Below are 126,201 nucleotides of genomic sequence, written 5' to 3' on the forward strand. Positions count from 1 at the left end.
TGGGGATTAGAAGGGACAGAGCAGTGAGAGTTCAATGCCACCTAAGTTTAGGCACCAGCTGTGGCACCCAAGATGCCCACTCAGTGTCCCTATATCAGTGACTAGATGAAGATGTCACGAGAAGACAATTCGGTGCCCCTGAAACCTGAGTCATTTACTGGAGATGTCTACACATCAGCCACTGGCCTTTGGAGACCAGGAGAGGAGAGCATGACACTTCTCACCAAGGCACCTTGGCTAGGCACCAGGAGTCAGGCAGGCTACCCTGCTCAGAAGGACAATCAGAAAGGCACCTACTAGAGACCCTTCTGCACAGAGAGGGGGAGTTTTCAGGCAGATGATGTCCATGACCATAGGGATCTACACTGTGTGGTCAAGAGGCCATCCAGTTCTGAGCTCTTCGGTTACACCAGGTTCAATGGGATCATTTCCACCTCTCAGTCCCTATGCCCTCTCCAAAAGACAGTTCTTGATAGCACTTGGATTGGTCTGCTCTTATTTCTACAGCCATAAAGAGAGTTTTTGCTTCATGCCACTTCCCCAATGAACTTGCCTGTCCTTCTGGGTACAAAGAGAGCTGTGGGAAGGCAGGCAGGGAGTTATCAGCACCTTTGTGACTTAGTTGGGTGAATCATCAGTCCAAATAAAAGCAACTCTTGGCCTCAATGTTCTACATGTATTTGTGCGATCTAGAGAAAACACTTCATGGGTGGATGAGGGGAATAGCAGGGGCAAGCGCTGAGAAAGCAAAAGGCGTCAACTGTACTCGAGACACCAGGGTCAACTCAAAGTACTTTACCCTCATCTGCCCCTCTCTCTCATGGCCATCATTGTTCCCCAGGCAGGAGCTTCTCATCTGTTTCAGTTTTGAGCAGTGAAGGTAAACAAGTTCTCATTTTCATTTATCCTCATACATGATTCTGGAAGCTTTATCAGTCCAAGAGCTGATTCAGAAAGCAGATTACACATACCTACCTTAAGGACAGGAAAAACCATTTAAATTTAATCCATCACAAGCCTATCAGGGCACAAAGTCAGCAGTGGAGACATGCCTAAGAGTTTACAGACATACACATCACCAGGCAAGTTAAATCCTGACACTTTCCTTGTTTAATCCATCATGTATAAACGGTTGCCTTTCACTTCTTCCTCTGTTTGAGAAATGTGTGCGGGCAGATTACGACATCCTCAGATATGCTCATTATTCAAAATTATTTTCATATTGTTTTGCAGAATGTTTCCCAAGTGCAGAGCCTGTGAGTGTTTTGTAACAAAGGACTGGTTATTTGGACTTCATTGGTTGAGTAACTCATGCATTGCTGGGCTTGCCTCAGGATTAGAGAACACAGTAGAAGGCAAATGGCAAGTTCTCATTGCCATCATCAAATACACTACTGGAAATTTATTGCCAAACTTCCCTCTAGACTCAATGTGCAACTTAATAGCCTGTCTTCATTTAGATGTGAATTTGAGTGTCATGAACTCATAGCTTGGTTTTCAGATAATTATTTATAGAGATGTGTTTAGACTGTTTGCTCAGCTCTGGTGGTGCATCTGTGCAATCGTTTAGTTAGGTGACAATGCATGTGGCAAAGTGGCAGCTCTGCAGTCTTAATTTATTCATCACAAGGTGCAGTAGTTTCTTGATCTAGTTTCTAAAGAAATATTTAAAACTCCAGCTGGCATGATGTTAAGTAACATTCTAAAATAAGAAGGTAACATTTGTGACCTTTCAGTACTCAAAGGGGGCCTATAAGAAAGATAGGGACAAACTTTTTACCCAAGCCTGTGGCGATAGGACAAGAAGTAATAGTTTCAAACTAAAAAATGGTTGATCTAGACCAGGTATAAGGGCGAAGTTTTTTATAATGAGGGTGGTAAAACACCGGAACAAGGTTGCCCAGAGAGGTGGCAGATGTCCCATCCCTGGAAACTTTCAAGGTCAGGCTGAATGGGGCTCTGAGCAACCGGTCTAGATGAAGATGTCCTGCTCATTGCAAGGAAGTTGGGCTGGATGACCTTTAAAGGTCCCTTCCAAAGCAAAATATTCTATGATTCTAAAGGAAAAAGTAATGAGTGGTCTGGAGTGGAGCTGACTGCGCAGAAAACCTTGGCATAATGCAGAATAAAAAACCTCTCAGACACTGTGTTCCTGAATCTGGGCAAGACACACACAAAAGAACAGGAATGATTGCCATGACATGATGTTTCGGTGCAAGCTGCTGAACCCATCTCACAGAGTGACCTATGCTAAATACTGGCAGAAGAGTAGATCAGGCCTCAGTTTACCTCTCTGGTGGCATCCCTGAATTGCCGTTTCCTACTTTAGTGTGTGCGAGCACATGCTTGCAGTCCAGCATGGCCATTCTGATGAACCTACAGTGTCCCAGGATTGCCAGGAGATAGGCCAAGCCCAGCCTTAGCATAAACTGTTGCGCAGGTAATCAAAAGCCATTTCCTCCATAGCCAAAGGACACTCAGAGATCCACAAATTCTGGCCATATATTTTGTAATGTCCCTTGGTCAAGATGTGGGTTTTTTTATGAAAAAATACTTGAAATGGCTCACACTTATATTAAAGAGGTGGAACCTACATTGTTTAAAACTATGTTAAAATAGAGGAAATAAATACTGTAATAAGTATATAAAAAATTACAATATAAATCATAGAATCTGAGCATGGTTAGAGTTGGAAGGGACATTAAAGATCATCTAGTTGAAACTCCCCTTCTGTGGGCACGCACACCTGTCCAAGATAAAAAGAAGTTTATAACAAACCAATAATCTCAAAATACTAAATTCTGTAGTGCTTCTTAAGAAGCAAGGTCTATCCTAGCCAAGTTGTTTAGTGTTTTAAGAACCATTTTTCTTAGTGTCTCTGATCTGATTTCTAGTGAGTCACTAAAAGGATTCAGTTTTAAAATTATTGCCAAAATATCTTTTGAAAATCTGTTCTGAATTACAAGCTCTATTTTTTGCATATTACCTGAGAAGAGCACTGTCACTTCTGTCTCACAAGTTTCTAACTAATAATTTGCTTTCATATCCCAGTATTCCACATTAGCATGGAAAAAAACATTCTGCCAATGTGGCGTTTTTCCATTAGTAAAAGGTTTTATGGCAGCTTTGTGTAGAGACAAATATAGTGGTGGTACCCAAATAGAAGAGATTTATTCAAGAATGCAAATAACTGCTTCTGCCTCAGGAAAGATAGTGGCGTTTTCCTGTGCTCTTCTTTCCTCACTCCTGCTGTTTTCTGAGGAGAGCTTGGGACTCAACATCTTGCCAAGCACATCACAGTGGTGTTACTGTGATGGCCTTCTGTGGAACAGTTTTAAGCTACAGGAGGTGGCCTCTAGCCAGCACAGTCTTGTCCATCCACCAGAACCTTGTCTGCTTGGGCTCCTCCCCTGCCTCTCAGGAAGGTGATGGAGACCCTGGCTTCACCTACAGGGTCTCTCATCAGCATGTGTAAAATGTGAGAGATGGTTAATAAATTCCTGTGCTAGCATTTAGAAAAGGGGAAATAATTATTTTTATCAATAAGACAACAGAAGGTATTTCATTGGCGTAATATTTTAATCCAATTTGGAATTTGGGTAGGCCATCTCCTTTAACCCAGGTTTGTACCAAGACCTGCTAGGATAATGACACACATTACACACACTCAGTCATTTACATCCCACATTGCATCTCCAAGGAATAATCAGGAGTATAATATTCCCCAGGACTGTACTTGGGTATAATATCAACATGAATTTATAAAAAAGATCAGCACTCTCAGGTTCTGCAAATCTTCCTGCAGCACTAAGGGATTGCTATCATCTTCACATCCAGTTCATAATGAGATGCTCCAGGCTTCTCTGGCACAGAGACAAGATTGTTGTTAGTTATGTGATTAAAGGCTAATCCCCAGAATCACAAAAGTCTGGCAAAGAGCAGATGAACAATGGAGCAGAAGCACCCTAGAAACCCAATAAGCAGGAAAATGGCACATGCTGAATTGGCTACTCTGAAAACTATCTAAGGAGAAGCATTCACCCACCATGTCTGGTGTGAAACCCACCAAGATGAGTTAACTGAAGAAGCTGTCTCCCCAGAAGACCTTGCAGACTGCCAGTGGTTATTGCCTACAAGGGCACAGGACTCACTGCGGGACACTGGGAAGGGCATTTGGAGGTTGTATGCACTTATTATGTCAGATTTTAAGGAGGCTGTGGGAATGTATGAGACATGGGACATTTAGAAGATGAAACAAAGGTAAAGAAAGGAAGGCTTCAACATAAATTGGGGAGGAACAAGCAAGTGAAAATAGAGATAAATGGGGACAAAAGGAACTGGTTATGTGTAAACAGGTTGTTAGGCTGTGCAATTCCCAACTTAGCTCTGTACTTCTTCACCACAGTCCAATCAATACTCTGGTTAAATCCTATTTATAATGATCTTCTGTTCTTAGTAGAAATGTGTGGATGCTATTGAGGTCCAAGATGGATTTGCAGGCAAGTAAGATAAGAGATGGGTGTATCAGCAATAAGAACAGAAATGTGAAACTCCATACCTAGTTCATCTGGGTATCAGCACCTGGGGAGACTAGGAAATCTGTGACCTGCTACTGGAATGATCCAGAATGTGTTTATATATATATACATACTTAAAAAAATATATACACAAACACACACATATTTTCCACTAGTGGATTTCAATCCTAATCAACTGGAGAGGAAGGACAGTGTTGGGCAGCCTGTGCTGTTTGTGACTGCTGTATGTTTATGTGGATGCTGGTAGGCACTGTTTCTATGTGTTGAAGCTGGCTCGTATGTGTGTGTGTGTCTGAGCATGAGTTCAGACTCCCCATTGGCTGGACTTCAATATCAAAATGCCTTTCTGACTTCAAAGTTCAAAGAAGAGCGCGATATAGTAAATGTGAACAGAGATGTGAATATATGTAATACATCTATAACCTTTGAGAGATCGTGATAAATGCAGGACCACAAAGCAGAGATCCCTTGTTGGTGTGTTAAGCCAGTGTGCATCCTGCTTCATAGCAGCAATTTTTTCCTGGCCACCACTTCCTGTGCCATTTAATAACATTTTGGAAAGCTTTCTTGCTGGATGGAACACTCTCTGAACCTTTGGCAGAGTTGAGCTAAGGTCCTGGGAGTGCAGACAAGCAAACTGCAAACAGAGGATCTAAAGAAGCAGCTCTTCAAAAATTTATCTTCATTCTGCTGCAGAAGTATGACAGCCACCTCAGCTGCTCATATCCCTATACTTGAGCAATGTTGTTCTATATGGTAAAGGAGAAACTGAACTGGTCTCTTTGGCAAGTTTTTTTTTGTTTGTTTGGATTTTTGCTAAGAGAAGGGTTGGTTTTTTAACAGGGAGCTAATGACTGGTTTTGTGAAGGATGTAATTGTCCACTATTTGTATTCATCAAGTATTATCTCACAAGAAAAGTATCACTATTTCATTATAACCTTTCTGAGCCTGGCAGCCTTGCACAGTGATTTCTTATTCAAATGAAGCCTTTTGAAATAAGGATGAGGATTCTCCCCTCTCTATTTACTGTCTCCATACTAATTTTAAATTTTTAGAAAAGCTTGAAAAAAGACATAATAGGTAGTAAGGCCTGGATTTTCTCAGAGAGGCAACTTTGAAGATGTGATTTTGAAACACTGTCCTTTATTTCATTAATAATGGAAGCTGTCAAGGAGTAAATCAAAACTTGAGCAACAAGTATGAAAAACACAATTGTCTTTTCCCCTGAAACAAATTGCAAGCCTTCTGGTCCCACCCTTGCTTTTCCACCAGCCATCAGGCTCTGCTGTCATACTGTCTGGTCCTTTCATAACTCTCAAAGCCAAAAAAAAAAATCACATTTCATTTCCAAAATGAATTTCAGCTCAAATCCAGCCCTTAAGATTAGTCTCCATCACTCCTTCATGAGCATTAGAAGCACCAGCCTGTGTAACCTTTCCCACTATTCATTTCACACGTATGAAAGTACACAGATGGCCAATTATGCCAGTGACTTCACTGAATTATTATGTATAATTAGAGATGAGAACAAGTTTCTAAGATGAGAAAAAGAGGTCTGATTCTATCAGACTTGTGGATTTATGGGCCTGGGGAGGGCAGCTGTTTTGTCTCTTATCTGTACATGTAGTGCTTCAGCACAGACATTTGACAAGCCATTCATGTCATGAATATAAGCAGGGGCTAAGAAGGTGATGCAAGGTGCAGGGGAGAAGGTGATGCATTGCTGCCAGGAGCCCACAGGAGGGTGGTGCCTGCCTATTGAGGGGCAACAAGGGAGAGGTCAGTATGTGGCCAGGGCTGCTTCACAGCAGGGTAGGGGAAGTCACAGGACAGCAATTTTTCTCTTTGCAACTCTTCTTGACTGCAAGGTCTAGATTGCTCAGCTTCTTGCCAAATATTTCAGATTGAGGAAAAAAAAAACAAAGTGAGAAAAGGAAGGCAGCATTATTATTTATACAAACAAGATGGCTGAGGAGTAAGCCCACTTCTCCTCCTACCCAATCTTGAGATGAATTAGCGGCATTCATTGCTACACCACTATGTTCTATGAGAAACACAAGATTGCACTTTTCACTTTAGGGTCGAGTGGAAAGACTTGATTGTGAAAAATCAAAGCTTTTTAGACAACTGCAAAGTCTGAATTAATACTAAGAGAATTACATGCAGACTGGCATTTTGTTATCTTCTTTCAAGTTCATTCAAATACAAAAGTAATTTTTCAAGCACAGTTGAACCTTGCCTATTTCACACTAAAAAGTGGCTGACTCACTGGAAGTTGCTAAATTTTTCAAATTCATAATCATGAAAACAATGAATAGCAGAAATTAGTGCCTCACAAAACATACTTATTTTCATCTGATAACTTTCGTTTAATGTAATTCTAAATATTTTGGAGTCGCTAATCAGTCACCAAAATACAATTAAAGGATATTTTATAAGCCATGGCATCTCAACAGATGACTCTCAAAAGATGTCCAGTGTGATCTTCTACCAAAATGAGGGAGAGATTACTGATTTTATGAACCATCTAGAAAGTGAGTGGAAGGTGCTTGACAACTACTTTTTATCAGATGAGCTACTGTTTCTTCTATACATGTTTTGCAATACTGGCACCTATATTTAGTATGGTAAAATGTTAAATATTTGACAAAGCTCACTGAAGATTGCTTACTCGGTATATTTATTAAATTTCCATAACAAGCATTTAAATACATTGTTATTCACTTTTTTTACAATATTAAATTTCCTCTTTACTTGGTCAAATAAAGCATTTTACAGCTAATGGACTCATCAAAACACTTTCTCAAACTTTCTTTCCATTTCTGAGGTGTGATCTTTGAAGAGCTACTACAAACATTTTAATGCTATATTTATGAAAAACACCTACTATGAAAAATAAAATATAATTAATGCGTTCATCATAATTTTAAAGTCATCAAGTTTAAGAAATCATAATGATAAGAAGTGCAAACCTCAGAAAAAAAGTGATACATATAATCATGTAAGATTTTTTTAGTTAATCTTGTTAATATGTAGCTACATGTATGTAATTCTTCCTGCCATGACAAATCTAAGAGCAATATTAAACATTAACACCTAAAAATCTCCTTATGATACACATAATGTAATGGTTAAATTTAAATAATTTTTCCAAACTCAAAAATAACGACAAAAAACCCCCACCAAAACCCAAAGCCAAAACCAAAACCAACCAAAACCAAACACAACAATAAAAAAAAAAACCTCACAAAAAGCTCTACAGTGTCAGCATGAGTTTTATAAGGGTGTAAAGCTTTAGATGCCCCTTGAATTGCTACTGTTGCTGAATATTATCAGTGAGCTCCACTAACATGGGTTTTGCTTGCATATTGACAATAATCAATTACAGCTCTGCTATTTAAATGTCCCACTGTTTTTCATTCACTCCTTCTCTCTGTGAGGTTATGAGCATGGATTGCAGTACCTATACTCATGACAATAGCTGAAGTAATTATCTGTTCCGAACATCATTCGATCAGCTAAAGAAGAATGTGGCCAAAACAGCTTTATGCCACCCATCAAATACTGCCCGGCTTAGCCTTCTCCTGTATTGTAGAACTGTAGAGCCACTAGTCCAAGCTTTCACTGTGATCCAGAGAGGTCATTTTAATTCTCCATGGGTTAGTTTTCCATCCAGAGATGGAAATCTCAGCCTTAGTTTCCAAGAGAGCCTAATGCTTCTGGCTCCCCAATTAGAGTATCCTGGCAAGTATCCAGGTGTAGCCCAAAAAGGGAAATAAAATAACCAGAGCTGGTCAGAAGACTGTCTTTTGTTACAACTTGCTTTATTTTTTAAAGAAAAGCAAAGCTGTGCTAAGCTGGGACACAAAAGCTAACAATCAGAACATTTTTGTGGGAGGGAGAAGCCTGAAAAAATTCTGCTTTGGAAGGATGTGGAAGTTTTTTTCAGTTTGTTTCCTGGGCTGCCTATCTCCTCTGGCTGCCTGCTACGCAGGCAGGGTCCCACAGCTTAAAGCCTGCTCTGCAGAAAGAGATGTCTAGAGACCATGAGGGAGAAATTCTGAAACCTGCTGACTACCAGGAAGAGAGACTGACCAAGGGACTGCTGCTCTCTCTGTCACTGGGCTGATATGGACACCCTGGGCAGCAGAGACCCAGCTAACCAGCAATCTACTCTCCTGATGACCACGAGTCTACTGCCACCAGGAAAGCCAGCATTTGGGATGAGATCTGCAGAGACAGCCAGCCGAGAGAGCCAGGAACCCTCACTCAGGTAGCAACTTGAGTTATGTACTGTTCGGATACTGGTACCTATTCCCTGTGACCACTTGGAAACCCCAGCCCACCTCCAGCTCACCAGAAACAAGCAGAGGCTTTGAAGATAATCAAAGAGAAGGTTGAACTGGCAGAATAGTTGGCTCGAGGAGCTCTTTTCCAAAAAACTGTAATTTCTCGTTTGAAATTAATTTCACAAGGAAGCTCTTGATCACCCCTCTAAGATATACACTAAGGCTGAGTGATAGTCTTAGCATGTGTACTTTAAAGGGAAAAATGAGCTTTGATTAGTGTCAGGGAGCATCACTGTGCCAGATCCCACTAGGTGTTCCATGGCCAAGAACCTACCACCGAAAGCAGACGTGGGTGGTCAGTGTGAAAGGAGTTTGAAGCAGGGATCCACAACTGCCTGTGCTCTTTTGCTAGTGGAGGTGCCATGGTTTGATGAGTTAAAAAGGTGGGGTGAACAGTTTTCTTCATAAGGAACCTGATATGCTCTGGAAGAGTTATCACACAGCTGGTAGCAGGAAAGTTTCAATAAAACAGCTGTTTGCTGAATAAAAAGGAGATGACTTTGTGTCTAGTCATGTAGTTCCTGTTTAAATTAGATCAGCTGCACCTGCACATTTCAAGATTTAAGGTGATTTTTTTCCTGATGCTATTAACAGTCCAAATGTGGCCCAAGACAAAAATTACGACAAACTTCCAAATCATTAGATTTGCTACCTGAAAAGAAACGGTCATTTATAAACTATCAAGCAATGGAGATACATTTAGCAGCACCTGACATCCTTCTGCTATACTTTATACTAGGCAACAAGAGCTCTAATCCCCCATATTTCTTGTTTTAAGTCTTTTATATCTATTTTTATACTTTTGTTTCTTTCTTTTTCCTTTCAAAGGTCTAAGATGAGCATATTCAACAAATATATTTTTAGCTTAGGCTTCTGATCACATTCCTGCAGGACAAAGGAATTGTAGATCTGCTTGCAAATATTATGTTACTTCTTTTAATTGTCTTTAAGCAATTTTGGATTAGGCTTTCAGTATCTACCTGCAGGGTAGATACTTTTACGCTGAGCCATAAAAGCCTGTTACAGCAGTGACTGGTGAGGCACTAAAAATACCTTAGTCTGAAATATCTTATTTCAGCTCTTTATCAGGCACTGAGACAACTGTGCTGCATAATATCTTACTGGAGAAGGATGATTTCCAGAGGACAAACACAATACCTCTGGAAGTGATAGAAGGAGAAAAAAAAGAGTGTGACAAGCTAAGCACTGGATGTCCGCTTCCATAAAAATGGAAAATATTCATGATGCAACTCTATATAGCTAAGAGCAGCTACCCTTGAAAAGGGAGCTCCAGTTCAACACTCTTGTTCACATACTTGGCCTGCACTGGCCATTGTTTTCTTATTCCTTTCTCTAATTCGACTTCATATTTCCATTTACTCCCTCTGTGCTTGATGTCTCCGTAATTTCTCAGACATTATTTTTAATGATTTCTCACCTGTTCTCTCATCTTCTGATCCTCTCTCCTACTAATGTGCTGATACATTAGTGATTAATTAAGCTTCAGTCTTCAGCCTTGGTTCATTTGTCCTTCTCTCCCATCATAAGACCTTCCTTTCTAACTCTGATACCTGTTTCTCTTACTTCTGCTCCCATCCTGCAGACTGGACTATCTTCCTTGAATTTCAAGAATTTCACTTAATATGTTTTATTTTGGTCATCTTCTATCTATCTCTATTTCTCTAATTTAGCTGATATCTGAGCCAGCATCAACAGTTCAATGTATTTTTACTTCTTAGACCTTCCCACAAGCAGTCCTGTTGCCTGAAATACAGCTGGGGGTTTCTGACTCTTCCTTGCCTATCACAATCCAGGGAGTTCTCTCTCATAATAAAGAATTGTTAAATGTTTATTTTGGTCCACCATTTACTAATTCTCTATGTCTGTGAATGAGTATTGATGCAACATATGGTCATACTGTCACCATTAGAAATAAATCATGTCTCTAGGCCTTAGCCTTTCTGGAATTATGATGTCATAATCAGCTCAAGGTACGGATACAAATACAACTCAGGATCACTGTTCTCAATTTTTGACATGAAATTCAGAGTGTTTCTGTCAGATTGATTTAGAGATACAGAGTGTATATCTAAATAAAATATTTAGAGATTTTTAAAGAGAAAAAACTTATGCCTGTCTATAATTTTCAGTTCACATCTCAGACTTTGGTTGGGAATAAGATTAAGTGTGAGTCTATCTACATTTTCTTGCAATTATTCCTTCCAGAAGTCAAGTAGTGGATATAAAATACCAGAAGCCATGGGAATCAATAATTCTGATAACAGAATATTTTTACCTGTCATTACATGATGTGACATGATTGAAACCTGAGTTTTTAGCTAATTAGAAATTATTCTCCTCATTTTGTCCCACAGTCTGGTGTTCCTACACTTCAGAGGCAATACATTATGCAGTAGACTTCACCCAAAATAATGCAGCAGGCAAGGTAAGCTAGCAGCAGTAAAAAGGATGTCTGATGCACTGGCTGTAATAATTTTTTAGAAAAACTGAGCTTTACACAGCCTAAATGGTGAGCGCTGAGGGGCTGTTGCTCTAGCACGTCAGGCCTTCAACTGAGAAAAGATCACGTTTCATAATAGACACATTATTATTTATATTATTAATAATCTTCATTTGTTTGGGTATTTATGGTCAGAAAAGTGTCTGGGAGATTTGGTAGCCCGATGTTTGCCCGTTTTGTTGCATTTCCATGGGGCTCAAGGCCTGAGCTACTGCAGACATCTAATTACCTGCTTTAGGTGACCTTGATCTCCAGGGGTCCCTTCCCACCTCAACAATTCTGTGATCCTGTGATTCTGGTTGCTCCCTCTTGGTCAGTCCTATGGCAGAGCTGTCCCCAAAGCCTTTCCTAGTTCTCATCCTGATTAACACCCAGCTGCACCCTGGAACTCCTAGTTCCAGGGAAGAGCAATCGCTGAGCATCCCTAAGCATCTGCCACATTTTGCTAGTAAAGATACACTTATATACTGAAGAGAGACATTAAACAACTTGTCCTTTGGATAATGCAGAAGGCCCCTGTAGAGGGCGATTGACCCTGGAGTGAAACAAAGAATAAAAAATATAAGGTGCGGGACTTTTTAAACGCTCCAATATGCAGGAACTGGAAGCTATCAAAAATCATAAGAAAGGAAATGCCAGAGCCCCGCAAAAGGTCTACACAGAGTTCAGACTGTACAAGCTAAACGTTGTGCAACACCACTAGCATGTTCAGTATTTTTTTTTGAATGAAGTATAAATAGAGTTAGTTAATTTATTGAGTGGAGTCTTCCTTCTCTGTTATGGCTTTATGGAAACATCTTGTTTTCTTTTTAAATAGATAAATAAATTACAGACCATCCCATCCCCTGTTTGCAACCATCCTGTCCTCTTGCAAGAAGCAGCCCCTGAATAAAGACACAGTACATTGAGCAGCTCTCAGTAAGGTGTCTTTAACACAATAAATGTGCTATATGGTTTAGCATTAGCATGGAGCAATAGTGGAAGCTCTGGTAACAGTAAGTTTTACATTATTAATGAAAGAGTTGAGTAAAAAGCAGGGCCTTAGGATCCATTGTTTCTGCTTATAGGGTAACAACCCCAGTACCATTTATTTTTAATGCTGCTTCTAACTGAAACAAGTGGGAAATGATGCTCAGAACAGGGGTTAATGAACTTGTTCTTCTGAATTTCTGTTCTTGTCCCAGGGTGCTGGGTTATACATCTGTCTTTGTGGGTTAAAACCAGTTTTCTCTGGATTATTGTATTCATTGTAATCTTTTCAGTAAATTGGAACTCTGACTTGTAATCTCTTTTGAGTTGGGTTCACTTCTCCCGCCAGTTTACTTTTAAACCCACACAATCTCCTTCTTAAATACTCCTAAATTGTTAGTCTGACACCTATGAACACAATTACAGCAGGTTTGAAAGTCAGCAGCACCCAGAGCAGCAAGAGATTTGACAGAGTTCTTCTAAACCAAGTGACAATGATTATGTTATTATTTGGTGTCATCATTAAATAATAGACATGTCAGCATGCCACACAATCTCCTAAAAATGACCAATTTGTCCTCAGCAATCTGCTCCGTGTATCTCATGTGGAGAAATTTACAGCTATCAATGTAAGGAATCTCACATGTAGCAATTTTTCATAAAAAAAATATGTTTCTCTGAACACCTGTATCGTGAGGGGTTCAGTCCGACCCCGATGACATATCTCTTCCAGCACATGTACTTACAACTGATGCTTAAGGGAGTCATTGGACACTTAGTTTTGTTTAACAGTCACATTAGGGCTCTTGTCATTCATCCTCAGGAAATTCCTGCAAGCCTGTTTGGTTCATCTCAAGCTTTGCTAATTGATCAGAAACTACTGATCTAAGAAGGGGTTCTTAAACACCACAAGAATGGTGAGTGAACAGATGTGATACCAAAATGGAATGGTAAATGTAAAGGTCAAAGGCCTTGAGTGAAAGTTGCTGAACTGTTGTGTAAATGAATAATTAGTCCTTGATCAGAAGCTGACCAAGGTCAAATCTCAAGCCACAGCATTCAAAAGAGCCCAAGAATTTTGAAGGTATTTATTGGGCTGAGAAAACTGGGCATACATGCTCAAGGGTCAATGGGTTCCTTCTGCTCACTGAGTTCTCTTTTCAGGAATACTCTCAAAAATCACCTTGTTATGCCTGCCAAGTGGTGCCAAGCCATGGTCACTGTGGCAAATCCTTCCTGCAGAGACACACATCTAACTACCTGAGTCCTTTCAGGTACTCGGTCCTTTCAGGACTCAGGAACTCTGAATTTAAGTGCACCCTTTGCATGATTCCTGAAGGAGGAAGATTTGTCCCAAATCTGAGCCACACTTGGTCAAGAGACTGAAATGTTGAAAAAATATTACTTCCAGTTCAGGGTTTGAGCAAATACTTCTCATTCAGAAACCATCTTATCACATCCTTTGTACAATTCAGGAAGCTACCTTGAGAATTACAATTTACTTTGGTAAAAATCTCCAGAAGCTACTGTCAAGTCTAACCTTGTTATAGATGTTTTGTTCACCATCACATACTATATCCATTGCTTTATTCTTGCAAACCTTAACTGCTTGCAGTGAAGACTTCCAGTGAAAGGCCTTGTCAGGAACTGACTTTAACTGAATTGGTCAATGTTACCACTAGTGTCTGGCCACTGTGCAAGCATGGCTAGCTCAAAAGACCACAAGTGAACACTTATCAAGCACATGAAATACCGTTAGTTAAAGATAATCCACGAAAATGAATGTTAACTTTTGTGGGGTTTTGCTGATTATTTGGTTTAGTTTACATATATCTGGTGGAGCTCCATCTAACCAGAGATCAATGACTTTCCTGGAAAGGCAGTAAAAGACAAACAAGACAATGACTGTTGACCTCGCATTGTTGGCAAATTATGCTACACTTCTCATACTGGTTTCAGTTCACCACTTGATGATCCTTGTGGGTCCCTTCCAACTCAGAATATTCTGTGAAATCTGTGGGCAATTAAAGATGCAGATCCTTAACTGCTGAGTAAGCTAACGAGGAGATATACTGTAAGGCACACTGCATCAAATTACTGTAAACTACTATTCTGGAAGAAGAGAGGAGAAGCTGAGAAGACCTATGCTGGTACTTACACACCTTGCCTGTGCAGGTTGTTTCAGAAAAAAGGAGGGATATACTGCAGGAACCCTGTGTTAAAAATCAGAGAGCTGAAAATGCAAGACTAGAATTAATAGTGTGTCAAGGAATCATTTTTGTCCTAGTTAAATAAGACAGCCTGGAAAAATCATGTTGGGTTGAAGTTTCTTCAAGGATGATGTGCTCCAGATCTTGTGACTCTATCACAGAAAAAGAAAAGAGATTTCTTTCAACTTGAGGAATGATCTTGTAACAAACCATCTGTTTTCTTTCTCTGAGCTTTTAATAAAGAGGTAGATTTTCCAATTAGTAAAAATAAGACTGAAAACTTTGTCTATACTGGTCTCACCTTACTGCAGAAGTTTAATAAAGATTCCAGTACTGTACATAGAACATAGACACTATATATTTGGCACAACTGAGATGACAGTCCATCTCATAATCCCTTAAGGACAAGTTCCAAAAAAATCGTTTGGGAGTCTAAAACGCTATTGAAGCAGAAGATATAATGGTTCAAGACAGTGATTCAAAAAGAAAAAATCTTGCCCCTCCTCCTCTAATGCCTGAAAGTCTGTCTGTACCTAAGCTTTATCCAGAAAACTTACTGGGGTCCCAAATGCTGTGTTATCACAAATGGTCAGAGATATTACTTTCTTGCTTGACCTGAACATTTCGTACAACCCCATCTCCACACAAAGATTCCATCTCCATCTTAAGATTTACAAAATAGGCACGCCTCTTAGCAGACCCATCTGGAGGCCTTTTCTGCACATGCTGCACACACACTGAATTTAATGAAATGGCAACAGCAACTGCTGTTTAATGGCAGTGGTAGCAATGACTGATCACTGTTTATACAATATCCTAACTATCAGGGCAGTTGCCAAGTAAACAGGAGATAGGTGTATCTGAAAAGGACAGTCTGAGCTAAGCACAGGCAGGAATCTCCTCACCCAGTGCCTGACTACTGTGACTTTTGTTTTGAGCTGCCTGGTGGTGCCCGGGCAGTTTCTGGGGTCTCTGGGTTCCCCCAGGAGCAGACACCTTCACTTTGGATGCTGCAGTGATGGGTGACATAGCCTTCAACTCCTGGGAGTTGCCTCCAGGATCTCCTTGTAGAGGGATTTTTCCATTGCATCCTGCCACTGAGTTATGGGGGAAAGACTCCCTGAACCAGAGGTGGCTCAGAAGCGAATGTCAATGGTGAAAGCTGCCAGACTACAGCATCATTTTGCCTATTAAAATGAGAAAAAATCAGCCATTGGAATAATCTCCCAGGGATTACTACAGTGGTGAACTCCCCAAAATTGGACACTTTTAAGATTCAGCTGACAGGGCTGCCTGCTTTAGGCGGTGCCTTCTACAAGAAAGGTTGGACCAGATGATCTCTGAGGTCCCTTCCGACCTACTGTACTATGATCCTGTGATTCTATGATAATCTCTTATTTTTTCCCTCTTGTGAAGTTGTTGTCTTGTTCCTACAAGAAGTTGTGGTTTTGCAGCCTCTCAGACACGGTGTGCTGAGAACGGCCGTGCCAGGTGCAGTGGTGCCTCAAAGGACAACTCTGCATCAGCAGGAGGGGTGAAATGGGCCTTGGGGCTTCGCAAGTTAGCTGAACTGTGCTGCCAGAAACGCTTGCCTGAGAAAGCCCTGATGGAATTAGTGTGTCAGAAACCACACCATTTCCGATACTTCTGATTGAAAAATATATACTTGAAGGAAATAATACAGAAATGACCAAATACTTAAGGCTGAGTCATGTTTCCATAAGTCAGTGGGAGATTTGCCACAGACTTTTAAAAGACAAGGATTAGACTCTAACTGGCCCATTTATTAGGAACAAGTGATATTTTAATGTACCAGTATTTTTCCAAACTCTTTTAGGAAAATTATTAATAACTGAAGAAATCTGAAAAAAACCCAAAACCTTGAAAAATGCTTAATTACCATAGCAACGCCTGTCTTACTGTTGAATATCATAACTCCAGAGAGACACAGAGCTGCCATGATCAGACTGTTTCTTTTAAAATTTCCTGATTGCTAAAATCAGAGTTTTACTGCATAATCCTCTTTAAACCCAATAACAAAAACAGCTTCCCTCAGCATTAGTCACAGTCTGTCAAACGGTTTTCCACACCTTTCCATACACAAATGGAGATTACCTTTACTCAAAGCTTTTAAAGACCTTTTTTTTACAAAACAAAATATGGGATTGTGTTAAATAATGAATGATATTGCAAGATCTGAAGGGAACCTTTTCTTCCATGACTCAGTCTCACTGAGGGAGGCAAACAGTTTGAATTCTCTCTATATCCTACACACGTGACATTGACTTGCTGCACAGTAGACAAATATTAGGACCCCCCCCCAAAAGCATAAAAGGAAATAAATTTTTCATAGTGTTATTAGCAGTGAGCTTGTCTTGATTAGAGATTCACAAGTTGATGATCTGCCTCTGAAACATACTTAGCAAAATATGTGAATATTTTAAATGCACAAAAATATCACTGATGTGCTAAAAGTTATCATTCGGCCCCTCAAAAAGAAAGGACTACCTCTGACCTCAGCAGGTTTTTGATCAGACTTTAAAATTTCTGAGCTAGAGGATTTGTGGTCTGTGGGAGCCCAGAAGACTGAGAGGAATAATGCTGGGCAGCACATCGCTGCTCTTGAGAAAGTGTTCTGTTCCCCCAACTCTCCCTCCACCTCTGGTCACTTGGAAAATGGATGCAGCAGCAGGTACCCATGTGTTAATACCAAAACCTGCTTTGAATGTTCTTATCCTAACAAGATCCATTACAGAGGACAAGATCCACACATGCACGGTCTTAACACTGGTTTTTTAAGTCATTGAAATTTTGTCAACTCAGAGCAATTTTGGTATGCTTGATGAAATCTTTGAGAAGAAAGATCTTGGAAAAACCTGACATGCATGCATCTGTTTGCCAGCACGAGTTCTGCCGAAGCCGAGGACAGCCACGCTGCAGGTGACAGCGGAGAGTGGAGGTGGCGGGCTGGTTCGGAGGGAGCAGTGCAGCCATGACACAGCAGGGACATGTTTGCACAGTGTAGTCTTCAAACTGAATTATTCCCAGATATTTTTGACTACTGAGGAACAGAGACTCTATTATAACAAAAGAACCTCCTGATATGCATGAAGTACCATAGGGAACAATAATACAACTTTGTGGAGTAAACAAGTTGTTATACTTTATTTTTGACTATTTATAGCTCATTTGAACATTTTGACAACTGCAAATAATTCCGTAGACTAGCTATTTAGACGCCCTCCTGAATGTATCCCAACAGGAACTTGTGCGGTTTAATAATTTTCCAGCCAGAGAGAATTAAACTTGAGACTCACTGGAGAATGTGCCAAATAAAGTCAGACACTGAATTTTTAAACTTGCACTTTTTTCTAAATTTTCTTTTCATTAGATGGTTACCCCAATTTACCCCCTCCTCCTCAAGTGTAAGTCAATCATTTTACGTGCAAAAAAATCCCCAAACACCTCACTTAACATTTCAGTGTAAGAAATTGCAGTGGAACTTCATTTAAAATCTAAACTCTCTTGAGTTCTGGGTTAAAAGGAATAACTTTTTGCAAGGATGCTCCATAGCACCAGCTTCACCACACTACAGGAAAACTTTCATTCAGCCGTTACTGTCACCAAGGAAATTGAAGTTAATTCTAGCTACCACCTTCTCGAATACAGACTTCTGGTAAAAATGTATAGCCTATTTTTGAAACCGCTGTAAATATCTCTAATGACTTTTGTTGCTGCCTAGATCAATTTCCTGACTTGCAGACTTGAGATAGTCTGAATTAAAATATGTTTGATATTATGTGTCATTAGTGAGTGAGCAGCCTTACCTTTTCAGATAGAAGACATCTTTACATCATTTGCATTTGAAAGGGATGAGTAATTTTCAGCTTTGAGAGAATATAACCCACATGATTTCTGCATAATTTTGTATTCCACTTAAAAATTCTCTCTCGTGCCATACCTTTCATATCCTTTTATGCTTAGGTTTCCCAGTACCTCTTGCCCTGCCAGTTTGTCCATCTCTCTCATGTGTACTGCTTGGGTATTCCCAGAAGGAAGATGAAAGCTTAGCCCTGCTCTGTTTTTCTTCAGATCATTTCACCAATGTCTGCTGGGGATTATCCATGGAAATAGCTTAAGAAAATAATTTATTTGCTACATAAAAGGCAAAGTAAAATTAAAGTTTATCTTCTACCTAATTTAATGTTTGTGCTAACTCAGCATTAGACATCTTTCTTTTAAGAAAATACTCATTCCCCATCTTCTGCGGACCCTGTTTCTACATGGAGCAAACTAAAAAAAAAGTGTCCTACACCTTCTCCTGAGCATTTTAGCTTTTTTAGTGGAGTCATTGTCTGCTGCTTCTTCACCAATAGAAATCAACATTGAAAAAACACAGAAGTAAGTCATCTCTTCTGTGTGGGTAAATAAAAACTACTCTTCAAGAAGGATCACAAATCCTCTTATGAACCTTTTAGTAGTGGTGTTGGTGCAAGGATTTTTTATGTACAGGATCTAAAGGATACATTTTGCTATTGAAAGTTCCGCCCCATCTCTTTTTAGTTTGTATGGCAAAAGAGAGCAATGTGCATCACCTGAGGGTGAGCACCACATCCCTTCTTCATGTTTCACAGCCCTATCTTTATAATTATTTGTACTAGTGACCTTTTCATTATTTTTGTAAATGATATATTTGCTCTTTTTTTCCCCCCCAGCTTTTCCAGCTGTAATTCTGACTTCTGGATTTCTCAAACTGTCATCTTAATAACAATAAAGATCAAGATTTGAGTAGGAATTTTCAAGAAATGTAATGATTGTAGGTTAGTGTACTGTCTGTGTTTTAGCCAGTCTATAGTAACGTCTGATTTTTGCTGATTGTTTTATTGTTCTAGGTTTAACTACCTTTCTTGTTTTATTTGTCGGAAGTGAGTTGAATCAGGTATGAAGAACAAACTCCCTCTCCTACAGAGATTTGACCCCTATTCCTTGATGGGCCCCATTGGTAGCTGATATTGCTGCAGCAGAAGCCAAGCCTCCCTTCTTTAAAGGTGTACTGTGAAAGGTGTCAGCTACATAGTCCTCAATTGCGAGGTCCTGTTCAGCTGTAAGTCAAGAGAACCAACACGAAATTATTTATTAAAATTATACAAGCATTCACAAAGAAATTACTACAGTCTTTTTTGTGGGTCACAAATGAAAAGAAACACTATTCCTAAACATGTATGCTTCTTTTCTATATAGACACGGAAGTGACAAAGAGTTCCTGTTTTTATGCACACAGCATTGTATCACAGAATCATAGAATGGCCTGGGTTGGAAGGAACCTTAAAGATCATATAGTTCCAACCTCCCTGCCATGGGAAGGAAAATCTTCCCATAGACCAGGTTGCTCAGAGCCCCATCCAACCCGCCCTTGACTGCTAGTGACTTCTCTCTGAGAATGCAGATGAAGTCATACTTATTCCATAAATGACCAATATTATCTAAGGGATAAAGAGTTACACGTAGGCACAAGCTAAGCCAAGCTAACCAGAAAGATATAGCAAAGAACAAGCTGGTATCATAAAACCCACCTGACCCAGCAAGACTTTGGGGGGCTTGGGTTAAATTCCTTTTGCTGCCTGAGGGAATCTGACCTCATATCTCCCACATGGAGGTGAATATGCTGATCACAAAAGGTCAGCTAATTTAAGGCACAAGGGTGAGGCATCCCATTATTTCTGTTCAAACTGTTCCACTTTGCATGGAAGGAATATTCATCAGGCTCCTGAGAGAATAAAAGTGCAGAAAAGTGTCTATAACTGGGTTGTTAGGGTGCTTAGTGGGGAAGGTGGGCAAGAGGAACATATTCTTTTGGAATATGACAGCACACCTCGCTAAGCAGCAGCACAGCAAGGGTGTTGATCTATGTTTAGGACTCAGGAGCTCACACTGGGGATAAGACAGGTAGTAGCCCTCAGACACATTACTGAAGAGGCTATCTGGAAATTAATAGTTGTCTGTTTAGTGCTGGATAATGTGAGGAAAATACACTGTGAAACCACTCACAGAATGATGAAAATGGCTCTCCTACAGCTGCAAGACTAAAATTTCTCCCTCTAAACTAGCCTTATTTAGAGATCTAGAGTAAAAATGACCCTGGTAGAGAAGTAATTAAGTAGAATGATTTCAAGGATCTGATAATAGAGTGTCCTAAATTCAGCAAAAAAGCCACTCATCTAGATATTCTAAAAAGCAACTTAAATAACTGTTCACGTGAACTCTTCCATGAAGGTATTTTTCGCTTTAGACTGTTGCTTTAATGACTGTGTAATTATTGGAATGAATTGGGTTTGAAGGAACACTAGCAGTTTTAACATAGGTTCTATCAGACAGTGACAGTATCTTTTGTCTTAAGTTTTTATTTTCACTCTCTGATGCCTTACTATCGAACTTTTCAACTGTGAAATGGCTGATAGATTCATCTGTGGTGAAAATGCTCTCATATAAGTCGTTTTATACAGACTTCTGATGGTTTTCCTCAGGAATGAATCTGTCCCACAAAGTTTATTGTGAAATTATTTAGAGAGATGTTGACAAAGTTAAACTATACAGATAGAGAAATTTCTGTATATTGCCCTGAAATGACCTTGCTATGGAGCAAGGCATTTAGGCATGTCTTCTTTTAGGGACAAAATCTATAGAATTTAACAAAACGGAGCAACAATGTTTTAAGATTTAGCAATAAAAATGCTTTATGACATCTGTATGCATTATCTATTAGACCATTTGGAATTATATTTTAAAAAATAAAGAAAACATTTTATTCCTAGATGATTTTAGTTCTAGTGGGGAACCACAGAGTATCCACAAGAATGAGTGGCCTGTTCACACTGACTGAAATCAGTGACAGCTCCACTAAAGAAAAGGATCTGCTTGCTCTGCAGTCCATCCAACTGGAAAGAGAGAAAGGTTTTAACTAAAGAACATCAGGGGTGCCTGTGTCTTTTCAGTTTAGTCAAAGTTCATCTTCTGGCTGCTAAAAAGCAGCAGGTTTGCTTCTGTTTGCATGTATGTAGCTGGTTTGGCACTGCAACTTCAAGCAATGATCACAAGCCAAAATATAGGAAATTACATTTAAATACAACAGAATTTTTTTTCCTGTGAGAGTGGCCAAACACTTCAAGAAGTTTCCCAGAAATCTTGTGGAGTCTCCAGCCTGGTAACACTCAAAACCTGAATGGACACAGACATAAGCAACCTGCTGTAGCCAACCCTGCTTGAGCAGGGGGTATGGACTGCAGACCTCCTGAAGTCTCTTCCAGCCTCAACCATTCTGTGATTCTATTAATTTTATCAAACAGTGCTATTTGTTTTAGATGTCCTCGCTTGAATTCAGAGAGTGTTTTTAAGCAGTTTTAATTTTTCATAATAATAATTTTAAATAGCCTGAAGTCATTCTATTGAGACTGAAGCTGTAGTTATTCTATTGAAAAAACATGAAGGCCAGTCTGGGAATTAGATTAGACATTTGCTAGTCTCTGCAATACTGTGAATGACATATAACATTGAAAACAGCATTTGAAACTCTAATTGACTCCTCTGGAGACTGAGTGTACATCTTATTACCCTTAGATCAAAGCCTTTCTCCCAGAGTTTGAGCACTGGTATTGGACAGTTTCCCTGTCATGGTCTTCCTCTTCCCACCATTCCGCCTTAAAAAAGCAGCATGTTATAGGAAGCTGAAGCCCAATGCTGACACTATTAGTAAAGATCTGAATTCAAATCCATGACTCATATGACCCAAAGTAGGCCTCTGCAGTCAAATGGGAGTGTTGGCAAGCATCACTTGTGACCTGGACTCTATCCCCTGTGTTCCCAGAACCTCGCAGTCACTTCATTAGTGCCCACATGGATGAGTAACATGAATAGCATGAGTCACAGTAAGGGACTGGATATGCCTCAACAGTCTTTCCACTGTGCCTAAGGTTTTTGAATTAATCAAGAAGCCCATGTCCCAGCAGGGCAGTCAGACTGGCAGATGGGCGTCTCTGGCCCCAAGACAGAGAGTCTCTAATCACAGTCATCAACTGAGAAGTTTGTCACTCGAGCAGCACAGCAAATAATAGGATTGTACCTTACTGAAGAGCTGGGCCAAAACTTATTTGTCTTCAAGCTGGAATTTTTCAACATTTATCCCTCCTGAAGGAGGTTTACCTTTCTTTCCTGCTGAAGTCAGTGGGGAACCTGTGGCATCTGAATTCACTAGGCACAGGACCTGACTCTTAAAAGAACCCACAGCTTTTACAGGTTACTGACTTGGAAAATGATGGGCTGGCCATACTACTTTCAGCTAGTCTCATAACCTGATTTTGATAGTTGGTAGGAATTTTAAAAATATTCACACTCCTTTTTGCTTCCTTATTTACCAGATTTTTTTCAGCACTTCTCTCCTTTCACAACAGTTTCCGAGTGTGAACTAATGTAAAACACACTTAAGCATAATGGAGAGTTTTAAACTATCTGTTCAGACAGGTTACTGAAATACAATATAGTACAAGCACATGTTCCTGAACAGCAGTGCTATAGCAGAGTTTAGAAAAAATCCATTTAACAAAACTCTCTCTATACATTTTTCTTATTTATATAGTTGAAATCCACACTGTGTATGATATAGCTCTGTAATAGTGACTCTCCTTTTTCTCTTGTATGTTATGAACACCATTGTTTTGTCAGTTACTGGTAAACCAACCAATAATTTCCTTAAAAAGCTAAGTGGGGCTCTTCTGTTAAATTTTCCCTTGGAATTTACATACCCAATAAATGTGTCCCTTCTGCTGACAGACCTTTTCATTTCCTTGTCCCAAATGGGTGATTCTCCCCAGAAAATAATTTTATATAAAGACATCGGCACTTTTATCTTACAGGTGAGATACAGACAGGAAAGGCCTCATTTGGAAGTCTTTCCAAAGCACAGGTATGAGGCAGACATTGGGTGGTTGAGTATCCACTGTTTCCACAGAAATTTCAGAACGTGAGGCAACTTACCACTGGAAACTGAGGTGCCAAGGGGTTGTAGACACATAAAGTAGCTCAGGAGGTTTTTGTGAAACTCTTAATGATATGTGATTTAGCACCCTAAAATGTAGTTAGGCAAGAAGTCCTCCAACAAATCTGGTCTCTTGCCCTGGGTATTTTATTATATTAATCAGCCTTGAGCTAGATGAAGAAATGGTGAAGCATTCTAGCCTGACTGCTGAAGGGAAGTCGCAACCCACACAATATTCAAACCTGTCCCTGTTTGTTTCTTCTAAGAATTCATTTTTATCCTATGATCTCACACCTCTAAATCTCCTATCTTTCTTACCAAAAGTTATTGAAATATATTTTTTTTGCAAAAATTGCCTGCCTAGAGCTTTTTTGACAAGCAGCATGACCCTCTAGTGAAGCTAATTCACATGATTTTTACCTGACTTGAGGGCATATAGATTCACATTTCTAAATAATGCCATTCACATGGCTAGTTTAGAAGCTTGAAAATTTAAACCCGCAAGAGAAACATGAAAGCATGTATGTTTTTCTGCCTTTTGCTGACAAAGCTCACAGTAACTGTGCAGATAGAAGCATGTGTGTGGACTAGCAAGAAGAAAATTGAATAAAAATCTAAGAGTTATTCCTAGGATATTTTCCTGCTTAAGATGCTTCTCTCTTACTGCAATAAGCTCTACAGATAATTCCTTCCAAGTTCCAAAAGAGCAAGCAATCTCGCACATTTATAAAAGAAAATCATGATTTACATGAGGCATGTCTCTTTGAGTGCTCATACATTATTGGTTTCTTAGAAGTTATATTGGGCCAAAGCAATTGCACGTTTCTAGGATAAATCTAATTCTATAGCATTGAAGACACAGCCCCATTACCACATAGTGTTTACTTATTTCAGTAATGAGGAGTTTTAAAGAGCTCCACAAGGTTAAATACAGCATCCTGTGTGCAAGCCGAGTTGCTATGGCGACATTGCTTCATACTTGCATCACTTACTTGTTAATATAGGCCTATGTCCTTCTGTTTTCTAATTGCTGATGAACTATAAAACTGTCTTACATTAACTGTGCAAAGGTAATGTGAATCATATTTCAAAACATCAAACTAAATGTGGTGTAGTTGGACCTGAAGAAAATACATCACCACAAATAAAAGTCTCTTAAGATAGATTTTAGATTAAAGCAGAACCTTTGAATTTAAAGCAATATTGTTATAACTTATTAGACTCAAAATATGTTCCAGCGGGTAAAGATGGAAGTAGGAGGTACAGTTAGGAAAGCAGCCATTAAATGTCAGGAAAGTATATTGTTGTCATTCAAAAAAACCTGAATATTTCTAAGGTTCTGGTTTCAGTCCTGTGCGTTGTCTTGGTCTCCATGCACTTGGATTTGAACCTCACTACTTACTACTTGGAAATAAAAAAGATGTGTTCTGTCAGATACCTAAAATAATAATATTTTTCATTTATTTGTATATTGTTTGCTTATATCTTTATTTACAATTCAAAAAGTATGATGCTGTTGCAGAAAGCTTTCCAAGAAAGCCATACATGATGTCTCGTCTATGGTTTGATAATGATGTTGTGAAAGCTAGCTACCAACTTTAGGCATTAAATAAGCACACAATTTCTGGATAGGGATCTTAACAGAGATCACAGCTCTTTCCACAGATGTGGCTTTTGATTTTTTTAATCTCTACTAGAAACAATCAAAGGATATGTGAAAAGTTAATATGTTCTAAAACTGTTAGGCCTTTTGTTTCAGGAGGAGCACTGTGATTTTAATGTTGTGCTGGGAAGGCAGAATGTTTTTAGGCAGCTGGAGCAATTAAGTAGTCCTGGTGCATCGTTAAGAGGCAAAATATAACCAGAGTACACACTTCTCAAAGATCTTTTTATCCACAATGAAAAAACGCTCTGATTGCATTTTTTACAAGCTCCAGAACATGCTAGAATGGAAAGTTTCTCTGCTTCTGCTTCTTCTCAGCATTTGGGCTTTTCCCCTAAGACTCTGTATCACTCAGCACCTTTTCTATCCAGTGACTTCTGGTCAAACACAGGCCAAAAGAGAAAATCTGGGATATGTATTTTGTTCCCTATAATTTGACAGAAATTATTGTGGGGCAACACTTTTTCTTCCCTTTTTTCTGACATTCAGCATGTTAGATGCTCCCTCATCGTCAGGATGCAAAACTGTTTTGTGTATGTTTCGCCTGATAAGGTGCATCCAGGCACATTTTTCATTTGTAACAACAAGCATAATAAGATAAATACTTTTCAAACACTTTAGAATTTCCTTTCTTCTGAGGAAGTCAGAATTTATGCCTAGAACAGTAAGCACTAGTCCTTGGAAGAGGAACAAAATGAGATAATTTATACAAAAATCCTTGACTATTCTGCCAAGCTCATTGAAGTGAAAAGAGGCCTCAAATGTGGATGAGGTGAATATATTCTTATACCCAGGATGCCGTTCATTACCTTTGCTGGGAATAGTAAGCTGAAGGTCTCTTTTTTCTGAATTTCAAAGTTTCTGTAGCTAATGCTTACAAAAGAATAACTTAATACTGTCTACTCTGTTGTATTGTTGAAGAAATCTCTAGTACATTTCAATTTTTTCTTTATTAGTGCATTAAGCAGGGAGTGGATAAACTGAGATAGCTGATTCACAATAGATCAAGAGGCATATTTTTAGGAATGAAGTCTTTCAATGCCTGCAGATTTCAGCTTTCACAAGAACATCTAGTTTCATCCTTTAATGTATGTTCCCATGGAGACCTGAGGAGTTTGCAGTTCAAAGACCAACAAAATATTTTCTGTGAAATACGTGAGCACATAGATCCTAAACAGGAATAAAGAATTCTTATTTGAGAAAGGAACAGTAATTATGATCATTACAACTTTAAGCTGTTGTCTCAAGTATCTGATGCTTGTATGTCACATGCTTCAATCTAACACCCAGACTTCTGAAAGCTTCATAATCTTGGTTGCATGTATCTCGTAGTAGTAAATTGAAAGAGATTCTTAAGAAAGTTGAGGTTAATTAACAAAGAAGTGTATCGGGCAGTGAACGAGCTGTTTGCTGGGCAGGGAATGAGCACGTGTATGTATATGCAGTAGCATAACTGTACTGGTTAGGGACAAGGTTTGGAAATCAGCCATCCCAAAATGATTATCAAATCCTCTAGTCTCAGGAGAGCAATAGTAATGAGATGCAGCTCTAATCCTATGTTGATATATTTTTGCAGTAAATATAAGGTGCCCTGTATAGAATCGTTTTGGGATGAATTCTACAAAATGCCAGGGTAGGAAGAGCATTTTACCTCTCACTACAGTAAAGATTTGCTAGCAGGTTAGACAAGCCATGCTAAATAAGCCATGTTTACCACTGAGCAATGACTGTAAAAGGGGCAATAATATTTCCATACAAAGAAAAGCAGTCTATGAGGATCAACACCCTTCTTCAGTAAGTTTAGGATCAGGAATCATAAAGGAGGAAGAAATCTCTGTGACAACCCCAGTCTCAGTCCCTTCCTGCTCCCTTGTGGGTAATGTCAAGGAAAATTAAACAGAAATGCATTTGCTGTTCCCCAGTCCATCATTAATATACCACCTCTCATGAATGCAACCTGTTTGTAGATACTGTATGAAAATTCTACATCATATGGATCATATGGACTACGTAACTCTTGGTGTCTATGGTTTGTGAGCTAGATGACTTCCAGATACAAGATTAGGATCAACCCATGGTTTTCTTTAATATTCGTTGCTCATCTGTTATTAGATATTTACAATAGCATTTGTTGGGCATTTTTAAAAAATAAGTACTGTTGTTTGCTTTGAACATAATTTCTCTTGCGTTACAAATTCAGAATATCTGGGTAAAATTAAAATAGATCAATCCTATAACAATGTATGACTTTTTTGTATCAGTGTCCTGGGTAATACTCAGAGAAATCAAATACTTTGCTCAAGAATATTAAAAAAGTACCAGCATTCCTCTGCTAAAGTGTTTTGGGAGGTGGAAATGAAAAAGTGCATTCTCAAGAGCAACATTACTCATATAACTTTTCTCTTGTACAGATGTTTCCTGGGAAGAGAACTGTAAGCTTGTGGGTTCAGAATCATAAATTCATAGAATCACTTAGTTGGAAAAGATCTTTAGGATCTTTAAGAATCCAACCATTAACCTAACACTTCCAAGTCCCACTAAACCATGTCCCTAAGTACCACATCTGTGTCACAAGAAGGACATAGACCTGTTGGAGTGAGTCCTGAGGAGGGTCACCAAGATGGTTAGAGGGATGGAGCACCTCTCCTATGAGGAGAGGCTGAAAGACTTGGGATTGTTTAGTCTGGAGAAGAGGAAGCCCTGGGGAGATCTTGTGGTAGCCTGCCAGTACTTGAAGTGGGCCTATAACAAAGATGTGAACAAACTGTGAGTTTTAAACTAAAAGAGGGTTGATTTAGATTAGATATAAGGAAGACTTTTTCACAACAATGGTGGTAAAATACTGGCACAGGTTGCCCAGAAATGTAGTAGATATCCCATCCCTGGAAACATTCAAAGTCGAATTGGATGGGGCTCAGAGCAACCTGATCTAGTTGAAGACGTCATGCTCATGGCAAAGGGGTTGCACCTTTAAAGGTCCCTTCCAATTTAAACTATTCTATGATTTAAATACCCCCAGGGATGGCGACTCAACTGCTTCCCTGGGCAGCCTGTTCCAGTGCTTGACAACCCTTCCAGTGAAGATTTTATTCCTAACATCTAATCTAAACCTCCTCTGATGCAATTTGAGGCCATTTCCTCTTGTTCTAACAATTGCTTCTTGGGAAAAGAGACCAATTTCCACTTCACTACAACCTCCTTTCAGGCAGTTTAGGAGAATGCCAAAAAGTAATCACTTCCAGGGCTTGTAGGGAGACTGGTGGGATGAGCTGTAAGTCTGTTGTTGGCATACTCAACCTTTGGCAATTTGATGGGGAATGCAGAGTGACATGAGAGATTTGCAGCTCCTAACTTTAGGGTCCTGCTCTGAATTTTACTTTAGCAGAAATTACCTCTCTGTATTGATTATAGAAAGATTAAGGAGAAAATATCTTATTTTAGTGGAGTTAGTTATCAACTGGTACCAGTCAAGAGAGATGAAAATAAAAGTAGTGATTTTGAGTGTCATTCCAATAGAGGATTTTAGTATTTAGAAGCACTGCAGAATTGTCACTGCTTTTTAGTATGAAGTCATGAAGGCTCTCTCTCTCCTTTTTGTGGGTAGATCTTCTACATCTGCCTGGAGTAGGTGGCAATAGAACAAAGCAGGGCAGCTTGAGCAGTCACTGCCAGTGCTGTACCCATCCAATGGATGAAAATAGGATGCCAGTTTCCAGAATTGTCAGCTTGGTAACTTTCAAAAGCATTTCAATCTGTGACAAAAATAAAACAGCCTTTTTCAGATTAATGCCAGAAATCTTGAACCGTGATGATCAGGTAGTACTAAAATCAGACTCCCCATGGCTTTCCAATGTAAAAATGACTCAGTATATCTGAGTATGCTACAGAAGACAAAGCACCCTAACAGTTTTTTGGAGGTAATGAGGCAATTACTGGATGTTAGGTAAAGATGTGTTTCTAACAGTGTATTTAAAGGATAAGTCATGGGATGGATGTGTACCTGTTCTAAGTTTTCTGTTTCATGAAAACTATTTAAAAAAATTACATGGACTTGATATCCATGTAAGTTCCTTCTCAGTCTCATGAATTAGACAGATACATCTCAAAACAAATGAAAATGGCATTTAAAATCTACAATCATAAATATACGGCATTAAGATTTTATACTGGAGACTATATTATCATGGAATCTGAAAGATTTTTCCAAGCTTTCTACTTTCTAACTTGCAAGACCTTAAGTAACAGTGGACCCTTCTACACTAGTTATGTTGGGAAATACTCCAGAGACCCATTACTGACTCAAAGGCAACATGGAACATATCTGAAGGATACTGTCAAGACAGCAGCACTTTGAAGTCATTCTCCTATACAGCGATAGTCCTTGCTCAAAATACTTCTCTAAACCAGACACAGGAAAAGAGAATAACAGTATTTACACAGAGATTTGCTAAGGTCACTGAGGAAGACTGGTAAAGAAGTTGGAACAAGACTTCATTAGTCATTACACCATCCTTCCTCTCCGATTATAAGTTTCTGCTGAAAAATGCCTGCTCTAAATTGAATTATGAGTTAATTAGTTTCCAGGAACTGTATCCTCCCAAGTTGAAATAGAGCTCTTGGACACAGCATATTAATAATAATACAGAAAGAAAGGAAGAAAGAAAGATAGGACAAAACCCCTGCAGATTCTTTAAGCTTTTTTTTTTTTTTAAGAATAGTAATTTACACATAAAGGCAGATAACTAGCTTCCAAAGCAACAGTAACTAAGAGAGACCAGTCATTGTTTTTGTTTGCTGTTTGAAAACAGGGTTAGTAAACAGAGGCATGAAATGCTTTATCCAAACCGATAGCAGGATTGTCATGATTGATAATTAACTGTTTTATATTATGAAGGCAAGAATATAATTAGCATAAGAAAATGTTTGATGCAAACCACTACTCAATTGAAGCAGTGTATCAAAAAGATAATGTACACTCTACTTTGTTGCCAGTGTATATAGTGAACTTGAGGATCAATTATATTTTAATATTGACAGGAGTATCTTACTAATGAAGTGGAAATATCTTCTTATTAACTAACAGAGAGATCAGGTAAAAGGAAAATTAAGAGCTGGAAGCAGATCTCCCAGGCCTTGCCCGAGAGTAAGAGCTTTCAGTGGAGTTCAAGGGACTGACATCTTGCATAAAGATAAACTTCTGCTGGAACCTGACTTGCGTTTTTAGTATATACGCAAATGTATAAGAATCTGTACTCATTTTTCCAATTCAGAGCAGAGCACTACACTGAATCATCAGGGTTTATAATTTTAACAGCTTATGAAAATATTTCTACTGAAGCATTCTTTTTGCAGAAAATTAGGGCTTTGTTTAATTTTCCAAGGTCTGTTTTTCATGCTCTATTTGATTTTTCTATAAAATATGAAAACCTGAAGGACAAAACATTTTCTCTGAACCTCAAAATTTTATGTTTAGAAATGCACCCAGGTGTCCTGTGAGTCTCATTACCCCGTCTCTTCTCGGTCTGCTGTCCTGAGCACACCTCCCCTGGTGCACTGTTGTCAGGAACTCCAGTGATCAGCATTATTTAGCATCAGACAGATCATCAGATATGGGATAAATGGATAAACTGGAGCAAAAAGAAGATTATTACTTGCAAAATAAAATAATAAAATAGTCACTGAAAAACTCTCACAGAATATGTGTGTGCATGTGTCTGTGTATAGGTATTAGTCTTTAACTTCTTTTGAAAAATGCGACTAGCCATATTTTACCCAACTAGCTATAAAGATCATCATTAGATAGTACTATCCCATGTAGGCACCTAATGTACAGGGCACACAGCTATTCAAATATGCATGATTAACAGTGGTGATGCAAACTTATATTCAGAATACTTCAAATTACAGAAACTGAAGAAACACTTTTCCCCAAGTTACTTGGGAAATTTCATCTGCTGCAGAGTCAAGCCTTCTAATTGTGCCGTACCCCACCCATTATAGATCTAGCTCCTTAGAAAAATACTAGCTGTGCAACTATCTATCAAATAAATGACTCAGTCCTACAGAAGCCTAGCAAAACTGATGGGTTCCTCAGTTGTGCTAGCTTATAAGAGCTGGTCTCTAATGCCAGTATTAACCCGTGGGGCACTGCAATCACCACACGCAGGATTCCATCAGTAACTGAGGATCTCTCAGGATTTCATAAACAGGAGTCTCTTGAGCGTGATCCCCTTTCCCCCTCTTGAATCACAGGCATGATGCTTTCCCCTACATCCCCCTTGCCTGTGCCTCTGATAGCTCTGCTATTACCAACAGTTGGATTGACTCAGAAATCGACCACAAAAGAAAAGACAAACAGGACAAATAACATTTGCATAGTCCACCTGTCGTGAAAGGAAGCATCTGACTTTTCACCCCACTTCAACAGCCCATCGTTACATTTTTCCAAGCCCCAGGGATGTCACTTCAATAGGAAAGGGGCCTCATGCAACCTCCCTAGGAGGTGGTGTCACTATGTCCATGCTGTGCAGGAGCTGGCTGGAACTCAAGGCTTGGTCCTGGAGATCCTCTGAGACCTGAGTTGTGCAGAGGAAGGGCAGGATTTCAGCTGGATTTGTAGTCAACAGGATCTGCCCCAAGGACCCATCAGACACAAAAGTATACTGCTTTTGGACCTAACAATGCAAGCTGGAGATTTAAAGGGTGTTGGTGTATGGACGGGCGTGAATTACAGGCCTGGTCTGTCATGCAAGAAAAGCCCAAAGTTTTAGGGTGTTCCATCAGGAGGAAGCCTCCAGAAGTTGTGTTGAAGTTCTTATTTTTTCCAAGGCTTAATGCCCAGTTCTTGCAGGAGGAAACCTTTTACTATATCAACGTGCTGTGTGCCTCAGGAAGTCTGTTTAGGGACTTTTAAAGCAAAGAATACTATATAAGTGTAACAAAAAAGTACTATCACAGCTATGTGCATTTGTGGGACAAAATTAAAGGGAAATGGCTCCAGATGGAGGCCACAGTAACTCAGTAATTGAAATGTTATCCACAGCATCCTTTAAACAATGAGCGAAATGCTAAAGACTTTATTTCAAACACTGCTTATTATTTCCTTTGAAGCCTTATGCAAGTAGTGTTTAGAATAAAAAATGAGCTGGTAATTTAGGATTTTTCCCACTGTTTGTATACAATTTTCTTTTTAAAATATAAAGAGAAAAGGAAACAAAGCTTTCACAATGAGAACAAACTGAAATACAAGAACTTCTGTGGGAGACTGAAATAGCAGCAGGATCAAAAGCAAAAACTACATTCATCCCAGAGACTCTTTTCTTGCCTCTGAGGCCTCTCATTCAAGCACTGGCTAGGACCTCTGTGGCTTTTTTTATAGCATCTGACAAGCTCAAAGCCTCTGGCTGTAGGACTGCATTAGGTACTTTTTAAAGCATTTTTTGAAGCTCTAAGGAACAATAAAACAGTATTAGGAATCAAAATCAGCTTTTCCATATTTGCTCAGCACTCCATCTATATTGTTAATGTAGAGGTAAATGTATGTGTAGGCATGGATGCATGTGTGTATGTGTGTATATAAAAGTATATATGTTGAAATACCTTATTTAACTATCACAGAATTGGTAAGATCTGCCGTTTATTTATATTGGGGAACTCCAGGCAATTTCAGAAGGACATTTGATGTGATACTTGTATCTACTTTTTTAATATCGATTGACAATATATATAATTTTTGTTAATTACACTTAACAGTTATTCATAGCATGCTAGCTTAAATGAAATAGCTTATTTTCTATATTTAAGAGTTTTGGCAGAGTTTTTAAGAATTTGTGGAAGATAGTGGAATTTTAAGGTTTGTTTTAGCACCATTGGCGTAAATAATTTCTCATCAAACTCAACATCTGCAGGACTGAAATAGCAAAATTCAAATGGCTTACAGCTGTCATCTTGCCCTCTAGTGGTATTTCTTTAAAGCCACCGCTGATGAAAAAACAGTATTTTAAATTTATGAAAAATATAAACTGACTTATGTTGTAGCTGGAGAAGCAAATAGTTATAAAAATGCCTAACTATTCTAGTTTCACCTAGCATATCAGGCAAGATAAAGATGCTACAAAAGCTCTGAAAACTTCACAAGAAAGTTTGAAATTGAAGGTTTGACAACTCAGGTAGCTTGATATATTTTGTTGATAAACAGTACCTCCATTTTTTTCAACTTCTTCTCTGGTGTTTCAATGTCTTTCATCCCTCACATGAATACACTAAGATTTTATTTCCTGTGCAGGGGCTATGATGTCAGACTTGTTGCATCACCAAATATAACACAGTTTTGCAAGGACTGGGAGCAAAGGCTAAAAAAACCATCTTGACTGCAGGAATTGCTGCCTTTGATTTTCTGCAGGTGTCTCTCTGGCTTCTGTATAGGATGCAGGGAGACAATCCTGAGATTCAAAACCTCCATTAGAGTGGAGAAGACAGAGGTCTCTGCAGGCTTATGGGGGAAAAACTGGCCAGATACTGTTAAAGAACTTCTAGTCAAGTTGAGCCAAAGCTGATTCACAGCAGAGTAAGGGATGCTGCATTGATCTCATATATTTTTTACATCACTTCTGCAGTATGTCACGTGCTTCTTATCTTGCAAAATATTTTGGTATCTACTTGAACTGTTCTGCAGGTAAAAACAAAAGAGGTTGGGAGAAAATCAAGAGAAAGATAAGTTGTTCTTCTTAGGCACAAAAGACACTAGAAAGTAAGCGTGAAATCCTACAGCAACCTAGGAATTAAATCTCTTTCTTAAGCCTTGTCATGTGTTTCTACCTTATTTTACATCAGCCTAGAATGATCAGGCAGAGGTTTGTGGAGCTGATCTAACTAAAGCCCAACCTAGCACAAGAGTAGATGACTTCTTTACAACTAAATCAGGTCTCCTATCCAATTCACCAGGTAAATCCTAAGACTGGTTCAAGAAAGGGAAGAGCTTCCCAGAAAATCTGGACTTTGAGCACCTTCATCTGCAAAGGTGCTGACTACAAAATCTGACAGGTCTATGAGACCTAAACATGCAGTAGCATCTACTGGTCTAGGATATTTTCATTTTTACAGACTGAACTCAAGATAGATAAACAGTCTGATCTTTACAGTGCACTAAGCATGCAAGCTTAACAACTCTCAAGGCTAGCAACTTAAATCCATTGAATCATTCCTTAAAATATTTTTAAAATTTTGTCTGGACCACAATTGAAGTACATTACTGTTGGAGGCAATGCCAATGTACACAGTCTATATATGCATGTATGTGCATGTATACTTATTTTATGTATAAGGTATATATGTAGATATTATATATTCTTGCTCATACTCTGATATAACCTGTGCAGCACTAGTACTACTTAAGCTAAGAGACAGGAAGCTATCATGAAGTTATCTACAGGCTCTGGGTAGTAAATATTTTTGAACAAACAAGTGTGGACGTAACTTTATATTAATAAAAACAGAAAAGGAAGGAATGGAAGTGCTATGCCTAACATGGAAGGCAGCAAAAAGGAGATCTAAAAAAAGGCCATGGTTATGCATAACTGACCTCAAGAGGCACCTTACTGGCAGCTGTGTCTTCTCTGCCATGAGTTGAATTTCACTGAAACCACTTAACCTGCTTCCTTTTACCCGCACTGGTTATGTAGGACTACCCAAATTCCAGTATAACCCTGGCAAAGTCACTGTGGTCAGATGGAGCTCAAAGCTCCATGGTGAGTTCTGTGGCTCTAAAGGTGAAAGCCTACAAAAAAAGAAATAATGGTCTTGCTTGGTCTTCACTGTAGGACAGAAAGGGCAGCAGACTTTATTTCTGGCCACCTAACCTTTGGCTTTGTTTAAAAGCTGAGAAGACACCACCAGTCAGTCTCTCATGTCCTGGCCTGACAGGAGGAGACTGATTTAACCTTTGGCTAACTAAAGCCTCTGGGGACCTGTGTTTCAGTTTTGAGGACTGTGTTTCTATGAGCAGAGGTAGCCATTATATAGAAGAGAAATACGGGACAAGTGATTAACATGTGCCAGATCTGTGGAGAGTGGGTTGGAAGCATTCATCTGCATATGCTGTAACAGTTCATTAAACACAGTAAACGGCCTGAAAAATTTGCATAGTAAAAAGATGACATTTCATTTTTCCCTCTCTGCTCAAGGGAGACACAGACCACTGAATATATCTCAGCAGTCACCATCTTAAAAGGATTCTGTTCACTACAGAGCAAGTACCTGGTAACACTTCAGTGCGCCTAGGCTTTTGCCTTGTGCTTATAAGCTGCTGTCGGGCAAATAATTCTAGAAATCAAAAAAATATATTCCTAGACTAGAAGAAAATTTCCTTCAAGATTTTATGTAGCAAATCTTTCACTGTTATGTTTGCTCTACATAACTTATGCATATGTAATGTAAGTGCAAGAGAAAGTATCAGAACAGCAACCTTCAACATGGCTGTGAAAAAAATGTTTTAATTCAATTGTCAAGAGGCAGGATTTCATCTACAGTATCATACAATAAAGCTTTTCCATCTAGTTTGGGTATAGTAGGTTATCTGTCATTTAACATTTGAACTATGTCAGGAAACTGACAGGCATTCATAGTTCCACTATGTTACTTCTTCCAAGACAAGTCCTTAAGAGATTTGCCTTCTCCTGCATGTATTTGCAGTATATAATTATTTTAAACCAGAAAGAAGACTATGCCTCTGTACATCTCCTTCTGACAGTAGTCATCTTGGATTTCAGTAAAAATTACTCAGATCGACAGGGATGTGTTACTGTAACTCACTCCTGTTTATATGCCCCAAAATATCAGGTGCTGTGGGTGGCGGGGGAACCTCCACCAACATGCTGATTTGTTCTGTTACTACATGTTCTTTGAGATTATCAACAGCCTGAAAAAAATGACTGCCATATGTCTATACTCAGCCATTCTCCATCTGGTTGAATGGACAATTCCTATTTTATAGAGCTCAGAATTTTACTCTCATGAATCATGCTGAATGGAGAGACTTAGTACCCAAGTAAATCCAATGATCTGAAGCCAAGCAGGACAATTATAATCATCTATCTGACCTTCTGCACCATATAAAATTCTATTTAGTCAAAGCCCAGTCATTTTGTGGGTAAATCAGGCTATTTATTTAGGAAGCTATCTGCCCTTTTAGTCAGTTACAGAGAACCTGAAAGTCGGGGCAGAGCATCCAACATGTTTCTGAAGAAAATGGAATCAAGCAGCAGACAGTCTCAGCCATATACTTTTGGGGATGCTGAGAGAAATCAGAATTTTTGCAGTAGTGTATCAGGAATATATCCTTAGATATATTCTTAGATACTGTGCGACATTGCTGGAGAATTTCAGGTTCTCTCTCTATCCTCTAATTTTCTCTCTCCTGCAGTCACATCAAAACATAACATTTTCTATAAAGCAAAGGAAATGATGAGTACAAGGAAAGTTTGGCATGTCAACTAGTACGGCATGTCAACTTACAGCAGTCAGATCAGCTGCCTGCAGGAATACTTCTGGTCCCTTCATTAATTTGTTGGGGAGCAGTATCTCTATAGTCACTGTGAATACCTTTTCTAGTCTGACATAATACATCAAAGCACAAATACAAATGTGGCTTCGTTATCTACAGCTACAGGATACATCACATTAACTCTATTTCCTACCGGATAAGAAAAGATATAGCCCAATAAGATTTGACCAGATCTTAAATGCTGCCATGGTGGGAAGTCCAGGTTTCTAGCACTATTTCTCAGGATTTCCTGCCCTACTTTGATGACATGAGATGGGAATCTCCTCTTCCATTGTTTTTTCCCCTCTTTTCTTGTACCCCATCCATCACTACATGCTATGCAGTTTCTTCTGTCAAATCAAGATATTATCACAATCTGCCACAAACAGCTGTTGTCATTTTGCAATCCCTGCTGCTCACTATGGTGCTCAGAACTGCCTCACTCCAGTCAATATTATCACTAGTCCAGTTTCAAGGCAAGTAATATTATTTGTTACTATGTCAACTTCTCTTCATTTCCACACTCATGAATTTCATTAGACTTCAATACTACAGGAAAGACAATGTCTGCCCTTGAACCTATAAACTGTTTTTGTAACTCACAATATGCTGCAAAGCCTTTCAGAAACCTCTACCTTCAATAACAGACCACAGGCTGCACCTTGATATATGTTCTCATGGTCTATGAGAACAGTGAATGCTATTTCATGGTGCAAAGCTTATTTTCAATCTTCTCTCTTTTCACCATACAAGAGTGAGCCATCCAGAAGATACAAAGCAGCTACGCCAGTCCCACCAGCTGCTTGCAGCTGCTGAGGGGAGACAGGGGCAGCGGAAGAGAGAGGTAATTCCCCTGGGGGATGCCAATGTGCACAGAACAGGGCTCCATGGAACAGGGGGCAATGGCACCTGGAGGACAGGAAACTTGTGGGAGGAAAACTGTGGGTGCAAGGAGTTGGTCAGGCAGTGATACAAATAAGCAAGGAAAAACCAGGTACAGGATTTTAGAGGGGAAATGTTGGACATTCCACATGTGGCTTGACTGAAGTGGAAGTAATTTTTGAGAGGAAGAGGGACAGGAAGCATTTTGGCAGAGAGGTGGAAGACAGAGAACGAAGGGTTGGTGCAGGCCAAGGCATCTCTCCGTCTGAACTATGCTAGCAAGGAAACTTGGGAACCGCTAGTTTAGTGAAATGACGAGAGAGTAAGAGTGACCTCTAATCTTGGTTTAAATATTGATTCCATGTATTGCCTTGGGCAAGGATTTGGTTAGATGGGATTAATTATGTCTATCTATCTATTTCAAAGGGCTGCTGCAAGGATTAATTAGTCATTGTTTGTAGGTTTCTTTGAAGACGAAAATGTAGCCATATAATTAAATTAAATCATTAGCCATAAGGCTATATGATTTTGACGTTTTCAAAAAATGCATAAATTAATACCATAGCATCCACTTCCATTTTATTCTTAGGCATATTTGTAATCCCGGATAAAGAATTAACAGTGCCTGTAAGGCATTACTACACAGTGGTTACATGAATGAAATCCATTTTAGAAATAAGGCTATATTAAAATTATAAAGATTAAAGCCATGAAACTTAGGTTTATATATCAAGCTTCCTGTTGATATTCAAAGACTTAGTGAATCTGAGATAAAACAGCAGTGTTTAAAACACTGCTGCTTTAAACTACTGTTTCATCTGTGGAAACCAAATTTCTGGTTGCTTTCCAACAGTTGGGAATTATAGCTGATGTTCCTCATAACAGAAGTGAAACTCCACTGGAGAGAAAGGAAATACTAATGTACATGTGATAAGGCTAACAGTCTAGTCCTGGTGTTGTGCCTGCTGGGGTGACATGATAGCCAACACGCACACATTTCACTATCTTCTCCAGGACAAGCTTGGGCCAGAACACAGGGGAAGGGTGATGGATCTTACCCATCTCCCACTTTAAATGAACTGAAAGATGGTGATACTCTGTTTGGCACACATCTTCAGGAAGCATAAACTATCAAAGACTTACTAAATCAAAAGATACTACAAAATTTTATGTTATTATCTCAGGCCAGATGGGTTAATATCTCCTACAGAATCACGTCTTTGACATTCAGTGTTTTTTTTCTTCTGCACACCTGCTCACACAAGAGTAACAGAGGTTCCTGTATGGTTTTTCACTATGGTATCACAATGATATGGTCATGATATCACACGAGTAACTTTAAACCTATGCCAGTAACAGTTTCTGCTGATATTTGAATTTGTCAAAATAAATTACTCTGAAACCACCATGGAAAGTTGCTGTGGAAAGTTTCTAGACTAGACTTGTTACCAAAGATTTCTTTCCCCTTTTTTTTTTTATAATGGAACTCAAATATTTCGGAAAGGACACAACAGCTCCACCACCACACAGTTTGCTTCACTGTAGGCGTTGCTTAGCATTCAAATAATTACAATTACACAAATCAAGTTTTGTTTTGAATTGGTTGTTTTTCAAACAGCTTTTGTGCATCGATTTATTGAACTTGGTGGGGAGGAAGGAGTGAGAGGGAGTGTTAGATTCCTGCAGGGTCCAATCATCCCACCTAACTTTTCACAGCTCCTAATATCCATACCACCCCCTGGCAGGACCCACATGCTGGTAGGAAAGTGTGCCTAGGGCACTATATTTCTCACTTTAAGTTGCTGGGTAGAAAGAGAAGGTAGTAAATGGCTGAACAGAAATAAAGATGACTATGTTTGTATTTACCTATCAAATTGCATGCAGAGAGCTTCCTATACTCTATTATGTCCAGCCAGTACCTCTTGACCATGGAGCTCAAAATGCCGTCCTTATGCAAATCCACCATATCCTGTGGAAGCAAATTTAAAGATCTCAGCCAGGGAGCAGGTACTTCCTCCCTGCATTAACATCTGTTTGGATTAATCCTCACCTCTACAGCCTCTTTTGTTTTGTCCTTCTCACTTCCACCTTGATTCCTGCTCCCCAGTAAGGCACTTATTGATTCTTAATTTATTCAGGAGACAACATCAATACCAACTCTTCTCAAATCTTCATTGCTTTCACCTCCTCAAACATCTGGTATGCCTATTGGGGCCACATGCAATCATCCCTCTCCTTCCTGCAAGCAGCACCTGTTAATAAGGGCCACTCCTCAGCCTTCACTAAATGTTAAAAAAATCATTAGTCCACACTAAGGCAAAATGTTGCCTCACACTTGGTAAGGGACTGTTCATATCTCATCATGAAGCCATACTATACATTGAAACTTGTATTACATACAAGCATACACATCTGCCTAAATGCTTTGCCACACTTTGTATATGCAAAGATATCCATGCATTACCGGCTCTTGCTTGAGACTGTCCTTGTCAGTAATTAATCGTGTGGACACAGTGAGATTTGGTGTGACAGAACCCTGAAGAAATCTTTGAGGTACACTGTGAAGACTTAATATGTGAGACATGACAATAGGTAGTACATATTTCATACAAGGGGGTTTTCCTCAGGAGCTTGGGAAAGAAAGCAGTCAGTACTTCCTCTTCTCATCCAGCCTGCCTAGTTACAATTCACATGCCTGTTTGCCTAACAGGCACTCTCAATCCAGAGATTTCCTTAGTAAACAACTACAGCAAGTGAACTGGATGCAGAACAGAGGTCTGTTTTATAGAAAGATATAGAAAATGGGTGCTAAGCATTCCAGACACAAAGGGTCTAGTTTTCTCCTACTCTGCACCTGCCAGTTGTCTCATTTACAGAGACACACGCGCACAGCTGGCTCCCAGGTCACTTCAACTACTTTGCAAATCCACATTGATCACCAGTTCAGGAGCCATTACACTCTCTCTTATATACTCTCACCCACTCCAGTTACTAGCAACACAGCAGGGGCCCCTGTGATCCCATAGTCCCACTCCAGCAGCTGGCCTCTCAGACTTCCATAAAAATAGAAAAGAGCCCTGCATGCAGGAACTTAAAAATGGAGTTTAATGAGAAGACGGGACAGACTCTGATGACCCAGTAGAGAGCATGGCCAGTAAAACCATCTGTTTACATGCAACTGCCCCCTTTTAGCCCCTTATCTCTCTATTTTCCCCAAGATCTTTTTCCCCAAACAACCTCTATCACTCCCTTTCCCTGCTTGTTGTTCCTTCCCTAAACATCCTATGATAGTTTTGCACGATCTCAAAATGCTCTTCCCCTGTAACCTATAATGTGTCCTGTACTTCAAGGTAATGATCCCCCTCAACCTGAGGTGCTACAGAGACATTCTCCCATGTTGAAGACAACACTTTCTCTCTGTATAACACAGCTGACCTGGATCCTGATAAAATGACAGCAGGAAATGGAAGCCTCTGGCCCTTACAGATCTTCTGCCAGCATGGTGTCATCCTGACACCCGAGATGCTGTATCCATGTCCTCAACTGCTCTACAGCTCTTAGATCTTGCTTGCATCTTACACACAGTGACAGCTTGCTTTTCATTCCTTGGTAACTACGTGGAGGGAAAAAAATGCTAAAGACCCACATGAGAAAAAAATACCCAATATGAAGCAATACACTGTGGTTCTAACCCACTCACTCCCTAAATTCAATACACTAGCATTGTTCAAAATCTGTTTATAAGAGCATTAGCTGTTACAAACTTGTTGCCAGCTTCCTTCACATTCTTTTTATTTTTCAGTTCAAACAGTTGCCTCTGGAATTCTTGCACTGCATTGAGGCCCCTAGCTGGACAATGTCTAAACCCAGAGCAGCAACTGTACCCTTCTGAACTGAGACTTTTTTCAGCTAGAATATTACTTATTAGTCACCAGTTTAGTGCAAGAATACTTTAACTAAAAGATAGACCTGCTTCAGAAAACCTGGCATTATACTTGGCATTTTGGGTTCCGATATATACATGCACGGTGCTGTGATGTACATACCCCTGGAAATCATACCCCTGAGATGTGAGGGATGCATGTTTCAGGAGTTTTCCTACCTTGAGACAACTTTCGGCTAGATATGTATATCCTGGACACAACGTCTCCTGTAAAAGTAATCTCTCTGTACAACAATGGTACAGCAGGAGAAGAAAAAAAAAGCCTGCAGACTGTAAGTGTCTAAAAAATTTTTCTAGCAGTGACTGGAGATAATTTATCATCTCTGCTTCATCTGGAAACTGAAAATAATGATGTGTCCCTCACCAACCACATTTTTATAACACAATAATGTCATGCTTGATTTCAAGATTTTCAGAAAGTCTTGAAATGTGTTCTAAAAATCAGCGCCAGGCAAATTCTTTGAAAGGAATTTTCTTAACCAATGGCAATGTGCTGTTTTATCATACCAAATGCATTTTGGATATTAATATAAAGTTAATATGATGAAGTTTTATAAAAAGATCTCCATTATTTACAAAAGTTGCTATTCAAGTGACATTCCTCGTTTAATCAAAGTAATCATAGCTCTTAGGATGAAATTGGGAAGCAATATTATACATCTGCTAAAAAACAAATATATGAGACTATATACATGTGAGAACTTTACAAATTAATAGCATACTTGCATTTCTAACACAAAGACAATGCTCCCTAGGTACAGACTAGAAATCAGATACAAATCGCCATGGGTTTGTACATGAACATAATGAACACCGGGTATGTTCTTTGAGATATAACATCCTCTTGCCAAAAAATTGCAACACTTTTAAAAATTAATTCGTCCATAACACAGCCCCTTTTCCATGTGCAGAACAGATCATCTCCTGTTTAAATACCACAATCGTGACTACAAAATACCAAAGTCAACCAATAATAAAAACAGTTACGTGCTGTATATGTTTATAATAAATAACAAAAATATGAAAGCACTTGCAAAAACAGATTGTACACATTAGCTTCAGGGCAGCAGAGGCTTGCACAATGACAGTCTTACCTTGATACTGTGATTTGATTTGCAGGGGTCTGTCTTGCCTAGGAATCACACCTGCCTCATCACTTATCTGACATAAAAGAATCACAAACCATTTTTTGAAAGATATATAAACACCCTAATATGTCATGCCAGTATCACTAGCAATGGCAATAAATATTATCTCCATTTTAATTATTTCTTCCAGATACATATAATTATTTTTTTTAATTATAAGACAGACAAGCAGGTGAGGGAGATGATAATAGTTCTTTACATCACATGTAGTATACTATGGTCCATATCCCACTCTGGAACTTTTTTCCCTGAAGCTGAAAGAGAAGAAAGGTGATTAGCAAAGTCCTGGAGTCTCTGGAAAGGAGAAGACAAGAGGAAAGATGGAAAATGATCATACATGGTCTGTATCAAATAAAATGCTTAGGGGGAAGCAGGGGAACCTTATTCAAAGATCAAAAGGGTTTTGTAAAATAAACTATTACAAATTGCCTGGAACATATTTCAGAAATCTAATTTTTTTTTCTAGTGGTGGTACACAGCAGCCTTAGGCAAATTACTTTTCTTTGCATTCTAACTGTAAAATACCACAGAATAAAATAGAATAGACTATTTACAGTTGGAAGGGAGCTACAATGATCATCTAGTCTGACCACTTCTGGGCTGACCAAAAGTTAAAGCATGTTATTAAGGGCATCAAAGAGACATTAACACCTTCTTCCTTCTGCATTTTCTCTTGGCTATTCACTATTCAAAGTACTTGTAGCAAAACTTTTTTGTTTCTCTTTACATGCATGTGTAGAGGATTTAGCATTATCAGGTCCTAATATTGACTAATGTCTTCTGGTGTCATTGTAATACAAACGTTTAAGAATTAGATAACTTCTATTTACAGTTCCACCACTGACTTCAAAAGAAATTCTGCTATTTGAGTGAATGTCTATGTAATTCAACTTACAGATTTAGTAAACCATCAGAATAATATTTACCAATCATTCTGAGACATGGTAATGCTTAACTAAATGGACAGAATACTTTTAGTCCCTACAATAAATGAAGCATGTGAGTCTCCAGAATATTAGTAGCAGCAGCACATCTAGCCGAAGTTGACTAAAATATATATATATAAAAGCATTATATTTGGAAATTTGATGCCTTCAGGATGGTTTCAATATTCAGAGACATACATACTTTTGTCAATGATTATAAAGGAAGGGAGTGCTTACAAACAATATTTCATTTATTCCCCTTTCTGTTCAATTAGATGTGGCCAATATGTTAAGTGTTTTTCAGTAAGAACATAAGATACCAGCAGGATTGGCTTTCAACAGCATTAATCAATAATGCACTAGCACAGTGGATGATAATAAAAACGCTACTAGTGGTTAGCGTTGTGCTCTCTGAGACACTGATATCTCATATGAGATACTGTTCAGTGATGGTAACCCTTCTACACCATAGCCAGGAAAATATGACTGCAACAGGACACTTCTGAAGGCCTTTTATCATTTCTCCCCCAACTACTGCAGCACTATAGAGTTACAAACTGACTTGTTCTTCCAGGCATTAGATGAACCAATTCAAATAGCCTAGAAATATCAGGTTATGAGTTTACCCGTGTCGTTCATCACTCCAGAATGACAATTAGGCCTTGGACATACAATCATATTAATCTGAGAACAAATTTTTTTTGCAAATAAAAGGATAAAAACCTAAGTACAATGCAAATTCTTGCTGTGAAGCTGATCTGCTTCAAACAAAAAGCTTTACCTATCAGGATATTTCTTCAAACAAGAAGTTACAACAACAAAATCGCATCTTGCTATGATCTAAAACCCTGACTTTTTTTTGCTTGTTTTAAAAGGTGTTCCCCAATTTAGACCAACTGTGCAAACAGTAAGCCAAAAGAAAGACTTTCTTCTGCTGCCAGTCACTCTTACCCCTATTATCTCTGTAATCACAATCCCTCCTTCTCCTCCAAATACCCCTGTTCTGGCTGCAGCCCAGATTCCACAGTGCAGCATATAGAGTTATAGTTATCTTCTTCACACCAAAGGCCTCAGTGCTGACCCCAGCACTGGTGTCAGCTGCCTGCCTGAGTGAATCGTGAGCTACCACAGCTGGGACAAGCAAGGTCCTCAGTAAAGCTCAAAATATGTCACTGAAGCTATTTATATTCTCCATAAGTTAACCCACCTCAGTATCTGAACATTAACAGCTAAAAGGAGTCATCACTAGAATGTATCTAAGTGCCAGCAGAAACACTAAACAGAGGGCGTGAAGAGAGTGCCTGAGAGTACCACGTGAAAGAGCTACCACATACTCTGGCAGTGAACAAGGATGCCAGATGCAATTCCCAAGAGATCCTGGGAGTAATAAGAGAAAATATCCAGTTGAAGCGGTAGCTTGCAAAATCCTAGGCAAGAAATAATGACAAAGCAGACAGCCCTCTTCAAGATTGTGAAGGAAGTAGCATCTGCCATCCTCGTGTGCCACCTCTCTTCATTACTGGTGGTGCAATTCTGTTTGCTTGTGTTTCAAGTTTTGTTTTCACAGCATAGCCTACTGATAAAAGAAATGGCCTGCTTCTGCCCTTTGGTCTTATGCCTTTTATCAGACAAAACAGAGTGCTTGTTAAAGGAAAGTAGATTGTTCTATTTATCTTTCTTTCCTTTTGATCATTTTTCACTGATGTTTCCAACAAGAAGGGTTCCAACACCTCTCCTGGGCAGGACCAAATCTGCAGTATATTCTTTCTCCATTTCCATAATTGGTTTGAAGATTCTGGTGCCAAAAGACTGCTCTGTGGTACAATGAATAACCTACTTCAAAAAATAATCATGCAATATAAGTTACAAAGCAGAAATATATTGATTTTTTTAGTGCAATTTACGTTATCTCTGGCAGCAGGCAGCATGTAAGTCACCTCTGAACAGAGCCCTTTGACCATGTGCTATTCCTTTTACATGGTGATCATGTGCCACAGAGCAAATGAAACAAAAGTGGAATGGGGTCAAATGGGCATCTCTGAAGAGTATTAAGATAAAGGACTTTATAATTAAAACTGGAATATCTAGTCATCTTAACGTAGACTAAAGATTAGGATCAGTGCTTTTACAGGAAGATTAATTATACTTTGAGAAGTAGGGAATCTATCAGAAGGAAAAGCCTGCTCTGTGAAAGCAACTTAGCAAATGCAATTTCAGCTATGACTGTAAAAATGATTCTATGACATACTAGTAAATGTCAGTTACTTGAAGCTTATTATTTATTCTGTGTACAACAGAATTGTCTTAGTGTTCTGCGTAGAGCAACTGAAAACAAGAATCCATTTGCTTTGTAATTTTGTAGTTGTAGGTACATGATCCATTAGCAATGGCATTTTTCCCTCCAACAGTTCATAACATTCCTTAAAATTATTATCTGAAAGGATAATGATACTGAACTTCTATAGCTGTTATCAGTTTCTTCTGTTAAAAAAAAAAACAAAAGAGAACAAAACAACAAAAAATATACACAGAGAAAAATGGAAAAGTTTGTTTTTCTGCAAACAGAAACATGCAAAGTTATTTTTTATGCTAACACATCAAGTAGGGATATAATCATTAAGATTGCTATGGTATTTTGCATATTTCAGCAAAAATTGCTGGGGAAAAGATGCACTTTCTCATACAAAGGAGTTCTTTGAGTGAAGTTATTTTTGTAATGTTTCCCATGATAGCAGCAGTTGCTATCATAACAAACAAAATTTAGAGCAGGTGTTTGTTAACACTGAGTTTCTAAAGATAAATAAAAAGTCCTTTGAGACTTCACACTACAGATTTGTTTTTAATGCACTGTAACTTATATTCTGAGTCTAACAACCATTTTCAGACTGTTACCCTTTTATAATATTTTCCAGTTGTTTCATTGCAAACCCATCATTTGATATAATAATATATGTGAAACACGTCTCACCTTAGGTTGCAGCTAGTCAAGTATAAGGTGAGCAAGGTTGAGCAAAGTCTTGCTACTTTTCTCCAACTACCAGATAAAATCTGTGTCCTTGCATTGCTGGTAATGGACCCTAGAGTCTCTACAGATTCAGAAAAATAAAGCAGAGGTGGAGGGATGTTTGTGTTTTTCTTGAACACATAAAGAGAAATCAATCATGTTTAGCTGGCTTGGGTGTGTATAAACTAAAGGCAAGCTAAAGGGTTAGGCTCTTTTTACGAAGTAACAATCTGGGCATGTAGGTGAAAATCAGAGAGATTTAAAACTTTGTGTCCCAGAAAGCACCAGAAAGATTAAGTAAATTAAATGTGGGGGATTTGGGGGGTGCTCAGTTCTCTTCTGGAGTTTGTACTGTGTGATTCTTCTTCTTCAGTATGTACCATTCCATTATTCCCTGCCTCAGACGCTGTGTTTTTCTTGAGCAACAACCAAGAGATGCAATCCTTGTTGAGCAGGCTGACAGATGTTACCAATTTGGGGGGTTTTACACAAGAAATTTCTTACAGCTCCTCTTCCAACAGTCAGGTGATTATATTGGATTTTCAGCTTTCAAGGAAGCCTGAGGAGTAGGTCTCACACCTTTATCCATCTTATCTGACAGGGATCGGCTTGACATGCCATGGCACAGCAGTACTGGTTGAGCCTCACTTCTTACGAGAATGTCACAAAGCCATTTCACCCTTCAGCATTCCTGGCTCTATAAAATAAGGCTGCTTCTTAATAATCAAGGAAAGCAAGCTACCAGAAGCTAGTGTGGTTTGGGAGAGGCGACATAACAGCGAAGCAGCAACAAAACATTCACTCATCCATTCCACCAGCCTTAGGCTAGGTGGTAACAATTGTACACACAATAACTGCTTGCACATACACCTTACAACTATCATTGCAGGGTTTGCTTCCTGCCCTGGCAGACTTTAAGTAGGAAAATGTGCAGACACTCCAGGGCATTATTAATTGGTTACATATTCTGCAGAAAGCATAACATACAGCTATCATTTGCCATAGCAACCTTAATGTATAGCAAGTAAGCTATATCTAAAAAATGCAAGAGAAAGGGAAAGCCTTTTTACAAAGGTCTTTTGTTTCTTCGATTGAGAACTTAATGGGTATCATGCTCATATTCAGCTACTTCGTGTGTCCTCAAGGGCAGCTCTGCAGCAACTGAGGGGAAGGAGCAGGCAAAGGGCTGCCCGTTACAGGTTTCTGATCCTAAATGTTGTAATGCCAATGTTATATTGACAACTATGATCACTAAGAAGAAAATGTGTCTGGCCTAATGTTAAGTGTGAACCTGTGAAATGTCTGAGTTAGTCACACTGGGCTGACTTTGTAACCACTGGAGAAAAATGGACATCTTTAGTGGGAAACGCATCTCATCCTCCAGTAGAAAACTAATTATTTTTCTATGTGAAGAAGGCCAAGGTACCACGCTCAGGCCTAAGGCACCCAGGGCACCTTTCCCCTCAGGGCCGCGGGGCTCGCGGCCAGGCCGCGCTCACAGCAGCGCAGGCCGCCCCCTGCTGGGCAAGCAGCCCACCCGCAGCTTCAGGCTCTTCCCTCATGGATCCGTGCGCTCTCCGCAGGGGACACCGCTTCCCCAACATTATGCAAACTGTGCCCCCAGTTTGTAACTTAGTCTACCAAGCCTTGCTACTGAGAGGGAGGTGCAGGCAACATTTTTTTTTCCAAAAAATTGCGGGGATTAAATTAAATTAAAATTTTCCCCTTCCTATGTGGGAGGTTGTTTTATTAGAGAATAAGAGGACTGAACCTCAGTTAGGACTGTGAGAAGAAGAGCATAGTTGCTTGCCTTCAGGAAAAGGCAGAGAGAGCCTAAGAGTAGATAAAGCCAGGAACTCTCTTTTCAGAGTTCCTTTATACTGAGTGTGCTAACTCTATACTGAGAATGTTGTTAAGCACCAGGTTTGGCAAAGGCTGGGCACCTGACTTCAGGAGTCCAGCCTTACTCTTTGGATTTTACTCCTCCTTTATGAAATTAAAAAACCCCAAACCAACAAACAAAAAAAACCCAACTCCTTTTCTGCTTTTCAGGGACACTGTGACAATGTTAATATAAACAGATAGATTAGAGATTCTCAGGATTGGATATGGAGGTAATGCCCTCATGCAAGTATTTTAAGATTTCAACCTACATCCTTGTATCCCAATGATCTCATTTACTTGGCCTTTGAGAATGTCTCTTTATAGGGAGAAGGAAGAGTATGAAAAGGAAAACGTCAACACACACACACACAAAACCTTCAGCCTCTTACATGGAAGATACAGTAACTATTCCAGTCCTGGTGTAATTGCTAGTGGTAGTAGTTAAGCTTTTATAATAAAAGCTTAAGAGTATGGGCATTATGTAATGCCCAATTCCAAAAGTATTTTATGTTATCTGATATCTCTTGTCATGTTTTTGATAAAGGTTGAGGCATTAGACAAATTTTTGAGAGACTACTTTGGTGTGGTTACCTTCAGAGGTGCCAGGAAACATCTATTAATTTTTTTTTTCTGGCTAATTTGCCTTAAAATACTTCATTTTGTTTCCCTGTAGCTGTGATGGCTATAATGTGCAAGAAAATAATTGGCACACTTGAAGGAGAATAAACAATAGCATTTTACTGTCCAGAAATTGTATTCCCTTCGGGAATTAAACCATGGGCTGGACACCAAGTCCCAGTTTGGACCTCTTGCAATTTGTCCCTGAAGTCTTTATTGAAATAAAAGGAAGTTGCACTAGTACTGACAGTGACAATCTAAATTCCAAGTAAGCTCTTAATAGTAAAATAAAAAAAGAGACCACAAAATATTTTTTCTAGTTGAAAGGCAGACACATGGAAGTCAGGGAATGCAGAATTGAGATGTTTTAAGCAGCATCAGTTTGGCCTCATTTGTGTCTGCATCTGTGTGATCTGAGACCTTTTTTTATAGCATTCTATCAGTTAAAGAGAACGGAGTGTACCTCATCTGTGTCAAGTAATTAAGTGTTTCTTGTAGAAAACTGGGACTAGAAAACTTTGAATTTTTATTTTGTCTTACCTGATTATACCTTCCAGGTATTAAAAATGCATTCTTAGTATTTCAATGAATGAAGATTTGTGAAATTCACTGGCGAAAGCCTGGAAATCAATATAACAAAAAGAAAACAAAACAAGACAAGAAAAATCTGAATGTTAATTTCCTCCCATTTTTTCAAAGTGTTATTTTTGAGAGCTTTGTCTTATGAATATCTACTCAGTGCTTCATCAGATCTAATCTCCTGATTCTACATGGACCTAATGTTATGTTAGACCATTTTATAAAGCCCATCAAAATCACTATCTCTACTGACAGGTAGAAAAACTTTAGAGAGATTATGTTTTCTCAGTCTCACCCAACACTTGACAAAAATGGGAATTCCATATTCTAAGTCCCAAGCTAATTTTCTGCATACTGAAGGTCATGAACTTATAATAAATATTTTTTTTAATCAAGAATTCGTGTAACATTTCATTTCACAATATACTGGACTGGAAATGGCCTGCTGTCTGTTTTTATACTTTGAAAGAATGTTTCCTATACAGTGTTCCATCTAAAAAGGCTGGAATTCAGTGTAATAAATAGCCAGTACTGTAAAAAAAGTAGGTGGAAGAAAATTTATTTTAATGTGACTCCGCGAAGAATATTTGACCAGCAGTGCTTAAACAGCAGCACTGATCTCATGCTTTGAAAAGCCAGGTAGATAGATTATTGTAGGAAGTTGTACCTGTGTGAGACTTAAGGTCTCTCCAACAGACTGCTCAATTATTAAATACCATGAGAGGGGCACATTCATGGCATTGAATATATTGCAATGCAGAGGATGCCTGTATGTACAACATATTGCAGTATGTTTCTGAAAGTGTGTTGCATACTAACAATGATTACATTAACTCTCACAGGCAAAGACAGCGAAAGTACTTGGAATAGTTCTGTAGCTTAACTTCGGTTCTATCACTGAATGTGAGCTTAGTTTCCCTGAGACATTTCTTCTTTTGTGAAGTACCAGTTCAGCTTCCTACAGTCGTGAAAACTGCCAGTGCCTAGACTGAATCCAGCAGATTCCATACACTCTATGTCACAGGACTCTTAAGGATACCAAGGAAACACTGTGAGCATGACGTACGGTGACCAGAAAGTGTGGTAGCCAGTAATAATCATGCTAGTGACAGGTAAAGTTAAAGTTAAACAAAAATTAAAAACCATGAGTCCCTTCAGGGCATTCTTATTTGCCATTCCCACATCTATAGAAAGGAGATTCATGTAAGCATAAAATCCAAACTTCAGCGTAAGAATCACCACTTACTTGACACTGCAAATTTTTTTAAAGATATGCATAGTTTTGCTTGGATTGCAGAGCTTGACCACTGCACTTCACCTGCAGACCACAGTGTGGGCCCAGGCAAGCCCACATGCGAGCTTGGGATCCAGGTACAACAAAACCACCTTCCCCAACCCTCATCTTTCCCACATCCAGCCATCTAGCAATTCCTACAGAAAGCATCTCTGCATGGGACTTAGCAGCTCTGCAAGGCTGGCTGTGGACACCCATTCCACAGCCCTGCTGCGAGGCTCTCCAAGTGGGCTAGTTTTGGCTGGGGTAGTTAATTTTCTTCACAGTGGCTGGTATGGGGCTGTGTTTTGGATTTGCACTGAACATGGGATTGATAATATAGAGATGTTTTTGTTATTGCTGAGCAGTGCTCACACAGAGCCAAGGCCTTTTAAGCTATATGTACTGCCATGCTGGCAAGGAAGTTGGGGGTGCATGGGAGGTTGGGAGAAGACACAGCTGGGACAGGTGATACCAACTGACCAAAGGGATATTCCACACCATATGACACCATGCTTAGTATAGAAAGTGGGGGGAAGAAGGAGGAAGGGGGAGATGTTTGGAGTGATGGTGTTTGTCTTCTCAAGTCAATGTGATGGGGCCTTGCTCTCCCTGAACACCTGTTTGCTCATGGGAAGTGGTGAATTAATTGCTTGGTTCATTTTGTTTGCATGTACGACTTTTGCATTCGCTGTTAAACTGTCTTTATCTCAACCTAAGAGTTTTCCAGATTTTACCGTTCCGATTCTTCCCCCGATCCCACTGGTGGAGGAGTGAGTGAGGGGCTGTGAGGCTTGTAGCTGCCTGGAGTTAAACCACAACACTGGGGCACTGTGGAGGGGCAGCAATCAGGCCTCCTATCTGCCCCCCTCACACCGGCAGCCCATAGGGAACCGAGGGAGGATTCACGTGATTCCCATATTAGCAAGAATCATAGAACGTTTAAGGGTTGGAAGGGATTTTAAAGATCATTTAGTCCCAGCCCACCCTGCCACAGGCAGGAACGCCTCCCACTAGATTGGTTGCTCAAGGCCCTATCCAACCCGGCCTTGAACACTGCCAAGGTTGGGGCATCCACAACCTCCCTAGGCAACCTCTTCCAGTATCTCACTACCCTCACAGTAAAGACTTTCTTCCTAATATCTAGACTAAATTTCCCCTCTTTCAGTTTGTACCCATTACTCCTTGTCCTATCACTACAGTTCCTGACGAAGAGTCCCCCTCTAGCTTCCCTGTAGGCCCCTTCAGATACTGGAAGGTTGCTATGAGGTCGCCACACAACTTTCTCTTCTCCAGGCTGAACAGTCCCAGCTTTCTCAGCCTGCTTTTACAGAGGAGATACTCCAGTCCTCTTATCAACTTCATGGCCCTCCTCTAGACTTGCCTCAACAGTTCCATGTCCTCCTTATCTTGGAGGCCCTAGAGCTGGATGCCGTGCTCCAGGTAGGGTCTCCTCAGAGTAGAGTAGAGGGGAGAATCACCTCCTTTGACCTGCTGGCCACGCTGCTTTTGATGCAGCCCAGGACTGGACTGGCTTTCTGGGCTGCGAGCGCAAACCGCTGGCTCATGCTGAGTTTTCATCAACCATCACCTGTAGGGTTATAATCACTCCCAAGTCTTTCTCTGCAAAGCTTGTCTCACTTCTCTGCCCAGCCTGTTGGTATGTCTGGGATTGCCCTGACCCAAGTGCAGGACCTTGCATATGGTCTTATTGAACTTCATGAGGTTCACATGGCCCCACCTCTCAAGCCTATCCAGGTCCCTCTGGATGGCATCCCCTCCTACCAGCATGTCAACTGCACCACACAGCTTGGTGTCACCAGCAAATTTGCCGAGAGTGCACTTTATCCCGCTGTCCACGTCGCCAACAAAGATGCTGAACAGTGTTGAGCCCAGTACCGACCCCTGAGGGACACCACTCGTCACTGGTCTCCATGTGGACAATGAGTCGGCGACCACAAACGCTACACCCAGGCAGCGAGGCCCTCGACTGGGCAGGAAAACAGCCCTCCCGCTCCACGCCAAACCACCGCTCCCCGGCCAAGCCCCTCCGCAGTGCCTGCAGGGCTGTGTGAGGGGCCGGCGGGGCTGTCAGGGCTGTGTGAGGGGTCAGAGGGTCGCCCCGCGGGCGGTGCCATGTGCCGCAGAGGGGGCGCGATAACCCCCCCGCCCCTCTCGCCAACCACCCCGTGGTACCACCCGCCCGCGTCGCCTGACCACCTCCTGCTTGTCTGCGCATGCGCGCCCGCTGTCCCCGTGCCCGCCCCCGCCCGGCCACTGGGCTGTGCGCCTGCGCGCCGGCTCCTGCGTCAGCGTCGCGCGCCGTAGGGGCGCGCGGGGCTGAGCCGCGTGCGGGCCGCCGCCATGACTTCCGCGCTGGAGAACTACATCAACCGTATCTGCCGCGGGGCACGGACGGGGGGGACCCGCTCGCCCGGCCTCCCGCTCCTGCGCGGCCGCGGGGGCGGGACGGGACGGGACGGGACGGGACGGAAGGGGAGCCTGGCGGCGCGGGGCCCTGAGGGCGGGGCTGGTGGCGGCAGCACGGTTGTGTTGCTTGGGCCCTTCCCGGCTGGGGGTGTCAGTTTCTCCATAAGAGAGATCGGCTTGGCAGGCAGAGCGGAGGTTACAGGAGGTCACTCGGAGAACAGGGTCCCCCAACAGCACCCAGTGTTGCAGAGCGCAGCGTTGCACGATCCGTGGTGAAGAGCGAGATTCGCAGTGGGCCTGCCCCCCTTAAGAGCTCCTAACGCGCCTTTAGTTACCAGCTTTGCATCACTTGTTCAAAACCCGGGACTTGGGGTTCTTGGAACGCTTTTCGTGCTGTTTTTTTGTGCTTCTTGTAACCCATGGGCATTTTCAGTTTTATTCCCAAACAATAAGATAGTAACCCGGAATTATTCAGGATGATGGATATGTGGTCACCAAATTGGGATAATGAGATATTATGGAGATGGAGAATGCTAGGCCCGGGACCACCCCTGCAGAGCAGTTTTTTAAGGACTTAAAGTGTTTATAAAACTGTTTATGTTTTTGCAATTTTGAGGCAATGCAGTTAGTAATGGGAAGAGAGGTGAACTCAGATCTTTATTTTTCTTTTAATGGTGTCCATGTTTGTGTATTATTGTCCATGGTTAGGTGAAGTGAAACTTTAAAGGAGATTTTCATAAAAATCCTATGTTGTCAATTGCTGCTATTAACCATGCTGCTTTAAAAAAATGCTGATAGGCTTTTCTGGCTCCTAATGGCTCTTAAAACCTATATTACATATGAATGTGTCAGAAAATCGTAATAGTTTTATTTCAGATATCATTAAACATTTCCTTAATGAGCTACCAGGTACTGTTGCAGTAATTACTTCTGATGGAAGAATGATTGTGGTAAGACTTGTATTTTTTAACATTTTATTTTCCCCCATAAAGACTTTCCATTATGGCAATAAAGAAGCTGTGTTAGGATATTCTCACTGACATATTCACTCCTTTAAATCATAGAGTACAGAATAATAAGGCTTAAAAAAAATGTTGTAAATGCTTACTGATTCTTGCATGTCAGCTTTGTCCATTGATAAATTTCTGCATACACATGCTTTGACTTTTTTGTCAAATTAATTTTTCTGTGGAAATGCACAAGAAAACGCATTTCTGTTCAGTAATTTGGTTTTCATCTAAAATGTCCTCTTTGTTCTGTAAGCCTTTCAGCTTTCATGGTAGAACCATTTCTTCCATGTGGTTATAAGTATTGGCTGGAGAATTGCTGGATAATTGCTGTTTATGCCTGAAAACCTGAGGATTGGCCAACTTATATATTAGACTGTATAATATTTTGGGTTTATTGCTTCTGTGTTTTGAAGTTTTTTTCTTGCATCACTTCCGCCCCCCCCACCTTTTTGCGTATGTGTTTTGAGTGTAACCTAACAGTGTGATTGTTGCATGAGGATTGTATCTTTCTTTCTGTACTTAGCTTCATGCAGCCTCTGGAAAAACAGAAAAACTACTGGCTTCACCAAATCTGTGTGGCTGAAGTTAGTCTGATAAACTTTGTGTTGTGCTACAAGATACTTTGTACAAAAAAGATTTGAATGGAGTTGGTATACATGACTCATTGCTATGTGGTTAGATGATATAAATGAATATTAGCATGATAATTTACTAAACACAAGATAATTTACTTCAGAGATACCACTTAAAATTGCTTATTTGGAATGGTTTCAATATTGTTGACCACAAGAATCCAATTTTTCTGTTCTTTGTTTTAGTTAAATATTTGATTTCTGGAAACATCCATACAAGGAAGACTAAAACAGTTTAAAAACAGTAAAATTATGTTTGTAGAGGACCGTCACTGATACAAGGGAAACTTTACTTCTTTTAATACTAAAGACTATTTTAGCTTTCAGCATGAACACTCAGTAATAAATGTGTACTTTTCTTAAATTGATTATTGCTTTGAAAATTACTTTCTTTAGCTATTTGTGTTTAAGCCAAACAATAAAACCTAAATAGAATATCTATTCTCTAGTACCTCAGTTTTGCTACCTTGTTTAAGATATCTTTGAGAGCAAAGCTGATAAATTTAAGAGTTAACTGGAGTGCTTTATTTTTGTATGTTGTTTTCAGGGAACACTTAAAGGTTTTGATCAGACCATTAACTTGATTTTGGATGAAAGCCATGAACGAGTGTTCAGTTCTTCACAAGGAGTTGAGCAAGTAGTGCTGGGATTATACATTGTAAGAGGTGATAACGTGTAAGTATAGCATGTCCTTGTTTAAATCTGTTCATATGAACTTAGTATGTATGTGTGCATGTGTTCGTGTATATATATATATGTATATTATCTGTATAAATCTTGATAGCCCCAGACACCTTGCACCTTTGTATCTGTGTGTAGCACTGTACTGTCAAAGTATTGTCAAAGCTGAGGCAACCAAGGAAGTGTCTGAGTCACCATCCCTGGAGATATTTAAAAATGTGTAAAAGTGGCACTTAGGGTCTGGGTTTAGTGGTAGGCTTGGCAATATGGGTTGATCTTATGGGTCTTTTCAGACCTGTATGACTCTGATTGTGTATTAAATAGCAATCATCTACATTTACGTTACAGAAGTGATTGCATTGTAATGTTAAGTGTGGTTTTAAACTGAGAGAGGAGAGATTGAGATTAGATGTTAGAAAGAAATTCTTTACTCAGAAGGTGCTGAGACACAGGAACAGGTTACCCAGAGAAGTTGTGGATGCCTCATCTCTGGAAGTGGTCAATGCCAGGTTGGATGGAGCTCTGATCTAGTGGGTCACATCCCTACCCTTGGCAGGGGGTGGGGGTGTTGAAACTACATGATCTTTAAGGCCCCTTCCAGCCCAAGCCTTTCTATGATTCTGTGATCTCCTTAGTCTGTATTTACTGAGCTGTGAATTAACCAGCACATTCTGATTAGCAATCTAGGAAGGGTCAGTACAAAGTTCAGCATGTTCCTCTTTGGAGTGTAGGCATTGTGTAGATGTTCTTTTTTCCAGTTAATGATGCTTGATGAAGGAAAAAATAGAATAATGGCTTAAATATGAGATAAAACTTGTGTGCAAAAAGTCAGCAATCTGGTGTACAAAGTCGACTTTCAACAGCTTTTATTTAGAAGAGGTGTTCACAGAGACCACGTCATGATCTGGAAAATGCATGAAGGTTCTGGCTTGACAGTGTAACAACTGTTGAAGCTGATGTAGTGACAGGTCAAATGTATGAGTTGATACTTGATGTAAAATACACTTAAAAAATGAGAGTAAAAGCTCAATGAATGCAGAGAAAAGTAGCTGATGTGCCCAACACATGGGAGGGTTACAAGAGAAGTGGAAAGAAAGCCTGGTAAGTGGGCCTGCTAGGAAGATTACTTTTGCAGCAGCATTCTGAAACTGATGGCAAAAAATAATATTCTTTTTTAATCACAACTAGAAAAAGAGTATGTTGCAGTGAGCAACACGTCAGCCTGGATAGGAGTTTTCATCTTCTAATTCTAATGGATATTTCTGTACAAAGAAATGTCAAGAGTTAAAATTATATGTAGGTGCATTTATGTAACATCGTTGAGACATTTTGGAATGCTTTCATCACATTTGACTTAAGCTTTTAAGAAAAAGTAAATTGACACATGTGCAAAGGTAGGACTAAGCATGCTACTCTACCAGTAACTTTTCATTCACATACTATAAATGTGTATAAAAAGCCAAATAATTGTTTACTGCTTTACTCTTTCATCATACCAGACGGCCACATTACTCAAGTATACTCAAAATATTCTTTTATAGAATTTATTCTAATTTTTTTGCAAACTTAACAAACTTGGAAACATACTCATTACAAGGAATAATTTGGTATTCTTGCAACTCTTAACATACTGAAATTTAATATTCTTATAGGAAGAAGTAAAAAGAATCAACGGCTAAGTAACAGTAACTTCAAAATAGGCGACTCTCATAAAATAGGGAAGGTATTGGAAAATAAAAGGGAAGAAGCGGTCATAATATAAAGTGCTTCCAGACATTCCAGTGTGCATCACTAGATGCTTGCAGGGAACATGCAGCATCAGTCAGAAAAAGTCAATATGATTAACAACAAATAAGGGTTGTTAAAAGGAAAAAGGCAGCTTCTGTTTTAGAAGTATGTGATTAAGAAATAATAACCTCTTTTTTTTATTGTAGTGCTGTCATTGGTGAAATTGATGAAGAGACGGATTCAGCTCTTGACTTGGGCAATATTCGAGCAGAACCCCTAAACTCAGTTGTGCACTGAAAAATGCACAGGGACTTTGTAAATCTTTGGTTGTACAGACCTATTTAACAACGTGGACAGTTTTTACAAATTGTGTTTAATTTGTTTAGACACCAATTTTTTATTATGAATATGTTGTAGTTTTGCATGTAAATTAAAGTTTCTGCATTTTACTAAGGATACTTTCATTGGGTTTCCTTTGGGTTTTTATGCTGCATGAGTCACTGGGAAATGCATGCTGGTAAAAACAATCGGTATCAGTGATGGTCCTGATACTGTGTAAATATACCTTGTTCTTAAAATAACATCTCACTCCTAAAGTTAAACCAAGCTCTGTCCTGTTAACCCAGGATTATGTGGAGGTAGATGTGTAATAGTCAGTTTAAGCATCTCTAAGTGTAGTTCTGGCTATAAGTAGAAAACTGTTCCTTGTGATTGGTTTTGTGTGTGTGTGTGTGTGTGTGTGTGTTTAGTGTAGAAAGAAAGAATGTTGAAAGCTTTCACAGTCAAATTAATGGCTTATTCATATAATACATTTTTTGTTGTTTATCAGAGATTGTTCTCTAGTCCCCAAGACTATACTGGAGGTACAGGAGTTCTTAATGCCTTAATCCTTGCAGACATTAAATTGGAGAAAGAACGACTTTTGAGCAGGAGCACAAAACTTTAAACAAATACATACATTTATTTGAAGCCCATTAAGAGAATGAGATCAACTCATTCTCTGTCTTCACCTTTCAGCAGCTGTCATGTTGCTCAAAATGTGGGTAAGATCTACAGAAGGAGAATTGTGTGTTTGCTAATGTCTAACCATTATCTTAGAGTGTAGTTTAGAACACACTGGAGTACTTTTGGTAGGTAAGTTATTTATTTTCAACAAAACTTGCTGCAATATTGAATATAAGGGTCCCATGTAATCACGATCACATGCAGGCCTCTCATACACCAGCAACAGCCAAATTAAGTGGGACAAGCTCTGTGCAGTGTAGCATGTTTTAGGCCACATACTATTGACTACCCAGCAGAAATGCCGGTATGGTGGCAGCAAGAGGAAGTCGGTACTATTGAACAAAGCTGTTTTCTGTGTCCTTGAGTGTGCCAATGGGCCTAATATTTTTTTCCCTCTAAAAATGTGCTGTCAAAAAAAAAAATTTAATGTGCAAGTTTGAGGAGTTTATACTGATTTTAATATTAAGTGGGATTCGGTACTTTTCATTGCAAGTTCGTTGGAAACCAAATACATTGAACTGAAAATATTTGTTCTTCATAAAATCTGTCTCTCAGTTCTTGTAGCTTCCAGCTTGTTTTCTGAGATTCTTCTTGATGAAGCATGTGAAGCCCTGCTAACCTTTTTTCGTATTTATCCATCTTGTGATCTAGTAATGTGTTGTAGTCTTCTGTCCACATTTCTGCAGGGAATTGCTGAGGAGACATCAAATCAGGCAAATCGGGGGTTTTCTCTGATTACCGGAAGTCAGTAGAATATGGCTATAATTAGTTAAATCAAAAGAATCAATCAGTTTCATTAAACACTCAACAAAAAAGCCCTTTTGCAACTGAAATGCTGATATTAGCCAGCAATGTAAAGTTTTTCAGAGTTGTGATTTTTGGCTTATGTTCACGTTTTGTTTCAATTTCTGCTCCAACATTTCCTTCAATTTGATGCCATTGGTTTTGGTCTGGATTTGACCAAAGCCTCTTCTGGACATACTGGTGAAGGGATCAAGGCCAGCAGACATAGTCAGAAGGGGTTTATTGAAATCAAATATAGAACTTGATATGCTTTTTAAAATTATAACATGCAATTAAAGCCTTGTGAACTTACAGGGTCTTTAATCTGTGGGGGCTAACTGGGTCCCTGTAAGTATATGGTTCAGAGAAACACTCAATAAAACAGTATTTCATGCAGGAAGTTGAGTTATAACCAGAGTATTTTCATTATTTCAGTATTTCATTTAATCAAGCGTGTAGCACCGTCCAAGCTGGAAAACAGGTCACCAATGAGAGTAACTTTTTTATGTCATTATTTTCATAAATGAATCAAAGTAGGAAAAATTAGTGGGATTGAAACCAGAAAGTGGACATAAGAGTGATGGCCTAGTATTAGTAATTCTGAAAAAGAAAGCTAGAGAATGTTAGTCCCCAGCAAGGGAAGAGGAAGAGGAAGAGTAGAGTGGAAGCTCAGCATGTGTGAAGCCTCTGTACGCATCTTGACAGCGGGGGAACTACGAATGTGAGTCATGCCTATGAAACACAAGATGATTTATGCTTGCTAATTATATTTGGTCTATGATACATTTTGGCACCTGTGTAAACAACCCTACTAATTTTTAATAATTGGGTTCTTATTTCTGCTTTACAGTTGGGTAAACTGCAGTTTATTCTTAGAATAATGAAAATAAGTCTGTGGATTTTTTTTTCAAAGTGGAAAAGTTCTTCAGTTGCAGTAAAGATCCAGAAAAGCTGTGTCATATCAATTAGTTTTAGCTTCTCTGTTGCTCAAGTAATAAGGCATACTTCAAGTACCATACTTCACAGACAAACAACAGTGAAATCCAGATGTGCCAGAAGGTCATAGATCAAACCTTGAGATGAGAGAGGGAAAACTTGTACCAGACGTAGCAAAAAAAACATATGACAGAAGATAGTAAAGAGTCAGATGTTTGTCCTGGAAATCCTGTTCCTGATAGGCTCTTTCAGTGTGCTCTGTTTTGTCTTAGGGTCCCTTTCAGGGGCCTTTTTTTTACAGTAATTTTTACCCTAATGGCAGAAATGGTGATATTTCTTACATCAGCAGCATTTTCCTTGAAGAAAATAAAAACTCCACTGACGCAGGTGGAAATCAAAGCCAAAAACACAATAGCATTCAGACTTTTGCCAAGAACTCCTTACTAGCACTAAAAGCAAGACCTTATCTGCACGGTAATATCTTCCTTCCTGGAGCCTTGCAGCACGTTCCAGGAACTCAAACTTGCGTAGAACAACGTGCTGCTGCTTTTCAACCTTAAATCAGTAACCATCAGTGCCACTGAATGCCAAAAAATTTCACTCAATGCTCAACTTCTTTCCTGCTACTTGCAATTTTAGATAAAAGGTGTTCATTACTTTATGGAGTGTAAGAACATGTGCATGTACTGGTTTTGTCCACTGAAACATCTTTAATGGTTGTCCTGAAATCTTCTTGTTGTTTTGTACTCTAGATTTATTGTATTTTTAATTTAGTGTTGAAGTCAGCAGTGGTGATTACAGTGCTCTGCATAGAAACAGGAGTGAAAAGTGTTCAGGTGGAGAAATAAAAGAAACTGGATTTTAAGTAGCATAATCCATAAAAAATAGAAATAAGCAGGATAGAAACCTGTTGAATATGAACAAAGTTGGGCTTTACAGCAGTGGTCATTGTTGTAAAATTCCCTTTAACACAGATACAGATGTTATATCTGTGCACATCACTCATGAGAAATACTGAGAATGTGTGAGAAAACATTCACGGAAATATTTTAAGGCATATGGAAGCTTCCTATCCTAAAATGCTACTTTTTCATTACGGTTCTTGCTTTGTATTTTTGTGCTTAAATATTTGGGAAGTCTCACTTGTGTAATTTCAGACTTCAAGTCTGCTTATGATGCAGATGGAAACCTGTATGCAGATGAATGCTGTGATGTTTCTGCAGCCTGGTCAGAACTGCTGGTGGTGTATGGCTGGGATCTGCAGCATCAGCATTGACGAACATGTAGGTGATGTAGTGTCCTTGGATACAGGGGATAGATTGTCAAAATTGTATTCAAAGCAACATGCATGCAAGAGACCAGGAAAAACATGTAGCAATAACCCCCCTTGCTATCTATAGCCATCTCAAACTCAGTTTATAGCATTTCCAATTAATCAAACCATTTCTTGCCAACTGCCACCTAAATACCGCTGCATTTATACCATTTCATACATTCAGACCGCTCTGTTTTGCAGTGAGTTACTGGACTGAACAGAAGCCAAGGCAGGAAGTGATTATGGCTAAGGAGCTGATGCTGACTGAAAATGCGTGATGCTGCAGAGGAAATATCACACAATAGAACCACAGTTAGTTTGGAAATAGATTTAAAGAACAGAGCACATTCGGATGTAAACAGTCAATAGGACTGGGGCCAGCCTTTCTCCTAACAATCACATCATTAGAAGTAGAACCGTGCAGAATGATTTCTATGATTAAATTGCAAGTGCGAAATCCATGAAAGTGTGTGCTCATTAATGTTTAACGGAAACAGCCTTCTTGCTTTTTGCCATGTTTCTTCTCTGGGTTGTCCTAACTCATCCTGGATACAAGAGTCAGGCATAAGTCCAGCTGAAATCTAGGAAGTGCATATGGCTCAAGGACTTGGAAAAGATAGGCTTAGATTCTTTTTTGTAACTATAATAGGGTAGGATCACTCTCTGGAATTGCACTTTTGATTTACAAGATTGCTTCCATGAAAAGTCATCAGCTCACATTTAATTAAAATTGTTAGGATCCAAGTGGAAACAGTCTCTGATGAGAAATGGAACAGAGTTAGTGATTGTTATCATTTAAGTGATGATTGTTATGTGGGTGAAGGGGACGGCTCCCTGATTTGTCTAGAGCCTACTTTAACTTCTTGCATTGTTTGTAACATCCATCAAGTAATTTTGAGTTTTATGCTCTAACTTCTGATTCCACCATTTTATGGAAGTCCAGCCAGTACAGAAAGCAGTAAGAAAGACAAGCATTAGTATGTTTGTATGTATTAATTTCATTCGTGAAAAAGACATTTACAATGCTTTACAACCACACTGTATGTGCAAGTAGTTTTGAGTTTGGTTCTAATTATGCTTTTTCTGAGTTTCAACATCATTGTCAATGCCAGCAGAATTGCCCTTAGCTAAAAGGGGCAGGTTACCTTACTGCTAATGCTACACTTCAACACAAGTGTGCCCTGAGCAATGCCCTTCATCATCTTGGGCCTTAAAGCAGCTGAGCATTATTTATGAAAGTACTGAAGCTTCCATGTTCTCTGCCATGGACCACCTGAGCCTTAGTAACTTAACGAAGCAAGAAACTTCTCAGATGACAAAGGTCCTACTACAGCACCAAGAAAGGCTTTATCAGTGAAGATAATCTAGACATAAAGAAGTTTACCACATAAGTGGCAAAAGCCACTGAGCCATCTCTTTTCCATGCACTTCTGGTACATATTTTTATCTGTTTGCTCCTGAGTGAATGCCTAGAACATCTACACATCTTGTCTTCCATGTTCAAAATGAAAGCTGATTTTTCTCACGGTGACTTAGGTCTAGAGGGCAAAATGCAGGTGCAGGATTTTGTTTAGGAATAAAGTCGGAAAGTAATACAATCATTTATGGACAGCAGATTAAATTCAGCCCATGTTTAAAGTAACTTTTTCTTCATCCCAAAACAAATGGGTAAACATAACCCCACCCTAAATATGTACTTTTTTTGATGGAAGAAGGCTCAGCTCCATTGTGGATACCAAGAAACTAACCATGTTTTAAAGCCCAGCTTCTTCAAAATATTGGTGCATTCCCAGGATACAGCCCTGCAACTCTTGAAAATTAGAGGACATCATAAAACAATTTGAGTTTATTAGTAGTAGATACAAAGGCATGTTGTTGATTAGGTTGCTCTGAAAAATTGTGTGGAAAAGGGAGATGAAATGTGCTTGTATCATTCAGAATTCCTTGGTAAATAATTTCTGCTGTGGCTACATAGATGCTGTGAAAGAACTGTTCGCTTTGTACTGTGTTACTTTTGCCTTGATGTGCTAAAAATATGTAAGCATGATCCTCTTTCATGAAAAGCCATTCAGGAGGAGCATTTGAGTTGGATATTAACTGTCTTCTCATTCTTGAAACAGGGAATGTAGTTGTATGCACAGGATTTTGGTAATGCAACTGGGGATAAAAAAGTGACTTTTCTCTAAGGCTATAGCAATCAACAATTCATCGGCAAGGTGACTGGCAGCACTGTTGACATAGGTATCACAAGTGTTTATAAATATGAAGGAGGCAGTTTTTTGTTTACAAAGATGCCTAGAGCTCCATTACATTGTCCTTGTCATTTGCAACACACAGCTGTACTCATAAGGCCCTATTAGTACACAGTCCAAATTATCCTGAATAAAGCATGGACTGTGCTGCTTGCCTATGTAATTCACTGTCCTTGTTGTGCTTATAGCAGTGATTAAGTTAATAGTAATAATTAATGATTAATAATTCATACTGCTAGTAAGTAGTAGAATGGTCAGCTATTACAGTAACCTCAGCTAAAGTACTGCTTAAGCTTAGGATAGTGACCCTATCTATTGTCATGTAATGTGGTAGCAACTGTTTTCACTGAGCACCAAGAATCAGCCACACATTTTTAAAAATACATTTTTCACTACTGAACAAGAAAACAAACATATCATTTTTGAAGTTAATGAATTGACCAGACTTTCCTTTATTGTTATGCTAGATGTTAACACTGGCTTTCAGTTTGCTTTGTCCAGCAGTCAATAAATCATAGAATCAAAGAATATACTGAGTTGGATGGGACCCATGAGGAACATCAAGTACTCTTGGCCCTCCGCATGAAACCCCAAGAATCACACCATGTGCCTGAGAGCGTTGTCCAGACACTTCTTGAAGTCTGTCAGGCTTGGTGCTGTGACCACTTCCCCAGGGAGCCTGCTCCAGTGCCCAACTACCCTCTGAGTGAAAAACCTTTTCCTGATATCCAACCTAACCTTCCCCTGTCTCAGCTTTGTGTCATTTCCTCGAATCCTGTCACTGGTTACGAGAGTGAAGAGATCACTGCTCCTGTGCTTCCCCTCATGAGGATGTTGAAGATTGCAGTGAGGTCTCCCTTCGGTCTCCCCTTCTACAGGCTGAACAGACCAAGTCACCTCAGCTGCTCCTCATACAGTTTCCCTTCCAGGCCCTTCACCATGTTCACTGCCCTCCTTTGGACACTCTGTAAGAGCTTAATATCTTTCTTATATTGTGGTGCCCAAAACTGCACACAATATTCAAGGTGAGGCTGCACCAGTGCAGAGCAGAGTGGGACAATTGCCTCCTTTGATGGGCTGGCTCACCAAGAGCCGCAGTAAAGAAGCATTTACTATTGGCTTTTGGGGCAAATAGATCTTGTAGCTTGTTTGGTTTCAATTAACAGATTATTAATTAGATTATTATCTCTATATCCCAATAAGGGTGGTGAGAGGTGCCTTGAATGTAAAGGGAAGATGAAAACAGGACAAAGTTGGTCAGTATGCTGACAGGACACCAGAGTTATATTTCCTCTGCAAAGCATCAATGATGCAATTAGAGCTGCAGTTCAGCAGTGAACTATAAGCAGGTCTCTGGATATTTCGGAGGTCAAAGCTTACTAGGTGGACATGCAAGGACTACAGTAGCACTACTCAAACAGCCGTCTTGAACAGTTGGTCAAGACACTACTCTGGCTATAACAACGAAACACTAATCATGTTTTGCGGCCACAATTCAGTGCAGCATTCTGAAGACTGGAAAACCCAGATTACTTATTACATCATTTGCTCTTGAGTAAAAAAACAACTGGTATAATGAAATTTTCTAAAACAGAATTGTATATTCTGTACAATCAAATTACAAAATCTAGTAATCCTCCCACAATACTGACCTGAGTTTCTAACATACCTTAGCAAGGAAGGAAATTAGGAGACATGGTTGCTTTCTCTTTGGAAAGAGATCAGGAAATCCCAAAACCTAAACTTGACTGTTATGGTGCAAGCCAGAGAAAGCCGTGCTAAAGGAAAGAAACACGCACTACTCTCCCTCTGTCCATAGAATTACTCACATAATGGTAGAAGGCTACCAGATTGGCATTTTCCCCTTTACAAACCCATGCCAACTCCTCCCCATCACCATTTTGTCCCTAATATCTTCAGAAATGCTTCCAGGAGAATGTGCTCCATCAGCTTCCCAGGCAGTGAGACGAGGCTGACTGGCCTGTAGTTCCCCAGCTCCTCTCTCTTGCCCTTCTTGAAGACCAGACAGGTATTTCCTGGCTTCCAGGCCTCAGGAGGCTTCCCTGACTGCCCTGGCTTCTCTGAGATCATCAAGTGTCCTTGCTGTGACACTGGAGATGGATTTCCAAATGAAGGAATGGACTAGATTTCTCTTTAGCCTCTCCCGCCCCCCCCCGTAACTGCTGTCACCTGCTGCTTTGCCAGATGCCAACAGTGAATTTCTGCTCTGCTGCTCCACCGGCCAGTGGGCAGCACACAGCAGGGCAGGAAGAAACTTTCAAACACATCTTGTCCCAGTTTGTCCCAATGACAACACAAAGTGAAGGCCCAGAGGTTCTGCACCAGCTTTCTCAGGGGAGGGATGCTACAATGTACTGCAAGCAGGCTGAAGAAACTTCCCTTTTATCTTTGAGGGCTACAAACTGGGATTTGCCTGTATTTTATGGCTACCAGAAGCTCACCCACTACCTTCTCCCCAGACCACAAAGAGGATGTCTCTAAATACAGGAAAGAGTCTGGCAGCTGATTAGTAGCAATAGCTCACCTGCAGGCCATGATCTTAACATGACTCTGCTTCAAGCCTTCACGGAGAAAGGGGACACATTTGCCTGGCCTCTGGGACAGGCTGAAGATGCAGCTGTGAGCAGAGCTGAAGGAAGCAGAGGAGAGCTCTGGAGAGGTCTATGAGCAGAGAAGGGGTGTAAAGCAATGTCAAGAAGGGGAACAATAAAACAAAGATGTCCTAGATTGCAAAGTTTATTAAATATCAAGTTGAATTATACACAGTGTATAAGCTTCACAAAAATGTATTCATATAAAAAGGAAGAGTGTCACAGCAGCATTTAATTCTTTCCTCCCTGACTGTTAAATCCTTGAATTAGTCAGTAAACCCCCCAAATTTTTCCAGTCTTCTTCATCTCAGTACAATCATTCTTACTTTTCCAGAACTGGGACTTTGTTCTATACTCTTCTGATTGCTGGTGACTTTTCAGGATGGGAAATGATTACTCAGATCTTCATTAACAACTTGTAGTTCCCTGAAATAAGTGTGGTTGTATGGTTGACACAATGTCCCACCACATCTGGGCTGATAGCTGGGCTACAGACACTGTATCATCAGCTGTTAGCAGCAACAAAAAGACTGCCTATCCTATCACAGAAGTTCTGGAGAGTACTGAGGAAACTTAAAAGTTGATGCATTAACATTCATTTTTTTTCCCTCTGATTAGAAATGTTTTGGGTGCACCACAGGTTTTGATGCAAGAGCTGCAAATGTCTGAAACTGCAGCAATTTTTAATACAGAAATCAACATCAATAGTGTGAAAAGGTACTGAGTTTGTGCCCATTGCCTTTCATGGTATTCAAGTGTACTGTGTCTGTGACTGAGCTCTATCACAGGGGCTGCCCATGGAGCCTCTGGAGTCTCCCTTCTTGGAAGTATTCAAAAGCCAACTCAGATGTGGGCAACTGCCTCTAGGTGATCCTCCTTCAGCAGGGGGGCTGGACCTGATGACCTCCAGAGGTCCCTTCCAAACTCACCCATTCCGTGATACAAAACAAACAAACCAAAAAGACCATATAACAACTCTTGGTACTACTACATAATCAGTCATTTTAAACCTACATAGCATAAAGTGATGACAATGTAAAGTGCCCTTTTCTACAGCTTGAACACCTGTAAAACTTTATCAGCAGAAATATACACTGCATCAGGACTGAAGCAGCAGGGTGAAAGCACATCAAATAATGTCCTAAACATTAAAATAACACTGGAAACATTCCAAACACATTGACTAAAATGATTTAACAGAACAAAGCAAATGCTAATGCATTGACCATAAGAAACAAATTTGATGATTTTGTCGACCTCAAGAGTCAAGATTAGTCAATCTGCTAGTCAGAAAAAAATGGATGTGGTTCTTATTGTGAGTGCAAAAGAAACCAGCTATGCATCAATAAACCAACAGGTAAGTGCAATGTGCTTGACATCCATTTAATAGAGTTTATGAGTTTATATTCCGACTGCAAGAAACGTTTTCACATCTGAACCTGGGGATGGGAAACCACAGATGCACTACGAAAACCAAATGATTTTGAGAGCCTTTCGTAGCATTTCATTCAAATCAGGTAATTTTTGGTTAAAACATCACGGTATTCCTCTATTGCTCTGCAAAGGGGATCCTGGTCCACATGAAGATTTTTTGAAGATCCAGCAGATCCCCTTTCAAGTTCAGCAGTAGCTGGAGAGAAAAGACACAAGATTCCTGGTGTTACTTTTACAGCAGATGTGGCAAAATAAGGCATGACAAGAACATGACAGGCAACATGAGAGACTGCAATCCAGACAGAGACTTTAAAATTTCCAAGGGAACATAACAACGGAAGGGCTAGGTGCAAAGGAAGAAACCCATTTTTTCCACAATTGCTTATCCATCAATAGCATTTCTAAAGCAAGTGGAAGACATTCCGGATGCTACACACTGAACATCTTCAGGCAATCCACAAATGACTCCTGTGCTAAACTTAGCCCCCTGTAGACCTCTTCAACCCTCTTCAAAGTCTTTGCTTTCCTTTTATGTCCAAACCAGTGATTTATTGGCACACTACTCGTACACAGCACCAGGCACTGCAAAGCAGTAACTCTGGAGGAACAAATTACCATGGAACAGGTGCATTTCCTCTTTGGACACCTGGCTTTAAATTCTACAGCACGTTTTATGCTACGTATGGTAAGCACTGAACTGATATTTGCTGAAAACGTACTGAATAATCTTTTCCTAAAGACAGATTATCTTTTGTCACTGATCTTCTTGCTTATTCCAAAAAAGACTGCACCACCTAAGCTACCAAGATAAGCCATGAATCACAGAATCATAGCAAAAATCAGGAACCAACAGCAAAGAACGGGTATGGTACGGTTTAGTGCTGAATGCCATCGGTGTACATGGGAGGGGAAGTGATGGCTGAAGCTTATAAAAATCTTATCTCGTGGCTGCTTTGCTGTTTGTGCTTCAGATCAACTCTAGTGAAGGGCAACTTCAGCTTAAGCCAAGGGTTTCTTTGCGCTTAGGTTTTTCCAGGCAACTGCATAACATTGTACGCAACATTTTGGTAAGCAGCAAGTTTTCACATTCAAGTCTCAACTGGAAGACTAGCAGAAAAAACCCCAAAAAACCTACTTATCACAGGAACTTGAAAAAAATGGCTCGAGAGCTGTCAAGAGCTAGAAATAGTCACCTTTTTCCTTAAAAACCCTTCTAACATAATGACACATTACCTTGTTGAAGTTCTCTAGTGATTTTTTCATCCAGTTCCTGTCGCACCTAGAATTAAACAGAACATGCAGAGTTAGGATTTAGAGTTAATACAGAGTTTTGGTACTATTACCAAAATATGACCATTAAAACTCCTAAAACATTCTTAACCTCCACAGATGTGATAAAACCTAAAAATATCATTCCAAATAGAGAGATCTTGGTTGGGGGGTTGATTTTTAGTGAAGAGAAACTCTTAGTCAGCCAGGCTGTAGCATTCTCATTGCTGAGCCATGAATGGTAATGGTAGTGCAAAACAAGCTGTAACTCACTACCTGGATTATAACTGGGCAACTGAAAAATATCGAGAAAGCACAGTGGAGTTATTGCAACGAGGGTATAGCTAAAGTCGATCATCCAATACATGTGCATACCGTCAGCTAAATGCTGAGATATGCACAAGTGCCATCCACAGGGAGCATTTCAGTTGACGCTGGCTTCTGAAGCTTCCAAAGGGAAGAGGTGCAACAGCAGCTGCTGCAGGGTCGACATATATCATTGTATAGGAAAAAGCATGTGCCAGTATTCTTCTTTTCTCCATCTTAAGATGGAAAATGGAAAGAGCTCCTACAGGTCAGGCCAAGATTTTTCTTTATTGTTACTGCAAATACCATGACACCCATATATAAAAATATAGAGACACCATTTTTATTTTGCAAAATGTGTACTAAGAAAAAAACCCAAAAGCTACAGCTTCCTCATAGCAAGCGTGTTTTATTATGCAACCAAAGTCAGCCCAGATCACTGGACAGGAGCACTTAATCCTGTCTCCCCTAGAAGGTGGCTATTCTAGGGGATAACTAAGTTATTCTCACTAATCATTCTCATTTCAAAGTCTTCCTAAGAAGAAATCAGATCTTTGGAAGAGTCATAGACCAGGCGCTCTATGCTGCCGTTCACATTTGATGATACTTGTGACTCCTACATTGTTTCTGTCAAGTCTGTGACACACAGAAGTGAATTCCAAAATAGATACCATGCAGCTTCCAGGCCTACAATGGCCATGAAGATGCTGAAGGCTGTGGACCACATGAGCTATGTTGAGAGGCTGAGAGAGCTGTGACTGAGAGAGCTGAGAGAGCTTGGGGGGATGTTCTCTGGGCATACTAATGACCTGGTGGGGGGAGTAAAGAAAATGGAGCGAAAATCTCCTCGGTGGTGCCAAGTAACAGAAGAAGAGGGATGGGAAAAATCAAAATAGAGGAACTTTCAGTTTACCACAAGGATTTTTTTGTTGTTGTTCATTTGGTTCTCCTACAGGAGAACCACCACCCAGTGGTACTTCATTGGAATAGCCTTTGCCTTTGCAGACAGAAGAGGGGAGCACAGAGTTGAAAGAACAATGGAAAAGGCCCTCCCCCCCCAAATCCCCAAACCTCTAATTTTTCTCAAGCAGGTTCAAGCAACAGCAAAATCCTGGGTAAAAGGCACTCCCCCCCCCAGCACATGAAATGAGACATAGGTAACAGAAAAAAGCAGGAACACTCATGCCTAGACCAAAAGATGACCTAAACCCAGGACTAATCCAAAGTAAAGCAGTAGTACTGGAGGAGTTAGAAGAAACCACTTTCCCTGGTTTATGAAGCCCTCAGAATGACCAGAAGCTCCACAGGACCCTCTGCAACATATGTGGATGAATCAAGAGAAGAAAAAGCTCTTCTTTGACTCTTATATATTTGATTAACCTTTCTGTACTTCTCATCCCCACCTGAGGAAAGAGAAATGGGTGGAAGTAAAGCCAACACATGGATTTCTGAAAAGGGAACAAAGAGGCCTTTGAATGAAAATACAGCTTTGAGGACTATAATGTGTCTGCATTGTTCTCCTGCTCCTCTGGAGAAGGCATCACAGCTGATGAGCCCAAACCTCCTGAGCAGGCACTTCTCACTGCACAGCTCTTCAGCCAGTACCATACTGGGTTCCCTTGCAGCAGTCACCATCTCAATAACTGTGCTTCAGGAAGCGGTGCTGACTTACTACTTACCCACAGGAGCTTCTTGAGCACAGAGTAAGTTGGATCCTGTAAGACTCCATGAGATGATACTCAGAGTCTAGGAACTCAACTTCAGAGCAGTACTGGTACTCCAGATATGACTGCTGGTACTATCCAGAACTTTCTGAATAGCAGAACAGGCAAGGAGGGTAAAGAGCCTACTCTTCTAGTTTAAAGAAGTTCCATTATAACAGATGAAATCCAAGCATCCAGTGTCATCTTATGGAGGGTGAACTACCACAGAGGCCATAACATTACAAACACAGAAAGCTCAAAAGTACTCAGCAGCAGTCACTCTCTCTCTCAGAGAAACTAACAAGTTCAAAACATTTCCAGCTTCAGGCAAAGGTGAATGCATCAGTAAGTTTTAATCAGAACCTAACAGCATAAATAGACAAAACATTTCCAGTACCACCCAAGGTTAAACAGTACTGGCTACAAACCTTGTCACGTATCTGGCTGCAAAGAGAAGAAAGAGAAGATTTTGATTAAGGAGCTGAAGAAGAAAGAAAACCAGCCTGAAGTTCAAAGGTCTTCAGTGAGAAATAAGAAACATGGCCTACACGTACACAAGGCAAGCAAAAAAGCTAGCAATACAAGGACCACTAAAATACAAGAGGGCAGGTGGAAAACGGAACTAGAAAAAGAATAGAAATTGAGAGAGAGAATAGGAAGCAGACATTCCCTTTCTCATGTTTTGTAGGGAAACTGGTTTCATCAATTCACACTGGCTGCAGCCAGCAGAGTTCACTATTCTTCTCTGTGTTAAGACAACCACATTCATTTTCCCCAGCCTTTGGCACAGCTGTTAGGATTTAAGCTTGATGGTTCTTAAATGTAACAACAGGCCTCCAGTCCAAAAATCTTCTTGCAACACTTGCAGCAGGCATTCCTTGCCTTGGACTGTGGACTAAGGCCGCAGTTCCCAAATTCTGGTACACAGACCACTAACAGTTCCTTCTGTTTTTGACCCAGAAAGGGAAGGTCAGGTTGGGATTGAAGAAAGCCCCCAAATTAAGAAACAAACCCCCTCCAGACATCAGTCATTGAAGGGGGGGGAAATGTCATATGTAGTTGTTCATCAACTTCCTTGAGAGTACGCTCAAGGCTGTGAGACACACATGGCCTGAAAACAAACTGTATGGGTGCTATGGCAGTCAGGACGCTGAGTGAGAACAGTATCACCATTCTCAGATCTAGTGCATTCTTTTCTTGGAATCAGCTCAACTGTTTTCCACAAGTAGATCTGGAAGCATTTGTTGCAAAGCATTGAAGCAGCCTATATAGCGATTTGAACTACACATCTGCATAGATTAGCCACTGGATAAAACAATGAGCCATGAAATAACCTGTAGAAATATTTAATTTCTGTAACATCCTTCAGGGAATCCAGGAAAGCAATGCACGTATCTGTCTTGATACTGACAATACTTTGAGATGCCCAGAGCTTTCTTCTGGAAAATCACAGTGGAAAGGACTAGCTGAAGGCTGTTGCTGTAATTCAGTTTTAGGAAGCACTGGGTACTCCCACTGTCCTTTCCTTCACTGTCTGTTTTCCTGTTCTTTTTCAAAAAAGACACAGCTGTCAACCCTTTTCTTTTCAACTAGGGCAGCTTTTTTCCTCGAACAGGAATGGTTTCCTCCTTTGCCTTTTCCTTCTTTTAACATCTTGCTGCCATCTCTCTATCCTTTCTTTCCCTCACTTGTTCCGTGCTCCCTGCCCCTCCTGGTCTTCTCCTTTTTTTCCTTTTGCATTGGGTCCCTGAAGTTTGCTTCCTTTCTAGTGCTTGCCTGCAGAATAGTCCCTGCAGATGGTACAGCACTAATTACCTCACGAGTTCGTTCTGTAATGCCCGTCCACGCCTCTGCCCTCAAAAATGTGTTCACAGCAGTACAGAAAAGTTCCTCTCTGTAACTGCCGCTGCTACGCATTACCTACGCTGCTTGGCCCCTTTTCATCTTCTTGGTGTTTTTCTCTTCAACCAGGTGCTGTATGCGGACACCTTGTTGAAAAGGGTTCTTTCCAATGGAGGTGGGGGGACCAGTGAACTGAGATGGACTTCAAAGTGAACAAATGCTTCTCACATTCATCCAACAACTAAACACACTAACTCAACAGAGAAGCTGGGCCATGCCTCAATCCCATGCTACATGGCTGTCCCACTGATTACAACTACTGGCGTGTGGTTTCCATGTCTCCTGGTATAATGCTCTGCATTCTGGGAGGGATGTGCTATCACACTGACTGCTGATTACGGGGCATACTTGGACCAGTGCTATTGCAGAGGTTGCAGCATTGCTGCAAAATTAGAAGGCCGTGAAGACTTCCCAAGGAGTAGGTAGTTCTGCTGTTTCATGTAGTAAGACGTAGCAGGAACTACAGGAGCAAATGCCTCCTATCCATAGTAACATATTAAAGCAAGGTCCAGTGAAGAAACTGCTAGAACAAAGATCAATGATGAAGAAAAAGGTGTCTCACAGATGTCTGGTGGCGTTTGGCACTCATGGTGACATTAGCCATTTGAAATAGGTCACACATACCATACATGTAAATTTAGTGTAGAACTTAGGTGGGAGGTTCCTGCCCCACAGTGCTCTTTAGCACAGTTTGTCTTGTAAAAGAATGTAATTACACAGCTCATTGCTTCGATTTCAATATTTTTTGGCCTTTGACCACTCTGGAAAATTTGTACAAACTTGATGACCTAAAGTCTTTGGCCTTACCACATATAGCTGTGTACAGTTCTGAGCATTAGCAGTTGCTCTGGCATATTAGAGAGTATGGCATGGAACAATAAATGATTCGAACTTTAGGCTAAAAAGGATAACCTTGCATACAGATTCTCCTCAGCAGCAGTCAAGAACAGTATTTCAAAATGCTCACCTTGGCCACATAGGCTTCAACTCTGTTTCTTGGTGATAATGTGTGTTCTGTTGCGCTTAGGAAGTTTCCTCCAAGACTGAGACTTCTGTTCAGTCCCAAACTGTTCCCAAGATGTCCCAGGCCTGTTGAATACAGAACTGGACTTGCAGCCAGATGTCCGCTGACAATGCTGCTTGTGATTAAAGATTTGCTCCTATGGCGCTCCCGAAGAAGCTTGGTGTTGGCCTCTGCAAGTCTCTCATTAGCTCTGAAACATTCAGAAGCACACAGAGAGTCATCTTTGGCAGTAAGGCTTTTGCAAAGTTACCCTCCACGTCCTTGACTATTACTCGACTTCTGAAAGCCAAGGGCGTTAAGAACATCCAAAACAAGCACATCCTTTGATCTGAGCTTGTTCAGATGACCTGTTTCTAAGAAATCACACTAAGTGCAAGGAGCAGCAAGTGTCACCTCCATAAGAACGCTGGCCTACCCTGGCCTTCTCAAGGAAAGCTCAAACCTCAGACCCGCTGCCAAAACAGAAGCCAAGAAAGAGCGTTCTTAGTTTTGATTCACAGAATCCAACTCTGTTCTCTGAGAGGCCTCTCCTTATTCAAACAGTAAAGGGCACAAGATTCATCTTTTCCGCCACACACAGGATGAGGGGATTAGAGACTGGCAAAAAGACTGCCTGCTAGGACAACATCAACTTGAAAAAGACACCAATAATGCCATAATGGCGCTACTGTGGTGTTAGTGCTGGAACTCTAAAGAGAAAGGAAGAACAGGTGTGATGAAGGGAAGGGTCTTAAGGGACTTTCCCCACAAATACGCCGTGTTATACTTTCACACATCATGCTGGCGAGATGTAGAAAAGAGATTTTAGAAGGACAATGCACGAGGAAAAAGGAGTCTGTTATTACCAGTCCAAAAAAGCATGGACTTACCTTTCCAGTTTCTTTGCTAGGCTTTTTCTGGTTTTCACTTCCTCCAGATAGAGCTCTTTGTACTTTTCCACTTCTGCCTGGGTGGATTCTTTTTGAAAAGTACTGTCTTGTTGGGTATTTTTTATCCTGTCCAGTTCACATTCAAGATCTCTAATTCTGTCTTTTAGCTGGTTTCTTAGTGAAGCATGATGACTGGCTCTGATTTGTTCTAATCTGTCCTGGGAGGCTGCCTGTGCCTGAAGGAGACAGTGCATCTTCAATCACCACAAGAAAAAGAGAACTCTCTCCAGCAGAAAATTGCATGTTCCCAATTTCAAGGCTTTACTCAGAGAGGCAGCTGTGCCTCCTCACTACCAGCAGCAATGAAAGCAGAACCCTGGAGCTACCAGGGTAAATAACACTTTTTATTCAGAAAGCAGTCAAAATTAGCACTATTATACAAAGCTACTAATGAAAGGACACTCTCTCTGTTCAACAGGGCATACCAAAAAGGATTCCTCAAAGACAGTAGGAGGATCCCTCACCTCCACAACTTCAGTGACTCCTTTTCTGAGCACCTTCCCCCCCTACAAGGACAAAGCAAGCACCTGTAGGTCTGGCCATGACAACTGGCAGTTGCAAAACCCATTCAAGGATGAGCAGCGAGAACCAGACCAGTGGACAGAGATACCTCCCAAGCACTGCCAAGTGGGAATCTGCCTTGGGCAGGCTTTTGATTCAGGGACCTGCCGGCACATTACACACCCATGACAGCCCTCCTGCCCAACCATATTGCCTTCTCTCACTGCCTTCAGGAAAGACAGAAGTACAGCGCTAACACACAGAAGAAGGCACAAAAAGCAAACCACTAATAACTGATGACCATAAAAACAGTCTACATAGTGCCTACGGACACTTGTGAGAAATTCACTTACTTGCAAAAACAGATTGACTTCTTGTAGTTTTTGTCTTATTTCTTGTCCAGCTCGTTCTTCCACCTCCCTTTTATATTGTTCTATTTGGCTGCGATCTACCATGTTAGTCTCTGAATGATGTTGGAGTTTTGCCACCTCTTCTTTCAGCTGGCATTTGCTCTTCTCCAGGTTCTCACACCTCCCATGCAGGGTGGACAGCTCATCTTGCAAATCCTGATTTTTGGCTTCCAACTGCATGCATTTTTTAGATTCCCTGTCCAGCTGCTGGGAAAGTTCACCAACCTGTACACAGAAGAAGAAAAAAAAAGAAACTTAAGAGTAATCTAAAGGCAGTGAATTCTATGAAAATCTCTAACGGGGGTGGCCATTTGGACTGCTGGCTCAGTACTAGAAACTAAGTGCAACCAGGCTCTTCTTTTCCAACCAGAACAGTTTTTACATCATTTGTCATAGGATTCCTCAGGTTCCCATCCTTTCTCAGCTCTTCTGGACTCTGACAGACGGCCACTTTAGCAACGAATCCGAGTAAGGAGCGGAGAAGGAGATAAAAGGTTACATGCCACTACTGCACAGGCACGCATCCCGCCAGGCTGGCTGCCACTCTTGGCTTGCCCTTCCTCTGCAGGACAGCCTGGCCTCCATGAGCCCTTACACCTAATGCTTTGCCCTTAACATTTGCATCTTTACCCATAATGATAACTACCTCCGAATTAGTTATAGTCATCTACTACTGTAACAGCAGAAGGAGCATTAAGAAAAGCCCATCACATCCAAAATACAGCCAAGGAAAATAAAAATGATCAACATGACAAGAAATATAGGGAAAGCATCTCCCAGGTCTCAAAAGAAATAACACCACAACCAAAAAAAAAAACCAAACTAAACTATGTAGAGCTCACCTTTGGTCTTAATCTACCAACTTCACTGACCATTTCAGAATATCTGTTCTTCATTTCTCCCTGCAAATTAAGCTGGGACTCAATTTCTCTTTCTTCATACACCCTTAGTTTCTTCGTAGCTCTACTCAGAAGTCTCTTCAACCTGCACAGCGAATTAGTTAAGAAAACAATGAAACACAGGAATAAATAGCCTTTTCCATGTACTCTCATGTTCACAGTGGAGACATGGCTTTCTTCATCTTTAACATGCTTGACACCACCAGGAATTGCTGAGAAAAAACATTATTCCTCATAAATTACCTAAAGCATCCAAAGTTCAGCTGAAAAGATGAATAAAAGATCTCCTTCTTCCCAGGAGAACTCCAGAGCAACCTGCATTGGCAATTCATCTGGCAGGTATAGAAAACTATAGGCTCATACAAAGAAGTGCCTTGCAGGAACTAACACAAGGCTTGAATTTGCCTACAGAGTTACGTACACCTATTTTACATTAAAGTTCAATAAAACTGGATTTCTACTCTGGGATACCTCTTCACCATATCAAAAAGCCATACCTCTTGAAGTCTTTCTGCAGTTCTAAGTTTCTTTTCATTTCTTGGTCCAGACGCATTTCAACTGGGCGTTTCAATTCGACCAGTTTCTTCACTTTCTTTCTTTCACTCTCACACTTTCAAAATAGAAAAGATACATGACACACACAGAGCTAAAAGCAATACTGAGGTGCAATACGTGCCTCTAGCACTCTCCACAGAGAAGCTGCAGTACATCTCCATCTTAGCCAAGTTCCACAGAGTGCCAAGGGACAGAATTCCTGAGAACAGTTAAGCACTTTAGGTTTTACATCAAACAGGCCGATACTGAACAACAAAAACAAATCCCTTCACTGAAGCAAAGATCACCTTCTTCTCTTTCAAGCAAAAAATGTGGAAAAGATGCTAGAGAATACTTTGGGCAGTTCTCTACTCATAGCAGGGATTATGTAGGTATGCTCATCATGGGAGAATACAGATAAATCTAAGGCTTTCATGTGATCTTTAATGACCAGGAAGCAGAGGAATTTGATCTCTTGGAATTCTTCAGTGTTTTATTCCCCTCCGCTGTTATCTCCATCTCTACTTTGTGGGTATTTACTTATGTACTTGTTGCTTTGTATTTCCATTATTCCTCTACAGAAAAGGAGAAAAGGGAAAGACTGCACCTTTGAAGCTGTCAGCCTTTTTTTTTTTTCCCAAGCACTAGTTCATTTGCCCAGAATTCCTTCAGTATGTTTTTCTGCAAGGCTTTTAAGCATCCACTAACCTGAAAACATGCTGCTGTTCCTCCATGGATTGCACTGGAAAAATAAAGCACTTCAACCTTGCCCAGAAACCAAGGGGTTCGAAGATGACCAGAAGGAATCCAAGAAACACTGGAGAATTGCAGCCCTACTTGATGTGCTCAAGTAATAGTAAACCATACTGGGAACTCTTCGAACAGAACCACCCCAGAATTCACACAAGAATACCCAGTTAGCTTTTATTTGTTTCCTGGATGATCCCCAAATCACAAGACACTCAGAGCATGAATGGCAGGGATAATAAAAAAAGCTGTTTATGTAAGAACTCAACAGAAAGGTTAACATGCTTCTCCCAGGTACTGGCTAGGTCTCTAGAGAATTTTCTGGGCTTACCTGTTCAAAGAGCTCTGCCTTTTCCCTGTCAAGCTGAGCAACACGCTCCTCGAGGTTGGATCTTGACTTAAACTGCTCTTCCCACATGCTCTGCAAATCCTTCGATGTCAGAGCCAGCGCATTCTGCTTTTGCACCTGTAAAAGCAACAGTGGCAGAAGAAGAAACTAAGGTGACCGGAAGGAAAACAGTGCAATAGAAAGCAGTAACTTAAATAGAAACTGGCCTAAGCTCTGCAAGGTCTATGGTTAAGCTTAATGTGGAGTGTAAAACACAGCTCAGGAAACATAACTGAGAAACTGAAGCTGATAGAAAGAATGAATGCTCTAGCAGTGACAAGACAAGGTTGCGTCTTTGGGGAATAACAAGACATGCACACACACACAAAATCACCCTGCAACTTTCTTCCAAGGGTTCTCCAGAGTTCGTGCCACATACTGTCTAATATATGCTCACTATCTCTAGTGCTCACCACAGAAAATACCCTATCCTCACGGCTTCTGTAACAGCTGCACATCTCCTGAGAGCAAGAAAATGTTTTTAAGGTTATTTTTGGTTCTGCCTAAAGGGACAAAGATTTGCCTAACAGATGCATTGGAGTGGAACAGAACTTGCTGATTCAGTTCAAGTATAAAGACCGGAAGATGACTAAATGTCTTCAGTGGCATTTTTTTAAGGAAAAAAAAAAAAGAAAAAAAGAAGAAACCAAGAGATGTCTGCTGGCTACACAAAGCCACAAAAATCTCAGCACAAAGTCTTAGATAAAATAATTGTTAGGATGTATGACTTTCTCAAGTGTCCTTACAGACAAGGTGAAACACTGGGTCTTGTGACAGAAACTAACATGGCCTCAAGGCTCTAACAAAGTTGCAAAGATAATGTGCATCTCCCAACTCCAGTCTCCTCTCTCAGCTTTCAGCCACAGATCTCCCCATTGTCCACAACATCCACCCTCTCCATCATCTCCTATGGTTTAGCCCCAGTAGATAGCTAAGCATCACACAGCCACTTGTTCACTCCTTGCAGGTGGGATGGCGAAGAGAATTCATCAGATGAATCATGCTGATGAACACAAGTATCTTGCACATGGCAACACAGATGCAAAACAAACACAGATGCAAAAACAGCAGGGAAACAAGGAAATTTACAGCCTTTTCCCTTGATGGTGCCTTGCCCTAAAATCAGATAGGTATTTGACAGTTGTGTGCCTACACAGCCCACCCAATCTTTTCATCAATTACCTACACATAAAAATTCAAAGACCAGAACAGTCATTCACAGAAGCCAGTCATCTACCTGCTTGTGGTGGTCCTCTGCAGCTGCCTGTGATGTCCGTAAGCTAGTTATCAAGTCTTCCAGGCGGTTGTGAACCTACAGAAGCATTACAGGAAGCAAGAAGCCACACTATGACTTTCTAGATTGAAGTTTATACCTCACTACCAAAAATAAATACTACATAAACCTCTTCACTTCTTTATTCCTATACTATTTACACTCAGGACCAATGATCAAAGTGGCCTTAGTTTGATGCCACTGTTATACTGTTAGCAATCATCACCTCTGCCATTTGTAGCAGGGAGAGAGAGACAAGATCATGGTGAATATTAAGGATCTTCAGTGAAAACGGGCAGGAGCAGCTTTTCTCATCCCCCGTACACTTGAAAATCATGTCCTATTAACTAAAGGGGAACGATGAGTATTTTAAATGCCCTTCTACTTCTCTTGACAGTATCAGTACATCAGAAAGTTCAACTTTCACATGTAGTGTTTCTCAAAAATTCTTCAGCTCTAATTGACAACTACAGTTGTAACAAGAACCCTAGTTCACTGGTTACAATACAAAAAAAAAAATCGCTTCATACAGGCCACAGATGTAAGCACTTTATCAGACCTAAAATTAACAACTGTGTAGAAGCAGTGGGAAATTCCAGGGCTCACACTCAGTTCTGCAAGTACCACGGGAATTCCTCTTCACTGTTTCATGAAAACACACATGCAGCAAGTGACCAAAGGAAAAGCAATTCTGCACAGAAAAAGCTCTGGGAAGTATAATTTTTGTTCCAGTTTTATGATGCCAGCCAGGCCTCTGGCACAAAGGCCTTGGCATCAATATACCCTGTGGAATTTCCACAACTTGATGAATACTTTAAATGAAACACACTGCAACAAGTATCTGAAGCAGCATCTGATGTATGACAGGTATAAAGCAGACAATAGTTACACCAGTGTATTACTTGCAAATCCTTACCTTTTAGAGTGTTAAGTTTGACTTGCTATAGTATCATGTGAAAACTCAAAACCAGGAAGCTGGGGAGTGGCACAGGCTGCTTTCCAAAAGTTCAGGAGAACGCAGGATACGAGTTCCCCTAGGCTCTCCATCAAAACCTCATCTTAAAGTTTCCCCACAGAAATAGGCAATTAGGCTCGAGAGTCACAAAAAGGGAAATTTATGACCAGCTTACTGAGGCAGAGGCTTGCAGGTCTCTCTGAAGGGCTTCAATCCTATTGCTTTGTTGCTGGACAGTGGCTTCCAATCTGGTGTTTTCAATTTCAAGGCTTAAAAACAAATACAGGTCTTACTATGAAAATCCACCAGAGCAACAATGACGCAACAAGGCTATCTATCCCATTGTTTCCACCCAATCCCCCAAAGCGACAGACACCTCGCTTCACTGTGTTACTCTCTTACTGTTGCACGTGTTCTTCCAGTTGTTTAAGAGTGGTATTAGTCTCGGAAGATGCCAACAGGAGGTCCTGCAGTTTCTGGGAAGAAGTTATTGCTTCTCTTTCCTTATCATCCAAGGCAGTCTTCAAGTCACGAATGCAATGCTCAGACTGAAGATGCTTTTCTTCCTCCTCTCGCAGCTGTAAAATCACAGTAAGAATCCACAGTTGTTAGGTGAGCTTTCACATAGAGGAGCCAGCTGCTGCTGAAGAACTCAGGTGCTGCATGTATGTGTGCATCCCCTCTGCCCAGAGAACTGGAATCAATTCAAGTACCTTCAAAGCTTCACTTCCACTACCCAATGAACACAAGCTGTATTCCTTTGTCCTGTTTTACAGCAGCCTCTCCCACCCCTCCACTGCTTTCCTACAGCACGGTTCTAAGCACTGACACTGTGCCTCCGACCCTTTCAGTGACTTAGGATGCTCTTTGTACCCTCTTGTTTGCTCCTCTGTGAAAACATGAATTAAAAAGTTCATCCTTCTCCTATAGTGACTATAAGCTATAAACACAATTTATTATGCAAAGAACCTTAGCAAATACAAATTTCCGTTCAAGTAGGGACATAATGTCCTCATGTCAAAGACACGGACACCAAGTTTATAGAACAGTGCAATTGAATCACACATCATGAAATCTGTCCTGTTGAATTTTTCCTAGATTTTAGGAAAACATCCACTCCTACTTTCAATAGCCACCCTCAGATTTATTAATATAATTACAGACATTGTGTACCTTGGTTTTAACCTTTTCCAATTCCTTCTGCAAGCGCAGCTTGTCTTCCTCCAGGTCACTGCGATAGCGTGTAGTAACTTCAAGTGAAGCTTCTGACATAGATTGCTTTTTAAGAGCATCAGCAAGCTCCTGCTGCAGCTGTCTGATCATGCCCTAATGAAACAGTTAAATGAGTATGAATAAAATGGTAAGAACATGAAAAATATTATGACTTATGTGATTACTCAATTAGACCTGTCTTTGGATTGAACTCAAAGGTATAAACTGTTGCCTGCCACCAGCAGGCATGTGCACAGATGATCACTGCTACATCTTTCTCAGCTGAGCACCTCCAAACTCTCATCAGCTGTTCATGTTTCCTAACACATATTAAAAGTTCAAGTACTATTCTTCTCGAAACAAGCACACACTGCAATCATGTGAATTTTTTTAACATAATCCAAAGAAATCTGTTGTAATGGAAGAGCCACAGTTTGACTGCAGATACTACTCTGATGACCAAAGGCAGGACTTCATATCATTCTTTGTTCTCGTTCTCCGTTTTAAAAATATAATTAAATGAATACATATATCTGAAAGCTCTTTTGAGATATACTTTATGTTGAATCCCATCCTCTTACAGTTGTCTTACTGAGTTTGCTTCAGAATAACAACTGCCTTTATACTGACATATTAGGTTTACCAAAACATAGTATCTTCAAAAGGAACCTGTTATTTTGGTACTAAGAATACACAGCAATTCACTGATTAAAATGATGGACAGTATTGCTGGAGTTCTCTCCCGACACACACCTTAAAGTAACTGACAAATGAAGAATAAAGTAGTTATCTTACACATGCAGATATTAACCTCATTCAAAGATCCTGGATTTATTAGGAAGAAGGAAATGTAATTTTAAATCACTATTCAACTCATTAAGGGAAACAAACCTTATACCAGTGTGTCTAAATACTGAATGGGATTAGTTCCTATTTTCCAGAAAGTAAGGGAGATTAAACAAAATGGGCAAGGCAATTTTTAAGTCATTGCTCTACCTGGAATTGGTAGAACACTCTACCAATAAAGAACACCCTACCTACTCCTAGGAACACATATAATAATGCATTCTCCAGCCAGACCCCTTAGAACCTTCAGAACATACATAAATCAACACCTGAACACTATAATACTCTTCAATTTTGACAGCAATTTATGGAGAAGAGGTTTTTTTCCTCTGTAGGAACTTAATATAAATCTCTTCCATATCACTTCACTTGTCTGCATCTTCATTTCTCAACTCTCATATATTGGATGGTTCTTCCTTTTATACCACTCTTATTTGTGTCATCAGTGCAATCCTTATAAAATCAATGAAATATATAAAACCATTCTATAGGACAAAAAATGGATTAAGGAAAAGATGAAAAAGTTCTAGAGAAAAATCACCTTTTTTGATCAAAGCTTAGATTTGGATACCTTTTTTCTGTTCTCTGCTCAGATCCCATTTGGCAAAACCTTCCACAATTTCAAGAGAAACAAAACAAACCAGAACAAATCAGCATTATCTGGACCTACACATATAGCTTATACCTGGTACACTTTAGAAACACAAATTAATTTCAAGAACTGACAAACTTTTCTTTCGAAGTGTTGATTTTACCTCTCTCTCTATTTTGTCAGTCTCATACTTGAAGACTTGTTCTCTTAAATCGGTACACTTGGCATTTAATTCCTTGTTTCTCTCTTCCACTAGGTAAACTTGCTTTTCAGTATCAGCTCTGAGTTTGTTGAAAATATCATTAAACCGATCCTGTACATCATTCACTACTTTTTCTTTGATGATCCCCTTGTTCTGCATATCTTCCAGTTGCTGACGGAGCAAAAGGTTTTCACTCTGGAGCTGGGCCAATCGCTCCTGCATGGATTCCTGCTTTATTGTAAGTTTGCTTACTTGATCTTTCTCAAGTTGTCGAGCATGATCGTATTCCTTTGCCTGACACTGGGCTTGACTTAATTCTTTTTGTGTCATTTCTAAAAGCAATATTTTTTCTCTGAGCATTTGTTTCAACTGGTGAAGTTCATTTTCTAGACCATTAGCTTTGCTTTCAGCTTTACTCAGCTGCTGAGACAAGCTCTTGTTGGTTTCTCGCACATCAGAGAGGTCATGATGCAGCTTGTCTTGCAAGCGAAGCCATTCATCACGTTCTCTCTGAAATGTGCGCTCGACATCACTTTTTGATGACTGATGACGTTCAAGTTCTTGAACAGTAGTGTTCAGGCGGGAACGAAATGATTCAATTTCTGTCTCCAGTCTGTCTTTGCTTTCTTTTGTTTGCTCAAGTTTGGAAGTTAGCATTGCAGATTCTGTCTTTAGTAAGTTCAGCTGTCCATTGTACTGAAAAACTGTTTGTGTTAAGGCTTCTTCATTCAGTTTAAGTTCCTTTTTGAGATCTTCATTTTTTTCTTTCAAGGTCTCATTTTCCTCTAAATATTTTCCTTCTTCCTCCTGGTGCCTAAGTCTTATTTGATCAAGTTCTAGTCTTAACACAGCAATCTCATCTTGCAGTAACTGATTTTTGTACAACAGATCCTTTTCTCTCTCAGTGTCGGATTCCTGAATGACAGGGAACATGAATAAATAGCCAGCTGGGAAATAAATCTACAGAAACACTTCAGCATTGAACTGCATTTTAACATTTCTAATTGTGAAGCATGACTTCAAAGATAAGAGTAAAATTTCAGGAAATATATAAGCTACTCTATGAACCTATGGACATGTACAATGCATGCACAGAATGAGAAGTGTAACATACTCATAAATAAACACCCCAAATATACAATGATTTTTTTTTAGCTTAAATCAGCAACTAAATAAAATTATTTAAAATACCTCAAGTCTACCTTCAGGTACAAAGCTTTTAAAATGACATGTGTGTTCATTCCTCTAAAATATTCCCTTTAAAGTTAATTTACCTGTGTTACCAATCTGGTAAAAACAAGGCTAAAGAGGGTGTTTTCCTTCTTCAATATCTTTTTAACACTTTTTCTTTAGCATTACTGAAAGTTAGCTATACAACTGAACCATCCCTGGAATACAAGTCTTGTATATTGCTTGTTTATTACATAACTTTCCCCCCCCGCTAAACATATCCATCCTACATTAATTGGGCAGCAGGGGACCCCTGGTGGTCCAGTGGTTAGGATGTGGTGCTCTCACCGTCGCGGCCCGGGTTTGATTCCCGGTCAGGGATACTCCCCCGGGCAGATGGAGCTCGTCAGCCCTGTAAGGCCATCCATCTATGAGAAGGTCACTCTAAACAAACCTACGTCCTGAGGACCTCACTGCCATTGTCCAAGCTTGCTTGGCACCGGCAGATGAACCTTAGGATGAAAGGGTGGGCTCAGTTCTCAGTTCAGCGCATGCTGTGTCTCACCTAAAAAATCCATTGCGCAGGCTTGAAAGGTAAAAGACCTTTCCCAAAAAATCTTCATTCGCGAAGACTGGCCATACTTATACTAATTGGGCAGCACAGCCAAGAACAAGTAATTCTTCCAAGAACTGCACATTCTTAGTAAATTCAGACTTTAAGATAGTGTTCAGGACTACTTTTTCTCCTTCAATTATTCTAACTAGTACAGAGAGTTTAATTCATTGCTTATCTTCCTTCATAAAATTTTAGTATGGGGAGGTGGAAGAGAAAGGCACACTCGAAGTAACTAAGTTTGATAAGGGAGTAAGTAATTAAAAAAACAAATAATGGGAACACAGAGTGGATGTCAAACAACTTTCTTCCTGGTCAACCTGAATGTAGGTAGATAGGTGTTTCACTGCTAGAAATCTTAAAAAGTGATGATAAAATGTCTGGGAAAAACATGACAGTTAAAAAATGGTTTAAATAGTGCTTTCTGGTAGTTTTCTACTTGCACATGCAATTAAAGTACCTACAGGACTGATGCTGCTTTCCAGAATTTTTAAAGACATAAGGGAAAATGGAAGACGTATTTACAAAGTTAAGTTACACTGGGAAACTGTAAATAATCAATCAAGAAGCAGAAAAATTTATATAATTTTATGACTTGAGAATGAACATGATGAAATTTAATTAATTAGGGGAAAAGTCTGCTTACATCTGAATTTTTTCCTATAGTTCTTCTTGTCTCTTCTTCTAGTTCCTTTTGTCTCCAAAGGTGGTTGTTCAAAATGCCTTCTTGCAAGGCTCTGGCACTCTTTTCCTGAGAGAGCTGTCTCTGTGTTTCATCACGCTCTTCTTCAACCTACAATAATACAGTTAAACTATTTGCATCTTGAGAAAAATCAGAGCTAGCAATATCTTCCCATTCTCCATTTTATTCTTGTAAGTATTTTTGCTTCCCCACAGTTATAATAATCCATCTATAAATTTTCATTTTCTTCGGAAAAATTAAGAAGAAATACAGAATGTTTGGTAGGAATTTAGAAAAATAATTCAAAGTTTGGCTTTACCTGAAATACAAATGAGAAAAAAAAAAGAATAGACCTCTTGGAAACCAACTGTTCTCAAAGTCTGGCCACAGTTACCCAATGCCTTGTCCATGAACTAAGTACCTCCTTCTTTAGGCATACTGAAACACAACACCAATAAAAAAGAAGCAGGAAATAAGAAGACAAATGTTTAACTGATTATTTAATATACCTGCTTCAAGAGCTTCCTCAGTGTTATTAACTCCATTTCTAAATTTCTTGATTGTAACTCAAGTTGCTGTTTCTCCTCCACCTCTTTACAATATTGCTCTTCTTGCCTTCTGAGTTTTTCTCTTGTTTTCTCATAGAGTGCTTCTACTCTGACCCTCTTTTCCTCTTCCTGTTTCAAAGTAAATCTGGGATTTAACAGAATAGTTGAGAAACTAAAGAATTGATATAAAAAGTAGATATTCCACATTATGAATTTGCAGACAAACCATAAAAATGTTAAATATTGTCACACTTTATATTTTTACTACAATTTTTAACTTTTTAAAGAATTCTAACTTCATTCCATTATCCATGGTATCAGTCTGATAAGATATGGAAATAAACCTTTGTAATTATCCTTTGTAAGTAAGTTTACATAGGTAAATATACAATAGTACGCAAATTTCTGTAATTTTTAAAGAAGTCATCTTCACATTAGAGACACTTCATTCAAAAGGAGTTTGTTGTCTTTTCAGATCAAAGCATCAAAATTTTGATTAATATGATGATTAATATATCTTTTCTTAATATGCTGAGCATTGCCTGCATGTTATGGATTCAGTAATTGCAAGTCATGCTGATGAAGCAGCACATTACTTATCTCTCTGACAGACCCAACAATTTTATAACAAGCCTTTTCTAAGTCTAAAACAACTGCTGACCACAGAAAGAGCAAGCAGTTTCTATTTACTCCAGAACGAGGTCAGTGTTCAAAAATACATTTAGAAATGCACAGGGGTTTAAATTTAATGAGATTAAAAGTAGTTTTGAACCTTGATGGATCTACATCTGGGAGAAACATCAGCAATTTAATTTTGAAGGTAATTCATACTGAAAGCCTTAGGGAATATCAACTTCTTTACTAACTGAAACAATCAGCAACAAACACCAACATGGGAAGAAATGGTCCATGGTGTGTCCATAGTATCCAAACAAAAAAGCAGTTTTGTGTTTCACAGTTAATTTTAGTATGTTTTTCTCTTATCCCTTGCAACAGTCAAAAAGGAAAAAAATAAGTAATAACATAAAGAAAGAGCCGGCAATTGAAAATCTGCTTTAAAAATTCTGCAAAACAAGTATCAGCAGCCATTAATAAATTATTCAGAAGACTGACAGTAACATTTGTATTTCAATGGTTTATATTGCAAGGAAAAAGCTTTACATATTTTAGGGTAACTTCACAAAAGAAAAAATACAGCTTTTATAATTGTAAAGTTAACATTGCTTTGATAATTTATTTAGAACAAAAATATTACTTATTTGTAATTTATACATATTTGAGAATGGGGGACCCCTGGTGGCCTAGTGGTTAGCATGCGGGACTCTCACCGCTGCGACCCAGGTTCGAATCCCAGTCCCCTGGGCAGATGGAGCCCGTTAGCCCTGTAAGGCCATCCATCTATGAGAAGGTCACTCTAAACAAACCTACGTCCTGAGGACCTCACTGCCATTGTCCAAGCTTGCTTGGCCCCGGCAGATGAACCTTAGGATTAAAGGGTGGTCTCAGTTCAGCGCATGCTGTGCCTCACCTAAAAAAATCCATTGCGCAGGCTGGAAAGGTAAAAGACCTTTCCCCAAATCTTCGTTCGCGAAGACTGGCCATTATTATTATATTTGAGAATGTGCTGGCTTTGGCTGGGGACCCAAGGGATATCCCATACCGTATGGCATCAGCATATACAGCAGGCAGAAGAAGGAAGAAGCAGGGGGATATTCAGAGTGATGGTGTTTGTCTTCCCAAGTCACTGTTACGTGTGATGGATCTCTGCTTTCCTGGGGATTGCTGAACACCTGCCTGCCCATGGGATGCAATGAAGGGATTCTTTGTTTTGCTTTGCTTGTGTGCATGGCTTTCGCTTTCCCTATTAAATTGTCTATATCTCAACCCATGAGTTTCCTCACTTATACCCTTCTGATTCTCTCCCTGATCCCACTGGTGGGGGAGTGACTGAGTGAGCAGCTGAGTGGGGCTTGGTTGCCATCTGGGCTTAAACCCTGATAAACTGTTGGAGTCAAATCCGGGCAAACCTAGGGCTGGCTTTGTCTTCCATATACCAGAAAGCGCAATGTCTCAAAGCTCAGTTCCGTCAGCCTCTCCTCACAGAGCTGCTGTTCCTGTTCCCTGACCAGCTTGGTAGCTCTCTGCTGAACTCACACATATCAATTAAGATCCCTCTTGTACTAGAAGGCCAAAAATTGGACCCAGGGCTCTAGATGCAGTTCAGCAAGTGCTGAGTAAGGGTGGATAATCACTCACTTCAATCTCCTGTTGCACTCTGTGGACTTACCTGAATTCCTAATATTATACACCAACAGAAGCTGCAAAGACACTAACATACAAAATTTATATAAATCCTCTCTCTTATAAATCTCATTTTCCCATACAAACTCTCTTGTTCCCTTTTCTTGTTAAAAAAAACCCTGAAAACAACCTGCAGAAGATTTTAGATGGAGCTAATATTCAGGCTTTTTTTCCCCCTGACATTATGTCAGTTATAGCAAAACTTGCCCAAGAGATTAAAAAAACCCCAAACTCAAAAGACTATAAACTTCTTATCCTACCACATGCATCATCAGCATCTTCTGGCACATTAACACTGACAAGATAACATGTTTTCAGGACACAAGAATACATACTTCAGGCTTTGGATATCACTTTTCCATTCCACTTCTTGATGAGCCAATATAGATTTCAAATCTTGAGTCTCTTCTGCTATTAATTGTGATTCCTCCTTTTCACTTTCCAATTTTCTTACTTCTTTACAGACAGCTGTATACCGATTTTTTTCATGTTCTATTATTTGTTCATATTTAAGAAGTATGTTTTGAATTTTCAATAAAATAGCAGAACCTATTTTGAGATAGAAAGATAAAGCTGTACATATGCACAAATACTTTCTAATGTGTAAATTATTTAATTAGGTATAAGTGATAAAGTTTTGGTAGTGGGAAGACTGCAGGTACCGCAGAGGTCTCTGTGAGAAGAGGCCAGGGGTTGCCTCGTGCCAGGCAGAGACAGTTCCAATAGACCCGCTGCAGGGCACGGTTGAGCCTCTCAGTCATGCTGGTGGCACCTCAGGGAAAAATATATTTAGGAGAGGGAAAAACCACCACACAGGTAAAGGAAAAGGGGGAAACAACGTGAACAACAGTGAAGGTCAGTGAAGAATGGGGTGGAAGGAATCTTAATTTTTTTGGCTTTGCTTCTCACGGTTGAAATTTGTTTTAAACTGTAACAAATTAGGTTTTCCCAAGTGGAGTCTGTTTTGCCTGTGACAGTAACTGGTAAGTGACAGTCCTGCCTTTGTATTGCTCTTCTGGCTTTTTCATCCTATTTTGTCCTGTTGAGGAGAGGCAGTGAGAGAGCAGCTGCACAGAAGTTTGGCCCTTAGCCAAGGTTAATCCTTCATGTAAGTGATGCTTATGTTTCTATAATGCTATGTGTATATATGCAATCTTCTTATGACAATTTATCTATATATATATATACGCGCACGTGTGTGTATGTGCTTAAGTAAAGTCATTATTTTTCTGCACTATTTGAGGAGTATGCTGGTTTAGGCTGGGACAGAGTTAATTTGCTTCACCGTGGGATGGGGCTGTGTTCTGGATTTGTGCTGAACATAGTGTTGATAATACAGAGATTGTTTTCTTATTGCTGAGCAGGGCTTACACAGAGCCAAGGTCTTTTCCGCTTCTCCTACCACCCAGTCAGCGAGGAGGCTGGGGGTGCACAAGTTGTTGGGAGGGGACACAGCCAGGACAGCTGACCACAACTGACCAAAAAGATACCCCAGATCCTATGGCATCATGCTCAGCATATAAAGCTGGAGGAAGAAGAAGGAAGAGAGGGATGTTTCGAATAATGGCATTGTCTTCCCAGGTAATGAATGTATTAGGAGAAGTTCAACTATACTTTGCAAGAATCTGCTTCTTCAGCTCTGACTAGACAGAGAACCGATGATAAAGTAAAGTAAGTGTACTGACAATGCAGGCAGACATCTCAGGTTAAGGTGACATAATTTCACATCCTTTGAGACAGTTCTCTACTCATAAAGAAATATTAGACAGAAATATGAAATTAAAATATCTAGGAGGGCATGCAAAGAAACCATGTTTTAAAAGAGAAACATGTAACATCTGAAGAAAAAGTGACTTTCAACATACCTGTATGATCCACGCTAAGCTGCTCTAACAGCAGCACAGCCTCTTTGTACGTGGATGTTGGTAATGCGACATCCTCTGAAGTTGTGTCAGATGAGTGAGTTAAATCAAGGTCATCAGTTACATCCATGCCGACCTACAAACAGTATTTTCTGTATACAGCTATATAGTATTGCAGATCCTTACAAATGCATGCATGACTCATTCTCTCATTCACAGTTCATAAACTTAACTCAAATATGATAAAGGTGCATACTAGCAGCAATTTGTGCATCTGGTCGATCCCATCTAAGTGATTAAAAGCTGGTAAAACTATTTATCAAGAAACTAATTTACAGTACCTTGTTCTTTTCGCTTCCTGTTTTTGCTGCAGGTCTGGAAAACAGAAATGTATTTCAGTTCTGGCATGTTTATCTTGCCTTATGAACAATATCTAAAGTTGCTCTGAAAACCTAATTTCAGAATGGAATTAAAGTAAAATTCAATATAAAAATTTTCTTAGATGCAGTTGAATACTGGAAAAAAAATTTGTCTATCATCATTGCTATTGGAAGACTATTTTTTTCCAGAAGATATTAAGCAAATACTTGAAAAAACTGGTTTCTGCACTTCACTCAAAGTGAAAGGAATTGTACACCTACAGATAGGTAGACAGCCACAGTTATGTGCATTCCCTGTTTAATACCAGAGGTTTAGCTCTCCTGAGTATTGAGACTCTTTTTTCTTACAGGTCAAATGACCATAATTTTGGATTCTCTAGTGTACTTGGGCTGGCTGGGATGGGGTTAATTTTCTTCATAGCAGCCCACACAATGCTGTGTGTTAGACACCTGACCAAAACAGTGTTGACAACACACCACTTTTTTAGCTATTGCTAAACAGTGCTTGTACCCTGCCAGCAACTTCTGTCTCTCATTTTGCCTCCTATACAAGTAAGTTTGAGGTAGGCAAGAAGTCAGGAGGACATAAAACTGAAGAAAAAACAACAAAACAAAAAATAAACCCTAAGATGCCTGCAATGAAACAGCAATTTTACTTTTTTATAAGTCTCTCCTCTCCCTCAGGTAATTATTCGCATTATTGCCCACTGACCTTACAATTAACTTGGCTAGGATGTTCTAAGCACTCTGAGCAAAAGATAAGTGTTTTGGAACACGAAAGGCTTCAGGTCATGTTGTCACATAAAAGAACAAGAACCATTGTACATATGATGTTTACAAAAAACTTCCCTTCAGTTTTAGGTTAATTTTTATCATTAAGTAAGTTTTATTTATAACACTTCTTATATTCAGTACCTTTCTTCATCTTGAGATGTTTCACTGAAAGTGCTATCATCCAGTGTTTGAAAATGATTCCCACTGGAAGAGCTCATCTGCTGATTAGCTGTCTGCTTCAAAGTCTGTCTTTTATTCTTCTTTGCAACTTTGGGATTCAGGGCAAATTCACTGCATTAAACAGAAAGAAAAAAACCCCACCAGTTGCGTAATTTTACAGAAAATATTTCTGTGAAACAGACATACTTAAGATGACGTCCAGAAACAACTGAGACAAAAAAATATCTCTATATTTTGGAGACTTAACTCCAAAGACTGTAAAGTATTTAAAAGTATTTAAAAAACCTTCCCATAGGAATGAGGCAGAACAACCTGAACTAGATTCAGGAAAGCTGAAATATATCTTATATCCCTATTAAAAGAAGTATTAAGAGCAAAGACTCTTTCAAAGCACAGACAGGAAAACACTCCTGCTTAGGATTACCTAAAAATATCTGTGCTTCCTTCAAATTTTTGAGGTTGGTTTGGTAATATCATCTTTTCCCTCTTCCTGACAAAGAGCACCTGAACTTATTGAAAACACTACCTGCATGCAGATCACTTAAAATCACCTGGAAAAGGGAGACAGCAAAATAAACTGCAAGTTCCTACTTGGCTTTTCTGGACAGTTGTTTCCTATAAAAATAAGTAGGTTTTTTCAGTGTTTGACTCTCATTTTGAAGACTCATTTTGCCCCAATATTATAAGGAAGTTCACAGGAATGTGGTTTCTCTTTTTTTTTTATTTTATTTTTTTTAAAGGAGGCAATAAATTTGAACCTCCATTATGAGCTTAGGTTTCGAGGTTTTTTTTAAATTATTTTTCTTGAATGTTTGTGATGCAGTGGACTACTCAGTATGGCTTTCAGTACTAAGGACACTACTTCAATTAGTACAGTATTAGAAAACCTAACAGATATTTGAGTAATGCTACAAATAAGCATTAGGGATCGTATCTTCAACTTACCCTTTCAGTGGCATTTTAATCAATTTTGACCTCTCCTCAGGAGAAAAATTCTTTTTGTCCGTTTCTTCTGTACTGTTTTCATTCTCCCTTTTCAGACAGTCATTCTTTCTTAGAGTAAGCTTCTCTTTCATTTCCTTATTAGTAATGTTGCCTGGCGGTGTACTTAATTTAGCAACATCTTCCTGTTTTGCCACCTCCTGCATTTTCAAACATCTTTGTTTGCTTTTTTCCTTCTCAACCTACAAAAAGAAAGGTAAGTTTCATGTACTTCTCAGTATTTCCAGAAAAGAGAAACACAATATCCAAGATTGAATAATTCAGTGTTTAGCTCTGAAAAAGCATAAAATGAAAAAAGAAATAATATAGAGAAGTATTTTCACAAAATTACATTACAAAATGTATTGTCATTGAAAGTACTTTGAATTCACCCATGATTCTATGATAAAACAGAAGCATAGTCCTTAGAAAGAAAACAATCATGTATCTTAAAACATGAACAACAAAGAAGTGAAAGCATTACTGATGGATTAAAGAGTTAGAAGGACTGCACAATGTTAGTTGTAAAAACAGAAAAAAAAAATCAAGTGGAAGTGTGATTTAATTTTGGATTCTCTAGTGTGCTGCTTCCTCCATAGGGAATGGGTAGTGTGGCAGGGGAGAAGATTCCAAACCCACAAGCAGAAATAGTTTCACAGCAAACAGGAATTTTAATGAAGGGCAATGAAGACACATCATGCAGAAATCACAGCAAATGAAAAGATTGGTCAAGACCCTGTTCAGAAGCTATTTTCATTCTTTGTGTCAGAATCAGAACTGATTTAATTGTGTGCAGTTCTTTTTACGTCAATTAAATGATAACTACTTACACTGGAACTGAGTGCCACCTACTGTTAAACTGGAAAAATAATGCATTCTGTGTTTTCCAAAAAGGGGTAAAAGGGTGAAAAGGGCAACTCTCTGCTGCTCTCTTTATTCATAAGCATCGTATTGCCATTAAAACAACAACCAATTGGCACAAAACATCTTCACTTAATTATGAATAGCTAAAGTGAACAGGACCATTGATACAGAGAAAGCCTAAAGAATAAGGAGTAGCAGGTGAACTACCTCTTTTTGCAGCTGTACCTTCTCTTTCTCCAAAGCCAGGAATACTGTTTGCAGCATTCCTACCTTACTCTTAAATCTTTCCATATCTTGTTTTAGTTCTTCATCAAGATTCCTTTCCAGCATGCCACAAGATTGCTGAGCATTTGCAAAAAGACTTTCAATTTCTGTTTCTCCTATATTATTATTGTTGATAAGGCAGTCCCTGGGAACATCATCATTAAATCCAGAGTATTTTTCAAGTTTCCTTTTTGTTACAAAAACTGCATTTTCATCACTTGTAGAAACAGCTCTTATTTTAGGAAGAGTATTAGAAATCTCACCCACAATACTTGATTTTAAGCTATGTCTCAGGGAGTAAGCAGAACCTTCCTCTGCATTTTCACTACTTCCATTATCATTCTCTTCTGTTTCCATAGTAGGCATTCTCTTTTTCTCTCCTTTTGCCAGAGACACCTTTCTGTTATCCATATTATTAGTACCATCTTCTTCATCTCTATTCTGGGTATCTTCCACATTTGCCTTTAAGCTATTTTCATCAGGAAGGATACCAAGACTCGGAATTACAATTTTCATTTGGGGTACTTTTCCATCTAGCACAAGTTTAATATCTCCAAATTCACCTTTGCTTTCTAACTTACTACTTGATTCTGTCACAGGAGAGGAAATAATGGGAGAACTCTTCAGTTTTTCACCAAAGTCATCTTCTGGTATTTCTTTCACATGGGAAGCAGTTTTCCCAGTTTCATTTTCACCAAACAACTGCTTCAGCTCTGCTGTAATGTTTTTAAAATTTGTTTTCAATTCCCTTTTCTCCTTTTCAATCCACAGTTTTTCATATCTTTCTTCCCAAGGTTTCAGACTTAACTCCTTGTCAGCACTGTGTGATTCCTCATTTTCTGCTAGGGCTTCCTGATGTGAAATTTCTGCTTTGTCAGTCTGATTTTCATGTGCTCTTTTTTCTATCAAGTTGGTAGTTTTTAAAATATATTTATCCTTAAGTAAACAGGTACAGACAAAAAGATTACCAAGAAAAAAAGAAGTTACAGTTAATCTAAGTAATTTCTGTTGCAAACTCATCCTATCATATAACAGAAATAATAGAATCAAGATATTTTTGAAACAATTTTTATAATACAAAGCAAGGGATACTAAATTAACGGTTCACTGAATTATCTTTTTCTTAAAAACAGAAGGACTTACTTTAGAGACAACAGTTTTTCTGGATTAGACTTGACTGGACATTAGGGTTACTTTTATCTTTAACCCTGCCTGCTTTCTGTAACTGGTGGCCTTTGTTAGAAAGCAATTTATTTTTTCATGTTTTATTGCTTTAATACCATTTTTCTTTGTAACTGCCAACATTTTCTCATCCTCCATTCTCCATTGTTTTCTACTTTCTGGCAGAGTATTAGCTAGCTAAGCTAACACACCGTGAAAAGCTTTTTACTGTCCACCACACAGAGAATTGGCTAAGGTAGGCCTATTTCTTCAGCCAAGATGCAGAAATTTTAAATTCCATTCCAAGCTGCCTTATTCCTCTCTAGAACGCCCTCTGAAAAAACCTTTCTCAAACACTTAATAACATGGCCAAACAAGCACGTATTTTGCAGAGGCAGAGAAAACATCAAGAAGGTCACAAAATTTAATTTTTTTTATTTCATCCTTCTTTTACCTGGCATGTTTAATCAAACAGATCAGCATATTATATACAAATCTCCCTGTTTAATTGAATGTGCCTTTTGCATAGGAAAAAAATGAATTTCACTGCACTGTTTCTCAGCACCACGCAAAAGGAAAAAAGGAAAAACATAGAACAAAATTTAAGCAAACCAGCTGGAAATGAATTAGTGTAACAGCAAGTATCTAACATAATTATAAGGATTTTTCCCCACCATAAGAAGACTGCATCCCACTTTACTTCAGGTTGTAATTTCTACAGGACTTTCCCTTCAGAATTATTCATTGATTGGTAAGTTTTCTTTACATTAGTGTATAATACAATTTACTGATTCAGACTCTAATTCAAAATACTTAGTGTTACATACCCACACTCCATAGTTTTCAAGGGCATCCTTGACATCTTCTTTTTCAGCTGATGATGACATATGAAAGGTAGATCCTGAGTACTCACCTACAGTGAGAAAACAAGTATTTTGATAAACTGTATAACCTAATTCTACTTATTTACACCTAGAGTGCATCTTGTATCATATTAGTGAGACAAATCTTAACACAAGTAACACATCCCCTCTAATTTGTGAGCTCCTAGAGAGAAAATTACCATAATAGAGATTTAAGATGCATCTGTGTAAATTGCTTTCTTCCAGGGCATTTTAGCTTTTAATGTATAAAGGAAATTTCCTGGAATTCACTACAAATGGGCACAAGTAAACCAATCTTGTTTCTTAAAGGTGTGTGATCTCAATTTCTCTGACACACTGTGTGCTATACAGTAACTAGTTATGTTCCTCCAGCAATTTTAATTTCCCTATGTGTTGTGCACAGAAAATCATGAAAAAAATTAAAGCTTTGGAATCTTATGAGGCCCCAGCTTTACTCTATGCATGAAACAAATCTGTCTTTAGACATGGATCTGGACTGTTGCAGGAGACATGGATGGGACACTAAATGAAATACAAACTTGTGTGATGTTTTGACCTGAACATTTCTCTCATACTAGTGAAAACTGGATTCCACTCTTCCCTCTCTCGGAATTTCTATATAATAGGGGCAGTCACAAACCTCTCAGAAGCAGTCACTCTGTCTAGGCACACTGAAACAAACATTAAGTAACAAATATTAAGAAAGAAACAAGTCCCAGCACCTCAAGTGTGGAATCTAAACACAAGAGATGGAGGCTTTTCACTTTAATCACTCTGCACCTCCTGTCCTACTCCATAATTCTGTGATTTCTATGCAACAGCCTTTCTATGCACAAAGTTTCGCTGCTAAAGAGAGACACAATACCCTTCCTACAAGAAAAATTAACAAGACAGAGAAAAATAGGTAGATATTATCATAAAAATACAAAATAAAGGGCAGAGTATTAATGAGTCACAAGGCCAATCTCACTTCTGGCATTTTCTGCTTTAGGGGACTAGTTTTGAAAGCTTTCATTTCTTGAGGGGGATTACAAGCTTAGAGTTACAACTTGTACGTCTGAACTGGGAAGCCAAGCTCTTCAGTCATTCATATAGGTCTCCAGAAGTCGATTTTAACCCCAAGTCACACAGCGTGAAATAACAACCTTCTCCTCCCACCTCAGTCACTGCTGGGTAGAATTTCCTAGATTTTTTTGTAGATTTGGTTTTTGAGCATTTCAGCACAAGCTATTTCCCAATACGAAGTAGTCATTAGTGGGTTGACAGCACTTATTTCACAGGTTTGTTATGATGATGTATTGATGACTGTGATGCATTGCAGACAGTCTGACAAATATTAAAGACAATAATAACAGCAATAATTAATAATTATTGAAGGATAATGTTCTATAAGGAACACAGGCATTGCCCCCTTTTTCTTGTTTTCAACATCATAGAGTAGCTTTAGACTTGACTCATCCTTATAGCTATCCCAATATCAAACTGTTTGCTGGTGCAGGTGAAGGTTTCGACCAGGAGTAAAAACAGAGAACGGATGTGCTGGTGGCCAGGGAGCATTTGTAGATAGCACCATAGAAGTTACTGTAGAGAGTGACATAAATTATAGCAAGACTGCTATAATCAAAAGAAGACAAACTCCTATTCAGTCTTGCTCATCAGTAAATTCTTCAGTAGCAGCTATTTGAGTCTGAAATCTCAGTCTTCAGATAAGATTTCAGGGTCTTTGGAGCTGATAAGATTTACTTCACATAGGGCTTAATCAATCTTGAAATTTCTCTATAACGGGCACAGAAAAAGGAAAAAGGCAGGAAAGACAAAAGGCAACAATGTCATTCCATCTTCAGAATTCAAGTTCTCATTGTGTCGGTAATTCTTTTACCAGTGATTGGAAAAATAATTCAAAAACAAACTGGAAAAAAACAAGAACTCTCATTAGCTGTTGAAAATAAAAGTTCGTCTCTTCTTGGAGCAGTGATTAAGGAGTCTATTTTCTGTGTTATTGGCAACTGTTTGTGAAAGAGGGATAACTCTTAACTGTTGAGATTTTTTCACTTTTAGCATAGGGAGAAATTTTTAGTTAAAATATTGGTAGAACACTGGTCTGAAGCTTCTGAAGAGCTTGCCATAAAAAAAATATTAAAACCTCCCCCCCAAGTAAATTAACCAGTATTTTTGCCAGTCATTTATTATCAGCATGTATTTTTATTAATTGATACCTGCAGTGGGGTTAAATGAATCTGGCTTTGTGCCTAACACAAATCACCGTGCATACAAAAGATGCAAATTCCCCAGCTTTTACTCTGCCCGTTCTCTAGCTGACATTAAAAGATGACTTGTAGTGTTCTTTCCAATTAGCCTTTACCTCTCTGCTGTCTTCTGACATTTCCCTCGTCATAAATTGTCTTAAAAAATGACTTTTTCCAGATGAAAGTGCAATGCAGCTACCTTCCTGCACTGAAAACATGAGAATACCACTACTTAATTTTGACCTAAAAATAGATTTTAAGAAGTTATTACTATGAGTCAGCAACATAGTAAATAGAACGGGAAATTTCATCTCGTTCAACATTTAATTGTGCAAGATACTGTACCTATTTCCCATATTTATTAAATAAACTTGTGAATGATAACACTTAGCCCTTTTAGAGTTAGAAATATTTGTGCTTCAGGAATAGTGATGCTTTGCTGAAGCAATTTAAATTGCTTAAATTCAAGTTCAAATATAAACATTTGAAAGAAATTTTCACATGGACTTTTCAATATCAGATCTTCAAGATAACACATGGGTAAAAACCAACATGACAAATGATTAAAGACACACAGGAAAAATAGCTGACCTGAAATGAGCTATGGAAAGGCAGTCTTTCAGAATCACAGAATCAAGAATCAGCCAGATTGGAAAAGACCTCTGAGATCATCGAGTCCAACCTATGACCACGTTGTCAACTAGCTCACAGCATTAAGTGCCACATCCAATCTCTTCTTAAACTTCTTCAGGGACGGTGACTCCGCCACTTCCCTGGACAGCCCATTCCAATGCCCAATCACTCTCTCTATAAAGAACTTCTTCCTGAAGTCTAACCTAAACCTCCCCTGGCACAACTTAAAACTTCGTCCACTTGTCCTATTGCTAGCTGCCTGGGAGACGAGACCAACACCCACCTGGCTACAACCTGCCTTCAGTGCTTGTAATATTAAAAAATAGTATGTAAATTGGAAGGAAAGCAAACTTCAGGACTGCCTGAAAAGGGGAGATGACAGCATGTATGCCGGAGGAAGCCTACATCACAGAAGGGTATTTTGTGTTGAATGGCAGACTACAGGAGGGACCAAACACATATACAGGTGCATATTTCAGTAGACCACCTGCTTCCAGAACATCCTGCTAGAAACATTGATTTAATTTTAGGAAAAAATTCGCAAGCACAACGTGTCTGTTTATAAAAGAAAATTACAAACAGATTGTTACAATACCTTCAATGTCCTCGGCATCTTCTAAACCAAATTCCTGCAACAGATCTGCCAAACACAAAACAGATGCCTTGCTAAATACTCCTAAAAAATTATGAAGCTACATCCAAAACCACTTGAAGAGAACATTACCTGATTTCTGCTGTCTGTTTTTAGGAGAGGTTTCATTCATTTCCAAAGCAGATTTGGGAGTCTTCAGCTATGAAAGACAATTCAATGATAAAACACCAAATTCAAAGTAACTATGTACTACTTAATGAGCAGAATAAGTAGTTAGTCTGATATGAAAAAATACTCACCCGTGAATTGTTGGGTTTCTCAAAAAAACCTGGAGGTGAAAAATGTTTTGGAAAACGTTATTTAATTGTGGATATCTTTTACTCCATTCAACATCAATGGTTTCTACAACTAAGCAGAAATAAGTCACAAGCATTATTTCATAAAGATTACAATACCTAACATTCAATTTACCTCATCGTGCAGCACTTGCATTAGTATACAAGAAAAGAACAATGCATATTTCCCATCTTGCACCTTGGATTTAAAAAATAATTAACACAGAACTAAGTCAATTTATGTGAAGCAATAAGGTCCTGCTTGTTAACAGAACAAGATCAAAATATTTAGTCCTTTTGAGGAACTGAATCCTGTTTTCTAAAATGATTATTTCAAAAGCCAAAGCTGGTCTGCTGTAATGAATGATCATAAAACAGCATTATGACTGTGATTATTCTACAAGTGCTTAATATTGAGGAGTATTTTTCTTTCCATTGAAAGCAGGAGTGCAGACACAGAAACCTCATATATGTGTAACAAGGTAAGAGCAAGGTAGTCCTCATCAGATTGTTGTGGTTTAGCTTGCAAGGGAACAATAGAAACAAATGTTGTTTAGTTGTAATCTACATTTATAGCACAGTTCCAAATATTATTTTTTTTAATTTTGCCCAACATTGAATCATTTCTAAACCCACAGAATCTACTGCCCCATCTGTATTTCTCAAATGCTCTATGTTAGTCATCTTACAGACATCTTTGAGTCCTCTCATGAAATAAGTGTATGAAATGTTACTAAACATGGCTCCATGGTAAAAATTTTGTATTTTAAAAAAACCCAAACTAACATTAAAAAACAGCATTTCATTTCACTAAACCTGGTCATCTAGCAGGATGGAAAGACCTTAGCAAGATTACCATAATAACCTTTTACCCTCTTTTCACACTGATGAGTACAATCATGCAAAGCAGACTTCCACAACAAATACTTAACAACTACATTTCAAGCTCCTGGGAGTTCATAACGTTTTGCTCAAGATGCTCAGGAGACAGTGTCACAAACTACAGGCAGAAATCCTCAGCAACAAAACCTGAACTTTTAATCCTATTTTAGCCCCTACGTACAGCACAATAAAAAGCTATCAAAAGTTGAGCTAGGAGGAAAAAAAATGCTTAGGCAGATCACAGCTGTCTTCCACTGCATTATCATCCGAGAAAGTTAAATGTTCAGAAAGGGTCAATCCTAAACCACATACCCTTTCATCACTACGCAACAAGAACTTGAACCAAAAAAACTAAAAACACGTCCAAATAATGCAAACAACTTCCTCTGCAAACTGGTCAGCAAGCACTGTGATAAGGCATTAATTAACAGTAAGCATTCCACAAGTATAGCTCACACCCACATCATGACAGCACTTCTAAGGCAGACAGTCATAGAAGTTCACTTCAGCCTATAAAAGCTTACAGACAAACACTAGGCCACCAGGAAGTTACCATTGTTGTGTTCCCCTGAAACAATAAGGGAGCATACTCCGTGTCTCTCTGCAGCTGGGAGCAACACACTGGATGATACTTTTCTCAGACTTTGAGAATCTGCCTGTATAACCCAAAACACATGAATGAGAACTGGTACAAATGCATTTTCAATCATTTCTATGCAAAAAGTTCCTGCTTAAGTCAAATTGTCTAGCATGACATCAAATATATTAGAGATACAAAAACCTTTTATCGTAGCCTTGGAAAGGATGCATAAAGACATAGTATCCTGGAAAATCACAGCATTTGTGTCTGTTTCCAGATCTTAGGCAAAAACTTTACAACTCATCTAAACTATTCCGTCACACTGACAAACTGGACAGCCACAGAAGAGAATTAATGTGGTAATTCAAGATGCAGACTGTGAACCAATAGCTGCAGGTCTGCAGTGAACCAATATTTCCACTGAAGTGGTACCTGACATTCACGTTTGTGCTGATCTTCCCTAGGCGTGCATCCTGCAGTAGTGAGTGAACACAGTGCTATTCTCAGTCACAAGGGTCATTTGGGCTGGTCAAAGACTAGCAAGGCAAAGCTTACAGCTACCTTAAAAATAATAACATTTTAGTCTTGTAGTTTTAAGAAAGGCATGGGAAGACTTCATTTTTCCTCATAAGAAAAGCCAGAGTGGGGTAGCTACAGACGCTGTTCATTACCGTGAACAGAAAGAACTAAAAAGGAAAACACAGCCAGCATGTGTGGTGTCTCTGCTGAACATAACTTTCAAAAAGGGTCAGGGTACACTACAAGAGGTAGAGAGGATTTGTTCAGAGGTAGGTAACTGTCTAGGTTGTAGACCACAGAGGCAACCGCCAATCAGGTCAGAAGACTAGAGATGTATGGTGAAAAAGCATCAATGCTGCCAGCCTCCGGAAAAAGGTCAGAGTGTTTTAAGCAACAAGGAAGTTCACTACTTCAATATTATATTAGAAACCGAACTCAGAGGCCAGTTGCTATGAGACCCAAGCCGTTGGCTTGACCTAACTTCACCCCAATCCTAACTGAACAGCTGGCCTAGAATGGAAATATTTAAAGGGTCCCTCAGTTACAAACATATGGAAAAAGCAGGAAAAGAGGAAATAAATCTTATCAACAGTAGAGCCCAAGCCAAAAGCAAGCTCTCAAGTGCTTCTGGATCTTACTCCTACCCCCTGCAGTGGGAACACCCGTGTCCTTCACACAAAGTACCTCAGAATCCCAGGGAGATTCAGCATCTTCCTCTTGCTCTGCTCCCACTGCTGGCAGGGCACCTACAAATCAAGCAAGAAGTGAGATGCTTGGGTGCTTACATTTCACTCTTTTTCCCCATCAGTCAAGCCTTGCATCCAAAAGATGCAGGTTCTATTGATGAGGACAAACTAAGAAGTGAGTTTCATTCAAGAGTGTGGGAAGATGGCTGGTGGTAAAAATTAGAGGAAACTGACAAGTTATATTCACATCCTCACAGAATTTATAATGGTACGGAAATTATGGGGTAAAATGCAGCTGCTATTCCCTCAATGGAATGCAGTTGGCATGTTCCATGATGATTCCCCACACAACAGTAACCACTTGCTAAGAGCGATGGAATGGAGGGTGGAGTGGAGTGGTGGCACCATGGCCAGGCTCTGTGGAAATCCCTGCAGGGAAGGAAACTCAGTGGCACTTTGCAGCTGATAACCCACATAGCACCTGTCAAGAAAGACAGAAGATGTCCTGCTGCTGAGCCAACAACTGTGGCAAAATCTCTCTCCTCGGATGAACTTGGTTTATTAAAGCCTAATTGTAATATTAACACACACCTCCATCCCAAAGTTATTCACCTCCAAGGTATGACCACTCCCCCATGGGTACATGCTCTATATTTTTTTGACTGTATCTTTAAAAGCGAAGTGAGAGAATTTTACACCAATCAGTAACAAAGGTATTTAGGACTAAAGTCACTCAAGTTTCACCTAAACATAAAGCAATAGTTTAAAAGTAAGTTGAGAATGGAGGAACAGGTAGGGAAGACTCCACCGTAACTGATGGGATCAGTTGATGGGCTGAACCTGTAGGGAGTCTGTTGGGTAAGAACTGCACTCTACACACACTGAATACTTTTACTGGGATTAGAGCTTGTCTGTGTATTGCTTTAAAAGCGTCTCTGCAGTCAGATACTATCACCAACGATCCTTGAACCTTAACCTGTCACAGTTTTGTATTAATAAAGAGTGTTGTGCAAACTGTTCGAGTGAATCCTTCACAGGTGCTGGCAGTTGCTGGCAGTGGGTAAGACACTTGAATAAACTGGGAAGACCCACTGAGGGGTTTCCCTTATGCTGTTGGCTGAGCCCCCTGAAATGGGCAGTCGAATTACCCTCTGATCCAGCAGGACTGTTCAGTGATGGGTCTCCATAACAGGACAAGGTCAGGCACAAGGGTCTCGGCTTTCCTGGGGCGCTGACAGACAAACAAAACACTGAGGGTTGAGGAAATCTCCTCACACTAAGGGTCGAGGAAATCTTCCCTTTTCACGTGATAAAGTTTCTTCACACACAGACACTTCATGGTATGCCCCTTACATAGCCAGTTCCTTTTCCTTCCTTTCCAGCAGAAGATGGCTACGCACAACAGCTGACACAGCTACAGCCAATATCCAACTTGTTTGAGTAACATTCACAAAGAGACTCCGGTATGCTGCAGTCCTGTTGTGTACAGAGTTTAGGTCACCTCTCTGCAGCCTACAGCTCCAGAATTTGGCATTTACTATCACTTTCCACTGTACAGGGGGTACCATAGAAACACTATCCAAAGCATCCTCACACTAACATCACTAAAGACACCAAGAAACAATGTTTCTTTTTTAGAATTACCAGGAAAGATCTTCTTTGACAGAGTTGTTACACTGCACCTTCCCAGAAGCTGGGCACCTAAGCACTGCCTTTTAAAAACACAGTAGAGGCTCACAGCTCACTTACCCAAAGACACAAAGGCCGTTTCTATTTCAGAGGATTAAAATTCGAACCTCTTCTCCAGTAAGACAATTGTAATGTTCAGTCTCAGTGGGTTCTTGGCCAGATTATACTATCTTATTTCTCCGTTTTACACAACTCCATTAGGTAAAACAGATTCAGGATTCAGTTGTGTAGATACATACACAAAAAGAAGGGGGAAGGAGCTGGAGACCAGTGAGGGCACCCACCCCAGAAGAAGCAACTGCTGGTTCCAGCCTGGACTCTGACTACTCACACCATGCCAAAATGCATGCCTATGGTAAAATGCATACAGACAGATGAGCACGTAGAGACACAACAGACACAACAGTTGAATACAGCAGGTTCTGCCAGGCAGGCCCCATGTAGCACTTGATCACCAGCTACACGTGCTCTGGTAACACCTACCACACCAAGCTATTCTCTGGAGATGGACAGTGGAAATGATGCCTTCCCCTCCTGCACTCAGACCTCAGGTAAGTACCAAAGTGCTCAACTCTGACTAGGCTGGTAATGTTTTCAAGCATAGACAAGTGTGGTGTTGGAGAAACCTCTACTTTTTAAAACTGGACAAGGTGAGGCACTGGAACAGAAGAAGTGCTCTCAAGCTTGACTCCAATCTTTCCCAGGCTTCAGCCAAGAGCAATCCCAGCTTGTCAATCTGACAGCACCGGCCAGAAAAAAGGGAATACTACGGTCACACACAAGACACTCTAGTCCTCCTCCTCTTTTTCGCCTGCTCATTTTGTTCAGATCACTTCAGAAGGAACAAAGCAAGAAATCAAGAATGGCACTTGGTTCTGTAGAAATAGATACATTTCCGAACAATTTGTAACAGAAAGCTAGAACTCCTTTCGCTAGGAAGGCTTTCTGCCTAAATGGTAACTCTTTCTCAAAGGCAGTTTCAATGCTTTCCCTCCCCTGCATAGCAAGAGATGTTCTCAGCCTTGCTCTCTGGTATGCAAAGAGATAACACGTTTGCAGATATGTACAAGGCTTCCTTGGGCCAGAGAGGGTGGGGGAGAAGAGAGGGAAGATACAAAAAGCATTGGAGGAGGCAGAGCATTCCCTTTGCCCCTGGAGGCCTTGATGCATGCAACATCGTAAAAAAGTGGTCCTTGCATCTGAAATAATCTTTTTTTTTAATCCTTCCACTGCCTCGGCATTCTTGGGAAGAATACCTGCATATGTTTACCTCACACTTCATACAGCATTGCTTGGAATACAGTGCTACAATTTCAGTTCTTCAAGAATGAACGAAAAAGAACAAAAGCTGCTTTCCTTCTCTGCCAATACCCAATGGGATTCACAAGCAAGGGAAAATTTCGCTATCTCAGAAGTCAATCACAATTTTAGTTAATTTTCTGTGCATTAATATTTGTAGAGGAAGAATTGGGATCAGTAGGTTCTAACTCATTTCTCTCACCCGAGTTGTCTTTTGAAGCATTGTGGACTTCACAGATATCATTACAAACAGAATTTTTCACATCCTCAGCAACTAGCTTTTCGCCAGTGTCTTCCTTCTCCTGCTTCTCAACTTCTTCTTCCTGTTCAGGTGATTCTTCCTAAAAGAGATCAACTAAAGCAGCTGAAAAGAACAGAAATAAGCATTGTCTTTGCTGTTCCTCCATCAGCAATTCCTCAGGTCAGCCTACCTCTAGCTTCATTAAGTTACATCATTCTGGAACATATGCCTTTTCTTCCCCTACTTTGCTCCAAGGAAAATCACTAGCTTCCTGCTCTCAATCTTATGCAAATTTCTTTTTGTTTCCTCACTTTCAGCCATCGCACCATGCATTTTCCTAAACAGCAGTAAATCTTCACAGATAAGAACTGTACATAGAACTGAGAACATTCTAACTGATTCCAGAGTCTACTGCCTATTCTTTTTCCTGCAAAACCATATTCTTATAATAAAGAAACCATTTTGGCTAGGAGTAAGACATTATCTAACGTTAAAAATAGATGATCAAAAGATGCATATATGTGAAGAATACATATTAACAGAAATCCAGTTTACCATTTGTTTCTTACCAAATTACCCTTAGGAAATATCCTTGTGATTGAATCATCCCTATATACTTACTTTGCTGCTCGAATGAAATGCTCTCAAATTTTCTTCATGTCTATTTAAGTGCAAGTTTTCACTTTCTTGTTTCAGTGGTTCACAGATTTTATCACCTACTCCTTCATATTGCTCTTCTTCAGTATCTTCATCACTCACACGTTCAAGAATGGCAGAGCTTGGTCTTTCACTTTCAAGTCCTGGATTTTTTGCTGCTGACCAAGAATTATTACCACTTTCAAAGTCATCACTGAAGCTTGACTTTTTCTCCTTAAGACCACAACTATTTGAGAGAGGGGGAGCTATCTCTTTTTTCCCGTCTGTCATTTCAGAGTCTGCAAAACAGAAGTCAGCATTTCTGTGAAACTTCTCCTGAATCATGCTTTTCCTGTTCCAACTTTCTTGTGTATCTTGCAAATTATTTAGATTTTGAAAGACAGCTTGTTTCGGTACTGACCTGCAAGACACTTCATTATTCATGATCTTTGGAGACACTGATGTTTTATTTTCTTGCAACCTTTCATAAAACCCAGCTATGAAAGACACAGGAGTATCAACAGATTCCTCCCCCCTTTTCATCATGTTCTTTACTTATTTTTTCATCAATGCAGACAGCACCGGTTCCACACTGAGCTTCCTCTTCATACTTAGCTTTCCTAATATACTCTAACTTCCCATTAATTTCCCCTTTAGGTTCCGTTTTTTTCCCCTGCTCCTCTTCCAGTATTTCACTAGACTGAGCTTCTTCATCTTCCAGCTCTTCCTCCTCCTCTCCATCTTCAGTAAAATCTTCATCATCCTCCTCCTCTTCCTCCTCATAATCTTCATCACCATCTCCATCGTGATTTTCATCATCATTTTCCTCCTCCTCCTCCTCTTCTTCCTCTTCCTCCAATTCTTCTTCCTCCAGGTTGCTTGCAGCTGAGACATCTTGATTAAACAATTCTTCACTGTCTCCTTTGTTCAGGTTTGCATCTGATGGGATTCGCTGTTTGAGACTTTTCTTTGGTGACTTAGGACTTTCAATTCTAGAACCACCATCATCATCTTAAAGCATAAGAAAAGGGAAAATGCGTGTGAATAGAAGGAGTTAAGTAAACAGCAATGTTATCAGATTAATGCACAGGAGAGGAGCCATCTAGGAATGTCTGGAAACAGAGACAGGTAGGATGGAGGATGGAATTTATGAGGAAAAAAGGCTTAAGAGAAGATTAATATCTTCATTTTAATGACTTATTTTATCCTGAATTATTAAATGCTATGTTTTCAAAATGCTACTTTTCTCATTTACTATAGCAAAAATTAAAAAAACAAACCCAAAAACCTACTTAGGAAGTCTACTTATATATATTGGTATATCATGCAACCTTTTCCAAATAGCTTACTGTTTTTCCTGAACTGCTGTGAAGCATTCATTAGCAGTGTCAAGTTTGGCTTCTGCAGCTTCTGTAAACAAAGATTTATTTAAAAATTTTTTAACAACAACAACAAGAAATCCTTTGTTCATATCAAATCTTGAACAGTAAATATAATCAGACTGTCCTTATGATAGTGGTGGCTTCACCCTATATTTGTAACTACAAAAAAACTCCTCATGTATGCAATTCAGGGAGTATTTCACACCGAGCAAACTAGCATCCTTCTGCAAACTGCTTCCAAAATTATGTTTGCATGCATATCAGTTCTAAAAATCTGTTTCTGGTATTTATAATACTTAAGTAAAATTCAGCTATATTCAAGATAGCAGTTCCAGCACGCTTACTTACAAATGTGCACTACTCAAGTAACTGTTAAGATCCTTAGACTTAATGCAAGTACACTTAGCAAAATACCCCTAAATTTCCAAATCATGGCAGAAAATGCATAATTTCTATTTAAATCAGTGCAAGAAAATGAAATCATGTTAAAACTAAACATGCTTGCACCTCCAGCATTACAGAGTGGGTTGAACTATCATGCTCCAGTTCCTCATCACTGCAGAATTCCAGCACAACAGAACAGATGCTCCAGACACCACTCAGAAGTTGATAATTCTCCAGATCATTAGTAAAATCAGTAGGTGTGAGAGCTTGTAACTGACAAAAAGAATACTACCCGAGCGTTCAGACACAGAGGTAGAACACGCAGCATGAGATCACATGCAAGCACAGAATGTCATCTTATAAAAGAAAAAAGATGACCCATATGAGCCATCCATTCATTAAGCACTCTTGAGGAACCTGCTGAGGAGGAAAGGAGAACTAGGTGAAGAAGGATTTATGTAGATCTTGATAAGTAAATGTCGTTTATCAGTTAGGAATCTATCACCAAATTTACACAAAACAATAACAGTGTTTGGAGAAGAACAGAATAGGTTATGGAGAAGAACAGATTAGGTTATAATAGTAACTTAAAAACTTTTAGGGTCTGCAAATCTGACTCAAATGAACAAGAACAAATAAAACTACATGGCTGTTTATCTTGTCACCTACTGCTCTTTTGCTCCAAACTACAAATATACTGCATGCTCTGCCCCAGCTACGGGTCTTTTAGGAAAAACTCATAGCAGAAGAAAGGCTGGCAGGACAGAGATTGTTTCTAAAGAGAAAACAATATTGGCTAGAACAGCAGCATCTTTCAATCCCAAAGAAAACTTGCCTTCAAATCCCTTATTTTTTCAGGACATTTTTCCTGTAAATGCACCATACCTTGGGGGTAAAATCGAGTTCCTCTTCCTCAGAGGTATGCCAACTGTCATCGCTTCCCTCTTTCTCAGAGCTTCTTGAAAAGCAAAGCAAAATGAGTACTATGTCTCTCAAATAATTCCTCAGGTAACTGTTAGGTACTTTTAAAGTCTCACCTTATTGAGTCTCCTTGGGAAAAGTCATCTGTTGCTGTTCAAACATTAATTGGCATTAGTTGAAATTAGATTGGGCACATTAAAAATTAACTAGTACATATAAACATTTAACATGGACAACTCTACAGGTCATAATAGAATGATGCTTCAGGTAGTCAACTCAATACAAGGTGGCATGAATGAATGCATTTCCAAAACAAAACTGCTTTTTCAAATGACACTGAATTAAAAAGAAAAGAAAGAAGAGGGGAGGAGAGGGGAGGGGAGGGATATATGCCCTTTGGACACTTATACCTAAAAGTTTAAGAAACATGTCTAAACTTCAAAAAAAAAAAAAGAAAAAGCATAGCAGAAATATGCTATGTTCGTTAACACTGAACAAAATGGTGGTGGTTTAGCAAGACATTAAATAAAAGAACCTCCAAAGTATTCATATTACACATGAGTACACATCACATGCAGAGATTTTACTAATTGAAGCAGCATTATGCATAACATTATGCTATATACTATGCTATCTGCTGCTTTACCCAGTTACAGATTATTCTGAAAAAGTAAAGAAAATTAAAAAGCATAAAGCTTATTCTCAAGTAGAAGAATCACCAGCAGTTCTCTACACTGCACCAAAAAGGGTGCTCAGCAGATAAAAGGGGCAAAACCAGGGCATTCTATACTATGCTCCAAGCTACTTGCACATAGGATCATAGGATAAATCAGGCCAGGGAGGAAGTCTCTTAGCCAACCGCCTTCTCAAAACAGGCTCAGCTATGAGGTCAGGGAAGGTTGTTTAGGGCTTTATCCAGTCTGGTCTCAAACACCTCCAAGGAGGGAGACTCTACAATGTCTCTGTTTTACTGTCTTTACTGTTCCCACATCCAATTAGAAACTCATTTCTATTTATGCCTCTTGCATCTCTTCTCCTGTCACTGGGAAGCACCTGGCTTCTTCTCATATGTACTAGAAGCTGCTGCTAGGTCCCCATCAGTCACGTCTTCCCTAGGCTGAAAAAGCCTGGTTTCCTCAGCCTGTCTTCAAAGGGCAAGTACTCCTGCCCCTGATGAATGTGATGGCCTTCCACTGAACTTGCTCACTGTTGAAAGACCAATCAATCTCTCTTGCATTGGAGGCTCAAATTATACCCAGGGTGCTGGACACAATCCAGCAAGTGCCAAGCAGGAGTGGATAATCACTTTCCTCAATCTCTTGGTTATGCTGCTCTTAATACAGCCCAGGACACAGGGCACTCTGCTGGCTCATTCTCAGCTCACACTCTGCCAAGACCCTCTGGACTTTCTCAGCAAAGCAGCTCTCCAGCCAGGCAGTCCCAGCATGTTTTGTAGCGATTGGGTTTCCTTTCCATGTGCAGACTTTGCAGTTGCCCTTGCTGAATTTTATAAGACTGGCCTGACAGTTCATTTCCACACGCTGTCAGGGTACAGTGCCTCTGAATGGCAGCACTGCCCTGAAGTGTATCTGCTGATCCTCCCAATTTAGGGCTATTTGCAATCTTGATGAGAGTGCACTCTAGCACATCACTGATGTACTAAAGAAACCTGAACTCCAGGAATCCAGATTGAAGAATGCTAAAACCTCTCAACTGTCAACAGCTAAGATGAAATAAAAGGGCTCTGCAATTCCCAAAACAGAAGGGAAAAACAGAAACAACCTTCACATAGTAGCTATTTCAGCTATTTCCTCAAGTTCTTGATAACTAATTCTTGTTAAATATCATAACAAAATGAAGTCGCTTATAAATAAGAGACTGGTGACCTTCCAAAGAGTTGTACGATGACAACCAAACTACGGTCTTGTGCAGAATCGTGCAAGGGAAAAGAAAACAAAGGCATATCATGCCTGAAGACATCTCCTCTACTAGCAGTAAACCACAAATGAGTACGCAAATTTTGTCTGTTCTAAAGACAGGGCTTATGTGGGAATTTTGACAAGTACATCTCCTGACCTGCACTGGGCTTTTGGACAACAAAATACAGTGTATATATCATGTAGATAAACCCTAGAAGCTGAAATCTTCAGTGCAAGGACAAGCTAACAGTTAAAATACCAACACAGTCTCTAATTTTTAATGTTTCCTATTGCAATATTTAAAAAATATTAATTAGTTGTAACAGTTTTCTGTTATCTTAATCAGTACCAGCAGTTTAATCTACCTGCTAATATCCCAAGCTGAATAAAAATCTGCCTTTTAGAGCTGGGCAGACAGTGTGGAGCACTCAGTTATCACTCTTGATAGGTGACTTCAGTTATATTTTCAATTAGTACAGTTATAATTCATCAAAATGGCTGAGTCAGTTTTCTGAACTTTTGCTTTCAATGAATAATAACTTGAACCAATGATCACGACCAGGTCACATTGTCCTTTACAAGGCAAGAGAGGCAAAGTTCATGAGCTAGCTTTCAGATGAACTCTGACTACTGTAGAAATGGGATCTAGAAAAGCAGTCTCTGGGGAGACTGTTTCTACTTGATTTGAAGTCCCTTTCAGACTAACAGAAGAACATATGTAAAAATAAAATTGTTTATTACCACTAATGACACAAAGCAAATGTTAAATTCAATAATAAAGAACCAATGCAAAACATGCAAACAAACAAAAAACACTCAAAGGCTGCTCTCAAATACAATTTATAAAACCAATACCATCAACATAGGGACCTCCAGGATAATAAATATCATAGATGTGTTAGTATTTGGATATAGTACAACACATTTCATATTTGAAATGCTACTGTATAAAATACCTTTCCTTGATTTTCCTGTTCTTGATGTCTGGTTAGGAGATTGTTGAATTCCTATATCCATTTAGGAAAAGGCATGGAAAGGACAGACGAAATAATGACATCAGAACAAACTGAAATTCCCAGAAACTTGGAAAACATAAGCAGTATATCAAAGCAGCTACAGCAATGGGAGAATATACTGTGACTACCAGCCTACTCTACAGTTTTAAGTCCTGGAAACAAAAGAAATCACAATCTATAGAACTCTACTCTTAAGGTACAGGGTCAAACAGTAACTTCATTTACTTGCTCCATGTAAGACATCCATATTTCAATATTTTGAAATACTGAAACAAACTGTGAGAAATTTACTCTTCTGACAACTTTAGTATTTCCCTCAGTTTGACTATTCCTTGTCTAACACTGGCTGCCAACGCAATTCTAGAGTGCTTTATACATGCAGCACACAAAAGTCCTTACTCAAAGCATCCCAAAAATCTCTATGTGCCAACAACTAAACTTTGGCTGTAGACTATCCAGAAATTTGAAGGAAATCTTGGCTCCTAGTACTCACACCACCATGCAGCTCTGAGCCATTATGTCATTTACACTCACTCAAGTTACAGTTTTAGCATGTTTGTTATCCCTTGCTAAAAAAGGAACCCAGTAACTTCTTGCCTTAATCCAGCTCACCTGAAAAGTTGTGTTGATGTCTGATGCAAACACACACCCCTCAACCTCTGAAGATAGGAGTCCTGCTTACATTGATCTGACCATGCTGAACCATTCACACAGAGAGCCTATGTCACCAACCAGAACACAGACCTGACAAGAAGTCACAGTGTTCCCCCAGGACCAAAATGGGTGAATTGACTAGTGTGAGTATCATGCATGTGTGCCTGTATGTGTGCACATCTGTGTGCTGTGGAACAGAAGCTCAGAATATAAATCACTGTGCAACTGTTCTACCCATCCTGTTTAGTAAAATTTTGTATTTTAAGGCAACGAATGGTGTAGTTCAGTTATTGCAGCTACCTGACACCAAATTTCTTCACAATGTTGAGAGCAGAGTCCTGCCTATACTGATTTTACCACACGGAATGAATGTAGCAAAAGGACTCTTATCAAAAAGATACATTTAAAGAGTTAAGAAATTACCTTAACATGGTTTCTCATCCCTTCTCCATTTCTCAGTTTTCTTAAGAGATGATACAGGACAACTTTTACTGACTTTGGGAGATACAAATCACACTGAGGCACTTCTTTTCTAAGAGTTCTCTGCTGAAAACCCAACAGTTTCTGTAGGGACTCAGGGAAACGGAAAAGGAACAACATGCTAATATACCATGTAGTAGCTAAAAAAAAAAATCTGACTGCTTGCCTCTAGAAAAATTGGACAATTATTAGTTTTTGCCAAAGAAATTCCAACTTCAAATCTAAAAGTCTGTCACTCCATATGCTAGGGCTGGGCCATTCATTTGGAGATATTTGCAAATCTGTCCGTGATTAATAAAAAAGTGCACATTCTGACAAAAAGAGGGTAAATATTCAAATAAGCAAAAGCTAACTTCTTAAATATGCTGACTTGCACATTAGAGGGGAGTATTTTGAAAAATGATCCCAGAAAAATAGTAGAGAAGAGCAAAAGAAGAGAAAGTAATTCCAAAATGGGTTTCTCTGTACTCTCAAGATCATTCCAGCTTTTCCTCTAACAGAGACTTCTAAATCTGTTACTGCAGCATATCAAAGGGACTCTCCTGATGCAGGATCTACCTGTGCTCTGCATGTACAAGCCAGAGACTGCAAAATTAATGCCAATAAATGTTCCCTATATGCTACTAATCTCTCAGAGACACTACTACCTGTACCAAGACCTTTCAAAAAGAAAAATTATTTCCTGCAATCTACCAAGAAACTTCACAAATCTCCAACTAGATCAAAGCAACTGTTCCTAAGTCAAAGCAACAAAGTTTGACTCTAAATTAAAATCCTGTATCTGGGAAAAGTCAGCGAGGAAAAATATCCCATATTTTGCTTGTATTTCTTGACATATTTAAAAAAAGGAGTTACAAACTGTATTTAAAGGAGTAATGAACAGTGTTTGAACACTGTCTTCTGCCCATTTGCCACATAGTTCCAATATAACATCCTTAAAAACTCAGAAAGAATAAAACCTCTCACTTGTAAGGCCTGAGATGTAAGGTACAAGACAAACTATTTCATTTGTAGTATGATATTAATTTTCTAAGATTCCCCTAGGGCTCTGTGAGCTCATAAACGTAGGCTAGATTTTTAAAACTCACTAAACAACTGAATGATTTTTTGATCACAAGACAATTTAATTGTTTTTCTGAATCATAAGTAAGTTTTTTTAAAAAAGTATTTCATAAAATTACTGAAAGAAAAGCTTTATTTTTATTGTAAATCAAAACTATGTCCAAGACAATATAGCATACACAGACTCTGCAATGCTACTGCTAAGAAATTTACTTTTACAATATAATTTTTCCTAAATATGTCTCTACAGCACCTACACAGAAACAATTGTAAGTAATGCTGAGAAACAGGGTGACTTGCTAAAAGGACCTTAGTGCAGATGAAACTACTAATATTAAAACAAAGACACATAAACTCCATGAAAGATACAAGACATGTATCTTTCCCCTAATTCCTCTGTTGCTTCCCAACTACAGAGAGAGGAACAACTATTAGGGATGAACCTACCGCTTTTGTAATTGGATTTTCACAATCTGAATGGCCATCTATGGCTAAACTGTACATACCTGAAAAAGAAAAACACTTCTGCCTATTTTCTTTCCTGTTGCCCTTCTCCCCCTCTCTCAATGAAAACATATAGATGGGCAATCGCTCAGACAGAAGGCAACAACCTTAAGAATCGGACACGTAGCACACAAATCAAATGCTTTCGCAGCCTGAAGAAGCACCTCCAACTAGCAACAAATAAGCACATTCACAAAACTTGTGCTGCTCCACCTGATGCTGAGACTAAAATCAGTGGTGAACACAGTAAGCATTAACAATACAAATCCCCTACAGAAAAGACCTTAGTGATTTTCCTCTTGAGCTACTCCACAGTTAAGGATCCTACCTCCTCTGTCCACAGCAGGTGCGCCCAACGTAAAGGCAGCAGCTCCTGCCCGCTGCGGAGTGCCAAGTACTGTGATGCCCTGTGCACCGCCTGCAGAAACTTCTGTGTTTTCCCAGTCTGCGTATTCTCCCAGTTGCTTACTAAGACTGCATACAGAAAGAGAAGAAATATATTTGATAAAAAATAACCATATACTTGCATATACCATTTAACAGTTTACAGCCACTTATTATCCATCCCACACATATTCATAGCCATATAGATTCATATACTCATATGCACTTACTGCATGACTGTAACATACATCAATACTCACTACAGTCACGTTCAGTCTAAAGATGCATATTCAAACCTACAAAGTTATTAACTCCTTGGTACACTTATTTCAGCTTAGCTTTTAAGCACTCTTAACCACTCTAGGGAAGAAACAACCACAGGTACAAAGCTATGCATAAGAGGAGTAAAACTGTTCAAGATTTTAACAAAAGGGATATCATATCTCCTCTGAAACAACAGGTTGGTAGTTCTCGGTTGTTGTAGTGGAAGCCAGTAAGGACAACAGTGTTGGGAGGGGGAGAGGGCTTACATGTGTTTCAGTCTGCCAAGTTTCACCTCTGGATAACTGTAGGATACATTGGACAGATGTGGGCTTAGCAACAAAACTTGAAACTAAACAGAGAACTCTGTGTAGAAATTTTCCTCAACTTCCAAACTAACATGAGACACTTGAATGATACATACCAGAAGACAATGAGGAAATGACCTCAAGTTGGGCCAAGGGAGGTTTAGATTGGGTATTAGGAAAAACTACTTCAATGAAAGGGTTGTCAGGCATTGGAACAGACTGCCCAGGGAAGCTGTTGAGTCACCAGCCTCGCAGGTATTTAAAAGATGTTGTAGATGTGGTACTTAGGGACATGATTTAATGATGGGCTTGGCAGTGTTAGGTTGATGTCTTCACTTGATTATCATCTTAGAGGCCTTTTCCAACCTAAATGATTCTATGAAGACATCACTGAACACTGAAGACAACACTGAACATCACACCATCAACACAGGTCTCAATACACCATTAAACCTTGGTGCTCTTATCAAAAATGATCAAAAGCCACACTGATAACTGACAATTTACTCTAGTAATAAACTTTAAAATTTACCTAGAATATCCATGAATAACAGCATAATCCTCAGCTGTCCATCCATTAGTGTCTTTGTGGGAAACATCAGCACCATACTGAAGAAGAACTTTTATCAAATTAACCTCTCCCCCAGAAGCAGCAGTCATAAGTGGGGTTCTGAAACATCAAAAATATGATATGGAGTAGATCATTTCACACAGAAAATGTAATTATTTTTATTCCTGTTTGCCCTCAAAAAAGTATTCTCCCCATTACTTTAAAATTAATAAAAGATAAAGCATTTTTCATTCAGTATTATGAGAAACAATAAAATGGAAGAAGAAGTCAAAACAAATGTTTGATCTTCAAACAAAGCTTCCACATAGACAACAATTACATACAAACTCTGCTGCTATGCAGGAGATGGTTTTTCAAATTGAGACAATGCTGCTTAGCTAATGGCAGGTTTCCTGCCAGAAAGGCCATCACAGACAACACCATCTTGCAGAAAACATCCACCGAGGAATGACAGCAAGCCACTGAGGTATGACCCACTTCCACAAGTCACACAGAAATAAAAGCTTCTCTGGGGCTACCTGGGTTTTTTTCAGAGCTCATTCCTATGCCTCTCATCCATCCAACCTAAAGAATACTAAAGAGACCCATGTAGAGTTTTGAAAACCCCTCACCTTTCACACCGATCTCGAGCATGCACATTAGCTCCTTTTTTAAGAAGAAACTCCATTATCTCTTCATGATGTTCGGAGACAGCAAGAATAAGTGGGGTATATCCCTCCTAAAAGGAGGAAGTTAAAAATAAAAGTAAAAAAAATCTTCAAGAAAAACACGAATGCAACTTTTTGAAAGAACTTCCTCAACAAATAAAAAAACCTTACCTTATTTTGAGCATTAATATTGGCATTATGCTCAAGTAACAGCCCTGCTACAATGGTATTAGGAGATAGGACAGCCAGGTGAAGGGCAGTGTTGCCGTCAGCATCTGCCAGATTTGGGTCAGCACCATGCTCTAGTAGAATAGCCACACATTTTTCTTGCTGGCACTGTACTGCCTGGGAACAAAGCACAAAAAAGGAAAAACTTCCAACATTTACCTTTCACTCTGTTACAATTCCCCCAGCTTCCCAATACTGGGAAATAAGAGCACCTTCAAAGATTAGCTAACATATGCCCTTCCACACCAATCACAATATGCATTTTTCTACACAGGTCTAAATAAAGAATCCTGCAAAATACATAATTTAGGGCATAATCAATAAGCCTCACTTACAAGAACATAATACAGTCCACATACCTTCATCAGTGGCGATTTGTTATCATTGTCAAAAAGATTTAGCTTACACTGGTTTTCTACTAGATGTGTAACTACATCCACATGGCCGCTTGCACAAGCGAGATGCAGAGGCGTCCTAAAAATTAAATAAATTAAATTAGCACAGACAGCCATAATTTCAGGCTTTGATAAATGGATATGACCACAAGTTTCACTCTGCACTAATTTTGAACCGCATTGCTGTAGGTAGGTCCTCTATATTTATGGAAGCTCAACTAACCTTTCAAATGTTTTAGTACCTTGCTGAGAGACAGAGGGACATCATCTCCCTGGTGGGTGGGAACACAGAGGGAGAGGTACACTGATTAAATAGCAGGTGACACAAACTCAGCAATTTGTAAGGCAGATGCTCCTCGTTAGAGGGCAGCTGATGGGCCCCCTCCATAGCAAAGAGCACGAGGACAAGAAAAACGCGCAAGACTTGTGATATCTTATTACAGACGGAAGAAACTGAAGCATCAAGGAAGAGCTCCTAAGAGCAACTACCACCAATTTTTTAAAAATTCCCATGCAAGTATGGAGGATCCTTACATCTCTGAAGAAATGGCTGACTGAGATTACTTGAAAGCTAAACAGAACTTCTAGTGAAGGAGTCCACAATCATCTAAAAGCTGCTACTACCAAGCACTAGGAAACAGGATAAACCTAAAGTGCCTAACAGCTCTGAAAACAGGAAAGTCTGCAGAAAACCTGTGGGCTCATTGCTGCCCTCCCAACCAAGCCTCTAAGCCTGCCAAGTGGAAAGAGATGGCTCTGCTTGGAGCAAGTCCTGCTGAGCTCCACAGAAGATCCACTTCAGGGAATAGGCTGGGAGAACATCAGAGTGTTCACAGTTGCCTGTCTCCACAAGAGACCTTCAGTAACACCAAAGCTGTTCTGCCACCCCCCTGGAGATCCTGCTCAGACTCAGCTCCTCCTGCTGCTGCAATCATACATTGATCAGCCATGGGGTAGAAGAGACCTACTGATGTCTGAGCAGCCACAAAACAACTCAACCAGGAGGCCACAGGGGAATAGCAAATTGATGGCACACACTTTCAAAGGCACCCGAGCCAACAATCCAGCAGCTACAAGATATGCAATGCTAAGCTCTAGAGTTCACTTTGACAGGCAGCTGACAGAGTAAATCTCTCTTAGAGATTAGTTTGACCCAGGATTCATGACTCGCCAGCATCATGCCTGAAGTGCTTCAAACTCTGTGCCGAGTTTTGCCTATCTTTTTCAGTAGGGCTGAAGGGTTTGCTAGACCACCTCTGAAAAGTCTGCCTGCTCCTAATTCATGCTGTTCCAAACACATTTTTTTGGAGGTCCTACGGGCTACAAGACCCACTTTATGGAAAGAGCCTGTAGGCATGAGACTTGCCACGTCCCTTATGGAGGATTTTGCTTTTGGAAATCCCGAGGAGCAGAACTGAGATATTCATATGAACAATGCACATTTCAGCATTTCAGTCATTGCTTCATAGGTTTCCTATTCTTCACTTCTATTTCCAATCATGCCTTTCAGTCCATGGAGGACATGATGAAGCTCTGAAACACAATTGCATCTCACAATCGTTCACACCACACATCACACCCACAAACACTAAGAGTAGGTGGGCCTGTAACCCTCATAGCTGGTAAAGTGTACAGGGGCTCCAGTAAACAGGCATATTCTGTCCACTGAATTCCTCTCAGGCAAGCTTTTCAGCACTGAGCATTGTCATGTCAAAATCATTGCAGTGCTTTACAGTACGTCCACTGCCTTGCCTCTTGTAAAATTTGTTTGGGGTTTTGTTTTGGTTTTTTACAGCGTGCTACTTTATTTCCCCAGTTATAACACTGATAATAGCTTGACACACAGAAGGAAACCTTTCTAGAAGAAACAAAGCTGTCTAGAGAATGAACTTACACACAAAGTAACCAAATTTCATATTAGGACCTGCTAAGACCCGATGACTATTTCCATAAATGCCATTGGGCATCCTGACTCAGGCAAATGGAGTCACAAAATGCACTCAATTCGCCTTAAACTGCATCTCCCATCTCTAACTGCATAAACAAATACTAATTGCCAACACTCAGGCACATAATCCACATTACCAAAGTGGATATTTACCATGCTCTTCCCTGCTTCTACAAATCTAGGTGTTTTTAGGGCTATAAGCGAGCTGGCCACCACAAGTACAGCCTTCAGGACAGACAGCCTAAGAAGCTGAGCTACTCTGCCAAAACCAGCATCTCTTCAGAATATCACAAAACTTTTGACTCTGAGCCTTTTTAGAAAAGGTATTAAAGGGTTGTAACATACAAGACTCCAAAACTTCAGCCAATTCCCTTATGCTGGATCACTAGGAACCATGCTGCAGACCAAGGCTTCTCCTGAAGACAGAATTGCCAAATACTTGCTGTGCGTGACTGAAAAACCCACACAACAGCACCTGTCAGAAGAAGCAGCTTTTCCTGCAAGTCACTGACCAGATCTTCCAATCCAAGATACTGATTAGCTGAGCCAAAGCCTCAGTGCAAACAACTCAGTGCAAACAACTCAGTGCAAACTGCCATCTAAAATCAGACTGGCTTTGGCTGCCACATCACAGTCACAGAAGGCAACTGTGCATGCAGCATCAATAAATATCATGTTTATTCTGCATTACAAGTCCTTCCTAACTGTAGTGCTTAACTTATCCTTAAGTTCCGAGGAACTTAAGTGCCTCTGAGTGAAGGCAGTGTATCCTTCTCGCCTCAACTACTGAACCTGCACGCTGAGCCCTCAGAGGTGCCCACTTTGACTTTGCAATTTGATTTCAAAGCGTGGCTGGACACAGGGCGTGAGGCTTTTCCTGCAACCCGCCTTTACCAGGCTGACAGCTCACTTCCACTCCTACGCCCCTAGGCAAGGGCACACGACTCCGGGAATGAGGACACTGAGGAGACCAGGTCAAAAAGGGTAAGGCGACAGTTGGATGCTTGGCCGAATTCACGGGGTTTCTGGCAACACAAGCCCGATTCCCACAGCCAGGCGAGGGCTGCGCTCGGCTGCGGCGCCCGCCCTCCCGTTCCTCCCAGCGGCGCTGCCGGCCCTGCGCCGGGGAGCTCCCGGGGGCTGCTGTAGGTGCACCTGGGGCTCCCGGCCCAACCCCGCGGCTCCCGCGCTTACCGCTCCGCCTTGTCCCGCCCGTCGATGCTGTATTTCCTCAGTCCCTGCCGCACCTGGGCCAGGTCACCGCTGGCGGCCGCACGGTGCAGCTTGCCCAGATCCTTCTGCCGGAGCTCGTAGGCACCGGCGGGGCAGGGCAGGGAGGCGCTGCCGGGAGGCGGCTGCCCTTTCCTCTTCCTTCCGAACCCGAAGATCCTCTTCATCCCGCGAGAGGGACGCGGGAAGCACCCGGCGGGCTGTGTCGGGCCCCGAGCAGGGACAGGGGAGGGGAAGGGAGGGGAACTCCCGACGGCGGCCTCGCCTCGGTGCGGTTGCTGCGGGGCGAACGGCCGGCGTGCCGGGAGGGGAGGGGCAGCAGCAGGGACCAGGGCAGCTCTGGCTGCCCGCGGACCCCCCCGCCCTGCGAGCCCGGCGCAGGCGCGGTCCGGTGGCGGCGGGAGGGCTCGCGCAGGCGCGGCCGCGGGAGGCGGTGAATTAACGGACAGAGTAGTTATCCCGTGAAATGCGTGTCCCGGTGTCTTTAGTGCTCCTTGAGGACTGTTACTGGGATTGGGTGAATGGGTGACAAGGGAACAAACAGCAAGCCTTAATACAGGAGGAAATGGGATGGAGGGGGACTTCAGACCTCGTCCCACTACGTCACCCATTGTTGAGTAAGTCTGGTCCCTGTAGCTGGACTCGCAAGCCGCAGATTGAAATGAGGATGGAGCTCTGGGTGGGAGCCCGAGACAAGGGGCCGTGAACTGCCAACCTTCGGGATAAGAAAGGGCACGACGAGGGGTGACGTCAGCCAGGTGAATGGACACGGAGAGACCCAGCAGGATCAAGGAATTGCTGACCCGTCGGATATCAAAGGAGATGAAGACCGGTGACGCCGGCGAGGTCGATGGACAGGGAGAGGCAGGAGCCGAGACGTGTGCGCGGGGAGACTGTGAGGGGACAAAGGCCCAGGGGTCCCTTGTGTGAATGTCCTACTCGGAGGTAACAGCTCGAGCTGCTTCTGTGTTACTGCAGAGGAATAAATGGCTTCATGGAACGAGACATCTGAGACTTTGCTATGGACAGCCTGGGGTCGAACCGGTAAGGAAACCTGGTCGGACTGTGTGAGAGGGGGTCTGTAGGGATGGGTGTCAAGCGGGGCACCCGTCGAGACATTGGAGCCGCCCACTGCGAAGGTGCTTCGATCCCAGCAGTGAAAGCCTCTGGCTTTGGGAGTGTGACTGTCAGATAGTTGTGAATGATCAGACTGGGAATTTTCCTTAATACCCATGACAGACTCAGAAAGTTACTTTTCAGTAAATGTGGTTGTCGACACCGACACAGGAGTCTACAAACGTGCGCACTCACTATCTGTATGAAAACGTGCTACAGAAAGCAAAATATTTTGTGTTAGTAAGTTGGGAATCATTCTGAATATGGTACTGGTACAGTCATACCCCTAGGTAGTGCAGATGCCATATGATTTGGGGGTGATGCCATGGTACAGGAACCTAGCGTATTTGGCTAATGGAACACCTTGCCAGAACACTCTTTGCTATCTGTAGGAACTGCTGCTTTCATATGAATTTCTGAAAAAAGAGAGATGGCAAAAAACCCTAATTCAAACAAAGGAACACATTTCACTATGATTAGCAGTGAAAATATTTATTGCAATGTGACAGTGCCACTTCTTAGAGAGACACTTCAACCCTTTGAAATATTTTTTTCTCCTTTATCACTAATAATGGTACAGATATCAAACCCCTCATTTTTCTTTGCAGAATGAGTCTTCACAGCTTTATCAAATGTGTTTGCTACTGGTAGTGTTCTCTTACACCACAGTAACTGTTGTACGGTCACTTTCTTTAGTTGATTAGTGTATTAATAGTGTTCTGTTTTTTCAGACCTGATCTCTAGAAAAAAGAGCTAAATTAATAATACACAATATCATCATGGCTAGGCTTCGCGAACGAAGATTTGAGAAGGGCTCTACCCATGTTTGTTGCAAGCGCGTTGGTGGCTAAAAAGGCCAATAAAAGATAGGCATGACCGATTGCAAAAGGCACAGCAGAAAGAATCCTTAGATGGTATATTCTGGAAGGCATGATTCTTTCTGCGTTGTCTTTTCTCCTCAAGGGTGATCCTGCGTGCGTTCTCAAAAGCATCAACAGCGTTATAGATGGTGTGTCTCCAGGCCTCCCGATTGGAGGCCAGAGTAGACCAGTTATGATGATCAATATGGCCAAGGCTGAGATGTTGTTTCAGGGAGTCCTTGTATCTTCTCTTTGGGGCTTCTCTCTTGCGGCAGCTGGTGGCAAGTTCACCATAGAGCAGGATCTTGGGGAGGCGGTAGTCCTTCATCCTTGAGACGTGCCCTGCCCAATGCAGTTGTGTTCTCAGCAACATGGCCTCAATACTTGTGACTGCTGCTTGTTCAAGAACAGATGTATTGGTCACATAATCTGACCAGTGGATGTTTAGTATTGTGGAGACGTGCCTCGGGCCTACCTCACCACACTGGGCGGGGGACATGCCCCGGGCCGCCCTTGCCATGCCGGGCGGGGGCTCCTGGCGACCAATAAATAGATGGAAAAATACCCTTTTGCTGAAATCACAGCTAAGTAGATTCAGGTTGCAAAACCTAAAATCTAGGAGTATTGGGAAGTTACTAGTAGTAACCATTTTGAGAGTATCTTTGTAGTCAGGCTGACCATTTAATGGAGAAAAGGAAAGCAAAATACATTTTTAATCTGGATATATTTGTTTTCTTCCAGACATCTTAGAAGAAAGGCAAGTTTTTATTTACGAGATGGCAACATGGAGTAAACACAAGACATCTCTATGCTCTTCTCAGAAGGAAGTATTGCATCTCAAGTCCTTTTTCAAGTGGACGCATGCTCAGCCATAAATAGTTTTGTTTTACAGGTCACTCCCCAGCCAAGACCAGGAGACCCTACAGTCCATGTTAAATGTTTCAGAATGGTATCAGTAAAACCCCCTGTGATTAGAATCAGATTTAGTTGGTAGTAACTTTGATAACTTCTTAGGCTAAAATTTGATTTCATGCTTTTAAGATAAGGGGGTGCTGATGGGGCCAAAGAGTCATATAGGCACAACAGAAACTGTTCATTCATTATTAGCCAAAAAAAGTTGCAAAATAAATAGCTAGAATCAATCACTAAACCAGTTGTCAGCTGTTTGTATAGATCTTTGTTCATACTATTTCTTTAATCTTGTTGGCTCATGATGCTGTTGAAGCTATCCAAGTGTTTGGTTTTAGTTTTAATCCATTCCTATTTTTAGCTTTATTTTTACACTGCCTTTTAGGTTTTTGGTTGTCTTTTTTTAAAAGTTGATATTTCCTATTCTGTACTTTGTCTGTTCAGTGTTCTCTGTGGAGCTTATCTGTAGCTTTCTCAGTATCATCTAGTAACTGCTGTTTCTTTTCCTGTCTGCATGAAATATTTCATTCATGTTCTGATAGTCTGTATACCACAGGAAGATTTCCAAATAGGGCTTAAGTGTAGCTTAAGTGTTGCATAAGCCTTGGTATTTGGGTTAGTCTGCTGAAGGTACTTCAGTGTCATTCACTGTGGCTGGATAATTAAGCTCACAATCTTTGTACAGCTGAGGTACAAAATGGCAGTCTAAAATTCCCCTTTTCCAATATCTGTTTTCCCCCCTATTAGATCACCCAGTATATTTTATTTACCAGGAAGGAAAAGTGTCAGTAAAGACTTGTTGGGGTGATAACCATATGTTAATTACCTGGTTTAGTAGACCTGCTTTGTAACTGCTGTATTTATAGGAGGGGTGGTACAACTCAGAAAAGCTGTCTGGGAGAATTGCATTTCTTGACATTGCCAACCCTGAGGCTTTGAAGAGGACTGAGTAGTTACATGCATCCTGCAGACTGTGACTTCAACAGCTTTTGCTCTAAGCGGAGAGCTGCAACTGTGGGGCTGTTTCTGGTGTGCCACCTCTGAAGCCTTTTACAGTCAGTGCTGAGTCAAGTAGTGGCAGTTTTACTTGTTCCTAGTCCAGTCTGACACACCATATCCCATGCACACATGCACATGGTAGGATTAACAGCTAGCTTTCTGTTCAGAATGTGGAAGGGATTTCTTTTGACGTCCTCTAACTGATGAATAAAAAATGCTATTTTCTTTTCAATACAGTAAAAGAGTTATTGTGTAAAAGAAGGGGCTTATTAGCATATTCAGAATGGCAGAGATGCACTGACTCACGCTTTTTGGGCAACCAATGTACAGCTATCATAAAATTAACTCATTGTGTTATTGTGGAGCCAGGTAGGCCGTAATTGGATTTGTTAGGTTTGGTTACATCTTAATTGACAAAAATGCAAAATAAAACTTTTGTCTTCCTTCTTTTAATTAAACTACTTAGAAATTATAAACCATAAGAAAGCAATAAATGTCTGCTAAAAGTAGGACTGTAATACATTGAAAATTGATTTCAATTTCCAAACATCGTGGTCTAACCTCAGACACCGAGGTACCACACAGCTGCTTGATCACTACCCCCCGCACCTCACTTGCCCACAGTGGGATTGGGAGGAGAATTTAAAGAATAAAAAAACCTAACTCTTGGGTTCAGATCAGAGCAGTTTAATAATTGAAATAAAACAAGAAGTAGTAAGAAGAATTGTAATTTTAAAAAGACAGAAAGGAAAAATAAAACCCAAGAAAACAAGTGATGTACAATACAATTGCTCACCACCCACTGGTTGATGCCCATCCTGTCTAACTTCCCCCAGTTTCTATTTCTATGGTGTGGAATATCCCTTTGGCCAGTTTGGGTCAGCTGTCCCAGCTATGCTTCCTCCCAGCTTTTTGTGCAGCTCCTCTCTTGGCATGGCATAAGACACTCAAAAGTCCCTGACTTTTGGTAAGCACTGCTCAGCAACAGCCAAAATATCAATATGTTATTATGCTGGTTTTGGCTGGGATAGAATTAATTGTCTTCACAGTAGCTGATATGGGGCTGTGTCTTGGATTTGTGCTGAACACAGTGATGTATTACCATCAAACAGAAATGTTTTTGTGCAAAATTGTGCATTGCTGCAAAATTAGAAGGCCGTGAAGACTTCCCAAGGAGTAGGTAGTTCTGCTGTTTCATGTAGTAAGACGTAGCAGGAACTACAGGAGCAAATGCCTCCTATCCATAGTAACATATTAAAGCAAGGTCCAGTGAAGAAACTGCTAGAACAAAGATCAATGATGAAGAAAAAGGTGTCTCACAGATGTCTGGTGGCATTTGGCACTCATGGTGACATTAGCTATTTGAAATAGGTCACACATACCATACATGTAAATTTAGTGTAGAACTTAGGTGGGAGGTTCCTGCCCCACAGTGC

General features: G+C 39.9%; 2 protein-coding genes across 2 annotated transcripts; one reads left to right on the forward strand and one right to left on the reverse strand.

Annotated features, from left to right (window-relative positions):
• The first annotated feature begins 53,364 nt into the window (after positions 1 to 53,364).
• On the forward strand, positions 53,365 to 58,009 carry LSM8 (LSM8 homolog, U6 small nuclear RNA associated). The gene is made up of 4 exons (XM_027682260.1): positions 53,365 to 53,470; positions 54,415 to 54,455; positions 55,695 to 55,822; positions 57,763 to 58,009. The coding sequence occupies exons 1-4, from the start codon at positions 53,440 to 53,442 to the stop codon at positions 57,851 to 57,853; spliced, it is 291 nt and encodes a 96-aa protein (XP_027538061.1). The 5' UTR covers positions 53,365 to 53,439; the 3' UTR covers positions 57,854 to 58,009.
• An 8,579-nt stretch (positions 58,010 to 66,588) lies between these two features.
• Positions 66,589 to 121,162, reverse strand: LOC113966955 (ankyrin repeat domain-containing protein 26-like). The gene is given in 40 exon segments (XM_027682138.1): positions 66,589 to 68,089; positions 69,127 to 69,172; positions 74,041 to 74,287; positions 74,967 to 75,202; positions 75,881 to 76,162; positions 76,780 to 76,921; positions 77,334 to 77,446; positions 78,449 to 78,583; positions 79,743 to 79,817; positions 80,909 to 81,002; positions 81,136 to 81,311; positions 81,907 to 82,059; positions 83,547 to 84,500; positions 86,015 to 86,161; positions 86,560 to 86,743; positions 89,235 to 89,448; positions 90,765 to 90,897; positions 91,103 to 91,136; positions 92,057 to 92,206; positions 93,041 to 93,279; positions 94,148 to 95,140; positions 96,193 to 96,278; positions 99,724 to 99,768; positions 99,853 to 99,919; positions 100,020 to 100,048; positions 101,491 to 101,593; positions 102,721 to 102,782; positions 105,913 to 106,051; positions 106,573 to 107,121; positions 107,123 to 107,598; positions 107,937 to 107,997; positions 109,239 to 109,311; positions 109,391 to 109,424; positions 112,150 to 112,200; positions 115,238 to 115,383; positions 116,395 to 116,532; positions 117,045 to 117,151; positions 117,252 to 117,425; positions 117,668 to 117,782; positions 120,846 to 121,162. Coding segments are annotated over 40 exon segments (7,527 nt in total). The 5' UTR covers positions 121,049 to 121,162; the 3' UTR covers positions 66,589 to 67,967.
• Between the last annotated feature and the right edge of the window lie 5,039 nt (positions 121,163 to 126,201).

This window comes from Neopelma chrysocephalum, unplaced genomic scaffold (genome assembly GCF_003984885.1).
Source record: "Neopelma chrysocephalum unplaced genomic scaffold, ASM398488v2 Primary Assembly neopelma1_62, whole genome shotgun sequence".
Classification (NCBI taxonomy): Eukaryota; Metazoa; Chordata; class Aves; order Passeriformes; family Pipridae; genus Neopelma; species Neopelma chrysocephalum.

Coding starts and splice junctions, on each gene's coding strand:
- LSM8 (XM_027682260.1), top strand. CDS start 53,440: ATGACTTCCGCGCTGGAGAACTACATCAACC. Junction 54,456..55,694: donor CTGATGGAAGAATGATTGTG/GTAAGACTTGTA, acceptor TGTTGTTTTCAG/GGAACACTTAAAGGTTTTGA. Junction 55,823..57,762: donor ATTGTAAGAGGTGATAACGT/GTAAGTATAGCA, acceptor TTTTTATTGTAG/TGCTGTCATTGGTGAAATTG.